At 37.6% G+C, this 144,179-nt stretch overlaps 1 protein-coding gene and 1 long non-coding RNA gene across 6 annotated transcripts; both read left to right on the top strand.

Annotated features, from left to right (window-relative positions):
* Window positions 1-52,802: 52,802 nt before the first annotated feature.
* On the top strand, window positions 52,803-82,869 carry LOC105481596 (microsomal glutathione S-transferase 1). 5 transcript variants are annotated; one of them, XM_071072158.1, is made up of 5 exons: window positions 52,820-52,925; window positions 59,615-59,762; window positions 62,998-63,092; window positions 72,886-73,023; window positions 81,919-82,869. In XM_071072158.1, coding segments are annotated over exons 2-5 (360 nt in total). In that variant the 5' UTR covers window positions 52,820-52,925; window positions 59,615-59,636; the 3' UTR covers window positions 81,920-82,869. The 5 variants fall into 5 exon arrangements, with proteins under 5 accessions (XP_011739584.1, XP_070928259.1, XP_070928260.1 ...); XM_011741299.3 differs by lacking the exon at window positions 72,886-73,023 and adding an exon at window positions 69,711-69,714 and having other exon boundaries at window positions 52,826-52,925; XM_011741282.2 differs by lacking the exons at window positions 72,886-73,023; window positions 81,919-82,869 and adding an exon at window positions 69,460-70,077 and having other exon boundaries at window positions 52,803-52,925; window positions 59,605-59,762.
* A 152-nt stretch (window positions 82,870-83,021) lies between these two features.
* LOC139356851 (uncharacterized) lies at window positions 83,022-113,832 on the top strand. The gene is made up of 6 exons (XR_011609318.1): window positions 83,022-83,154; window positions 104,820-104,918; window positions 109,781-109,871; window positions 111,332-111,425; window positions 111,632-111,691; window positions 113,516-113,832. It is a non-coding gene; the product is annotated as an uncharacterized lncRNA (long non-coding RNA).
* Window positions 113,833-144,179: the final 30,347 nt, after the last annotated feature.

Here is a 144,179-nt window from a genome sequence, read left to right as displayed (position 1 = left end):
GAGAAGGCTCATACTGCCCACCACAATCTGCCTCTGCCTGTTCCTCATCCTTCAATTTTCTTTCTACTTCATCCGCACTCAGTGACCCGTAGTTCTTAATATAACTCTGGTGTTCGTTTCTTTCTTTTAACTCCTGCTCTCTATGATTTCATAAATATTACCCTCTCTAGTCAGGCAAATTTTATTTTCATATTTCAAGATCTATTTCAGGGGTCTTGTTCTCCAGGAGGATGTCCTCACGTCTCAGTGGGTGGCAGGTAAGATGTTGTTCCTCCGTGTTGCCCTAACACTCTGTGCTTCATAATATTACAGTATAATTATCAATATACATCTCCTTTTCCTGCTTTCTCTTTCTGTTTTTCATACATGGACTGAGTCTTACTCCTCTTTGTACTGGCAGCATCTGGCAGAGTACTTGGTGATAGACACTTTGGTTGATTTCATATCTTAGCTATTGTGAATAGTGCTGCAATAAACATGGGAATGAAGATATCTCTCATACTGATTTCATTTCCTTTGGATGTACACCTAGAAGTGGGCTTGTTGGATCACATGGTAGTTGTAGCTAAGCGTTCAACAATGGATGAATGGATTTTTAAAAAGTGGTATATATACACAATGAAATGCTATTCAGACATAAAAATGAATGAAATCCTATCATTTGTGAAAACACAGATGAACTTGGAGGCCATTTTGTTAAGTGAAATAAGCCAGACACAGAAAGACAAATATACACAATGTCACTCATAAGTGGAATCTAAAATAGTTGATCTCATAGAAGTAGAGTAGGACAGTGGTTCCCTGTAATCACTGGGAAGGGTAAAGGAGAGGGGAGATTGGAAGAAGTTGATCAACAAGTACAAAGTTAGGGTTAGATAGAAGGAATCAGTTCTGGTATTCTATTGCACAGTGGGGTGACTATAGTTAACAGTAATGTACTGTATATATAAAAAATAGCTAGAAAAGAGAATTTTGAATGTTCTTACTACAAAGAAATGACAAATGCTGAGGTGATAGATATGCTGATTATCCTGATTTGATGATTATGCAATGTATACATAAATTGAAACATCGCATTGTACCCCATAGATATGTAGGATTATTAGGCATCAATTAAAAACAAAATAAAACTTAAAAAGTACTTTGTGGTAAAAAACAACTGTTGGTTGAGTTATTGAATAAATGAGTGTGTACATGACTTCACTGTAAACAACATTGTATCAATGGACACATTCACGTCATTCATTGATCAGCAAAGAACTTCCTTTTATGCTATTTTGAAAGGTATCTTTTTTGTGTCTCTTATGGAGAATCCTCTTTTACTTCAATACCTGACAAATGAGTCACACCTCAACTGTAATGAAATTTTTCTTTTACTGCCAATTCTCTGTTCCTGATGGAAGGATCCATGTTAAAACTTTTTATTTTACTCCCTTTGGACTATTGTAACAATATTTTGGCTGGCGTCCCAGCACACATAATGAGCAGACTTCAGTTGCTATGAAATGTTGCTGCTCAAATCCAATCCAACACTCGATCAAATAAGCACATAACTCTGGTTTTTGTGTCATCAAAATTAGAAATGGAAAATTATTATTAGTTTCACATAGACCCTGTGCCTCTGGGAGTGAAGGCAAAATTGTTCCCCTCTGGTGTTTTGTCCACTGAGTTTAAGAGAATCAAGCAACAGGTCCTCTACTATTTCCCTTGGGAAAGTCTTTCACTGTCGAGTGGAAGTGATTTTTTAAAAAGAAACAAAAATAAAAAAGCTTTTCAACTTATATTAGGTTTTCTTTACTAGTTTCTTTGTAACCTCTGCTCAGTTGAACTCCAAAGCATCTCTACATGATGGAGTGTTTTTGTTTGTTTGTTTTTGGCCAAAAGGTTTATTTTTCTTTTTGATGCTTGTTGAAGATGTTGCCTTTATAATGACCCATGTAATCCCAGTCACTTGGAAATGAGTTGAGTACTCCCTCCTTCACACAAATTGGTTTAACATTTTTCATTGCAAGTTATTTGTGTAATTCCCTGCACATGCTAATATATATACTTCAATCTGACTACATAGACATCAGGTCCAAACAAATGATTTCAGGGACCCAGGGCTGAATTACTGTATTGATCTATTAAACAGACCTAAAATGCTGATTTGGATTTGGAAGTCACTTGCAATCAACAGCGTTTTAGTGAAAGGCATTTCCTGCGAATGACTTAGTTGTAGGAGGCAAAGCCATGTTGCTTAATGACCTACAGGGACTGGTATTCCAAGAAGTTTCCACAAAGGCCTTCACTACTAGCAGCCTTTGGTATGAGGCTTGATGTCAGTTTTATTTTTATTTTTTATATGAGACGGAGTTTTACTCTTGTTGCCCAGGCTGGAGTGCAATGATGCGATCTCAGCTCACTGCAATCTCTGCCTCCCGGGTTCAAGCGCTTCTCCTGCCTCAGCCTCCTGAGTAGCTGGGATTACAGGTACCCACTGCCATGTCTGGCTAATTTTGTATTTTTAGTAGAGATGGGGTTTCACCATGTTGGTCATGCTGGTCTCGAACTCCTGACCTCAGGTGAGTTACCCGTCTTGGCCTCCCAAAGTGCTAGGATTACAGGCGTGAGCCACCATGCCCCACCTGATGTCACTTTTCTCCATTAAAAATAATCCTCAGAGTTAGATTTGGGGAATAGGAAAAAATTTTTTCCGTTCTACCTCTTCACAGTTGCATAAGACATTCACTAGGGAGGGTTTTAACACAGAGGAAAGAAAGCTTGCTGGGATTTGAAGCCAGATGGGCTACAATTCAAGTACTGATTCTCCCACTTCCTAGTTGTGAAACATTAAAAATGTTATTTGGCTTTTCTAAATCTCTGACTTCTCATTTATAAATTGAAAATAGTAATATAATACTCATATGAGTATGAAGGGGATTCAATGTTGCAATGTATGTAGTATGTCTTGGCACTGGGTTGACAATAAAATTTAAATATTTTTCTCCCTTTCCCTTTTGCTAACAAAACTATTCTGCTATGCGAATTGATGAAGGTATGTTGGCAAATGTGGATGAACATCTGGGATGAATTTAACATGCATTTTATGGAGAAAGGAAACCAAGGTACACTTTATATTTAATTATTAATAAATTACCGCAAATGATATTAAATAGGAAGTTCCATATAAATTCAACATACTGCTAATATTATCTACTTAGTGATCAGCTATCAGTCACATCCACTTAATAGCCCCCTCTTGACCTAGAAAGCTCTGTAAACATTTTTTTCCCAATGTATCTGTCTATATAGCTGAATATTATTCAGGGCATCTCAATCTTGCCTGTTTTTGTCAATAGTGTGTAAATGTATTATACTAAAAAGTTATTTCAGACATTCTGGAGGCCTTTCTTCCCCTTTGGTTTACAATTAATTAAGAACGTTAAGTTTTCAAAGCAAGCAAAGTGTGTGTGTATGCTGGGGAGAGAGGGATAGTGATAGAAGCATTATGCCATTTGACTGGATCCAGTGTCTCACATTTCTATATCCTCTGGGCTGATTTTTTAGGTCCCTGAAGCATTATTCTTTGTTTCGTATTATTATGTATCCCGCTTTGTTTCCCAAATAATAAAAGCAGTGGAGTCTTTGGATTTAGGATGTGGGTGTGGTATGTGGGATGGGCAGCAGTGTCCCAGCCTAACGCTTTCTGATGGGTTTCTGGCAAATTCCAAGTCAAACCTGCAGGAAGTCCGTTTGACCAAGGTCGTGTAGGAAACCCAGGAGAGGATAAAGTGCTTTGTGGATTGCAGTCTTATGCAGATGATCTGAAAAAAAAAGAAAAAAGAAACAAAAATGGGGGTGGTGACAAGGACTTCTAGATTGTTTACAAGCTAAGTTATGATTCAATGAGAAGAATTCAACCTTTTTTTGTTCTCTAATTTGTTTTTCAAAAAGAGGGAAAAAAAAAGATTTTTGTTGCCTTAGCATTTAAGTTGCACATTATATTTTAAGACATTTCTTCCTTTTTTTCTTTTTTTGGAACAACTCTCTGTGAGACAGATCAGTCTGTGAAAGGGGTTGAAGAAAAACAGTTCCTAAAGGCAGGTGTTTACATTAACTTGTTTCTCTTTAGAACTAGACTCTTGTCCCATTAAAATCAGTGCCAGAAAAGATAAATACCCCATGTTCTCACTTGTATGTGGAAGCCAGAAAAGTTGATCTCATACAGGTAGAGAGTAGAAAAGTGGCTTCTACTCTCATAGAAGTAGAGAGTGGGAGGCTGGGAAGCCTCCTACTTTTATGAGAGAGTAGAAAACTGGGAAGGTTAAGGGCTCAGGGAATAGCCAGAGGTTCGTTAATGGATACAAAAGTACAAGTAGATAGGAGGAATAAGGGCTAGTGTTCTACAGTACTATAGGGAGACTTACAGTTAACAACAATGGATTATATATTTTCAAGTAATTAGGAGAGTGGTTTTTGAATGTTCCCAACACAAAGAAATGATAAATGTTTGAGGTGATGGATACGCTAATTAATCTGATTTGATCATTACACATTGTATACATATGTTGAAATATCACTCTGTACCCGATAAATATGTACAATTATGTGCAAATTAAAAATAATAAGTGCTAGGCCAGTGTTAATTTGGCTATTTTTACATAAATCTGCATTAATATCTGAGACAATTAGTGCTACCTCTGTCAACTATATTGAAGTCCAAGATTCAATGTGTTGAACATGGCTGAAAAGCACAAATATTTAAATCCATCAGTGCTTATTCATGCTTAGAGGAGACACACAAAGGAAGTATTCGGACACACACACAGGATGATGCCATAGATAACTTCTTCACATTTATCACTAGAAACATGCCCACTCTCTTCCAACTTCTCCCTCTCTCACCACCCAACCCCCGTAAAGAACAAAAAGACAAGACACAAAACCAAAATCCTGCCACAAATAACAACACACACGCAGACCGGTGGGACAGAAAGCCTTTGTCAAGAACTTAAGCCTCCGTGTATAGTTTTTTAAAAATTTTTTTGCTGAGGTTTTAGAGATGCTTCGCTCTAAAAAAAACAAGGCATAGAATTAAAAGTAGAGGTTGGGGCTGAGGTGTGGAGAGAGCTGAATTGCTCTTCACGGGCAAATGGTGGTGAGAGTTGGTTTTGAGAAAAGGGAGGAAAGGAGGAACAAAGGAGGTCTGAGTAGGGAAGGCAGACCTGAGCCTGAATTGCTTCAGTAGCTGGCTATCTACTTTGATTCATTGGAGCAGATGATATTACATAAGGAGAGACTGTCAAACAAAAGAAAAAAAAAAGGACAAGACTTTGCAGAAAACAAACATTTAAGAGGAAGAAGACCTGCCAATGAAGGAAATTAAAAACAAGTTTTCCTTTGTCCAAGTCTGCTGTTTTCTTAATTTTCATAATCCAGACCTTTCCTCGGGGCATAATCATCTCCATCCTGGAGTTTCGCTATTACCTTTTCTCTGAGCTCTGGACCTTGGAGAAAAGTGGGAAGTAACCTAATTTTCACAAACAGAACTGATAAGCAGCTGTGTTCCATTCACCTAATGAATACTATGCAGCAGGCAAATTGAGTGAGCTACATGTATTAACAAGGAAAAGAATCTCAAAACCATAAGATTGAATAGAAAGAATTTGTAAAATGATAACATCTAGTATGATAACATGCATTTCAAGGTTAAAACTAAAAAAAAATCGATAATTGTCATAGAAAAATACAAACGAATGGGCATGGTAAATAGCAAATTGAGGATAGAGGTTATCTTCAAGGAAAGAGTGAAGGGAACAAAACTGAATAGATGTGTCTAGAGGAGGCTACATCTCTATCTGTGATCTTATTTTACTCTATTTTCTACAGGAATAGAAACTTTAACCTGAGTTTAACAGGGCGTATGGCTGCCTAGCTAGAGATTAGGTTTTCCAGTCTCTCTTGCAGTTGCTTATGATCATATGACTAAATCCTTGCCAACTTAATGTGATTAGAAGTGATGTGTGTGACTTCCCACTCACGATCTTAGAGGAAATTGCTTGTCTTTACCTCCTCTCATTCCCCTTTCCCACGTGCTGAAATACTGACGAACTGTTGGTAATCCAGTCTCAGTCCTCAATCCTGAAGACACAGGCAGCACCCTGAGACAGGGGGCATGGTCCTTGGGCCAAAGGTCTCATTTCATATGATCTTTGAGCTACTATAATTTTTAAAAATAATTTTGAAGAGTTGTGAAAAAAGAAGAAGAATATACCACAGATACCATAAGTGGCCAGCAAAGCCTAACATATTTACTAATTTAAAATATTACAGATATTTGCCAACTCCTGTTATGGAGGATGTTGAAACAAGAGAGAACGGACCTCAGTCCCTGAGACCTCCAAAAGCTGAGTGGCATATCTACTCTAGGTCCCCTGACTCCTATTTTTGTACTGGTACATGTGTGAAATACACATTTCTATCTTATTTGAAGTACTACAGTTTGTTTTTGGGGGGGGGATCTCTTTGTTATATCAGCTTAGATGGCATATCAGTATTAACTAATATAATTGAAGAGTATTATTCTCAGTACTCCTTGGTATGCTTAAATAGAATTTAAGAGTCCTTCATGGATCCAATCTGCTATAGTACATCGTGTGTACATTCATTCATTCATCAAATATTTATTGAGCACCTACTATGTGTCATCTACTAGGCCAGATGTTAGAGATATACTAGTGAGCAAAATTTACATGGTAATGACCTTGAAGGAGCATGTTTTTGCTTCTAAAATCTCTGGATTTGATCTTGCCAATGAGTAGCCTCTATGTTTCTACTCTACACCTCATTTCAGTTGAAGGAATACTGCAGAGAGGTAGCTATTCAAATGACCCTCTACTAGAAGAGTCTGAACAAAGATTTTGAAGAGGACCTCTGGGAACTTTCAAGGGTTTTGAAGTTTTACTACTCTGATTCTTTAAAAAGGTGTTTGATTATTGTAAACTGTATCATGCATACAAAAGTGTGTACAACCCATCTGTATAGTTTAAAGAATAATAAAATGAATACCCATGAGACCATCACATAGGATTAGAAATAAAATGCTGTGAGTGCATTAGAAGGCCTCTGCCGCTCCACCTTTATTGAATTCTGCTCGTTCCTCACCTTCCCAAGCAATATATACTTCCTCAGTAATATATCCCATGACATGCATATGTTGATGCATGTAATCGTTTCACTCATTAACTTCCACTCCTATGTCTTATTTTATTATGTAAATACTCCACAGTTTGTGTGTTGACCTGTTGATGGATTTTAGATCATTTCCTGTTTAGGCTATCAAGAACAACTTTGCACAAGACATCTTCCCTCATAGTTAGAGTTTTCCTATGGTATACATTTAGAAATGAAATTGCTGAAACATGGGATATGCCTATGTTGAATTTTCCTTAGTCATGCCAAGACAGACTTTTTTTCAAGTGGCTGTAACAATTTATATTATCACCAGAAGTGTGATAGAGACGTTCACTTTGTTTTTCATTGAGTTTTAGTAAAATTTGTAATCATTTTAATTTTTTAAAACGTTGTTTAAGTTTCAGGGCACATGTGCAGGATGTGCAGGTTTGTTTCATAGGTAAATATGTGTTATGCTGGTTTGCTGCACCTATCAACCCATCACCTAGGTATGAAGCCCAGAATCCATTAGCTATTTTTCCTGATGCTCTCTCTCCCTGCACCACCCACCGTCCTGACAGGCCCCGGTGTGTATTGTTCCTCTCGGTGTTTATGTGTTCTCATTGTTCAGCTCCCACTTATAAGTGAGAACATGTGGTGTTTGGTTTTCTGTTTCTGCATTAGTTTGCTGAGAATAATGGCTTCCAGTTCCACCCATGTCCCTGTAAAGGACATGATCTCATTCCTTTTTATGGCTGCATAGTATTTCATGGTGTATATGTACCACATTTGCTTTATCCAGTCTATCGTTGATGGGCATTTGGGTTGATTCCATGTCTTTGCTATTGTGAATAGTTCTGCAATGAACATATGTATGCATGTACCTTTATACTAAAATGATTTATACTCCTTTGGGTATATACTCAGTAATGGGATTGCTGGGTCAAATGCTATTTCTGGTTCTAGGTCTTTGAGGAATCACCACACTGTCTTCCACAATGGTTGAACTAATTGACATTACCACCAACAGTGTAAAAGCGTTCCTGTTTCTCCACAGCCTTGCTAGCAATCATCATTTTAATTTTTATGGAAGTTAATTGTTTTACTCTGTAGCTTCAATTTGTGTTTTTCTGATCTGTGATAAGTATCCTTTCATATACACAGGACCATTTTTTGCCTTTGCTATAAAATGTCCATTCACACTTTTATTTTTCTATTTGGTTGTCTTATTTTATTTATTCTACATATGAATCCTATGTCAAAAAATATGTATAGCAAATTTTTTTTTCATTCTGAGGCTTGTCTTTTTAACTCCTCATGTCTTGTGATGAACACAAAGTTTTAGTTTTAATGTACTGATACACCTTTTACTTTACCATGTGCAGGTTTTACTATTGTTTAGGAAATTTTTCTGCATTCTGCAGTTGTAAAGATATCCTATATTTTATTCTATAATTTCTAGAGGTTTACCTTTTATATTTGCCTTAAATATACAACTAGTCGCCAGGTGCGGTGACTCACGCCTATAATCCCAACACTTTGCAAGATGAGGTGGGAGAATCACTTGAGCCCAGGAGTTCAAGACCAGCCTGGGCAACATAGTGAGAGTTCTATCTCTGCAAAAAATTTAAAAATTAACCAGGTGCACCTGTAGTCCCAGCTACTTGAGAGGCTGAGGTAGGAGGATCACTTGAGCCTGGGAAGTCAAGGCTGCAATAGCTACAATCACATCACTGTACTCCAGCCTGGGCGACAGAGGAAGACACTGTCTAAAAATATATATATATATACACACACACGTATATATATTATATATAATAGTAATATATAGTGTATATATATATAAAGAATAATATATATTTATAAAACTGGTAACTGATTTTAGGGTATGATATAGGTTAAGAATCAAATTTATTTATTCCCTTATAGATAACCATTTGTCCCAGGCCCACTCACTGAATAAATGTTATTCTCCCCAGTGACTTTTAATTTCTGTTTCAAATTATTTGTGTGGGATTATTTTAGGATTCTGCATTCTTTTCCATTATTCGGCTTATCCACTCTCAAGCAAATGCCACACTGTCCTAACTATTATAGATTTAATAAAAATGTTGAGTGTCAGGTCGGACAAATCTCCCACTCTTTGTTCTTCTGATTGACAATTACCTTGGATTTTTTTTTTCTTTGTAACTCTATCTTAACTTCAGAATCAGACGATTGTGCTGTTCTACTGCCTTCGTAGATTTGTAGATTTCATTGCCTTTATAGATTAATTGGAGGGAGAATTTTAGCTCCAGTTCTTTGTTTTAAAATTTACTTAAACACAATTCTTTTATATAATTTGACTTTAAGTCTGACTTTTATTATTTTCTGTTTTTATATGATTTAAGTCTGACTTTAATGTTTTTCTATGTTGATATGATTTGTAATTTTGGTTCAAATGTAAACAAAGAAAAGTTAAGAGGTAACCTGGAAGGAATTGTTTAAAAGAGAAGAAAAGGAGTTTTTGCTGTTGCTTAAATGATATCTATATGTTATTGCTTAAAAGACAAATATATACATTGAGAAAAAAATAACTTTAGATGGAAACAAGGAAAGTGTGAATCATGAAAGAGTGAGGGTCAAAGCTTATGCCTGACCTCCTTGAAGAGTGAGGTGCGGAAGAGGAGACCAGGCTGGCTCCCGGCTGGCTCAGACTGGCTTAGGAACCTCTCAGCTGTATTCTGGAACAATCCCTGAGGGAGAGAGCTGAGGATCTTGAGATAAATAGTGAGGGTGGGGTAGAATGAATTCATTATGTAAATAATAGTTGCAAACCAGATGTTCATAGCTTGGGTATACCTTACTTGCCTGAGGCAGTTGTACAATGCATTTTGAAGTAGTTTTCATATCCTCAGGGGCCTTGCTATCAAATTCCAAAATTACTCCCTCTCCACAGACAGCTTGCTTCACAACTGCTGAAAAAAGAAACCATTAGGATGGTCTCACATTGAGGAAATTTTGGTAAAGTGTGTTACATGCAAACAGGAAGAGTGCAGGAATTAAGCAATCCAGATAATTACTGTCATGAATGTTGGATGGTGTGAAAAAGAGAAAAGATACTGCTTTTCAGTGTTTATACCGAAGTACACAAAATGAAAAAGGAATGCCACAGAGCTAATTTTTTCTTTAACCCACACAGGCTTTTAGCTGCTCAGATCCCATAAAAATCAAAAGGACAAATGTGACTTAAACTTGCTTTACTGAAGCACATTTTCACAACCTGGTATTTAAATTGAGCTTTGGGGCACTCAAATAATCCCACAGGCATGTAAAATCTGATACTATATCTGCATCTCAGTATACTGCTCTGGGATTTAGAATCCCAATTGGCAACCTGGGAAAACCATATCACTTACACTTGCTCAAATAGTCTCTAATTAGTTCTTCTGACCTTCTTGTATACTAATAAATGGCCCATTACAGAACATTAAAACTGAATCCTTTCTATTAAAAAAATGATTTCCTTGCAAGTGAACATGATCTAGGTTTAATGTACAATGTTAGTTAACATTAGGTTGTTCTAATGTACAGTGAATGCTTTCCTGTAGGAAGTGATTGTAACACTAATTAGGCTTTCTGGTTTAGTCAATTAGCTGAGAGGGGGTGCGTCTTCCTACCATGATCTAGATATTGCTTATATTCTTAGTTTGTTTTTGGTCTATTACTTTGTGATCGAAAGAGCTGCAAATGCTAATGTGAAATTGTATAATGAGCCTTGGAAAATTATGAGCCTGAAGAGACATTTGGCTCACCTCATCAGGTCAATTTTCAAGTTTTATTTGGTTGGCGGCATGAACAGGCTGATTCAATAGAACTTCTTTTGGATTCTGGTCGCACCCTCATTCCATCCAAAGCTGTGTGGCTCCCTTAGTACACTGTCACACATAGTAGGGGTCCAAGAGTTATGTGTTAGATTAATATTATTAAATACTCTGGGTGACCAGTGATGAAAAGTTCTGAAACATTTTCCTAAGAAGTCAATAAATGCATATTTATTGAGCACCCATATGTGGCCAGGATTGTGCATGAGCAGCTCTAAGGAAAATGCAAAAGAAGCATTAAATCTGTTGGTAGGAGACAATACAGGGAAAATATTAAATATTTATTTGAAATTCCTATATTTACTCCCATTGACCCCAGGGGGAAGTATCCTTTGCTTCTCAGCTATTCATAGTTTTGGAAAGGAATATTGGATAAACTGACAGTGGCCAACTTACTTAAGAACAGGGAAAGCTGTTCCTAAATTTCTAATGGAAGAGTAGGATGTTGGGAATGAAGTTTTTGGTGTCATTAAAAAAAAAGAAAAGAAAAAATTAGCACAGGAACAAATGATCTCTCAGCAAGGTGAGCTTTACTTTCTGCAGAAAGGGTGCTACTCAATAGCTGACCAGCCACGAGAGCACACCAAACAAAGGAGACAGAGTTATTTATAATCTGACGTGTCTACCCTACTGCTGTGTCCAATTTCCATTGGCTGGAATAGGACCTCACATTTTACACATTACCCGATTGGCTATTAGTTTAAAACTGTTTTAATTGGGTAAGGGGAACAGAACAAAGAAAGAAAAGGAAGTTGCCCAGGGATAGTTAAGGAAGCATCTCCAAATAAGGAATGACATGCACTATATATATTAGTGTATATATAAATATGTATATATTAGCAATCTTACAGTAAGAAATTGTGACTTTTTATAATCTTTGTGGAAGAACTTTCTCATTTCTCACAAGGAGGCTAGAAGTGGTCAGAGAATGGAGTGAGAAAAGTCAAAATGGCAATGAACTTTGCATGAGAAGGCAGAGCATGGAGCAGAAAAGAGAGCGAGAAGTTGCTCTAAGGAGTAGATCTTAGAGTACTCCTACAGAGTCAAAGAGAAATATTTAGCGAATTTTAAATAAATTCCTACTTGGTAATATGTGAGGTAAACAACTTCCTTGTCTTTTCAGGAAACCCTCAGTAAAAATACCTCTTTATGAAGTTTTTGGAGTCTGATTTGTTGAGAGGTTTGGAAATAGGACTTAAACTGGTCTTAAGAACTGGTTACATTCAAATTATAGTAATATTGAAAGAAACATAACAGGATATACTCAAGTACTCATTTATCTAGCATGAACTATAAATATAGGAGTTGGTTTTGTCACCAAAGCTGGACACATGATTTGTAAAATGTGATTTACCTGTACTTATTTAGTTGATTGGTAATTAAAATTTCTGAAATGTTTATCTACTCAATCAATAAATGTATCTTTTGAACACTTATATGTGTCCAGAATGAATTGCGCATGACAAGCCCTAAGGAAAATTAAAAAGATGTGCTAAATGTGGCTCTTTGAAACAACATAATAGAGATTATTTTAGGTAATTATAAACTGTCTTAGATTGGGGCTATCCCAGAAAACCTAGGCCATAGGCCTACTAACTACATGTTATCAGGAGGTTAAGCAAGAGATCAGAGAAGATTTTAATAAAGCAACCACTTTTTTTTTTTTTTTCCTGAGTTGCTATGGTGGGAATTTTACTGAATTAATATTTATTGAGCACCTAGTAGGTGCCAGGTGCCCTGCTAGGCCCCAGCACATAGATAAGGCATTAAGCATGGCCTTCAGAAAAGCATGGTCAAAGGAGGAAAGAGAGAGAGCAAGACATACAAACAAATATTATGGTAAATAAAATAAAGGTCATGATAGCTGTTACTGCAAATTTAGCCTGGCTGACCCCATGACCCTGTTGAGCTAGGCTTTGCCCATCCAGGTGCAGAGGTAGGAATCCTGATGATTAGGCAGGGATAGCAAGTGAGGTCAAAGGAATTGGTGAAGGATGTTAGATGAATAGAAATGTACAAGGGACAGGAAGTAAATGCAGGAAAGAGATCTTCATTCAGTGGCATGAAGTCTAGTAGAGGTTTGGGGACTTAGTTGGTATCCAGTATTTCAAGAGTTTCCCAACTGCACTTCTTATTTTCAGGCCAAGCTCAAAATTAGCAAGTGAATCTTCTTTAAAATATGACACATACATGCTGTTCTCTCAAAGGTCTCACAGTTGTTAAGAGCATAAGTCCAGACTTTTTCTGACATTCAAGATCATCTACAATTTAGCCCCAACATACAATTTTGACCTACAAGAATAGCATTTTTATATATTTCAACCACATAAATTTGTCTCTCTTTACTCCTCCACAAATATGCTCAACTTTAGTCACGCTTGACTTCTTTATTGTCTCTGTGTCATTTTTAAAAAATTCCTAATTGCTAAAAACCCTTTTCTAATACTGTTCCTTCATGAAGTTCCTCCAGGTCCCCCTTGACTCCCACTCACAATATGCGATTTCTTTCTCAGCTGAATATACATTGTAATTGATTTCTCTTCTATGGTATATTCTGTCTTACATTATTATTATTTATGTACATCTATGTTTTTAACCTCTGATTATAAGAGATTCTTACTATAATCTACTTTTGATCTTTCCTCTCGTCTTACTCATAGCAACTAATACAATGTAAGGCTATAAATTACAGTTAAAATAAACAAAATTGAGTGTTTGATGGAGTTGAGAGACTTGAAGATCCAAAGCAGAAATTAAGAAGAGATATTGAGTTGTGATCCACTGGAGGGCTGATTGAAGAATCTCTCTTTCTCCTTTCCTCTTTTCCCCATGCTTTCTGTTCAGAGAGAGAGAGAGACAGAGAGAGAGAGAGAGAGAGAGAGAGAGAGTGTGTGTGTGTGTGTGTGTGTGTGTGTGTGTGTGTGTGTGTGGTGGGGGTTCTTCTTAATATGTAAATGGAGACTAGGAAATCTAAAAATACTAGTAGCTGCGAGTAGGCAAAACCACTATAACCTCCTTATTTATTGTGTAACGAGATGGACAGCTTCATTTAAACACTGAATAATAAAAAATCTTTTGGGGGGATTTCAATATACAATTTTTCAACAGTTTCAATTAATGGATATAAAGTATTTTCAATGCCAGTGTTTTTTGAGAGTGAATTTGATCCTAAAGACTTTTGTCCCCTACTTGCATGAGAATTTTTTTTTTTTTTTTTACAAAAATCTATTTTTAAGAAAACAAAATTATTTTGGAGTAGAGTAAAGCATCTGTGAATACAGGTAGAAAACTTGAATTCAGTACTTGAATAATGAAAGATAAGAAAAAGAAAAAAGTAGAAAGGAAGATGAGCATAAAATAAAACAACGCACTCATTGTTCAAATCAATGGTGAGAGTCTGCATTTGCTAATATATTTCCAGCTATAGCTAGTTTACTACTCAAGGTGCTTTCCTTATGCCTGTAGAAGGTAGGTATTTTTTTATATGTGGAAATTGAGGTTCAGAAAGATCATGTAATCTACTCATATTTTCTTTCTTGCTATAGCTTTTGCTGTCTCCCCTGAAGCACTCATTACTCTATATTCTTCCTATAGTCTATACTTCTGCTCTCTTGCTGTATTCTATACTTTTGGCTAACCTTTCATCCCTAGATCCTGCTCTGAAACAGCAACTTGTCCAAATGAAGATATTCTTATCTAACATTTACACAAATTTCATTTGTTCTGATCCCTTCTCCCTCTGCTATTCTGACAGAGGTGTCCAAGGGAGAGAATACAGTCATGGGTTCTTAGCTTCTGTTTCTGGTTGGACCAGTAAAGCCCCTTCCTCATCCTTCTTTTCTACTTATCGCTAGAGGCAGAAACTAAAAACTATGGCTTCAGGCTGCTAAAAGCCTAAAACAAAACCAAACAGAACAGTAACAGCAACCAAATAAGGTGGGTTGGACAAGCTTCACACAACATTGCTATTGATCTTCATTTAATCTAGGTTTTTTTTTTTTTTTTTCAGTATTATTATTCCTGTTTATCTGATTAGAGGAAAGAGGCTCAGAAAATTTATAAGATTTTCCCCAAGTTACATTCTGTTATGGGTTGAATTGTGTTCCCCCCTCCCACTTCCCCACTCCCTACCCCCACCTTTTTAAATTGATATATTAAAGTCCTAACCTGCAATACCCCAGAATGGGATCTTATGGGGAAATACATTGTGGAAGTAATTAGTTAAGATGAGGTCATACTAGAGGAAAATAGTCCCCTAATGCAATATGACTGGTATCCTTATAAAAAGGGGAAATTTGGAGACAAACACACCACAGGAAAAACGCCATGTGAAGATGAAGGCAGCGATCAGGGTGATGCTTCTACATACCAAGGGACACTAAAGCTTCAGAAAACCACCAGAAGCTAGGGAAGAGGCATGGGAGAGATCCCTCCTTACAGCCTCGGAAGGAACCAACCCTGATGATACCTTGATCTCGGACTTCTAGCCTCCGAGAGACAATTAATTTCTGCTATTTAACCCACCCCATTTATGGCACTCTGTTATGGCACCCTTGGCAAACTAATACAGATTCCAATCTAGAACACTCAAGTCCTGTGCTCTTTCCACTACATCACAGCTTCATCTTCTGAATGGATATTTCTTGGACTTGGGTCTTAAGGCCTAAGTCCTTAATGCAAAGTTAGTGGGAACCACAGAAGTGAAAATGATTTTTTTTCTACCATGGTGTCCTAGAAAGTTTTATTGAAAAGACATCATTTGCTAGGGGCCTTGATCAATAAGTTGGAGTCTACCAGATATAGGCAGATTGGTTAAGGTGAGGGATTCTAGGTAGAAGAAATACCATATCTTGCATCCAAAGATAAGAAAGGAGGGACATAGTCGATTAAATAATGATTTGGGAGCAGTAGATAGATTACAAAAAAGTCCTGAGTAGGCAGTAAAGAATGTAGAGGTTTTGATATTTTAGAAAAATTTGTAGAGGATTGATATTTTTAGAAAAAAACAGTTCTTACCACAAGGATAGACTTGAAGAGAAGCCATAGGAAGCTGTTGTAATTGATATGATTCTAGACCCAACTTATGCATCAGCCCAGGTCAACTTAGTTCCACTGATACCCCAACCTAGACCTCACTTATTTGCCTGTCTTACTGGGCAGAGAGGCCCTAACAACATCCTTCACCAGGACCATGAATCCTCTATCACAGCCAGAGTCATCTCATCTTTTGATAGTACCAAACTTCAGAGCACATGATATGGTTTGACTCTGTGTTGCTACCCAAATATCATCTTGTAGCTCCCATAATCCCAACGTGTTGTGGGAGGTCCCAGGTGGGGGATAATTGAATCACAGAGGTGGGTCTTTCATGTGCTGTTCTTGTGATAGTGGATGGCTCTCACGAGATCTGATGGTTTTAAAAATGGGAGTTCCTCTGAGGAAGCTCTCTTTGCCTGCTGTCATCCATGTAAGATGTAACTTGCTCCTCCTTGCCTTCCACCATGATTGTGAGACTTCCCCAGCCATGTGGAACTGTAAGTCCAATTAGACCCCTTTCTTCTGTAAATTTCTCAGTCTTGGGTGTGTCCTTATTAGCAGCATGAAAATGGACTAAAACAGTAAATCGATACCAGTAGAGTGGGGTGCTGCTGAAAAGATACCCAAAAATGTGGAAGCAACTTTGGAACTGGGTAACAAGCAGAGGCTGAAACAGTTTGGAGAGCTTGGAAGAAGAGAGGAAAGTGTGGGAAAGTTTGGAACTTCCTAGAGATTTGTTGAATGGCTTTGACCAAAATGCTAATAGCAATATGGACAATAAAGTCCAGGCTGAGATGGTTTCAGATGGAAATGATGAACTTTTTGGGAACTGGAGCAAAGGTGACTCTTGTTATATTTTAACAAAGAGACTGGTGGCATTTTTCACCCACCCTAGAGATTTGTGGAACTTTGAACTTAAGAGAGATGATTTAGGGTATCTGGCAGAATAAATTTCTAAGCAGCCAAACATTCAAGAGGTGACTTGGGTGCTGCTAAAGGCATTCAGTTTTAAAAGGGAAACAGAATATAAAAGTTTAGAAAATTTGCAGCCTGAAAATGCAATAGAAAGGAAAATCCCATTTTCTGAGAGAAATTCAAGCCAGCTGTAGAAATTTGTATAACTAATGAGGAGCCAAATGTTAATCACCAAGACAATGGGCATGTCAGAGACCTTTGCAGCAGCCTCTCCCATCACAGGCCCAGAGGTTTTGGAGGAAAAAATGGTTTAGTGACCCGTGTCCAGGGTCCTTCTGCTGTGTGCAGTCTAGGGTCTTGGTGTCCTGCATCCCAGCCACTCCAGCCGTGACAAAAAGAGGCCATGTTATAGCTTGGGCTGTTGCTTCAGAGGGTAGAAGTCCCAAACCTTGGCAGCTTAAGCCTGTGGGTGCACACAAGTCAAGAATTGAGGTTTGGGAACCTCCACCTAGATTTCAGAGGATGTATGGAAATGCCTGGATGCCCAAGAAGAAGTTTGCTCAAGGGGTAGGGCTCTCATGGAGAACCTCTGCTAGGGCAGTGCAGAAGGGAAATCCACAGTGGGGTCAGAACCCCCACACAGAGTCCCTACTGGGGCACTGCCTGGTGGAGCTGTGAGAAGAGGGTCACTGAACTCCATACCCTAGAATGGTAGATCCACTGAAAGCTTGCACCAAGTGCCTGGAAAAGCCACACACATTCAACACCAGTGGGCAACCAGGAGTGGCACTATACCTTGCAGAGCCACAGGGGTGGAGCTGCCCAGGGCCATAGGAGCCCACCTCTTGCATCAGTGTGACCTGGATGTGAGACATGGAGTCAAAGGAGACCATTTGGGAGTTTTAATATTTGACTGCTCTGCTGGATTTCAGACTTACGTGGGGCCTGTAACCCCTTTGTTTTGGCCAGTTTTTCCCTTATGGAACAGCTGTATTTACCCAATACCTGTACCCCATTGTATCTAGGAAGTAACTAGCTTGCTTTTGATTTTACGGGCTCATAGGTGGAAGTGACTTGCTTTGTCTCAGATGAGACTTTCAACTGTGGACTTTTGAGTTAATGCTGAAATGAGTTGAAACTTTGGGGGACTATTGGAATGGCATGATTTGTTTTGAAATGTGAGGACATGAGATTTGAGAGGGGCAGGGGTGGAATGGTATGGTTTGGCTCTGTGTCCCCACCCAAATCTCATCTTGTAGCTCCCATAATTCCCACGTGTTGTGGGAGGGCCCAGGTGGGAAACAATTGAATCATGCGAGTGGGTCTTTCCTGTACTGTTCTCGTGATAGTGAATGTGTCTCATGAGATCTGATGGTTTTAAAAATAGGAATTTCTCTGCACATGCTCTCTCTTTGCCTGCTGCCATCCATGTAAGATGCGACTTGCTCTTCCTTGCCTTCTGCCATGATTTTGAGGCCTCTCCAGCCATGTGGAACTGTAAGTACAATAAATTTTCTTTTGTAAATTGCCCAGTCTTGGGTATGTCTTTATCAGCAGCAGTAAAATGGACTAATACAGCACGTATAATAGTAAGAACCAAGTGTGCATGGAGACTGGCTTTCCCAGCAGCTTCTCAGAGGGTCCAGGTAACATAACTAGAAGTAGAGAGGAGTTAACACCAATGGGATTATAGCTAGCTGAAGATGGGAGACAGAGAGGAATACAACAGATGAAGAGCTTTCTCTTTTTGACAAGTTCTGAGCAGAGACTATTTAGTCCTGACAATGAGCTGTGAGTTTTTGTTTGTTTGTTTTGTTAGACATTGTAACCAGCTCACTGTATCTTTGCTTTGTTTCATATCCTACTTCACTTTTATTTTCCTTCAGTCCTACTTTCCTAGGACTATCCTGCCTTACCGCCATAAAACAAAATGAAACACCAACATGTATGTTTTGCCTCAGTCTCTGGGATAGGCTAAGATAACTTTATAAGGAGTGATTCTAGCAATCAGACTCTCAAATAGTAGTTTGAAGTTGAATTGGCCACTGGTTTCAAGGCATTAGGATCCCTAGCATGCAATAATATCACAGTTGTTAAAGTTTACTTTTGCATGTTGATGGATATGTCTATGGCGTTGATGGTGGTGATGGTTTCATGGATGTATGCTTGTCTCCAAACTCACTGAATTAGTACACAATAAATATGCATATCAATACTTCAATAAAATGGCTTTAAAAAGCTTACTTTTATAGTTAATTGGGAAAAGGCTTAGGGCCCCTACTTGCCAAGTTAAAGCATATTGTTAAAGCCACAGGCAGGTTTAAAGGAGATTTTTATCTCATATAGCCATATGGCAGACTGTGCTAGAAATCAGGCCTAGGATCTCATTACAAAGTAGAGCTGCAAAGAAGACTAAATGCAGAGCCATTCCACGTGTCCTGTGTCAACACTGAATGCCTGATAGGGAGAAAGTAGGACCCTTGACATTTGAGTAGACAAGTCTAAGAATAGAAAGGCCTGAAATTCCTCCAAATGCTCCTGGGTAGCAGAAGACGCTCTTTCTCCCTTTGTTAGAGGAGAACAGCCTCCATTTACCTGATGTCTCAGTCTGTTCAGGCTGTGATAACAAAATACGATAGACTGGATGGCTTATAGACACTAGAAATTTATTTTTCACAGTTCTGAGGAGGCTGGGAAATCCAAGATCAAGGTGACAGCATAGTTGGGGGTCTGGTGAGGGCCCTCTTTCTGGTTCAAAAATGGTGGCATCTAGCTGTGTCCTCACATGATGGAAGAGAGAAGACAGTCTGTGGGGCCTTTATTATAAGGGCACTAATCCCACTTACCAAGGTTCTAACCTCATGACCTAGTAACCTCCCAGAAGCCCTGCTTCTGAAATCACATTGGTGATTAGATTTCAACATATGAATATGGAGAGGAGACAAATATTCAGAGCATAGCACCTGAATACCACTCAATAGCCTCAGCTCAGAAGATGCCGTGCGAGATGATGCCTGCTTTTCTCAAGATGTGCCATCAACACCACTCAACGCCTGTAGCCCAATATCAGGATAGAGTCTCAACACAGACTCAGTGGGGAATCGAAATCCCTATTTGAGACAGACAAAGCCTACAATAGAAAGAAATTATAGAATTTGTTATATGCCAATAGGAATTGGGAGAATATATATATGAGAGTGGATTTTATGTGTTGGCATGGGAATGTACAATGAAAACCGCATTTGAAAAAACCCATTGACATGGTGGGCATTCAAAAGTGACTCAGGATTCAATGTTGTGGCGGGTACACTTGCGGACTGGTTTCGGTATTTTGTTGGAATGATTTATTGCAGCTTGGTCATGATGACCTATGATGAATAAAGTAGAGAGGCTAGAACTTCCCCAAGAAGACTCAGGGAGGTGGGAATGTTAGACTAGTGTTGTTAGGTAAGCCTCACTACTTGACTATGGTCCCTGGGAGGGTTTCAGAGAAGTAACAGGGAGGACTCTCCCTTCATGAAGGCAATAAGGAATGCCCTGAGAACAAGACACCAAAATCTTTGAGATGCTTATTGGTTGTTGTGTGCTGTCTGCAGGCTGTGGTTGACAGTCAGATATGCCACGGAACCAAGATCGATATTATCTGTAGGGAGGTTGGGATTTCATTATGCCAGGGGTCAGATGATAGTACTTAAACATCAGAGACAAAATGAATTTTATTACAGAATTGGAAGTAAAGGTAGCACATTGTGACAATCGAGGTTCCTTTACCTGCAGGATTCTGTGGCAGTGGTCAATAGGTCATGGTATGCCTAAGAGTGAGATAGAGGAACAGGTAATGTATTGCTCATTTTGTGTATAAAAAATAAAAATAAAGACAGTGGCAAGAACTTAGTTGCTACCATGGAAAATTGACGTCCCTCATTCAGTTTACAAATCCAAGTCAATTTGTAGATCTATATCTCATTGATTGAAGGAGCGGTCAAATCCCTTTAAGAAACACACCATAGCACCATCACATGTACATCTAGTAAATTCTCCTCTGAACTGGGCAGTAAAAAAGGAGTACAAAAATTTTTCAAAAATATTAGATTTGTGATCTTATGTGATATGCCATCATGGACACTCAGGTAGAATGGGGGCTTATGGAAGGCGGTTGATAAATGGATTTTCAGTCCAAGACTGTCTCATAACTGGTCCTGTAGGTCCACGGATCCAATCTGTGGTCATTTCCCATTCCCATAAGGTATAATTGGGATAGATGGACTTAGCTGCCAACAGAATTCTATCAGTGGTTCTCTGATTTGTGGAGTAAGGACTATCATGACAGGAAGGATCATATGGGAGTTCCTGTACCTGCCCCCATCCCTTGGACCACACAGTGCATCCAGAAGCAATATTGCATTCCAGAGGGGATTGTAGAGATTAGCATTTTTGTTAAATACTTGAAGCACTGAGGCATAGCAGTTCCTTTCCTATCTCTGCTCAATTTACCTGTCTGGCCTTTGCAACAACCTGATAAACCATGACAAATTATTTAAAAAAAGAATCACTATAAACTTGGAAACCCCAACATAGTATCTGGGTTATAACTTTTTACTGCAGTAGATCAACATAGCCTGTGGTGCTTGCTATGCAATTATTGATTTGGTGAATGTTTCCTGTTAGATCCCCATCGGTATGTACCCCTCACTCTTTTGCACAGGGTTATACAGCTCAAGTGCTTTTTGTACTAATACAGGGACCCATATAATTTTGACATTCTTTAGATTGTCACATTGTTCATCTATGTTGATGACATCATGCTAACTGGAACTCGTGAGTAAGAGGAGGCAAATAACCTAGATGCTTTCATAAAACATGTATGACAAAGGGGAGAAAAGAAAAACCCCAGAAAGATTCAGGGCCTTATACCTCAGTGAAATGCTCAGGAGCCCAGTGGTCTGGAGCATGTTGGGAAATCTCTTGATAAAGGACTTGTACCTCTTATCACTAAGAAGGCTGCATCTTGCATCTCTTATCATTAAAAGACCCAGTACTAGTAGACCCATTTGCATTTGGAAGGCAGTATATGTTACTTATTTAGCAGGGTGATTTGGAAAACTGCCAGTTTATAATTGAGCACAGTACAAAAATGGCCTCTGTCATAGGTGCAGGCTGCAGCACAAGCCACCCTACCATTTGGACCAAATGACCCAGCAGTTCCAATAGTGCTAGAAGTAACAATCACTGTAAAGAAGGATGGTCCAGGAGGAGAGTCTTGGTGCAGGCCTCTAGGGCTCTGGAGCTCCCAGTGCGTTGTAGAACCTTGAGAGAGACTGAGTGGCTGATCACGGTATAAAAAATGAGGATGAGACCAGAGTTACCCATCATGAATTGAGTGTCTGTGTACCTCAGACATCATAATGTCAAGTGGACACAGCAGCAAACCGTTGTAGCACGGAAGATGTACCTTCAGAACTGGACCTGAGCCCATGAAATACATTGGGCTTAGACTTCCAAGGCACTTACACCCGATGTACCAATGCCTCTCCTGTAATCTATATCTATGACTTTATGGGGCTTCCTTATGAGCAATTAATAAGGAGGAAAGAATAACTTTGTCCTGTTTCACAGATGGGTTGGCAAGTTATATAGGCGCTAATCTAGAAATGAATTGCTTTTCCATTACAGCATCACTTAGAAGTGGTCCTCGAAGAATGTGTTAACAGAAACTTCTCATATTGGGCAGAAACATCAGCAGTTCACCTGGTTGTCCACCTTGTCTAGAGACAAGGTGAATTGAGTTACAGGCATTCAGACACTCCTGGCTAGTGGTTGGTTCCTGGACTTCTCCAGCAGATCAGAGGTTGCAGAGGAATAATCCTAAAAGAATAAGGACAACACATTGGGAGGTAGGTCTTTGAGGAGGGGCATAAGGTGAGTAAACCTTTGTTTCTCGTGCTCACTAGAAAGCATCACCTCAGCACGGACTGTAAATACCAAGGTGAACAAGTGGCCTTGTCCTGTAGTTATACAGCACTGCTCTTAGTACCCAGTACTTCTCTAGTGGGCCTGTAACCTGAGTGGCTATGAGGCAGAGATGGAGTCTAAAAATGAATTCAACAACACGGCCATCCTCTTAATGAAGGCTAATCTAGCTACTGGCAGTGTGGAATGCACAATTTGCTATCAGAAGTGAGTAATAACTTAGCCCTGAATTGGCACCATTTTTTGGAGGGAATGGCCAGCCCACATAGTGCCAGGTCAATTACATTGATCCTCTTCTCTCTTGGAGGGGGCAGTTCATCCTTACCAGAAGCAATAATAGGTCAAATAATGTGAATTTGTAAATACTGGACAATTTTTGGCCTGTATTAGTGACTAAGACCAAAAACATTATTCCAGACATGGATATGGCAGACAGAACAATGCTCCTCTCTTCCCCAAACATATCTACATCCAATCCCCAAAACCTGTGAACAAGTTAGGTCCTGTGGCAAAGGAGAATTAAGGTTGCAGATGGAATTAAGCTTACTAATCAGCTGACCTTAAGATGAGAACAGTTGACCAGGTGTGGTAGCTCAACCCGTAATCCCGGCACTTTGGGAGGCTGAGATGGGTGGATCACCTGAGGTCAGGAGTTCAAGACCAGTCTGGCCAACATGGTGAAACCCCATCTCTACTAAAAATACAAAAACTAGCTGGGCATGGTGGCGTGTGCCTGTAATCCCAGCTACTCGACTGGGATTCACTGGATTCACTCCTGAGGCAGAAGAATGACTGGAACCTGGGAGGCGGAGCTTGCAGTGAGCCAAGATAGCACCACTGCACTCCAGCCTGGGTGACAGAGCAAGACTCCACCTCAAAAAAAAAAAAAAAAAAAAAAAAAAAAGAGAAGAGTATCCTGGATTTTTCAGGTTGCTTAATAGCTAATTATTAGGGTCCTTAAACTTGGAAGACAGAATCAGAAGAGAGATACCAATGTGAGGACTCAGCTCAACCTTGATAGATAAGGGGATCATGAGTCAAAGAATGTGGGAAGCTTCTAGAAGCCAGAAACAGCAAGGAAACAGATTCTTCTTGTAGAGAAATGCAGAAAGGAATGTATCCTATTGACTTGATCCTAGACCAGTGAGATCCATATTGGACTTCTGATCTATAGAACTGTGAGATAATTAATTTGTGTTGTTTTAAGCCCGTAAATTGTGATAATTTGTCACAGCTTTAATAGAAAACAAATATAGTGAGTTTGTTTTTCCTGCCTGCAGTGCAATCCCGGCCTTATATTCCAAGCCTTTACAGAAAGCCTTATCCATTGACATGGTTTCCCACACAACATTGTTTTGGGCCCAGAGATCCATTTTTTGGCAAAGGAGGTGCACCACTGGGCTCATTCACAAGAAATTGATGTGTGTTCCTCATAACTTGTATATAGACAGCTTGATAAGATGAGGAATAGGCTCAGTTAAGGCACCAGCTCAGGGGCAACTTTTAAGAGGTTAGTGCAATATATGTGCTGCACCTACAGCCTGAACATGGAACTGTGTCCCTGATAGCAAGAATATTTAAGATGAAGAAAAAAGAGATACGTAGGATTTGTTCATTCTCACTGCACTTCCATTCTCCCACATGTCTCTTATCCTAGAAAAGTTAGGCTTTGTTAGGTTGGAACTGAAATCTCTACATACTGCTTGGCTACTTTAGGATTTCCCTGCCAGTAGATCATCAGGCAAAAAGGAGTTACACTATAGATTAGGCTAATTGATCCCGACTACTATCAGGAACTAGGGTTTCTACTACACAATGGGGGAAGGATGTGGGGACTCACTGGCTCTTCCCTTGGTGCTTCTGTGCCCTCTGATATTTGTTAACAGGCAGTGGTAGCAATAACAGCCTGACAATGACAAGGTGACTAAGACTTCAGATCCTTCCAGAATGAAGGTCTGGGTCACCTTATGAAACAAGAAATCCAGATCAGCTGGAATTCTGGCTAAGGACAAAGAAAATCTAGAATGGGTAAGGGAAGGGAGAGGTGATGAATGTCAGTAGGGTTTTCGGATCAGCTAAAGCAGCTACAAGTGTAGCTTGGGTTGCGAACCCTCTGTACGTTGTTTTAGAAGATGGCAACTGGCTCAATCTTGGAAGATTACAATTTTTTACCTCCCCTCCATGGAAGAAGTAAGGGCACCTTGCTCACATATAAGATTCATATGTTATTAGAGAGTGTAAGCAGAATGGAGTGGCACTCAGTGAATTTTATCAGACTCAATTTACGTGTCATTTCATATCAGCCTGACTCCCTTGCATACCCACTCCAACTTCAGTCGTTTGCCTTGCTTTCTATCTGAATTGGTCCTAAAGAGCAACTGCTCACACCATGCTGGGCTGCAGCCTCAGTCATCCCATCTCCTAATACTTCCAATTGTTTGTCTCCTCCCCGGGAATTTAGGGCTGAGCTTTAGGGCAACCTTCATCTCATTCACTACAATTCTATGGCAAAGCTATAGTAGCTCAGTGCTTAGGTCCTACTTGCATGCATGCCTGGAGACTCTTAATTTCTTTGGTGGCTGTCCAGGGTGGGAGAAAGAAACTATAATAGAAGTGTAGGAAAAATAAAGCCCCAAGAGGTGGACTTTGACCACTGAGAGATACAAGACAGGATCAGATCATCTGCTTACTCTTCCTCTCTCCTAGATTTTTTTCTAGCAGTGCTTTCCTTCCACCTTGTGGAACTGAGGCATTGTCTAGACTTCCTCAAGAAGCTGTGGCCAGTTCGGTAACAGATCATCTTATTTTTGCTTTTCCTCCTTTCTTGCCTCACTTTTCTTTTTCCTTCACTCTTCCTCTCAATAACATTTTAGCCCTGATGCTTTGCCTTAAACTCTGATTTTTAGAAAACCAGGGCTAAGATATTTTGCTTGAGTCATGCTGAAGACTTGAACTATAGGAGTCAATGAAGATGGTAAAGAGGGGTAGGTACATTTGTGAGACAATTAAGGGAGATGAATTGTCCATACTTGCTATTGCGTGGGATTGGAATTGGAGAACTGAATGAGGGTAAGAGAGGCAATTATGAAAACTATAAAGCTTATAGTGTTGAAAACTGCTGAAATGATATGTTAACTGGGATTTCAAATATTAGATGTTTGGAGAGAAGGTAATGAGCTGAATTTTGAATATATTCTTCTTGAGGTAGCTGTGGGACATCCGGGTGTTGAAATCTAGGTGGAACTTGAGAATGTGTGCTTGCAGCTAAGGTGGCGGCGTTAGTAAATGAAGGGTTGAGGTCAGCTTGCTACAGTGTAAATTTTTTATACACATAGATTTTTTACGACCACATTTCTAGCAGACATGTAGGTGTGTTTCAGCAGTGAATGTAACACCTTTTGGAGAATAAATCATCCAATAGCATTTATTTGAATGTCCCTTGCCCTAAAACATTTTAACGCTCCTGTCATTTATTTCTTCCAAATCATCGATCATTTATCCTTTCCTGGCTAAGGCCACATTTATCCACAGGGCTGGGTATGATGTGCTATCAGAGGCACAAATAAGGCTGCTGTGTTTCAAGAAGTATCTCTTCTACTGCCTTGCTTAAGCTTGATTTTCACAATTAGTGATTCTACTGTTGAAAGATGTAATTTATCAAAACTGGGTAGATCATTAGTGGGTTTGGAGAGATTGAGAGTAAGCTTCTCTCTGAGTGAAGATTTTGATTACAAGGCAACGTGGATGTATATGTGCTTGTATCTGTGTGTGTGTGTTTGGGGGAAGCAGGGTGTGATCGGTGATGTAAAAGGGAGTAATAGTGTTCTATTTAGTTAAGAGCTCAGGCTGTTGGGTTGGTGACCTGGGTTCAAACCAGCTGTGTGCTACCTGGCTCTAATGCCTTGGAAATGTGACTTCACTGAGATTCAATTTCATTGCATCCATAAAATTGGGTATAATTATAATAAATGTCTATAGGGCTGTTTTGTGAATTAAATGAGAAAATGGATGAAGGGTACTTAGTTTACAGCAAGCTCTCACAAATTATTCATAATTTTAAAGGTGTGGATTGTAATGCTAAAAATAAACATTACCGTCTTTATAGTATTGTCCATAAAATACCTTTTTGATAAGGTATAATAATTTGCAAATAAGTTCAGATTCAGGATCCAATTTTTTTCTCTTAATTCATTTACTTTATAATATAAATATACAAATCGATTTCAAGCACCTCCTTCCCCACTGCCTTGGACGACTCTTCTACCTACCTCACTTCCTGGTTCACTGGGAAAATAGCTTCTCAGCTCACCCATTTACTCGAAAGGTGCACTGTCCACTTTACCTCAAGAATGCATCTTAAATTGTCTGCCTGTCTCCTCTACATGGCCTTCACAATGGCAGTGACCTCCAGCTGGGACTCCTATTTTCACTTTTCTCCCCTGCAGTCTGTTCACCTCTTGGCCCAGAGACCATATTTAGACCCCTTCAATGGATTCTGGTTTTTTTTGTTTTGTTTTGTTTTGTTTTTTAGGAATTCCTTTTTGCTTTTATTATTATTTTTAGTTGACACAGAACAATTGTACATATTTATGGGGTACAGTGTAGTATTTTGATACATGTATACAATGTGTAATGATCAAATTAGGGTAAATAGCATATCCATCCAAACATTTATTATTTCTTTGTGTTGAGAACATTCAAAATCCAATTTTCTAGCTATTTGAAATTATAAAGTAAATTGTTCATTATAGTCATCCTACAGTGCTATAAAACACTGTAGGGTGACTCTAACAGAACTTAATCCTATTTAACTGCAATTTTGCATCTGTTAATAAATTTCTGCTTATCCCCTCTCTGCACTATCCTTCCCAGTCTCTAGTAATCTATTCTACTCTTTACTATTCTACTCTTTACTTTTATGAGATCATCTGTTATAATCTACATGAATGAAAATGTGTGGTATGTGTCTTTCTTTTTTGCTTTTATTATTATTTTTAGTCGGTTTATTTCACTTAATGTCTTCCAAGCTCGTCCTTGTTGCTTCAAGTGACAGGATTTTTTTCTTTACGGCTGAATAGTATTCCATTATGTCTATATATTCCACATATTCTTTATCTATTCATCCATTGATGGACACTTAGATTGTTCCCATATCTTGGCTATTGCAAATAGTGCTGCAATCAACATAGGAGTAGAGATATGTCTTTGACATACTAATGTCCCTTCTTTTTTCTTGATACATACCGAGTAGTGGGATTGCTGGATCATACGTTAGTTCTGTTTTTAGTTTTTTGAAAAACATTCATACTACTTCCCATAATAGATGAACTAATTTACATCCCCACCAACAATGTGTAAGAGTTCCCTTTTCTCCACATCCTCACCAGCATTTATTTTTTTGTCTTTTTGATTATAGTCATTCTAATGGGGATGAAATAACATCTCATTGTGGTTTTGATTTGCATTTTCCTGATGATTCATAATGTGGCACATTTTTTCATAGGCTTCTTGGCCATTTGCATCACTTTTTATGAGAAATGTCTGTTCAGCTTATTTGCTCACTTTAAAATAAGATTATTATTATTATTTATTATTTTTGCTGTGGAGTTGTTTGTTTCTTGTATAGTCTGGATATTAACTCCTGTTGCATGAATAGTTGGCAGATGTTTGCTCCCATTCTGTGTGTTGTCTCTTCACTTTGTTAATTATTTCCTTTGTTGTGCAGAAACTTGTTAGTTTGATATAATCTTATTTGTCTATTTTTGTTTTCTGTGTTTTTGAGGTCTTCTTCATAAAAGCTTTCCCCTGACCAATGGCCTGAAGTGTTTCCCTTATGTTTTCTTCTAGTAGTTTCATAGTTTGGGGTCTTAGATTTAAGTCTTCAATTCCTTTTTATTTGATTTTTTTGTATGTGATGAGAGGTAGGAGCCCTGTTTCCTTCTCCTGAATATGGATATCCAATTTTAATGAATTCCTGTTTGGGTTAGAGTAAAATCCAAACTCCAAACCATGGTCTCCATTTACTCACATAAGTAGATTCCTTGCCTGGTCTCCCATCTCATTTTATACCATTCACAGGGCTTCATTCTGTTCCTTAAAACATCAAACTCTTTTTGTTTCCTTCTTGGTCTTCTTTCTTGGGCTTTTTCACTAATCTCATCAGGATGAAAAGTTCATGATTTGTCTGGATCATTCACGAATGATCTTCCTACTGCAATTTATTCACACAATACCCCTTTCATTTTCTTCACAGATCTGGTATCACATTTTTAACTACCTTTTTATTATTGTATTTGTAAATGCTTCTCTCTTCTAGCAGAACTTCACGAGGCCAGACGCTTTATATGTATCTTGTTTATCTTTATATCTTCAATGTTAAAAGAGCCTAGCACAGAGTAGACAATAAATAATTGTTGAGTGAATGAAAGAATGAACGTTAGGAAGAATTATTGCCCATCCACATCTCCATGGTTAGCAGAGTCAGAGAATAAGGTGACAAGAAGACCCCTCATATGATGATAATTTACAAGGTGTCTGTGTGCCTATGGGTAATTGAAAAGAAGTACTCAAGCCTGTAATCCCAGCACTTTGGGAGGCCGAGATGGGTGGATCACAAAGTCAGGAGATCGAGACCATCCTGGCGAACACAGTGAAACCCCGTCTCTACTAAAACTACAAAAAACTAGCCGGGCAAGGTGGCGGGCGCCTGTAGTCCCAGCTACTCGGGAGGCTGAGGCAGGAGAATGGCGTAAACCCGGGAGGCGGAGCTTGCAGTGAGCTGAGATCCGGCCACTGCACTCCAGCCTGGGCGACAGAGCGAGACTCCGTCTCAAAAAAAAAAAAAAAAAGAAGTAAATATGAAGGTTTTAAAAGTTGAGAAAGAAGTGTATAATAATAGCAAATACATTGAGCTTTGTTTGTTTACCAGGGATAGTTCTAAGAAATTTAGCTATATTAACTAATCAAATTATCTCTACAATCCTAAAAAGTAGAAACTGTTATTAACATTCTTTTATGGACGAGGAAATAGTCACAAAGGAGTTGAGTTAGTTTTGCTCAAGATCACACGGCTAGCAAATGTCAAGGCAGGTGAATCCAAGCAGTTTGGTTTCAGAGCCCATGCATGTGACCACCCTACTCTAGAGTTTCTTACAGGTTCATCAAGTCATCTTTGATACCACATGATGAAAGCAAGGGCCCTAGCTTATAAATGTTTGTATCCACTTAGCCCTTAATCCATTGCCTTACCTGTGACTGTTGTGTATCAGATTGAAGGAGATGTTGAAGGGTCTGAGAATGTCAGCAGGATAGGTGAGAAGAGAAAGGTCCTAAGTTAAACATTAAAATTAACAACTTACTTGGAGAATATTCTGCAGATTGGTAGGAAAACAATGATAAAGATTAAATCAAAATGTGAAACCTGGCGATAAATACAAATAATAGAGTTTTGTGGAATCCAGAAAAACAAAAAGCAGGGTAAGAATGAATGTGTTTCAGGAGTATGGCATTCAAAAGAAAGAATGTAACTTGACAAGGGTATATAAATATGTGATTACATTGGCAACCATAACCCCTTAGTGAAGAGGAATGACTCACCAGCCTTCATAGCTTAACCTTCTTCCCCACCTACGTAATGTTGTTTTACCCCAGCTGTTATGAAAAAAAAAAAATGTTAAAGTTGTTTTACCCCACTTGGTATAAAAATGTTAAAGTTATGAAAAATGTTAAAGTTTCCATTTAGGAATTGTCCTCTCAACCCCCTCAATTATATATTAAATATCTCATGCATTGTAAATAATAAATAGAACTATTCTAAACGTCAAAAAAAAATCATCTTTTCAGACCATGTGATTTCGATTTCTCTGATTCCATATTTACCAAACAACTTTCAAATTTAAATTCAATTTCCCAGTGTTTCCTGACCTGGACAAGAAAGCACAAAGGAACAAAAAATAAAAAACAACTTGTCTGTTTTAAAGCAAAAATTTTCATGGAAAATTATTAAATTTGCTCTCTATTACCAATTTGAGTAATGCTGCTTGAGTATTTAACCTATGCAAGCAATCCTTCTAGGCTGTGGGAGCGGTACAAAAACATCATCCCTGTTCTCAGTTTGCTTACAAAGTTGTAAGGTGAGGCTGTGTTTGTTTCAGCATAAATGTGGGCCTTATTATCATCTGGAGGAGCTGACCATTAAATTCCTTGACCTGTAGCAGTGGAGGAACAAATCCTGGGCCCATATAGCTTTGAAGTAATGTGTCTCCACCAGAAATACCTGCATTTCCAGAAGTGGCAAACACTTTTTTCTTTCAGAATTCTTACTTGGCACCTGTTCAAACTTAATTCATGTTCCTCCTCTATCTCGTGAACTGGTATTGACCTGTTCAACCAGGAATGAACATGTTCGCAACTACAAACTAAAATAATGCCTGGCCTTCCATGATACTGACACCAAACACTGGTGCCATAACCCCCTTTTTAGGTGTGGTCTTGGGAAAACTTAAGAGAGAAAGATTGCGTGATCTTGGCAATAACTTGGAAGATTTTTATTATTTGCTTACACCAAAAACCCAGAATAAATAATTTAAACCTATTTTAGAGTGTTCGTTTTTCCATCAAGAATTATGTAGTTTGATAACTCTCTCTTCCTTTCTTACACACACACACATGCACACATATGCACACATGTGCACTGTCAGTGCATGAGGATGGGAGAAAGGAAGATGGAGGTAACATTATAAGACTTGAATGAATCTGGTTGCCACTGCAACCATCACCCTTTGTCCTACTTGTCTGTTCCTAACACCTTATGGTCTTTAGCATGACCCCGTAAGCTTTGGTGCGTGGAGCCCTCCTCAGGCTAGTGTTAACAGGTTGACATAAAAATACTCAAAAATTACATAAATTTTAAATGTCCACTAAGGTAAAGATAATAGGCATTCTAAGATAAAGGGAGTAAAGTTTCTCACAGAAAGGCTGTTTAATTGTTAACAAATACAGCCTCGATGACTAAAACACTGCTGTGTACTCTTGCAACTATGGCCTCAGCTACTGTGCTTACTAGACAAGGCTTCAAAACACTCATCCAGTTTGGATTGAAATCAGAGTAAACTGAATATGAGATTTTTTCTTTCCACCCGCTTTTCTCCTCCATGCCATTACTTTTTCATAGTTAATGTCTATGTGGAACTAACTCACTGCACTGTTTTTCCATTTGTACTCCCCAAAGCCTCCTCCAGAGTCATAAAACCATGAATAAGAGGAATTAGCAAACAGAAAGCCTATGATTTTAGAGTATCTGGGGTAAATGGGAATATAATTAGGCTTGTGCTGGTTTACAATTAGGAAAGGGATTATATCTGCCTTTGCTCACTATCTATGAAGGTAACCTGGAGAAATATGACTAATTTGGAGGAGAATTATCACGTTAGCCCATAGCTCTAGGTCAGCCTCTCTCTCTCCCAACTGTGGTAACCCTACAGGCCCCTTCTTAAAGAGAAAACACTGGCTACCAACCCTGCTGCTTTATAAATGCTGTCTCCAACCTGGAGGGATTGTGCTCACAGCACAGTGCAATTTTCATTTAGAATTGGGCTTCCAATTGTGTAGACACACCTCATTAGATAAGCCCTGCCTCTAGAGTCAGGGACTTTCGTACAGGTGTTAAGTACTAGAGGAGGGAAAAATCCAACTAACAAATAAATGAAGAAAAGCTTTGATTTTTACTCAAATAAATCAGGGAGGGCAACATTCTTTATTCCAGGTCCCCTGTGCCACGCAGTTCTAAGGTTTGCTATTGCTATTGCTATTGTTTTATTTCATTTCATATTTCTTCACCCCAGGGTAGGAAGTCACATTGTTTGCAGATAATGAGGGTGTGGTTAGATATGGGTTTGGCTTTGTAGAATTATAGAAAAATTTAAAAAGCCTAATATATTGTTTTCCTCCCTAAGGCTCCCACTCCTATGCTTTCCTGTCATTGTCAGGTGTGCCATTTGGAAGTATTCAGTTACATTTATTTAAATGTTTTTTTTATCAGCCTCTGCTGAGGATATGTTTGGCACTTTATTTTACTTATTGGTTTATCCAGTGAGTTGTTTCTCAGTTGTCTAAGGAAATATGTGTGCTGATAACTGCAGCAGGTGTTAAATTGTTTGGCAGGGGTTGTCACTTGGAAGAGAACCAACCCAGCTTGGGCCACGTCCTGTGGTAGTAAATTTCAGCTCCATTGTAGGTTTCTCCTGCTTATTGCTGATTTACATGTTAGGAAGAACATCTTAGGAGGTTCTATTGGGTTAGATGACCCTGTTGCCCTCAGAAATATTTAATGAATCAGTACCTATTAGAAGACAAGACTAGAGACAATTGCTCATCTATTTTGTTCTTTTTTCTCTGTTTTTTTTTTTTTTCTCTTAGCCTTTTCATCATGTGAAAGAGAATTGCATCATAAACCTGCTGTGTGCAATTAATATGTGATACTGTACTTGCCTTTTTCTGGATACCTTTTTATGTTTCATGATTAACTTTGGCTAACAGCAGAAATGGGAGAGAAGTGTCCAGAGAGGGATGCTACTAAAAAGGCTTTATGTGACAAACCATATTGTCAGACATTAACAGAAAATACACCACTGCAGAATGATGGCAACACGCAGAGACAAAGCACCAATGGCCATCACAGGTAACATTATACATGTAATCTCCTTTAAGTTCTTTTTTTACAGGTTATTGTTCTGCAAAGTACATTCTGTATTGTTATTTGGGTAAATTAATGGTTTTTAGAGTTAGAAAATTTTCCTCAGTAAACTCAGTGCCCCCTTTCTACATTTCATGAAATTACTTTTATTTTAGCTTTAGCTTTCATTCTATGTCCTTTTCATTTGAACTATTGGTAAACCGAAATCTTGCTTCATTCTTCTCATCACTGATTGTCACTAACGATGTTTCCAGACCTGTCAAAGATTGCCTGTACTTTTAAATTACACCACCCCATCTAAAATAACCACCAAGTAGCCTGCTGCCTGAAACACACATCCCATTTTATTCAAAAAACATTTCCTCCAAGTTGGGAACTGTGATACAGTCTTTACTTGCTCACTTAAAACGTGAAGATAATACAATGTTTCCAGTCATTCTCAAATTATACTCTGAAGGAAAATGCCCCTGTGCAGTGTTTCAAAGGTTGTATAACCATAAAATTCACCTTTTTGAAAACATCAATTCTAGCCTTGAACTAGACTGGTTGGGATCAGAATCTCCAGGGGGAGTGGCCCGGGAAGCTGTAATTTCATCAAAACACTTACTCTTGCTATCAGGCAAGTTTGGGGAACTCCTCTTTGCATCTATGAACTATCTGGTATAGGGGAAACAGAATAGTCTACAAAGATAGGAAGATATAGGTTTGAGGCTGTGCTTTACCATTTACTAATTTATGACCTTGAGTGAGTATACTTCTCTGAGCTTCAATTTACTGATATGTAGATTAGGCATAATATGGATTATGAGGAGCTGATATTGAAAACAACTGACAGCGAGCATGGCATGGCAGCAACCAATCAGAATCAACACTGGCCAGAGAACTGTGCCAGGAATCAACCTTTTGATTGTTGGATTATGGGGCTTGGGAGCAGCTGATGGTAAGAAAGCCTGGAAGACTTGGAAGTCAGTTGGGAGGTCTTTGGGAGACTGGGGCAGTGGCTATTTACTAACCCGTGAGAAAGCATTGCAGTATTTTCACAGCTGGGAATGCTATATTCATATGCCCATCAGCTGGCTATCAGCCCTGCATAAATGAAAAGGTGGTTGTACATGTTAACATAAAACTTAAAAACACAGTTCCTAGCCAGCTGGGCGCAGTGGCTCATGGCTGTAATCCCAGCATTTTGGGAGGCTGAGGTGGGCGGATCACGAGGTCAGGAGATGGAGACCAGCCTGGCTAACACGGTGAAACCCTGCCTCTACTAAAAACAAAAAATTAGCTGGGCATGGTGGCAGGCGCCTGTAGTCCCAACTCCTTGGGAGGCTGAGGCAGGAGAATGGCGAGAACCTGGGAGGCGGAGCTTGCAGTGAGCTGAGATTGCGCCTCTGCACTCCAGCCTGGGTAACAGAGCAAGACTGCGTCTCAAAAAACAAACAAACAAAAAGAGTTCCTAATACCTACCGGGTATTTAACAGGTATAAGTTACTATTATCTTTTATGGTTTTATTGCTTATATGGCACTTGTTATACCTGGAGTATAGGGCTGAAGAGACAAAGAGCAGGACCATAAATTCATTGATACCGCCAGGGCTTCTAAAATAGGATTAAAACCAGAGTATTAATCTAGCCATAGGAGGATAAGGATGTGAATATAGAAAGGGAATCTGAAATTGGGAGATGAGTCAAAGGGGAAAGAACAGACATGATATAAACCAAGGTTCGAGTGAAACTCATATGTTACCTTAAGCAGAGGTGGAACAGGTAGTTATTACAGGCCATACACAGTGGACAACTGGCAGAGATCAAAGAAGCAGGTATTCTGCTCTTCAGTAGTACATGTCAAGAACCCAGATGTAGGGATTGGGATCAAACTAGATGTCTTAGTCAGTCTAAGCTGCTATAACAAATATCATAGACTAGATGACTTAAACCATAAACATGTATTCCTTGCAGTTCTGGAGGCTGGGAAGTCCAAGTTCATGCCAGCTGATTCAGTTTGTGGTTAAGGCCTTCTTCCTGGTTTTCAAATGGATGCCTTCTTGCTATATCCTCTCTTAGTGGACTGAGAAATCATCTTTCTGGTGTTTTTCTTATAAGGCCACTAATCCCATCATGAGGGTTCCACCCTCATGACCTAATTACCTCCATTCCACATATGATTACATTAAAAATTAGCCTTCAACAAATGAATTTTGGTGGCATGCAAACATACAGTGTCTGCCATTAGGTGAGGGCCCAGCTAATAAAGGTGGTCAGGGATAGGAACACAGTCTTGGGGAAACTTGGTTGCACTAGTCACAGTGTTATGATAGAAAATAAATTGATTTAGTATGGAGATTAAACTTCTTAAATACAAGCCCTGAAATTATCTGTGTCTAAGGACTGGGCTGATTACAGTGTATAGGTGAAGGCTAAGCAGATATTTTTCCAACTGCTACTCTGATCTATATGGGAAGAGCCAAACAATGCTAGGGGATACTGGGAAAGGATTGGGTAAGAAAGGAAGGCAATGACCTGCAGAGGGACTGGGCTGGGAAACAGAAGTCAGCAGGCATGGAAATTGCCTGTTGGGGATGTCATTCTTTGTCAACTCACACTCACCAGTAATTCCCGCCTCTAGTCCATTTTTCTCTCATTCAATGACATCTGCTCTCCAAGTCATGTAACTGATGGAAGCATATCTGCATTACCCCAGGAAAGGATTATATACATTTATTAAATGGAAACAGAGCTAATTGTAGAAAACTTAACTTAAAAAAAAACACAAAATACTACTCAAGGTAATGAGTGACAGAAGTGTAGCCTGCAAATCTGTCACTGAACCACTGCTGGAAGGAAGAGGAATCCAGCTGCTGGCACCTCTGTGGTGCCAAATCTGAGAAAACTTCATGTTTTGTAACCCACAGCAGTATTGATTATTTTCTGTTGCCTTCTGTGGGAACCAGAAATAATTGTAGCAAGAAGGCTGGCCATGGGCAAGAAGAAAAAGGGGTTTCCAAGTAGCTCAGGAAACACAAGGGAGGGGAGCATCTATTGACTGGAACCTCAGGGTCCTGGGTTACCTTTTGAAACCTGCCTCTTCCTCCACAGAGCTCTCGCCAGTGTTGATGTGGAGTAATGGGGAACATTTCTTCATTCCATTATCAGTAAACTCTAAAGGGAAGTCTTACCAAACCAAACTGCCTGCTGGTTGCTCTTATTTCTAAATTTTAAGCTGGTGACTAGAGTTACTCACAAAGTGGGTACTTGGTACTCAATGACTTAAATAAATGCATATTATTTATATCTTTAAATTAGTTTCTTTAGGCACTTCCTGTTCTAAGAACTGTCACAGTTAAGCTGAAGAGGGCGAGTTCGAGCTGGAAAGAGAGTTGCTGTTTCTTGAGTTTAAATTAAATCCTTGACATTATAAAGCATTACAGATACATTACCATTGTCGATTTTGTCCTGTTCATATGTTTTTGCTATTGCATTATTCAGAATTAAGTTAAAAATTCTTTTTTATTGTGTTTGAATGTTTCTAGGATGTGGACAGATCAATATTTCTAGCCTGTGCACACACTCTACCTAAGGGCTGTGAGTCATATTTGCTTTGAAAGAAATAGCACTTAAGGACTGTCAGTCAAGTCAGTTGTAAGAAACATAGAACCCTTTAAGAATTACTCTGCCTCCCCCTCACATCTAAATATAGCTAACCGGTTGGAGTGTCTAAGACAGACAGTGAAGCTGTATTTTTAAAATGGTGCAATTGCAATTAATCAATGTGAATAAAAAGCTATCAAGGTCTTTTTACCTATACATATCAAATATATAACTTTTATTAAATTAAAAATTGTATAACATGATGAGTAATGAATATGCATAAGGAAATGACCCAGGTTCTTCAAGTCATTTGTAGGTCAATATTACAGTATTTTATGGATCCCTATAATCTGGTTGAGAAAGCACTGGATGGGGTGTGTGAAGATGGGATTTCTAGTATCCACTTGGTCATTGCTTAAGTGTATAAATCTGGAAAAACTATCGCCTTCATCTCTTTCTTCCAAGGTCTGAGTTTCCTTTCAGACTACACGTTAAGAGCTACGTATTAAGAATTAACACTGTATCTTCAGGCTCATTTCCTTGTCTCTGTGAGAAGTTGGAGTTAATATCAATATAGCTTGATATAGAAACAATCCGCCTTTAACTGTACAGCTGGTTTACCCAATTAAGATCTGTTTAATGCTCTTGAAAGTAAATAAAAGCAAAATTCTTCCTCTTGTGTCTAATATACTAATGGCACAACAACAATGTAATCAGTGACTACTTACCTTAGGCTCCTCCCTGTGCTGGGTGGGTGTGTGTATATTGGATCTGCTCCCTGTATGTACTCCTATTTACCTATCAGGTAATTTATATTTGGATTCTTCTGGCACATTACTGCCAGGAGTGCCAATAAAGGAGCCATACTGTGCCCTAATATCCTTGATTATATTTGTATCAGTGTCTACAGAGGTTATATCGGCAGACGAACAATGGACTGTACCATTAAATTAGCACAATTTTGCAGCATCGCCTGGCAGAAGCTCACATTTAATCCAAGAGGTTATTCAACCCTATCCAATATGATTACTCTATAAATATTTGCCCAAGCTCAGCACCAGCCGTTATATCACTAATCACACACAGGTTTGTTATAGCGAAGACCCCCAGTGTCAGCAATTTGAAAAACAAAGCTAATTAGTTTTGATTTAGGGATGAGAAGACTTATTAAATTGAAAGCGAACAGTTTACATAGTATAGTGGCTATTTAGAGCACATATGAATGTGAAGGAGATGTCTTGTTGTTTGCATAGGATTTTGAGTAGGAACAGAAAGACTAAGCTAGTAATTCAGAGATATGTGATGGCCAGTGGCTGCAACCAGTGATGGCTGGGGGACTTGCGGGGTCGGGGGTTAAGGGGAGACAACAGAAACATCCCTTAAAAGTACCACTCCAAACAAACATACATCTAAGTAAATGGTATATTGGCAACCAGCTTTAGGATAAGTTCCTGATTCCCCTTCCCAAACTGAGCACTGCCCCTAAACCTCTCCGACAGAGAATTCTGGGACCAACACCAGTATTGGTCCAAAGGTGGCAAAGAAGCCCCTCACCCCTACATCTCTCAGCCACCAGCCTACTGTGACGCTTGAGTTTGTTGGTTTTATTCTTATGTCTGCAGCCTTTAAAAATCTATTTTAAATTGCGGAGATCTTAGTAACATATAACCTTATCACCACGAAATAGTGCAGTACTATTTATTTAGTTTTTGAATGTCTAAAACTAAACTACTATCTAGTTTTTGAAAAGCAGTCTCATTCGATGAAGAAGACATTTACCCTGAGGAAAGAAAGAGAACTAACATTAATTGAACCTTTGATTGTGCCAAGCACTGCATTACCCTCTTTAAATATTCTCTCCTTTAATGTAATACTCATCATAATTTTATTCGGTAGGGATTATTTCTTCCTTAGAGATGAGGAAACTGGGACCTAGTGGAGTTAAATAACCTACCTGAGGTCGTCTCACACTGACTTCGGTTGACAACCAGCTTCTTCCACTAACACTTGAGATCTTGGATAAATTGCTTCCCTTCTCTGTGTCACTTGCCTTTTCTGTGATGTAAGAGTAGATGAAATCACTCATCTTCCAACTTTTGTGATTGTACCATTTTGTTAGTGTAAAAAAAAAAACTGAGCATGCGCCCTTTAATATATTGACTATTTTAAATAATAAATATGTAGTATTTTGAATGCATTCATTTAAGAATTATCTCATTTCTTTCAAATTTTACACTAAAAATATACACAGACATATAAATTTTAATAGATTTTCCCCTTGATATCAATGGATCAAGATTCATGTACACCCGACTTTGGAGACTACTAGAATAGATGGCTTCCATGGTTTCTACAAGTTCTGTATGTATGATTGTAGGGTTTCTGGTCAGCTTTGTAAATCACAGAAAGAATGCACTGATAAAAATGTTATTGACATAGGTATTGACAAGCCAGAGAAGACTGGAAAAACTGGACCAAGAAATTAGTTCTGTTGGAAGGCAATTTGAAGGAACTGGAAACTCAACAAATGAGAAAGAAGAAGTCAGAATCACAGAAAGTGATATAATCAAATAATAGTAATGATAAATGCAAGAGAATACTTTCCATGTGCCAGTGTGTCCGGAATTGGCTCCTTCCGGTGGGTTCTTGGTCTCGCTGACTTCAAGAATGAAGCCGCGGACTCTGGTGGTGAGTGTTACAGTTCTTGTAGATGGTGTGTCTGGGGCTTGTTCCTTCAGACGTTCAGATGTGTCCAGCATTTCTTCCTTCCAGTGGGTTCGTGGTCTCGCTTGACTTCAGGAGTGAAGCCACAGACCTTGGCAGTGAGTGTTACAGCTCATAAAGTTAGTGCCGACCCAAAGAGTGAGGGGCAGCAAGATTTATTGTGAAGAGCAAAAGAACAAAGCTTCCACAGCGTGGAAGGGAACCCTAGCCGGTTGCCTCTGCTGGTTCCGGTGGCGAGCCTTTAGTCTCTTACTAGGCCCCAACCATGTCCTGCTGATTGGTCCATTTTACAAAGTGCGGATTGGTCCATTTTACAGAGTGCTGATTGGTCCGTTTTTACAGAGTGCTGATTGGTGCGTTTACAAACCTTTAGCTAGACACAGAGCGCTGATTGGTGTGTTTACAATCCTTTAGCTAGATGGAAACATCTAGCTGGATACATCTGAACATCTGAAGGAATGTCTGAAGTTCTCCAACTCCGCACTTGACCCAGGAAGTCCACCGGGCTTTACCTGTCACCAGGCCCTGTTTTAAGCACTATTTATTTATTTATTTATTTAATCATCACACAAACCCCATGAGGTAGGTACAATGATTATCTCTAGTTTACAGAAGGGAAAAATGTGGTATAGAGAGGTCAAATAACTTATTGAAGGTCATATGTGTGTGTGTGTTGGGGGGGGTGTATAGCAGATATATATATATATCTCATTTAATTTAATACTCATAATAATTTTATTTGGTAGGGATTATTATTTCTTCCTTAGAGATGAGGAAACGGACCTAGTGGAGTTAAATAACCTGCCTGAGGTCACCTCACACTGACTTCCGTTGACAGCCAGCTTCTTCCACTAACAATTGAGATTCTATGGATAAGTATACATATATACACACACACACCCATATATGGCAGAACTGAAATTCAACCCCAGTCAACCACCTGGTTCTAGAAATAAACAATAAAAGGAAGCAGAGGAACAAAGAATCATGGAAAATTGCTATTTCTTAGTGGACATTTGTTTATACGCTTAGAATACAAGCATCCTTACCCCATTCTTAAAACGCTTCCCAAGTTTCCCAACTGATAGGTGACTGAGACTCACTTCCATCCCTGCCCTTCCAGGTAGGCTCATCTAGTATACGATATTCAGTGCATTTTATCTAATTTTAGAGATAGATAACAGATCCAATTAAAACAAATTACGATCAAGAAGGTGTAATTCTGTGACTTAGTATGCTGTTAGAGTCAGATCTATCTTCCAAACATGAGCAGAGAGTTTGCCTGGAATGCAGTCAACACCAATGAAGCAGGGCAGAGAAATGGGGAGAGATCCTAATTTCATTTTATGACACTTGATTCAAGCTCTTACAGAAATTAGACATACCTGTGGGCTACCTAATTATACGAGTCAATAAATCCATTTTAGTTGAATTTGTATTGGGTATTGTCATACCTGCAAGATAAAAAGTTTTAACAAATATACAGAGAGAAGTCAGGCAGGGAAAGATCCCAACGTCTTTGAGATCAGCTTCAGGATTCAGGTAGTTACCATGGTCTTTCATATTCAGACCATGGCAGCTGACTAATAGATGGATCCATGATAGCACTGCAGACATTTTCTTGTTTTTCTATGTGCAGAGAAAAGTCTGGTTGACCTTTGCTGGTAGATGAATTATTACCTACTTCACGGTTTTGCCTAAGAGCCACCTAATGACTAACAAGTAAACTGAAGGATGTGGTCATAATCAACTAAATCAAAACCAGAAATCTTGAAGGATTTATGATCAAAGTTATAGTAATAGACTCTACAAAATCATTAATTGCAAACTCTAATAAAAAATAGTCTTGAAATAATCCCCTATATAAATGTTTCACCTTTTTTCTCAGTCCAAGTCTGTCTCCGTATTTCTGATGATTCTTTTGCTCATATTGTCCCTGATATGGCTCCTTCCCCTGACTTTCTATCCAGTGATATGGGAAGAGATGTTCTTCAAAGGCATTTTTTTTGTTGTTTATTTTCACCAATGTTGATCTTTCCTTTTTCTAAGCCACTGAAGTTGATATTACCTGTTCTACTTATGAGCATGTAGTTATTTGTCGTATTAGTATGTTGTACACTTGTGTGTGTGTGTGTGGAGGAGAAAGCAAGAGAGGTTTCATGCCACCTGATTCTTAGAGGACAAGCTCTATTCCCTGTACATTGAGCAAGACAGAGAAAACAGAAGAATAGGGGGAGAGTCTAGATTTGTTGCTCAGCCTGAGGGTGGCATGTGGAGGCTGGAGTGCTTTTCACTGCAAAATCAGGCCAAATGTGGAATAGTCAGGAAAGATAGAAGGATCTTCAGGTTCAAATAAATCTTCACTGTCTGTCAAAGGAAAAGCAATATAGGTGATGAGAAGATGACTGAATAACAGGCCAGACATTGAGGACAAGCCCTGAGGAGGTCCGGAGCATAGCCATTGAGTGACAGGAATTCTTGGTAGGAAAGCCTTTCCTGGGATCTGGAATGAAGCAGGACCCTAGACTTTGAAGACTGGGTGTAAGCAGAGTGTAGGAGCTCTAGGATTCAAATGGGACATATGTCACACTCTGAAATTAGGTCCAAGAAATGTAATGCTCTAAAATAATCACAAAGAAGAATTAGGAGAGTGATACAATAGGCAGGTCCTTAGACTGAGAACATGTAAGTTCTAGTTACTAGCTGAGTAATGTAGGACAGGTTACAATAGCCTCTCTATGCTTCAATTTCCTCTGCAGTTAAAAGAGGGAGCTGGACTAGATGAACCCCAAGATTTCATGGAGATGCTTCAGGGATTTCCTAACCAATAAATTACTTATTTTCTCCAATCATTAAATATTTTAGACCATCTGAAAGACTCACATATTGCTGTAAATTGTTTTAAATATTAAGATTATCTTTAAGATTTTATTTGAACACAGAATCCTATGGGAAAATATAGTTTGAAAACCCATCTAATCTAGCAGAATATGTTTCTGTGATATGAATATGAAAATTGAGATGATCTATTCTAGCAAATAATCCTAGGTGGTAAGAGATTTGTAAGTTTTGTTGATACTGCTTGAGAGGATCTTGGGAGTAAAGGGCCTAAATAAAGGACATAATACAATATTTGTATTTCTGATCACATATATTTATGATTGCATTGCATATATAAATAATACATATCATAATGAACATTTTCAAAAATAGAGATAAGGAAGAACATGGATACATAAATATACACATATTCCTGTATGTATGTATATATGTGTGTGTGTGTGTTTAGTTTTTTAACAAACTTAGGGCCATGGTTTATATTCAAGAGTGAGTTAGGATGGTCTGGTAGGAGTGTTGAGATTACAAAAGTAATCAAATTACAAGATAATGTAAACATGCCGTATAATAGGTAAATATAATTTGCTACAAAAGTTCAGCAGAGAATGACATCACCTCTAACTGGGTGAGAGCTTCAGAATTAAGAAGCAGTAGGAACTGGGTTGGGCTGTCTGGATTTTAGAGAGACTGATGTAAGAAAGAAGACACTCTCGGTCAGGACAGAGGACAGGTATGGCAATGGGAGTAGGCAGAACATGTGTAAATTAACCACCTCCAGACATTTATCCTCTCAACCTATTCTCCTTTGTCTGCCTCATCATGAATTTCATATACAGTCAAGATAGCAGTAATTTTTCTACTGACCCCATAATACTTATTTTGTCCTTCCTAAGCCCTTGTTCACGGGGATTGTGAAAGAGCGAGTGTTCATAGTGTTCACAGGAAAAGGTTCCATCACTGTTAACATGACGCACCCTATTTACAGATCTCATTTGAAGCAAGAAGCAATTCTTTTTTTTTTTTTTTTTTAAATCAGGATAGAAGCTTTAAACTCTATCCCTATATTTCCAATCCTCTTTAAATAAGAGAACAGAAGAAAAGGATTTTGCTCTTACAAAAAGATAATAGACAAGGAGGGCATAATTTTTCACAGCCAGTCAGCATTTAAAGATGATATTGGAAAGAAAAACCTTTCTATATAAGTCACAAATAGAATTCCATAAACAGACTGCCCTATGAGCAAATCTCCAATTAAAGACTGAGATTTCCCAATACTGGTTCTGTAGTAAGATGTAGCAGTGGTTTTGCTGGCATGAAAACAGTAGAACACACAGAAGAAAAATCCATTTGACTCGAATTATTTTCAGTTATTGAGTTATTGAATCAAATGATTGCCAGTTTCTTCCCAAGGAGGACTGGAACTGTGATCGAAACCTGCTATATGTTTATTATACATTAATTGTTTAACCAAGATGTGGCTGTGCTTGAGAGAACCCTGTGTTCTCAATCCATCTGTTGAAGCCCAACTCCGCACTCTCATGATTTGCCTAGACCAATAGATTAGACATGCCCAGGTCAATAAAAAGAAAATCGATTCCTAAGACTTTTCAGAGAGTGGAATACTTTACTAAACACAGTATGGGGAAAGGAGAGGAGGATTGTATTAGACATTATGTCTAACATCTTAATGAAAATCTCCATTAGAAAAGAGAGACTGGGAGGGGTGAGTGGGGAGGACAAAGAGAAGTGAGTTAAAGCTACAAACATATATATAAATTCAGTGTTTGATAGCAGAATAGGGTGACCATAGTTAAAAAAATACATTGTGCTTGGGATATGAACACCTTAAATACCCTGCTTTGATCACTATGCATTATATACATTTAACAAAATTGTACATGTACCCCATACATCTGTGCAAAAACATCTTCCTTCCTTTAGTCATATCTATTTTGAAGTCACATCTGTTCTGCCTCTGAAGTTCATCTTACTCCCCAGCTACTTCATCTCTGTCTCAACCCTTTCCCCAACTGCTCCTAAAGTCTCACTGGCTCTGCCTCACCAGGTTTCTATTCCAGCAACCATCTCCTCTTTTTATCTCCCTTCTATCTTACCTAGACCTGGCTAAACTCTCTCATTTTCAGTAGCCACTTTCTTTTGAGGGTGCCAGGGATTACAAATTACTAATTTTCGTAGGTAGACATTTTAAATTGTCCATATGTATTCTAAGGAATAATGTTTATTTTCAAGATGTCTGCTTAGTGATTCTCAACAAATATTCCACACTGTCTTGAAAGAGGGAAGCTTGAGTGACATAACCCCTTCCGGTACTGTTAACGCTGAGTGCAGGTGAATCTTACCTAGATCTTACAGTCAAGATCTTGACACCTCAGACATTGACCAAACCAGGTAGAAGACCCATTCCATTTCCCAAACACTTCAATTTTATTGCAACTTGACACATTCTAGAGATAAGATTGGAATGGTAGACTAGGCAGAAATCGTTAAATTCTTAAATTCCAGACAAGGGGAGCCACTAAGGGTTTCCAGCTGTGCTTCAGAAAATCCAAACAGACAGTCCTGGGGAGGCTCTATGGAAGTAGAGGGTGATGAAGGAGAGGCTAAAACTAGAGAATCCAGTTACTAAACTGTAGCAATATTTCTATGGTCACTTAGACGGTGTCCTCTGGTAAAAACCTGAGATAATTATCCTAGTTCTACCGTAGCCTGGAAAAAACATTACTTTCACTCTGGACAATTTGCTATTTCTTATTTGGATTTCCACCTAAGAAGGAAGTACCTTAAAAAGCAGATTGAATAGCTGATGAGCAGAAAGACAAAACTTCTCTTTTTTACTGATTAAATTGGAATTCTGATTTATAATTCAGCAATAATAAATATATGAGTGTGAATTCATTCTGAAGACTTGCATAGGCCCATAAAAAGGAAATATTTAAAATTTTTTCACACTTAAAGACAGAGACATCTGTGAAGGCTCAGCATTTCAGCCCACTCACCTTCTAGTCAGTCATACTTCCCGCCCTCCCTTTATTTCTTAATTGCCATATAACATTTTAAGGTCATGTAGTCTGTTCTTCAGTTTCCTATCTATGAAAGGAAGATAATACTCATCCTAAAGTGTTATTTTGAGAATCGAATTATCAGTAGAAGAGAGGACACTAGAAAAAAAGTTGAAGTGTTATAAAAATGTAAAGGGATAAAAGGTCAACTCTGTAAACAGAAATTGTTTGTCCTTGTGTTTCTGAGTGGGTCATACATGGCTGTGCTGAAAAGACAAAAGACATTTAACTTATATAAAATGTATGTTCCTGCCTATTAATAATGTGTGAGAGTGTTCCATCCTTGGATTCTGTAAAATGTTGGGAAACACTGGTATTAGATATATAATGTTTCTAGGATTAAAATTGTAATGGAATATAAATTGGTAACTCCATAGAAGTTTTCTCAAGTGGTTGGAAAAATGTCCAGTTGAGGTGAGTCAAATCAGAATTTCTCAGTTTGGGGTAGGTTGTCCTCTGCTTATCATAAAAACAGTTCTCTTTACCACTTAATAATCTCAGTGCGCCTTTCCAGCGCTTATGCCATACTTCAGCCTTGCTTGAAAATGTGTGCTGTTGCTACCACTGATGTATCTGTTCTAGAAAGTAACAGGCTTTCATTTCCAGGACTGTCAAATCAGAAGTTTTCCCAAGAACATAAAGATTCACACTATTATTGCACATCATAGAACTCATGCCTGTAGCTTGAAAATAGAAGTCTTTGGTGTAGGCATTTGCTTGTTTGACAGTTCTATTCTAAATTTTGAAACTAGTGGTACTGTAAAGTGCCTGTCTGACAGTGGTGTACCAGACCTTAGTCATGCAAAATAATTATTGTTCACGGTTCCTTAGCTGAAGTCAATAGCTCCGTGCAAAACACAACATAATGCAGAGATCTAAAGTTACTAAATCGAAACGGAGAAAAAGAAGAATTTGAAACAGATTTGGAAGAAAAAAATAGACTCTACAAGATTTACCAAGTGATGTCTTGCAGCACATGGAAGGCTCTAGTCTTTCTAAAAGAAACTACATGATAGAAATGTTAACTTTTATTAATCCATTCTGGTAATTGTGGTCAGGAAGCTTACGTGAGTTCAAAAGAATGAGAGCAATTATGGAGATGTTAGCAAATAGTGTATAGTGTTTATTTTCTTAACTTGAAATCATATCTCCAGGTTTGTTTCTGCAAATTTGGTGTTTAAAGCCAGCAATACATCACCTATACTAAAGGAATTGATTAAATCAACTTAAAGAGCTACAGTTTTGGAACTAGAGTGGCAGGATGCCCTCCCTGGACCTTTGGTAAGCTCCATGAATCAGTGTAATAGTATATCCTGGAAAAGTCAATATTAACCCAACAAATAAATAATTTAGCCTCCATGTTGCCTGAAACATTTGCCAGGGAATTCTGGGAAGATTGCTGCTTGACTGCTTGAGCGAAAAGGATAACCTCGTTCTTAATCCTAGGTACACAATTGCATTTAAGACTATCCCCCTTCTGGGAAAAACAAGGAAACAATAAAATCGATTGTTTCCCTGAACGAGACAAAAACACAGAAATAAATTAGAATTTCACAGACTACTTTATGACATATTTACCTACATTTACCTTCAACATTTCAATCTAATATTAAGGTGGAAGTACTTGTGATCATTATGTAATTATCTTATTATTCTTTTATTGTCAACTTCAATGAATTTTATAAAATTTTTCAATTTTTTAAAAATGTTACTTTTTAAATGATACTCAGTCCTTACATTGAGATTTGGTTTGTTCTTTCTTTTCTAGTTCCTTGAGGTGAATCATTAAGTTATTTAAAGTCTTTCTACTTTTTTGATGTACATGTTTATTGCTATAAACCTTTTTTCTTCATCCTGCTTTTGCTGTATCCTATAGATTTTGTTATGTTGTATTTCCGTTTTCTTTGTTTTAAGAAATTGTTGTTTCCTTCTTCATTACTTCATTGACCCTTTGGTCATCCAGGAATATGGTGCTTAAGTTTCATGTGTTTGTGTGTTTTCTGAGGTTCCTCTTGTTATTGATTTCTAGTTTTATTCCATTGTGATCAGAAAAGATACTTGGAATGGTTTCTACTTATTTGAATCAGTTGAGAATTGTTTTGTGGTCTAAGCAATGGTCTATTCTAGAGAACACATGTGCTGATGAAAAGACTGTGTATTCTGCAGCAGTTGGGTGAAATGTTCTGTAAATGTCAGAACTATTTAGTCTAGAGTAGAGTTTAACTTTGAGGTTTCTTTGTCGATTTTCTGTCTAGATAATCTGTCCATTAATGACAGTCAGGTGTTGAAATCCCTACCATTATTGTATTGCAGTCTTATCTCTCCATTCATATCTAATAATGTTTGTTTTATATACATAGGAATGCCAGTACTTGGTGCATAGATATTTATAATTGTTTTCTCTTGCTGAATTGTCCCCTTTATCATTATACAGTGATCTCTTTGTTTCTGTTTGTTTTTAATTTGTAGTCTATTTTATCTGATATAAGTATAGTTACCCTCACTCTTTTTTGGTTTCCAGTTTCATGGACTATCTTTTTCTACTCTTTTCACTTTCAACCTGTGTGTATCTTTCTAGGTGAAGTGGGAAGCTTGTGCATCTTAAAAAACGAATTTGTTATTGAGATATAATTTGCATATAGTGAATTGCACAAATTGTAAATGTATAGGTCAATGAGTTTTGACCAATGTATACTCCCATGTAACCAATACCCTGAACATTTCCATAACTCCAGAAAGTTCTTTTATGCTCCGCTATGGTCTGAATGTTTGTGTCCCTCCAAAATTGATGTTGAAACTTAATCCCCATTGTGATGGTCTTAGGAAATGGGACTTTTTGGGGACTGATTAAGTCATGAAGGTGGAGCTGTCATGAATGGGATTAATACCTTTATAAAAGAGATTGAAGGGAGCTGCCTTGCCCCTTCCATCATGTGAGGAAGCAGCAGGAAGGAGCAATCTCACAAGCAAAGAGCAGCCCTGGCACACACCAAATCTTCTGGTGCCTTGATCTTGGACTTCCCAGCCTGTTGAACTGGGAGAAATAAATTTTCTGTTGTTTATAAATTACCCAGTCTAAGGTATTTTGTTATAGCAGCCTGAGCAAACTAAGCCATGCTTCTTTCCAGCCAATCACTGCCCCTATTCCATTAGAAACAACCACTATTATCATTTTGATTATTATACCTTAGTTTTGTGGTTTTTTAAATTTAATGTAAATGAAATCATACTCTTTTGTGTCTGCTTTCTTTTGCTTGATGTAATGTTGAAATTTAGTTAGATATTTTTGTGTGTAGCAGTAGTTTATTACTTTTTTATGTGATGTAGTTAACGTTTCCTTGTATGAATATACCGCAACTTGTCTTTACACTCTTCTGATGATGAACATTACGGTTTTTCCAGTTTTTGGTGTAAGTATGAATAAAGCTATTAAAATCATTCTTGAACAATCTTTTTGGTGGCCATATGCTTTCATTTCTCTTGGGTGAATATTGTATTTAGAAGCAGAGTTGTTGGATTATAAAACAGTTCTATGTTTATTTTATAAGAAACTATGAGACAGTTTTACTATTTGATTCCATTTTATACTCTCACTGGCAATGTATGAGAGTTTCATTTGCTCCACAGCTTTGCCAATATTCGATTTTGTTTGTCTTTAATTCTTGCCTTTGCAAGTTTGGGAAAGAAGCAAATCATTGTGGTTTTGATTTGCCTATCTGTGAAGACTAATGACATTAAATATCTTTTCATGTGCTTCTTAGTCATTCGTATATCTTCTTTTGTGAGTGTTCAAATATTTTGAATATTTTCTGTTTTTAATTTTCTACTTTTGTCTCAATTATTGTCATAGGTGTTCTTTTACATACCAGTTTTTTGTCAGATACATGGTATTGGGAATATTTTCTCTCAGTCTCTGGCTTGCCTATTTATTATCTTAATGATGTCTTTTGATGATGTTCAACTTACTGATTTTTTTGTTTTATAGATAATTTTTTGTATCTTGTCTAAAACATCTTTACCTACTCCAAGTTTGTGAAGATAATCGAGGTTTTCTTCCAGAGGCTTTATAGTATTAGCCTTGAGGTCTATGATTCAGCTTGAATTAATTTTTGTGTATGGTGTCAGTTAAGGGTTAAAGTTCATTTTTTTCCCATGTGGCTATTCAGTGGTTCCAGTCCTTTTTGTTGAAAGCTTTCCTTTCTTCATTGAATTGTCTTGGCACCTTGTTGAAAATCAATTGGCCAATTAAATATAGTTCTATTTCTGGATTCTGTTCTATTCTTTTGACCCACTTGTCTATCCTTATACCCTTACTATACTCTCTTGATTAGCTTCAATAATTTTTATCATTTTTCAGTTCTGTTCCTTTCATCGTGGCTACTTTTGCCACTTGCCAATATTAGGTTAAGAGTTTATTTCAGAAGTTAGCACAGCTTTCAAGCTGCTGTGTATCTCAGAGTGTCTATCTAAAAATTAGGAAAAATAAGAACTCCCTTATAGGGTCACTGGGAGAAATAAACAGTCTGGTATACATGTTTAAAGTGTATTATAATTCTAAAATAACCCTTAAGGTTTAGAATGTTGCTTATTTTTATTTCACTTTTTGCTCTCTTGACCTTAAAACATATTCTTATGTACGTTTACTGAAATCCCCCAGTAGGGTCTGCACTGTAAGTTTCAGATTGTGGCAGGGCACCTGTTCTGTGGATTTAGGGAAAAACAAAGGCCCAATATAGTTGAGAGGAGTGATAGGCACCTGTTTTCTTCCTATTTACAGTAAGCCTTAACAGAGGGTGATGGCAATTCTTTCTGACATTTTTCCTTTGTCTGTTTTAAAAACAGACAAAGACTCCTTTTTCAGATGAATGACCTTTGCTCTCCTCACCCCAAATCAATGACCTTTTAAACTGTTGTAATATTTACTAGGGAATTACTTGTTCTGAGGCTTGGATTGAGTTTCTCTAAAAGATGGTATTCTAGAATTTAAATGATGGTGAGAGGAAGGGTTGAAAAGCTGAATCCATTCTTTTACCCAGACTAAACTAAGCTAAGTAATAACTCCTTCTCTTCCTCAATCATCTAAGAGCCTATAACAAAGATGAATAAAAAGTGTCAATTCTTTTACAGCTTTTACCTGTTATCGCCCTAGTTCACACTCCAATTGTCATTCTTATTTCTAAATGGAAACTTTTCTTCCACAAGCTTAATGGCAACTTTTTACCTTTTTGGCCTTTGTGTTTACTAGATTATAAAATCCTGGAGGACAACTCTTTGATGTTATTTATCTTAGTTTTAGATTTTAGCCTCATACAAAGTACATTGCATTCATTTAATAAATGTTTATTCAATTAAATCAAGTGCTGATATTCTACCCAGTACAGTGTCTCATATATATATATATCTATAATATATATATAATATTGCTTGATACACACACATATATGTGTGTGTGTGTGTATATATATATATATATAAAACAGGCAATAATTGTTCATAATTTAGTGATCGTAGGAACAGAGTATTCATTGATTAATTAATAGTTTGGACACATTCTATATTTAGAGCATTAGATGAGTCAAGTGCTACTTTCTTTTTTAAAAAAATGTTAGAACCATTCAACTAGCATTCTGTAGACCAAATTATCTAAATAATAGCTCTCCTCTTCCTTTTTCTGCAATGTTATCCATAAGATTTGGCCTGTATCACCTTATACTAAATGAAGAGAGTCTTAAATACTTATAATACCAAACTCCTTTGGAGAGAATTCAGAATAGATTTATTTCATCTCAAATTCTAACCTATCCCAGTTAGTGTTACAGACAGATTCTAGTATACTTTACAAAGATAGGTGAATAAGTAGAGTTTTGAAAAGATACAGACATAAAAATGAAGAACAGATGCCTTATGATGCTAGATTTTCCAAAACTCCCACTGTTATGCTTCTATAGAAATCATTCTCAGACCTGCCTTAGATTAATTTCTGTTCCTAAAGTGGTAGTTATTTCTTTCTTTAATAGAACATGAACTTGTCCATCAAATCCTAGAAAGTTAGTCCTAGAGATACCCCTTAAAGCCTAAAGGAGTAAATTAAGAGCAAAAAAAGGAAGTATACATTGCAACAGGTGGTGTCTGAGATTTAGCACTAGAAGAGAAATAATATAGATTGAAAACAGAAATCCTGAAGCATTTCTCGTATAAACTCATGGAAGATAGATCCGTAAATATTGTGCGGACTATGGGGACTAGGAAGGTTGGAAGTATCCCTAATCTAGATATTGATAGTAGACTAAATATCTACGGCTTCCCAAAACATTCCTCTAAACCTCCCTGTAAAAAAACACACTAAGCTGATTGTGTAATGAACTGGTTCAGTACAATTGCCTCCAATTTCATTCTGGACCCTGAACGGGAGGGGACATCGTGACAAAGCAAGTTGTCTGGTGTCATGAATTTGGAACACAGCAAGTGATCTTTACTGAAGGTTATATTCTGTCATTGTCAGCCTTTTAAGGAGGCCTTGCCACCAGTGCAGGGGAGGTGAAGTCTAAGGGAAGGTAATTTTCTCAATGCCTGCCAATTAGTTTTACCGTGGAGATTTTAACTTTTTTGAAAAAAACTTTTTTTAAGTTTTTTAAAAAAACTTTCAAAACTCCGCGTGATCTTTTTCATCGTTTTCAGATAACTGAAAGTTAACCGCCTTCCCCTTCCTTCCCCTCTCCCAATCCTGAAATGTTCGAGGATTCAGAGTTGCTAGACAATGGCTAATGTCCCCCTTCCCACTGATTAGGGGAATTTGCATTTCAGGAACCAGAGCTTCCAAGGGCGCCAAATAGAAGGGCTCAAAGGGAATCAGCAGACGCTGGTTACTCTGGGCGGGGAAATCAGGTGATTTAGAGGAGGGATTTGGCGAGGTTGGGGTCGGGCTTTAAACGCGGGAGGACTAATTAATAGGAGATTAGCTGGAGAGGGGCGGCGCCTGCGTCCGCCCCGCGCGGCGACAGTCCCTGCAGTGCGCGCGACCCGGCGGCGGGACAGGCTTGCAGCTTCCTCCTCCTCGGCCTCACCGTGCGTACTGGGAGGGGAGAAGGGGACGGCGTGCAGAGGGTGGCGGGCAGGGAGGGCCAGGGTGGGTGGCAGATGGAAGACTTGGGGGGATCTCTGCCAGCCCGAAAGTCCTTGGCTCCACTTAGCCGCTAAACCTTAGCTTTTCAATCGATCGATCGCTTTTGAAAGGGAATTGTGTTTCTGTCCCCGTGTAAGTTTTCCCATTTCTCAAACTCCAAGACTGAAACGAGAGAATAAGTCTTTTCATGCTTGAGTGATGATTTCCAAACTTTCCCTTTTCAAGCCAAAGTAGCCTCCTCTTTGAAAGGGTCCCTGGAACTCTGGGGAAGGGGGAAAAGGCACGTGCAAGTTGTAGTAATGGAGGAAATGCCTGTAGTTTAAGCGACTGCTGTTCTCCCCAAGAGTGCAAAAGCCTGCGGTGTCTCAGTTTTCATGGGCATAATGACCTTTATGCCTATTGTAAGACAGGATTTACTCTTCTGAGCTCACTTTGATGGGAGAAACATCAGCAAGTTTTAAAGTAATACTAAATAATAATACTAATAATAATGTTAGCTATCGAAACAGGAGGATGTGGGTTAGATGATAATATTTTTGTGTGATATTATAGCCAGTGACAGGAGAGCTAAGGGTGAACCCGTTGGGAGGGTTCTCACCTGTGCCCCACTTCCCCAGTCTGGAGGAGGAAGCCATGTGGAAGGAGAAAAGGAGAAGGGAGCTCTTTTTTCGGGAATTAAGGTCTCATACATTGCTCTAGCTGGCCTGGGACAGAGGAGAGAGGAGTACATGTAAGTCTTCTAGTCTCTCTGCTTCTCTTGAAATGTGGCAGTCTGAGCTCCGCGTTTATATTCCCCTATTTCCTCTCCCCGATTTCTTTCCCAGTGAGTGCTGAGTGGGTGCCCAGCAAGCATTGCTGTATGACACCACGGTCTCTCAGCCAGCAATCATTAAAGCCCAGTTTTCTTGGGGTCCCAGCCTGCTGCGAATCCCAGCCTACACCTACCTTTTGCATATGCCCTCCTTGGCCTTAGGATAGTACTGGACTTTGTTGTCTTCTTCTGTTTCCAAAATGAGAGAGCTGTGTGTGCTGATTATCTTTGGTAATTAAAAAAAAAAAAAAAAAAAAAAGGCAAATCAGGCCAAATTTGGATATTACTCCCTGTGGCAGACAAGTAAAATTTTTCTACGGGTTTGTTTTAGAGTGGTGTGTATTAATCCCTGAGATTGGAAAAGGAGGTCAGCACAGTTTCCTGAGAAAGGCCTTACACCCCACCACTCCCCCGAAAGGCACCAGCATTTCACCCCCAGCCCCTGGGCTCTGAACCCCACTTTGCATGAGACCGCATAGCGGGCTGAGTCTGCAGCCACCACAATGCCTTCAGGAAATGCTAGAATTAATTTAGAGTTCCAGATTAAAGTAGCCAGCAACATGGCCACCGAATTATCTTTTTTCTTTCTTTCATGTGTAGTGTTTGTTAGTTTTAGAAGGTACAAAATTGCAGAGTCATGGCCCTGGGGATGTGTGCCCAGATTATTCGTGTGTTTCACAATATTGATGTAGAAAGGCTGGCCACCTCATCCTAAGAAGAGAACTTTGCTCATTTTGGCCAAAAGCCTATAAAGGGAAAGGGAGGTCCTCAACTGAGAAGTGAAGATTCTTCTCTGATAGATAGTACCGGGGTTTTGGGGGAGGGGTACAAAACAGGAATGAGATTTGACAAGGAAAGGCCTCCAGAAGACCAGAGCTGTTGAGAATTCTTAGCCTTGATGGTGCGTAGCCCAGAGTTAAACACTTGAGAAAACTAAGTTGCAGTCTTGGTCTCTCCACTGTGAATTTGGGTCATATTACTCACTACCTTTCTGGGCCTCGATTTCCTTATATACTAAAGGTAGAAAAAGATGTTATTGGCTCTACCTTGGGGTTTTTCAGGTCAAGTGAGATAAAATATAGAAAAGCTTTTTGAAAATTCTAAAATCCTCAGTGCCTAGAACAGCGCCAAAGTCGAGCATTTTTATTTACCAAACACTCAGCATTTAACGGGTCCCAACGCTTTGTTTTTTCGTGAGGCAGAGTCTAAAAAAAAAACAAAAAACAAAAAAGGTTTAAACATTCCAAATGCCAGATATGTCCCATAAACTATACATTTTATATATATATATATTCCCATGCATCTGTATCTCTATTTAATTTACTATTATTATTATTATTACTTTTTTTTTTTTTTTTTTTTTTGAGACAGAGTCTTGCTTTGTTCCCCAGGCTGGAGTGCAGTGGCACAATCTTGGCTCACTGCAAGCTCCACCTCCCAGGTTCACGCCATTCTCCTGCCTCAGCCTCCCAAGTAGCTGGGACTACAGGCGCCCGCCACCAAGCCCTGCTAATTTTTTGTATTTTTAGTAGAGACGGGGTCTCACCGTATTAGCCAGGATGGTCTCGATCTCCTGACCTCGTGATCTGCCCCCCTTGGCCTCCTAAAGTGCTGGGATTACAGGCATGAGCCACCGCGCCCGGCCCCCACTTTTTAAACTTTACTCAGTTAAGACTCACAAGAATCTGGTGAAATAGGAGTTCTTATTCACCTCCTTTTCCAGGTAAGGTGAAGAGGTCCCAGAGAAGTTAAGTCACAGTTATTAAGTGGCAGGGTCGAGATCCACCCGAATGCCAATCTAGTTCCAGAGTTTTGAATACTTGACACTCTACTCCATGTCCTCTTATGAGGAAGTCACCTCCACATTAGGGGACAGAGCTCTGATCTCTGGTAAGAGAGGTGGAGATATCTATTACCATGCTGGCCAATGAATGGAGAATACAATGAGCAAACAAACCACTGTGCAAACATGATTCATCATTGTAAATATTTTCTATAATTCATAACCAAATTAGTGTTTTTCCCTGCTTACTTTTCTTAGATTATTTCTCCTTCATTCCTTGAATCCTCAAACCACTTGACATTTCATCCTGTTATTTATTATTATACTGGACCACTCTTCTCTCTTCTGACAACCTTTCCTGGTAAAAGGCTTTCAGTAATTTTGTTTTGACTGCAGAGCCAACCATGATAACGGCTCCAGTTTTGTGCAGCAAACTCATGGCAATTTATTGATAAATCAGCTTTGGGGGGAAAAAAAGTTTACACCAGCATTGCCTTAATCCATGCCATAAACAACTACTATTTCTTAACGTTCTTACCTTTACTGCTCATTACCTGGCTCTCGGGTACTGTGAAGTGGAAGATGTTACCCTGGAGAGATGGTTCATTGACTCAACAGGTGTGTGTCAGAAGCTTGGTGCTGGCCTGTCTCCCAAAACCACAGACTTTAGGAGTTAAGCCACATTCTTCATGATTGAGAAACTCTGTGTGAAGTGCGCTGTGTGTTGTCCATTTTTAAAGAAAAGGCCTCCCATTGCCCTTTTTCCCAGCCACTGACTTCTTTATGTACTTTCCTACCAACAGTCCTGGGAGGCTGCCATTTTTTTCTCTACTCTTTCAATACCAATTTCACTGAGGGGGAGAAAAAAAGTTCTCTGGACTTTTGTGGCATCAATAAATAAATTCATTCTGGGAACATGTGTAGAGGCCTACAGAGAATGTTTTAGTTTTAAAATTATTGTTAAGTAGCAAGTTTCTATTTGATACACTTACCTTAATTTTAAAAAACTTCACGTGCTTGCTGTATTTCTTCAGATCTCTGTACAGAGGCCTGGGACTTAGGGATCCTTAATTAAGCTAATTACTTTACCTACACTCTGAAAGACAGTGCAGTTTATTCATGACTTTCACCCCTTCAATACTAGAACAAAAGCGGACACATTAAATGTTACTGAAAATATTATCTTGCACTGAGAGCTCATCTAACATACTGTGCTTTCAAGACTAGAGACTTGTGGAGGTTGATTAATTTGCTATCTAGGGGATTTTTTAAAAACCTTGCACATGTAGTTTCTGTTTGCCTAAATCCAAGCCGTACATTTTTAGTCTAAGAAAACAAAAATAGGGGGGCCGGGCATGGTGGCTCATGCCTGTAATCCCAGCACTTTGGGAGGCGGAGGCGGGCAGATCACCTGAGGTCAGGAGTTCAAGACCAGCCTGACAAATATAGTGAAACCCATCTCTACTAAAAATACAAAAGTTAGCCAGGTGTGGTGGTGAGCACCTGTAATCCCAGCTACTTGGGAGGCTGAGGCAGGAGAATGGCTTGAACCAAGGAGGCAGAGGTTGCAGTGAGCCAAGATTGCACCACTGCACTCCAGCCTGGGCGACAGAGTGAGACTCCATCTCAAGAAAGGAAAAGAAAACAAAAATAGGGGTTACTTAGGTAGCTTTGATTTCTTTATCTGCAAAATGGGAATGATAATACCTACCTCACCACATAACTGGAAAAAGAAAGAAGATGACAGATATAAGGGGTGCCTACTTGTGCCAGCCACAGAGTAGGCATTCACTTAACGTCAGTTGAATTAGAATTAAGCAGAATTAAAGAGTCGAGAGCAGAATTAATCAAGTCTCTTGAAAGAGAGAGTATAGTGTAGTAAGTGTATGGGGTGTTCATGTCCCAGCTTGGCAGCTTAACAACTCGAATTTCCTTTTTCTTCTTTTGAAATGGGTACAGTTATGACAATTGTAATAGATTAACAAGGGTGATGAAAGTGTACATAACGTACATAGTATAGTTGAACACATAGCAAACTCTAATAAAGCTAAATATATGTATATGGTTTTTAATCACATTCACCAGCAACACAAACATGGCTATATGACCAATAATGATACATATAAATGTATATAGATTACTGGTAAGATGGATAGAAAGACTGCATCTGATAGATGTCAGGCTAATAAGGACACATGCGGGGTTGAACTTTAAAGGTGGGAATGGACATCATCTAGAAGAGATAGTACTATATGCTAACCTGGATAAATAGCATCTAAGCTTGGGTCTGAGAAAAGATGTGTGTTTCTGTGGAAGAGAGAGAAGTAGATAGCAGGGCTGATGAAAGAACAAAAGGAGGTTACAAAGAATAACGTCAGAGGACTGGAAATTTACATTTTAAACTTTACCCTAAATTCCTACCTGTTTTGACTTCAGTATTACCAATGTGTCTTGGCTTTCCTCTTCAGCACATTCCCAATTATACTTCCAACTCCAGACACAGCTACATTCCTCTACTCAACAGCTTTTAGTTGAATGTAACTTTGGAATGCGAAATGACTCGAGGATCACGAAAAGCTAATTCTCCTTCCCTATTACACTGATGAAAGTACCATAAATGGCAATTCCTTACCTTGCATTTGCAAGCCTGGTTTTTTGATGTTTCCATTATCCTGCTTCTCCTTCACTTGTCTTGGAATTGATGATGACAGTGATCATGATGATGATCATGATGAGAGTATCATAAACTTTATTGAAGGTTTTTCTTGGGCCAGTCCATATTTTATCTCAATTACATTAAACAGCAACCCATTAAGTTAGAAACTATTACTATTTTGATTTATTTATATATTTATTTATTTATTTTTGAGACAGAGTCTTGCTCTGTCGCCCAGACTGGAGTGCCGTGGTGTGATCTGGGCTCACTGCAAGCTCCACCTCCTGGGTTCATGCCATTCTCCTGCCTCAGCCTCCCGAGTAGCTGGGTCTACAGGCATCCGCCACCATGCCCGGCTAATTTTTTGTATTATTAGTGGAGATGGGGTTTCACCGTGTTAGGATGGTCTTGATCTCCTGACCTCATGATCCACCCATCTCAGCCTCCCAAAGTGTTGGGATTACAGGCATGAGCCACAGCCCCAGGCCTACTATTTTGATTTTTGAGAATGAAGATATTTAGTCTCAGAGACTGAATCCCTCAAGCAAGGTTAATAGCTAAATGGTGGGACTGGAATTCAAATCCTGAAGTCTACAGTTTTGAATACTACTAAAATGACAACAAGTTGTAAGATGGATCTCCAAAGCAGGATATATAAGAACTGAGGCTTTCCTAAGTTCAGTGCTGCTACTAGATACATAGTTTGACGTTTCCAAAGAGACCAGTCTATGACCTCTGGTCTTTTGCTTTCAACCTACTTACAGTTAATCTCAATGCAAGTATGTGATGTTAGTCTATGTTTAGGGCATTTTCGCTATTTATTTTTGCCTATAGTGCACCCTTTTTTTCAAGTAGTACTTGTTTGATGTCTTCAAACTTAATAATATAGAACTGAATAAAATATAACATTGTTTACTTTTTTTTTTTTTGAGATAGAAGCTCTCTCTGTCGCCCAGACTGGAGTGCAGTGGCCCTATCTTGGCTTAGTGCAACCTCCGCCTCCTGAATTTAAGCAATTCTCTTGCCTCAGTCTCCCAAGTAGCTGGGATTACAGGCACACGCCACTGCGTCTGGCTAATTTTTGTATTTTTAGTAGAGATGGAGTTTCACCATGTTGGCCAGGCTGGTCTCAAACTCCCGACCTCAAGTGATCCACCTGCCTCGGCCTCCCAAAGTGCTGGGATTACAGATATAAGCCACTGCATTCAGCCCCTATTTACTTTGATATTTTAGAAACTAAATGATCATTTCTTCTGCAAATAGTCCAAGATATTTTTAAGAACAGTATAGTTAATGCTGCAATATAAGAACATCAAATGATCTTCCAGTTATTTTGGGTATTTATGTCTGCTTTTTCCCATTTTATTTAAGTCTTTTTCAGAGTCCAGACCAAAATTGAAAAAATGGTTGACCTCACCCAGATAATGGACGATGAAGTATTCATGGCTTTTGCCTCCTATGCAACAATTATTCTTTCAAAAATGATGCTTATGAGTGCTACAACTGCATTCTATAGAATGACAAGAAAGGTAAGAAATTTGGAGGTAATATTTTCTTACTTTTAGGAGTTGGAATTCTGGAGAGCAGTTTTCTTAATTTCCTTTTTTAATTTTTGGTAAAGCCCAATATCACACTGTTTTATGCTGTAAGTGAAGTATGCAATCGTTTGGCACAGATGGATCTGATGTATTTATGGAACAGTCACTTTCTCCTAGAAACTAGTAAATGGTTTTTTCATAATGACTTTTACCTTTTGTCATTATGCTAAGGCAGATGAGATATTCTGGAATATCAAAGTTTTCACATTTTGGAATTAATTTTGCCAATGTGGGTTTAGAAAACAATCATTTTCCAGACACTTAACTGGTATTTTCAGTGCTAGCACAGGTCAAGGGTATGATTTTGGTTAAAAAAAAAAAAAAAAGAAAGAAAAAGAAGAAAAAGGCTGAGAATTAAAGTTCTTACTTTCAAAGTGAGCCTCATATGATATGAACCTTTTGAATTTTGTGTACCTCTGACTTTTTAAGGTTTTCTACCCAGCATTATAAGAATGACTTTTTTTTTTTTTTTTTTTTTTTTTTTTTTTTTTTTTAGTGCAGATGTGGGGAAGGTGGTAGACAGATTCTGAAGCATATATTCTGTATTCAAGCAGGGTTTATGCCTGCTTGAAGTGCGTAGAGCAAGGCTTCCTTTGCAAAGTTAAAATATTTTCACTGGTGTAGTCCCTGTGCCCATTCAGCAACTTCTTCCTGGAGACCATCTGTTTCTCTCTTAGGACCTGTCCTGAGTTTTGTCCTCTAGAGCCTTGATTTTATTCAGAGGTCACAGTCTTCCCTAAGGTGTTTCCTTGTTACTATCTTTTTTTTTTGAGACAGAGTCTCACTCTGTTGCCCAGGCTAGAGTGCAGTGGCAGGATCTCGGCTTACTGAAACCTCTGCCTCCCGGGTTCAAGTGATTCTCATGCCTCAGCCTCCCGAGTAGCTGAGATTATAGGCATGCATCACCAGGCCAGTTAATTTTTGTATTTTTAGTAGAGATGAGGTTTCGCCATGTCGGCCAGGCGGGTCTGAAACTCCTGATCTCTCAGGTGATCCGCCCACCTCGGCCTCCCAAAGTGCTGGTATTACAAGCGTGGGCCTGGCCTACTACTTTGCGGTATAATGGAAGGATGTTTGCATTTTAATGGAGGGCACATGCCCACATGGTTAAGTCTGTCACTAGCTGATGTGTTGCAGCATCAGGCAACAAAGTGGCTGTCTGCTTCCAGGTCCACACTGACTCCTAGGAACAGAATGTCATCAAGGAAATGTACCCTGTCTCATAAGAAAAGACGAAGGGAATTCACATTTGTAGAGTTCTGGGAGCCATGATGCTTTTTATGTGTACTTGGTCATAGAGTCATTTTACACAATTGTTAGCATTGTCAGGTGAAACTAGGATTCGTCTTTCCATTATATAGAAGGGGAACTTAGAGGTTAAGTAGCTGTCTGAGTCCCTTTGGGCTGCTCTTATGAAATGCCATAGACTGGGTGGCTTAAGCAACAAACATTTGTCTCACAGTTCTGGAGTCTGGTGATTCCAAAATCAAGATGCCAGCAGATCTGGTGTTCAGTGAGGGCCCAGTTCCTGACTTGCAGATGGCCATCTTCTCATTGTATCCTCACATTGGCAGAACAGAGCAGAGAGAGAGAGAGAGAGAGAGAGAAGGAAGCAAACTCTCTCCTTCCTCTTCTTGTAAAGACTTTAATCCCATTCATGAGGACTCCACTCTCTTGACCTAATTACCTCCCAAAGGCCTCATATCCCAGATACTATCACATTGAACAGTAGGCTTTAACATACAAATCTGGGGGGGCCACAATTCAGTCCTTAGCAATAGCTTACCCAAGGTTACATACAAATAAAGAGTGAAACTGAGATTCAAACTGAAATTGCATGAAATCCAATCTCATGCTCTTTCCATTTTAATACATTTATTTCTATATTCAACATGTATTTATTGTACATCTAGTGTGTGCCAGGCAGTTATTTAGGGGAGCACTATGATGAACAAGACAGACAGGCCTGACCTTAAGAACCTTATCTGGAATACTTGTTCCAGATAAAGATGTTGAGGAAAACTGATGAGCAGTATCCCAGCCCTGTGTATCAGTTCTCAACATCTTTATCTCTAATATAATGTTCACATCCTATTAAGAAAAAATAGAAAACATATGAGATTAATTTTGCAGTTTGTGTTTTTCTCTGCCATAAATTATTAAATAGTGGCTCATGCTTAAATATTTTTTAAATGCAGATTTCAAGTTTCAAGGGATGGGGAAGCTATTTCAAAGAGCATAATAATTGCAGGAAGAAATACATGAATGTGTACTTCTTATTCCCAGGAATGCAATTCAGCTTCTCAAATTTCATTATACAGTATTCTTCAACCCAAAGTTTTATCTGCTTTAGAAAAAGAAAAGAGGTACACATGTTCTGACAAAGTACAAGACACCTTTCCCATCCCTTACTCCTTTATGCTTCTTGCTGGTTCTCTAAAACCGTTGGCAGGTAAACATATTACTTTCAGATGAGCCAATCACTTGGAAATGTTAATACACTTGAGGGAAGGTATGTCAACATCACTGTGAAAAAGATACCAGTGAACCATAGTAATGGTCAATGATGACTTAGAATTATGCCTTTCCCCATATTTGCTTCCTTTTCTCTGTTTTTTTTCACTGTTTTTTGTTCGAGTTCTTATTTATGCTTCTCTTTTTACAACTTTGCATTGTTAATAAAAATTCAGTTTTAACTATAGATGCCTTCTTCTCCTCTTGTGTTTGATTTATTGCTCCAAATGGGCCAACCTGGATGTCTATATTTCTTCCACTAAAATGCAAATAACTTACTAGGTAGAATATCCCCATGTTATTTGCTGGTTTGTTTTCTTTTTTTTGAGACAGGGTCTTGCTCTGTCACCCAGACTAGATTGTAGTGGTGCAATCACAGTTCACTGCAGCCTCAACCTCTCAGGTTCAAGTGATCCTCCCACTACAACCTCCTGAGTAGCTAGGACTGCAGGCATGTGGCCCACTACCATGCCCAGCTATTTAAAACAAATTTTTGTAGATACAGGGGCTCCCTATGTTGCCCAGGCTGGTCTTGAATTCTTGGGCTCAAGCAATCCTGCCTCAGCCTCACAAAGTGCTGGAATTACAGGTGTGAGCTATTACTCCTGGCCAGTATTTGAAATAAGTTTCTTTTTATTGGTATTTGGAATAGGTTTTTGCCAATCCAGAAGACTGTGTAACATTTGGCAAAGGAGAAAATGCCAAGAAGTATCTTCGAACAGATGACAGAGTAGAACGTGTACGCAGGTAAACCAGTGTCTCTTGAAATTACTTACTTTATGAAACAATTTTGGCAAGGAGCTCAGTGAAGATGCCTCAGGGTCTTGGAGACTGAACAAAAAAAGTGAGGCCTCTTACCTACTCCACATGACAATTACAGAAAACTGGACATCTGAAAGTCTCCAAGTATCATTGCAATTGTATGTATTGCCAATTTTGCAATACTGTACTTTTATCTGTACTTTCTTGGAGTTAATGACATTGCTTTATATAGGGATGTATCAAAAGTAATGGCAGGGAGGAGGTAAAATGGGAACAGTAGATTCTTACAGTTTTATCATCTCCATAGGAGAGACTGTCAACTCATGTAAAAGGTTGAAGAATTAGGTATTTTTGTGTAAGATTCAAAATAAGAATGTTGACAGTCTGGAGGAGTAGGAACCTCTTTCTGTCCCTCTCCCCACTGCCATCTCTTTTTAGATATTATGTTTTAATGTACTGGGAATTCAATGAACAATGAAAAGCAATAAGCCAAGATACTATTGGGGTATGATTGTTCCTATCACCCAGGTAGTGAGCATAGTACCCATTAGTTTTTCAACCTTTGTCTCCCCTTCTCTGCCCCCTCTAATAGTCCCCAATATCTATTGTTGCTGTCTTTGTGTTTATGTACCCAATGTTTAGCTCCCACTTATAAGTGAGAACTTGTGGTATTTGTTTTTCTTTTCCTGTGTTAATTTATTTAGGGTAATTGCCTACAGCTGCATCCATGTTGCTGCAAAGGACATGATTTCATTCTCTCTCTTTTTGTTTTGAGATGGAGTCTCATTCTGTCACCTAGGCTGGAGTGCAATGGCATGATCTCGGCTCACTGCAACCTTCTTCTCCGGGGTTTAAACCATTCTCCTGCCTCAGCCTCCCTGAGTAGCTGGGACTACAGGCATGTACCACCATGCCTAGCTAACTTTTTGTAGTTTTAGTAGAGGCTGGGTTTCACCATGCTGGCCAGGCTGATCTTGAACTCCTGACCTCAGGTGATCCACCCACCTTGGCCTCCCAAAGTGCTGGGATTACAGGTGTGAGCCACCGTGCCTGACCCAATTTCATTCTTTTTTTTTTTTTTTTTACAGCTTCGTAGTATTCCATGGTGTATGCTACCACATTGTCTTTATCCAATTCATATTGATGGACACCTAGGTTGCATTATCCCTTTTGTGATTCTCTGTGAAAATCTGAAGCCCCTCCCGAGTTTTCTGCAGATTCCCCTACGGCATATCATCTCCAGGTTAACTCTGGATCTGGATTCCCACTTCTATGCATGTTTCCATATTCTGCAGTTGGTTATGCTGGATGTTAATCCAGCCCTTCAGTCAGTTCCTTTCACAAATTAACTAAAAAAAAATGTGGCTAAAAATAGACTTGAGTAAGTGGAAGTGCAGAGGCATTTACACTGTGGCAACACAAACATTTCAAGTTGTTTTGTTATTTCTCTGTCTGACAATGACCTTCAGCATCCTCTCTTCGGGAATAGGCCCCGTAGCTGTACCTCCTTCACTCAAGCAACGCCCAGTGTTACACCGTGTTTGAGGCTCTCCTCTAGCCACACAGACTCTTCAACCTTTCAGCACTAAAATTAAAAGTACCTTCTTGCTCATGCAAAACCATTCTACCCCCAAGCTATTCATCAAGCAAGAAGGTTTCTCTTCTAAGAAAAAGTCTGTGCAGATACTTAGCACAAAATTTCACCTTCTGTCTCACTTAGTTATATACTTGTTAATTCAGCAGCCCTGCTGTGTAAATCAGTGAGTCTTGAAAATGGGTTGTGTCAAGAATACAGATATAAAATAGTTTCAGGACAAGGAATCACTGTGGACATTTCAAACAATAGCAGAACAATATCAAAGGAAAAATTATGTGTTAGATGAAAAAAATAAAATTAAAAAAAGTGGGCCGGGCGCGGTGGCTCAAGCCTGTAATCCCAGCACTTTGGGAGGCCGAGACGGGCAGATCACGAGGTCAGGAGATCGAGACCATCCTGGCTAACGTGGTGAAACCCCGTCTCTACTAAAAAATACAAAAAAAAAACTAGCCGGGCGAGGTGGCGGGCGCCTGTAGTCCCAGCTACTCGGGAGGCTGAGGCAGGAGAATGGCGTAAACCCGGCAGGCGGAGCTTGCAGTGAGCTGAGATCCGGCCACTGCACTCCAGCCTGGGAGACAGAGCGAAACTCCGCCTCAAAAAAAAAAAAAAAAAAAAAAAAAAAAGTGAGTGAAGCTTGAGGTTTTCAAAACCAGCGAGGAGACATGAAACCGTTTAAAGCCTTGTCTGGTCCTTTATGCACTTCCCCTTTTAGAGCAGGCAGCCGCCTGCATGATGCTAGTCATGGACCTGTATTTATAAAATTGCCCAGAACTAGAAAGTGATCAGAAGCAATTAGACCCTCAGTAGCACTAGTAAGATTGAAATGAAAATCCAAATAAGTCTCCTGTGTGAAAGCGTAACAAAAGATATTTTACTTGGGGATTTTAGATTCCTACCTACTATTCTTTCCGACCTTCCACCCTTACTCCCTGCCCATGGGATTGTACTTTTAGAGGAGAACGACGTTATCTAAATTGATCTGCTAGTCAGGTTGCAAATAAATGTAAGGAAGAACAATTGACCCTAGTTCTGAGAAGGTTCCGCGTCCTGGAGGAGGTGCAGCGACTGTGTGCACAGCGCCCCCTCGTGATGAGACACTGGCTTTTCAGCATAGTAAGAGAAGAGCGTCTCCAACAGAGTGGAGTTTCCAGTTGCAAAATGCTTTTTGACATAGTACCTGTTTCATCGAAAAAGTGCCTAATAACACACTTTTGGAGATATTTTTCAGAGAGAGTGTTTCCAGAATCTTCCTTTTCGATTTTTAAGCTAGACCTTTTTTTTTTTCACCTCTCTCGTTACTTCAGTAATTGTAAAGCTGTTACGATTAGCGTATTTGGCAGGGACAGAATGGGGCTATAAATGCAGTGAAAAGTATGCTTTACCGTGTGCAACAATAGAGAAAATTAATACATACACATATGGAACAATTCATTAACAACTTAAAGTAATATGTGTTGAAATACCAAGATATGTGACTTAAAGTTCTAGACAGGCAGAAACCGTGATGGTTAGAAAGCACTCGACCTATTTATTTATTTAATACTCTCTTACGTTGTCTAGGAAGCATTCAATACCATATACATTCGACACAAAAAGATAAAAAGAAAGTTGAAAGGCAGACAGACCAGCTGGTGAAATACAGGGAGTCATCTGAAAGACAAAACAAACGCTTGAGGTTGGTATTTAGGGACGGGAGAGACATTTAGAATATATTCCCTTTAAAGGTAGAGAATACCCCTTCACTGAGAGTGTTCCATGGAATCTAAGTGACACTTGCTGCGGACTCTGTCAGGAGACTGGAACGTAGGCTAGGGGTTGAACTGGATGATGTCCCTTGTGGCCCCACTGTATGAACACATATAAGGAGAGATTATTGTGTATGTATCACTGTCATTTCTTCTCCTGAGATGCTATCAAAGAGCTTTAAGACTGAGTTCCTGACCCTCAGGGGTTTATAATGTTCCCCGCCCCCCACCCCCAGTAAGACCCACATGCATGTAGAAATGGGAGAATGATATGAAGCCATGTTCCATTAGTTCCAAGGAATAGTTCATAAAGGAAGATCTTGAAGAGTATTAGGATTTGAAAGAAGAGGAGAGAAGAAGTCTCGTCAATTTGGGAAAATTCCTTTGTGAGAATGTGAACACATGGCTGTGTGCTGAGGGTGAAGAGCTTTGGCTGAGATGAGGGCGTCAGGAAAAGCCTGCTGTGCAGCTCTTTTTGTAGTTGTTCACAGCCTGACAATCTCCAGATGCATGTAGCAACGTCTGTCCGGGTCAGGCGGATGCTGGGATCCAAGTAATTCTGATCTGAGAGTAGGAGGCGCGGCTGTGGCCTCAAGAGCACAGAGATGCTGGGAAGGTCCCTCACAGAGCAAATGTGTGCCAGGGAATGTCTGTCCAAAGGAAAAAGAAAAATGGGAAAATATAATCATGGGGGAGAAGGGTAATAGACCCAGGTAGAAAGTGGTCTCTTAGGAAGACCGATGTTCACCTGGTGATAGATTTTGGCAGCTGTCGGTAAATGGCGCTAACATGAAGGAAGCTGCCGCTCCAGGAAGAAGTTGTCATTGGAGCAGAGGGGAGGGTTGGGACGGAAGGGTGATAGTGCACTGCGGCACATGCTCACAGGGAGAGCTGGGGAACCGTACGCCTGGAACAGTCTCAAAAGAAGTACAAAATACACCATAAATTGGCATAAGTATGAGGGACTGTGGAAAACAGCTCTTACTAGCATAATGAGGAGTGTTATCTTTGAGAACATTTTGACGAAAGAGAAAGAGAGCTCAAAAGGGAGAATAAGATAAAGAGAAAGAGGCTAGAAAAACACGCAGGAGCTAGAAAAGTAAAGGAACGCCTGCCCCTGACCTTCCTTCCCTCTACCCTCATGGTCCTCGTACTGTCCTTGACTTTCTTCTCTGCTTTAACATTCCATTCCATGTGTCAATTGCTTAACACAGGCGTAGAAGTGGACATTGTTTTCCAGAGAGTCTCCTTTTTATAGTTTCTTCCTCAGCCTTACAATTTCTGTCCTTTTGGCATGTTGTGAAGGACACTAACGTGCCTAAGATTGGAGGTGAGTATGTCTCTGTGATGCTGCAGGAGAAATCAGAGGACAAAAACAAATACCCTTGGTGTCATTGACAAAGTGGGCCCTTTAATAGAAAATGGCATTCCTGTCTTTTCTTTCCCATCGCATTCTCAGTAGTACTTGCATTGCTCCATGAAAGACAGGGCACAGGAACACTCACACCTTCCTCTCTTTGCTTTTATTCTGTATTGAAGCCTTTTCAAATGATTACTTGTCTGGGCTGCTGCCGTCTTCTTCATGTCTGTATGTAGTCATCGTCTTTGTGAGGCAAGCTTAGAGATAATGTAGGGAAAACAGAAAGGAAAGGAGAGGAGGAGAGTGATGATCATTGAGCAGGCAATATGTAATAATTATATGTTTATGCTATAGAAGAGAGTAACGTAAAGCAGAAATAGTTTTCATTCTGAAATACATATCAGTAGCTGACAAACTCTATCAAACTCTCCATTTCTATCCTAGATTCTAAAGCAATTTCTAATTCTGTAGACTTAAGGGACATGATATTTTAAAATTAAGTATTTTCAAAAATGTTGCTGGGCATGGTGGCTTGCACCTGTAAACCCAGTGTTTTGGGAGGCTGAGGCTGGAGGACTGCATGAGACCAGGTGTTCAAGACCAGACTGGGCAACATAGCAAGATCCCATCTCTAAAAAGAAAATTTAAAAATTAAGCCAGGCATGGTGGTGAGGCCTGTAGTCCCAGCTCCTCATGAGGCTGAGACTCAGGAGTTTGAGGCTGCAGTGAGCTGTGATTGTGCCACCGCACTTCAGCTTAAGCAACAGAGCAAGACCTCATTTCTAAAAACAACAACAGCAACAACACCAATAATAATAAAAATGTCAAGTCAATAGTAGAAGTGTTTTGTATTCGGTCTTAGCCAGAGAAACCCAAGATGCCATGACTTGGAGCAAAACTGTGGCTAAAACATGCTTTTTGTTTTTCTTCCAGTTCTGTTATAAAGAAAACATTTAGGAAATTTTCTCTCTCTTTCTCTCTTTCACCTGTCCCACTTTTTGTGTGTCCTTTGTAGTTTTGCACCATCATTCTTAACAAATTTATTTGGCATTTGGAAGATAAGTTAGCCAAAATTTTACTGTATTTGAAAGGCTAGTTATATATTCTGTTATTTAGACATAAGAGCATGAGATTCTTGATATTAAATTGGTAAATTAATTATTAGCAACCTAGTGGTTTGGGTTGGCAAGGATTCTCTCAATGATCATTTGGGAGAGTAGCAGAAGCAAAGGAGGAATCTTAAGAAACATCAACACCAAAAAGGTTTTCTTCCTTTGGGAAAAAGAATTTTTATAAAAAGATTCTTGAATTGCTAATTGTTATGAACCTCATAAGAAAAAAGTATCTTGTATTTACAAAAATGAAATGAGTTCTATTAGATAGATGTTGTTTTGATATTCTAGGAACTACAAAATGCCTTCTGTGATATTTAAAGATACACTAAAAGTAAAAAGAAACAAAAATAATGAGAGATTCTAAATAAAAGTCAAGTGGGTAAGGAAACAAGATAATTTGAGAGAGAAAAATAAATCTTACTTTGAAATTTAAGGATCCATGAGCACTCAGATTTAGTTTTTAGAAGAGAGAGAAGAAAGGATACATATCTACTGTTTTGTAATTAGCGTCTTCAACAGTTATCTTTTTCCACAGAGCCCACCTGAATGACCTTGAAAATATTGTTCCATTTCTTGGAATTGGCCTCCTGTATTCCTTGAGTGGTCCCGACCTCTCTACAGCCATCCTGCACTTCAGACTCTTTGTCGGAGCACGGATCTACCACACCATTTCATATTTGACACCCCTTCCCCAGCCAAATAGAGGTTTGAGTTTTTTTATTGGATATGGAGTTACTCTTTCCATGGCTTACAGGTTGCTGAAAAATAAATTGTACCTGTAAAGAGAATCGTCCAACTCATTATCCAGTTGGTTTTTTAAGAATTCTCCACTTCCAATTTATAATGAATACTTTCTTAGGTTTTAGGTAGGAGAGGAACAGAGGAATTACGAACTGGGATAAACCCGTTTTGAATATTAGCATTGCCAATATCCTCTATTCTTGTTTTTACATTTGGATTAGAAATTTAGCATAATAATTCTTACGTCTTTTGTCTGATTTTTTAAAGTACTTTCTTATACATTTGGATCATGTTATGATTTGTAACATTCATGCAGCACTTCACTTCTGAATCTGTAAAATAATTGTGTGTATGAGAAACCTATATTTCAACACTGCTGAAACGGACGTGAAATAAAGAATTTAAAGAATGATTTTGTTTCGTTTGATTTTTCCCAGTATTTTGTTTTCAAAAGTTTCAAACCTAGGGTAAAGTTGAAAAATAGTACAAAGAACCTCTCTGTACCCTTCGCTTAGACTCACCAGTTGTTAACATTTTGCATATTTGCTTTTCTTCTCTCTCTGTTTTCTTTTTCTCTGAAACATCTGAGAGTAAGTGGCAGATATCATGGCACGTCACTCTTTAATACTTCAGCACGTTTTTCTTACGAACAAGGCATTCTCCAAATAACCACAATACCCTTCTTACACCCAAGACATTTAGTATTAATATAATAGTGTTTCATATACATAGTCTTTATTCCAATTTTTCCAGTTTCCTCAGCAATATTCTTTATAACTGCTTTAGTTTGGATCCAGGAATCCAAGACCAAACATTGCCTTCTGTTATCATTTCTGTTTGGCTTTCACTTAAATCAGAGAATTCTTTCACTCACTTTTGCTTTTGTCTAACCTTGACATTTTTTGAAGAGTTACAGACAAGTTGTTTTACAGAATGACCCTTAATCTGGATTTGTTTTATCTAGGATTTTCTCATTCTTAGATTCAGATTAACCATTTTTGGTGGTGTGTCCTTCACATTATAAAACATCAACAGGCATCTGATATCAGTTTGCCCTGTCATTGGTGATAATTAAATTTGATCAATTTAGTAAGGTAGTGTCAACCAAATCTGTCCATTTTAAAGGGACCCTTTTATTTCTATAATCATATGTGGGGTCATAACTTGAGACTGTATGCATATCCTGTCCCCCTACAAAATTTCACTTAATAGATTTAGCACCCAGATATGTTGTTTGGTTTCTACATATAAATATGTAGCACGTAAATCACACAAATTTAGATTTTTTTTTTGGTCTTACATGGAATGTGTACTTAAGTCTCTATAATAAAGGGTGAGCTTTTAAAATATCAGTATTTTTCTTATATATGCCATCCATCTAATTTATATTAGTTTTTGATTTTCGTATCTTTTGATGCATTTTAATTTTAAATATCTATTTCTTAAACAGTACTTTGAATGGCATTTGTGAATCGTTCATTTAGATGTGCCATTTGAGAAAAGTCACTGCGTTGTATTTTAGGTTTCATAGTTTGAGCAACTCTGAAGTCCATAAACAAAACCTATTAGACAATTGACTATGTAGAATTCCATACAAGTTTCTTTTTACTTCTTTTCCTAATGTTAAAAAAGCAGCTTTGCATACTGTGGATCTTGGCCTTAGGAACTCTTTGTGGTGTAATTAATAGAAAAGACCATGAGCTCAGGAGGGAAAAGTTTGAAACCCATGAGTTGGCTCTGCCTGCATGAACACGCACATACACACACACACACACACACACACACACACACACACACCCCTGCTCTCTGGATTTGGGCAACTGGCTTACACTGTCTGTTCTGCAGTTTCTCAAACTTTACAAGATTTTTTGAAGGTCATATGCTTTTCTGTATGTGAAGCCTTTGAAAAAAGTATATTTTAAGCCATTAAGTGTTTCCCATGTGTAAATTATTTCAGTAATCTCTCAATCACAAAGATTCAGATAACTGAGTTCCTCCTAGTTTTGGATCAGATCTTTGTTGAACCATTATCACGTCTTCCATTGTTTTCTCAAATTTTCTTCTCACTTGGTAATGCTTCTCTGAGCAGAAGCAGAACGGATGGTGGTTATTGTAGCAGTTATCCATTTAGCTATTAATATTTGATATTCATTAGTAGACAATTATTAGGGGAAAAGGACATTTACATTTTATATTCTCAGAGGTATAGGAACTATGTATATGAACAGAACACACTTAAGGAAAAATGAAAAAGTCTAGGGATTACCCAGTTCAGTTTCTAAACTTAAGTATAAGTTGTAAAAACAATTTAGAATACTTTTCAACTATACTTTTACTCACAAGAGAAGCTTTAGATACAGGGGGATTTATTAGTGAAACTGCTTTTGTGAAGGAGGATGGATGAAGGGGAAAGCTGTTTACTAGTCTAGAATCCTGCATCGAGGATTCCCCACCTGACTGTAAGACAGAATTGGCTCTAGAGTGAAGTCTGTGTGCTAAGTGACTTTAACTTCTGATGGGACGCGGGTGGAATCGTACAGCTTGCCTTAACGCTATTCCTGTGAGGAATAGGATGGGTTTGTTTTCATGTTTCTGCTACTTAATTTGAAAACAAAGATTGTGGTTACCTTTGTATCTGCATGCAGATCCGTGTACACACACACGCCCACACCCATCACCAGTACTAACCATTATGAATGCTTAGTAATCGGATAACATTGTTACTTTTCGAAACACCACCATCTCCCTACATTCAGGCCTGGTTCTGTACTCACCTATCCTAAGCCAACTCTATCACAAGCAGTTCAAGATCCACTGAAACTGGAAGATATTTATCTGTATTTCTTACAGAGTCATCATCTAGGGCAATGATGGGGGTTTTGGAGGCAGGGTTCAGTGACTCTCAAATGAAACTGGAGTGAGGTAGATTTTACCAGAATTACTGTAGCAAGGGCAAACCTTATGTTTATATAGATATTGAATCTGTATTATATTGGACAAAACTTTATATTTTTATGTAATACTACATGACAGAATCTTAATAGGCGGGAACATCTGTAAGATGCACTGTCTTGGGCATGTTGATGGAGGGGGTAGGTCATGAGATTTTTATGTACATCGAAAGCCTCTGTGGTTTAAACAAGGCTGAGAGATCCTTGTTGAATTAATGTCAGGTAGATGAGTCCTTCTATTTTGAAGACTGAGAAACTGACTCTTTGAGGGCACAGGAGTTCTTAGGCCCAGAGAGGCAGATTCAGAAGAACCTAAATATAAATGAGACTGGAGTAGAAATGAGAATGGCAGGAAATGCATGGAAACAGACCGTCCCATGGCCTGGTTGTCTGAATCCCAGAGAGTAGTCGCTTCTCTTGCTGTGGTCAAGATGCCCTGGAAGCTAAGTCATAAGAGAGGCTTCTGTTGGTTCTCTCTATGGGATCACTGCTAAAGATCCCAGAGTCACTCCACGTCCCAGTGTTCTGCACATTGCCGTATGTTGGCTTGTGTGGCGAAGCAGCATGTTTGTGAGTGTGGGTTTAAACCAAACAGAGTTAGAGGAATCAAATATTAAATGACGTACAACTAAGATAATCTGACACATCCATTATTCACTTCAAGATGGAGATAATATGTCTTCAGGGAAACGAAAAACCTCACACAGTCTGTTGGCCACAGCATCCCACATTCAATTCATCTTTACACTTGGAATGACTCTGCAATTGGGACTGGCAAGGCCAAGTCTGATGACACAGGACCCTCACTACTGTGGGTGCTTGGATAGGTATACTCAATGCTTATCTTTGTATTTTTTGTTTCCTGTTTCTTGGGCTATCCAATCACTCTTCTGACTGATACATTCTCCCTTTCACTATATTAAAACCCAAAGAGGCTACTTCTTGTATCTTACCAATCAGGAAGTGACTTGGCATGTCTATGCTGAGTTTAGCTAGGAGGTTAACGATCAAAAGGTAATTGTACAATCTCAGATCCCTAGTTATTAGGGAGACCTCTCAAAACCCGTAAGCACTTCTGACTACTACCTTCCCGATCTAACATGCAATGATTCTAAGGCCCGAAGTTTTGCTAGGCAGCGAGGAGAAGGGCATGGAGTTTCTCACAACCAAGTGTTAAATTTTAATGCAATAAGGCCCAGTCCTAGGGAATCCTGATGGGTTCTGTCAACCATTCACCTGAGAGCTCTACTTTATAAATAAAGAAAGCAAAAAGAAAGTTTTCTGAGTTGCATAGTTGCATCACACTGATTCTTCATAGAGGCAGATGGTGAGAAGTGAGGCAATTTGCCTTGGGAGTCTTTACAATCCATTTAGAAACAGCAGCACAAAAATCCTATGATCATCTCCCCGCTGCAGGCTGAAATGTCAGCCCTGTGGGAAGCTGATAGGTGTTCCTGCCATCAGCCAAAGCGGCACCTCTACATTCATACCTTTCAGGGTACTTTATTCACTGTATATTCTGTGTAAACTGTTGGATTTGACAAGGAGGAGTTGTCGAAGGCAGACTACTGGGAAGGGGCCGTGTTGGGTTGAATTTGGCACCAATCTCTCATACTTGACAGCTCATGTATAAGATTGTGGATGAGCTATAGGACCTATGAGCCTCCTCAGTCAGCAAGCGCAGGCCCTAAGTCACATTTAATTCAGAAAGCCCTGACAGCCCTGCATAAAATGTGAGCCGTAAAATGGAGAGATAGGAGCTGTGTGCAAGAGTAGACCATTTAAGTTATTTCCTTTTACTGAAGTTTTGGAAAACATGAACCAGGACAATATAGACTCTGATATACCATGAAGATATCTGTATTAGTAAGTTCAAGAAAATAATCCAAATAATCCAAACTTGAAGCCAGACATAATTTTTAATGACCCAATACTAAGAAGGACATCAGTGGAGAGTTAGAGGCTGCCTGAAGTTTTTAGTCTTTCAGCCTAGGTCATTCATATCTATCCCTATGTCTTTATATAAGCAAAACCACCCAAATTAAAGAGAATCGTGAAGGGCTGAAGCAGTGTGGTATAGTGAATAGATACTGGATTTGAAAAACATCCATATTTGAGTCTTGAGTCTTGAGGCTTTCTGGCTGCCTAAGATAATGACTGAGGCTTTATGCCCCATCCTTAATTCTAAAGTGGCAAAATTAATACTTTACCTACTGTATTAACAGCCACAATAATTCTGCATGATAAATCATCCTATGACTCAGTGACTTTGCTAATGATTCTGCAAGGTTGAGCTGATCTGGACTGGGTTTGCTCATGTGTCTGCTGTAAGTTACGGGTTAGCCAGGTGGTCCGGCTGGATGTGTGTCTGGGTTCTCTAAGGAATCTGGAACTTGGCTGAAACTTGGCTGATTCAGAAAGACCTCAACTAGGGTTACTTGGGCAACTCAATTCCATCCCTTGTGTCTTATCCTCTAGTACAGTGCTCAGCAAATTATGGACTGTGGACCAAATCCAGCCCACGGGCTGTTTTTATAAATAATGTTTTATTGGAACACAGCAGTACTTACTTATTTTTATATTTCCTGCAACTGCTTTTATGTCACAATGGCAGCGTGGCATAGTTGAATTGTTGCAGTGGAGACCACATGGCTCACAAAACCAAAAATATTTACTCTCTGGTGTTTTACAGAAAGTTTTCTGATTCTTGCTCTAGTAGGTTAGCCCGACTGTGCTGTCATGGCATAGGAGCAAGAGAGGAAATGGAACTGTGTAAGTCTCTTTTCAAGAGTCCGCAATCATTACATCCACCTACATGCCCTTGGCCAGAGAAAGTCACAGGGTTGGCCTCAGAATTATAGTGCTGGGAAATGGACCCAACGCCCTCAGGGAGATGAACTGCAAAGTCACATGGCACAGGGGCATGGATGCACAGAGGGATGAAGATTTAGGCCATTTATACAATCTATTGCACTTGTCCACTTTGTGATACCAGTATGAGTTTCAATTCAGACACATGTAAAAGCATTTTATAAACTTTATGACATTATGCAATTAAAATAGCATTTATTCTAATGTGTCATAATTTCATCAGATTAGTGGTAATCTGTGATATGCTCAGTATGAGAGCAATAGTTACAAACTAAGTAAAAAACACAATACAGGGTGTGTGAACTTGGCCTTCTCCCTCTCATTTGCAATGTGCTGCCTTAGGAAGACAGATGGGACAAGGAACAAATATTTGGACAGCCTTATTGCCTCTATAACCAAGTTGGTTCCCAAACTGTGCCCAGTCTGTTCTCTTGAAATTATAATATGCACCCTGCTCCCAACCAAGTGTTTCATCAAATTTAGTCAGTTTCTGATTATTGGCATATTAAATGTAGACCAGAGAATATTGCTGGCCCAAACGTAAAATTTTTGTGTTAGTGTTTGCTGAAATAATTGTATATTATCTTCTATGGGTTGCATTAATCATGAAAATAAAGCTGTGCTAAGTTCTTGTTTGAGCTACCCAATTTATAACTTGATAGCGCAAGGAATATAATTTACTTTTCCTTTGTAACTCATCTTTCACGACAACATAGTTAGAGATTGGATCCTAGAATTGATTCTAATAATAGTTTTTGCCACTGACACACATGAGAAACCCAGGCAAGTCACCTACTTATGCTCTATTCATTTCTTCACATTTAAAATCAATACATTGAATTAGAACAATTTTTGAAATATTCCATGACTCTAAAAATTCTATTTACTCTGGAGGCAGGTGTTGGTCTACTCTTTCTCCATTGATAAAATATGAATATCAAGATGTGGAAATAATTATAGTAGAAAGCTTATAGCCTCCATTAATGAGGTCAAGCTCAATTTGAGTTAAATAGCATTTTGTGGGTTTAGTGTCTCAGAATAATAATCTTTAATTTTCTCTGAATCACTGATGTGATGTCACCAACACGAAATGATTGTTACTTTTCAGAAAAATTCAATAAATACATTGAATTACCTCCATTTAATAATTTTCTTCTATTAATTCTTCTTCAGACATTGAACATACTATCACTTGAATAGACCAGTAACTTGTACTAGTAGTTGATGGTGGGACAAATAGAATGCTCGGAAGTAAATGAAACAGGGTTTCTTGGTCTAATCATCATTCTGGGTTCCCAGAATCTTGACTCTATAAATTAGTTAGGTTCCACCTAGTCCAAATGTCTACACGTAAAATAAAAGAAAAATGTTTAATCATTTCTTCATAAAGAAATATGTATTGAGGGCCTCATATGTGCCCAGCACTATTGTAGATGCTTGATATACAACAAAGAGCAGAGAAAAAGTTTGCATTCCAAAGGATATTATTTAACTTAGGGCTTGTAAAGAAAGAAAGATGGTGAAATGACTGAACTAATACTATGTCAGAAGTCAGTCAGCTATGGTCTGTGGGCCAAATCTGACCTGCCACCTCTTTTTGTATGGCCCACAAGCTAACAGTGGTCAACAGTTTTTCTAATGAACATTTGCAATTGATTTGATGACTAGAAACACTAACCTTGAACTCCAATTAAGCAAAATGTTAATCCCCTGAATAAAAATTCCATTTTTCTCATTAGTGGATCTTTGTTACAAAAAAAGGGCACTTCATCATTATTGTTATCTTTTGAATTTCTTCAGTTAAAAAATATGGAAATTTGTTTTCTCTCCTGTTTTATAAGTGCCTACGTAATATATACTTGATTTTTGCCTCTTAGCTCGCAAAGTCTAAAATATTTACTCTGACATAAAAATGGACACATAGATCAATGGGACAGAGTAGAGAACCCAGAAATAAATCCATGAATTTACAGTCAACTCATTTTCAACAAAGGTACCAAGAACATGCATTAGGGAAAGAACAGTCTTGTCAATAAATGCTATTGGGAAAATTGGATCTCCACGTGCAGAAAAGGGAAACTAGACCTCTATCTCTTGCCATATACAAAAATCAAATCAAAATGGATTAAAAGCTTAAATATAAGACCTGAGACTATGAAATTATAAGAAGAAAACATTGAAGAAACACTCCAGGATTTTGGTCTGGCAAAGATTTCTTGACTAAAGCCTCAAAAACACAGGCAACCAAAGCAGAAATGGACAAATGGTATCACATCAGGTTAAAGACCTTCTGCACAGCAAAGGAAACAATCAGCAAAGTAAAGAGACAGCCTACAAAATGGGAGAAAATATTTACAAATATCCATATGATAGGAGATTAATAGCAAGAACATATAAGAAGCTCAAATAACTCAATAGCCAAAAGCCAAGTAATCTGCTTAAAAATGGGTAAAAGATCTGAATAGATGTTCTCAAAAGAATACCTACAAACGGCCAACTAGTATATGAAGAAACACTCAACATCATTAATCATCAGGAAAATACAAATCAAAAAAACAATGAGGTATCGTCTCACTCCATTTAAAATGGCTTTTACCCAAGACAGAGAGTAACAGATTCTAGTGAGAATGTGGCAAGAGGGGAGCCCTCTTACACTGTTGGTGGGAATGTAAATTAGTACAGCCACTGTGAAAAACAGTATGAAGATTTCTCAAAGAACTGAAAATAGAATTACCATATGATCCAGCAATCTCACTGCTGGGTGTATATTCAAAAGAACGGAAATCAGTATGTCAAAGAGATACCTGTACTCTCATGTGTATTACAGCACTATTACCAATAGCCAAGATCAGCCTAAGTGCCCATCAACAGGTAGATGGATAAAGAAAATGGGATGTGTGTGTGTACAATATAATATTCCATTATATATTGTATGTTACATATATTATGTATTTATATATTATATATTATCACATATATACTATGTGTTACATAATGGAATATTATATTATACAAAACAAAATATTATTTGGCTATAAAAAAATAAAATCCTGTCTTTCGAAACAACATGGATAGAACTGGAGGATATTATGTAAGTGAAATAATCCAAGCACCAAAAGACAAATGTCTCATGTTCTCACTCATATGTGGGAGCTTAAAAAAAAATAACCTCATGGAGATAGGGAGTAAAATGATGGTTACTAGAGAGATTGGGAAGGATAGTAGGGGTGTGGGGAATAAAGAGGGGTTGAGTAGTGAGTTTGAAACTACAGTTAGATGGAAGGAATAGATCTAGTGTTTGGTAGCACAGTAAGATGACTATAGTTAATTTATTGTATATTTCAAAATAACTACAAGAATGCAACTGGAGTGTTTCTAACACAAAGAAATGATAAATACTTGAGGTGATGAATACCCCAATTAACTTGATCTGATTATAGCATGGTTGCATCAAAATATTATATGTATCCTATATGATAACTCTTATGTATCAGTATCCATAAGAATAAAAATAAATGCAAATTATTAAAAAGAAAAATAAAATAAAATATTTACTCTGGCCCTTTACAAAGTTTGTCAACTCCTGATCTATACAATTGAATAAAAAGCATATAAATGGATACTGAAATTTCTCTCATTAGTTTTCATTGACTAACTGGTGCCAGAATTTAATCAAAATGACTAAGAACACCACTTTATTTCAGCATTGGTCCTCTTATATTTGGCCCAAATTATCCATTTTTGTTTCTAATTATTACATTCTATATGGTATGGTATAGGTGGGATATTCAGTAATGTTTCAAGAATTTTCTCAGTTGTTAGAGGATTGAAATATTGTTAATTGTCTTCTATGAAAACATAGCTTCTTACCAGCATGTTTTGAGCTTGTATGTGCTTTCCCTGGTAGCTGATTTTTTTTTTTTTTCCATGAGATCAGTTCTCTTGACATTACTGCGATGGAAAATGAGGTTTTTTGTTTGTTTGTTTGTTTGTTTGTTTTTTAAGACGGAGTCTCGCTCTGTCGCCCAGGCTGGAGTACAGTGGCCGGATCTCGGCTCACTGCAAGCTCCGCCTCCCGGGTTCACACCATTCTCCTGCCTCAGCCTCCCGAGTAGCTGGGACTACAGGCGCCCGCCACCTCGCCCGGCTAATTTGTTGTATTTTTAGTAGAGACGGGCTTTCACCGTGTTAGTCAGGATGGTCTTGATCTCCTGACCTGGTGATCCGCCCGTCTCGGCCTCCCAAAGTGCTGGGATTACAGGCGTGAGTCACTGCGCCCAGCAGAAATTGAGGTTTTAAAGTCCCTTTGGTTGGAAAAGTCTCTTTTTGTTTGGAGTAGATATACAGAAATCATGATACATCCAGTGTAACACCATTAAATCACTCACTTCTCAGAAACGGTAGCTAAAACCATTAATGTTTAATCACTTCATAGCCAATGCCAAGCAGTTTACATTAACAAGGAGCAGAATATGCTATGGCCAAATGAAACTAAATGGAAAACTCAGAAACAGCTGATGATGTCTAATTTAACATCTTTGTTTTTTTCCTGGGACATTTATGCTCACGGTGGTGATTTTATATTGCACACATATAATATAGTCATGGTTATTGCTTTTAAAATTGCTCCTAGTTTCTTTGATGGATTTAAATTTATTACTGTTTTATGGAGAGATAGCATATTGTTCCACCAGGAGCATCACGGTGTCTCATTGCTCTGCCACACAAACAAAATTTAAACCCACTCAAATCCAAAAATCACCCCAAATCCCTTTACCAAAACCAAAAACAAAAGCCATTATGTTTAGGATCCTGAATTAACATTTTAAACTGTATTTTAAAATATGAAGAAGAAAAATTTCATAGATTACTATTTTTAGGAACCTACCCCAAAGATCCACTAGGTAAATGTATGAAAGTACTTGCAAACCAGGCTATTTATTGAAGCACCACTTTCAATAGCAAGCGATTGCAAATAATTCAAATGTTCGTTAACAAAGAATGGTTAAATAAACTATGACAATTAATACAATAGATTACTATGCAGAATTATATATAATTTAGAATTATATATAATTCTAAAAAGAATTAGAAAAATCTCTGTATGTTACTATGGTTACTGTGGAATCAACTTTAGGATACATATATTCTTGTATGTGTGTGAGTGTGTATTTGTGCTTATGTTTTATTTAGTTTATTATTGGTTTGTTTTAGAGAAAAGTCTCACTCTGTTGCCCATGCTGAAGTGCAGTAGGACAATCATAGCTCACTGTAACCTCAAACTCCTGGGCTCAAGCGATCCTCCCTCTGCAGCCTCGTGAGTAGCTAGGACTACAGGCATGCACCACCATGCCTGGATCATTTTCAAATATTTTGTAGAGTTAGGGTCTTGCTATGTTACCCAGGCTGGTCTTGAAATCCTGGCTTCAAGTGATCCTCCTGCCTTGGCCTCCCGAAGTGCTAGAATTGAAGGACTGAGCCACTGCACCCTGACTGTGTTTATATTTTAAAATCAACGAAAAGGCAAACCATAAAGTTTAGAAAAAATAGTTAACTATAGAGGGAAGGAGGCAATAGAATAAAAGGAAAAGAGATAGATACGATTTTTTAAAGTATCTTGTTTTAAAGACGTGACTTTGAAAACATATTTCACATAATGATTAAATTAATTAAACACAAAGAGCAGTGCCTAAACATTGAAAGTAAAAAGAAACAAAGAAACCTCAATGCGTAACCCATTGAGGACATAACCTTCCGCAGAGGAACTATCCCAAGTGGCCTTAAAACATAACAATTTGACTGTACATAAACGGCAGGACAACAGAACATAAAAACAATCTTTTCAGTAATAATATTATTATTGGTAGTAGTGTTGATATTATTCTGAGACTGTAATCTGTGTAGCGTGGCATGAAACAAATGAGTAAATATATCAATATCACTGAAAATTAGGATTTGGCGCATGGCAGAAAGAAGATACACATACCAAATCAAATAAGTAGGAACTCTGTACTCCTGAATTTGAATTAGAAGTATTAGTGTTAACTGATGATGTGTTTTATGTAAAACAAAACAAAGATAATTATTTGTATCTACGTCTACTGAAAGGAATTAGCAAGCAGAGGTAGGCAATGTGAGATGAACCTGGAATATAACTTACCATATTAGAAAATAATGATGCTATTCAATACAACTAGTGTTGTGTCAAAAGGACTCAAGACTCAATGAATATGCTCCCATGCCAATAAATTTCAAGATGCGAAAGATGTTTAAATCTATGAGCTCATAAGATATATACACACACAACACCTACACACCTATATGTACACACACAGACTTTATACATATATAAAAATGTATTTTATGTGTGCACATGTATGTGTATAGTATTTGAATGATATTAGGACTCTTATATTTTTTTAAGTGTTTAGAATCAAACCCTGAGCATTTATCTTGCCTCTTCTATATAAACTTTAACTCAGCATAACCAATAGCTGATGAAGAAGAAATGTTTCTTTGTGGAAGTAAACCAGTGAATAATTGAAGAAATAATTTATCTTTTCAACATCTAATGAGTTAATGGATTCAAGCAAAGATTATCCATTGCTGATAACAACACAAAAAGAAGACAATCGGAAATTAGTTATTACTGAGAGAAGTACCCAATACCATCTATGAAGCTGTCTGGACAAAAACTCTGACAAAAATCTCCATGAATCTTTAATTTGGAATACAAACTTAAAGAAAATGCAAAGGATTAAAAAAGACCATGATGAAGTCAGAGAAATTCAGACAGAGAAAAATGCTCCAGGACCAGAAACCCATTTCCTCTGCAAAAGCTTGCAGGCAGAGATTGACCAAGAGAGCAGAGACATAGAGAGAACCCAGAGATTAAAAGAAACTTGAGCGATTTGTCAGCATTCAGTTGCAATGTATGGATGCGATGTGAATTCTAATTCAAAAACCAAAGTAGAAAATGGTAAACAATTGGGGAAATGTGAACAATGATAGAATATTTAATATTAATGAAATACGTTAAATATTTTCAGATATGATAATGGCATTGAGGATGTAAAAAAGAGTCTGTTTTTAAAGAAATACCCCTGAAATACAGGTGATATAATATCTGTATATCAGATGATATTATATACATCAGATCATCAGAATAAAGTAAGGTTAGCATGAACTGTTCATTGTTGACACTGCACAATAGGTACATGGAGAATTATTGTACTGTTCTCATTCCTTTTATTTATGTTTGAAATGTTCAAAATTAAAAGTTAAAGCATAGAGTGTAAAGTTGAGCAAATTCCTCCAAGACCTAAATATAGCTTATGAAAACTTACATGAATTAGATGCTGCCTGTTGAGCTAATACTTTTGAAATATTTTGTACTCCACAGAGGAAGGTTTTATGCCTAAGCCGGAGTTTTGTTTTTCTGAGCTGTTTTCAGTTGGTGCATGTGATTACATTTTTATACATGGTAAAAATTTATACATATTTGTCAACGTCTGAGTTTCTTTCTTTTTTTTTTTCCTTTTTGAGATGGAGTTTCACTCTTGTTGTCCAGGCTAGAGTGCAATGGCACGACCTCAGCTCACTGCAACCTCTGCCTCCCGGATCCAAGCAATTCTTCTGCCTCAGTCTCTTGATTAGCTGGATTACAGGTTGCGCCATGACGCCTGGCTAATTTTGTATTTTTAGTAGAGATGGGGTTTCCTAATGTTGGTCAGGCTGGTCTCGAACTCCTGACCTGAGGTGATCTGTCCGCCTTGGACTCCCAAAGTCCTGGGATTACAGGCGTGAGTCACCGGGGCCTGGCCCCGAGTTTCTTTCCTAAAGCTTGTGTTAAGATGTTGCCATGTGGGGCCAATATCGTAATATAACAAACTATTCTCTGTGTGTCTGCACATGTATAATAGAGATACTATTTTAAAATATGATTACAAATGATATCATCTCTCTCTTAATCCGTACAGGATTTTGTGGCATTTTTTCTGTTGTTGTTGTTTTTTTCATTAACACTATGCCCTGAGACTTTATTGCCAAAGGGAAGAGGAGAGGAGGCATTTTCTATTCAAGAAGTCCACAAATAGGAATCAACACAGGTGCAACAGGGAATTCTTCATTGAAAAGGGACAAAAAGTAGAAATTCCTCTGGTACAAAAGGAGTGGGTTCAGAGAGAATGGATCTTGGGTTGGGATGCTGCTGGGGTCCCCTGAGGGAACTTACCCATCTCTGGCCTTTGTGAGAAGATAGGGACCCTATTGAAGGATATGCCCCATGGAATTGATTTAATGTGTCCTCCTGCCCCCCCAAATGTATCCAACTTCTAACCCTTGGAACCTATAAATGTGACCTTCTGTGGAAAAAGGCGTTTGGGCAGATATAATTAAGGTTATCTAGATGAGATTATTCTGGATTAGATTGGGCTCTAAATCCAATGGCAAATATTTATAAGAGAAGAGAAGGGGAAACAGACACAGAGACACAGAGAGAGGTCCATGGGAGGACAGACGCAGAGAGTGGGGTTACACAGCCCAAGCCAAGGAATGCCAAGGGCTGCAAGCAACCAGAAGGTAGGAGAAAGGCATGGAACAGGTGCCCTGAAGGAGAATCCAGACAGAACCAACCCTGCTGACAACTTGATTGCAGGTTTCTGACCTCCAGAACTGGGAGATAATAAATGTATGTTTTAAGCCACTAAGTTTGTGGTAATTTGGTATGATTGCTCTAGAAAACCAATATATCTACTTATTATATCAAACTCTGGGAGGAGTCCCACTCACGGGGCACCTAAGTGAAACAGGAGATGCTCAAAGCATAGTAATATCGGTATCAGGTAGTTTGTAGGGGTGAGGTCCAGAGAGAAAACACGTAAGTATCTCTTGACCTACTTTTGTCCACAGCTTCCTGGAGTTCTGCCATGCTCCTTGTGGGATGCAGAAGGCAGCTGATGGCTGACAAGCAGTAGGCCTATCACAGGGATCCCTATAGTGAGGGATAATTCTAGCTGGGGTTACAGCAGAGACTATAGGTGGAGGTATAGAGTAGCGGTAGAGGCCAAAGAAGGAACAGGAGTTGGGTGGGAAAGGGGAAATAATATCAGGTACTAGATATGCTGGGAAAACAGCCCATGGATTTCACCTACCGTGGACTTGCTAGAATGTATTTAGATAGGATAGACCATAAGAAACTATTTACAGCTCAGAGAAGCAGAAGCCAGGAAAGACATATAAGTTGGAACTAAAGATCCCCTTCCCAGTATAAACTACTTAGTGTGCCCAAATTTTAGTTTGGAGAGGAGGAGAATCTTGCAAAGAGAAACCGTTATAAGAAATAGTTTGAACTGCAATACGAGTTCCACTGTAATGGACCATCGTAATCAATCAAAGATTTAGTGAGTGTGAACGGGGCAAGTCTAAAATTTTTTGTGTGTCATTAGATGGAGGGAGGTTGGAAGTGAAGGAAGAACTCTGAGGTTACATCAATCACATGGTTTCTTTAAAACTACATTTGTAGCCGGGCGCGGTGGCTCAAGCCTGTAATCCCAGCACTTTGGGAGGCTGAGACGGGCGGATCACAAGGTCAGGAGATCGAGACCATCCTGGCTAACACGGTGAAATCCCGTCTGTACTAAAAAATACAAAAAAACTAGCCGGGCGAGGTGGCGGGCACCTGTGGTCCCAGCTACTTGGGAGGCTGAGGCAGGAGAATGGCGTAAACCCGGGAGGCAGAGCTTGCAGTGAGCTGAGATCCGGCCACTGCACTCCAGCCTGGGCGACAGAGCCAGACTCAGTCTCAATAAATAAATAAATAAATAAATAAATAAAATAAAACTACATTTGTGTGCATGAACTGTAGTATATAATATTTGATCTTATTACACATGGAAATGACAAAAATCAGTGGTTATACACTTTCAATATTTTTCTCAAGTAAAATCCACTATAATTCTTACCGGCTAAATTTAGACTTACTTTACGAATAATTTATTTGCACATCTGCCTGGGAAAGAGTCTGTTTCAAACAATGAAAATCTGATGCAACTGTATCTCTTTTAGTTTCAGTCCTAGCATCAAAGTCCAGGAGAAGCCCATCTCTTTTCCAAGGGTGTTTTTTTTTGTTTTTTTGTTTTGTTTTGTTTTTTTTCCCTCTATCTGGGTGGCTAACTTTGATTTGTCTTTGGCATGATACTGTGGAGCTCACAAGTAACTCTCATTAAGAGTTCTGCAAATGCTAATTGATAGATCTGCAAGTTTGGAGGGTTGCTTTTAATACATACAGTTTCTTCTAGAGCTTTGCATCTTTTCTACCTCTCAAGAGTCAAGTCTATTTGACAGCCAACTAGAAAGAGAATATTGAAGTAATTGCCCATAGAATGAGAGTCTCCTATCTACCCTCTTCTCAGCACATTTGCCTGAATAATCTGCCTACTGCCTTCACTCTTTGCTTCCTTTGGTCATACAGTGGCTTGTTAGGTGTGAGCTCTTTTTGGCCAGGGCGACCCAGCTGTATTTCAGTTCCCTGTATGCCTGTTTGCCTTCAGAGGCAGTGACTAATTTGCTAGGTTGCGAGGTAAAGGTCAATAAACCAGTCCCAAGTACCCAAGCAGTTTGTGGTTTGGAAATTCTTGACTCTTTTGAAGAAGATCGGTGATTTCCCATTGCCACTAGATGTCCCTGTGTGGCTTTTCTTTTGGACATCAGTGCTGTACACGCGGCAAGTTATTTCTACGCTGCTGGATAGAAGGAAAGCGCTCCGCAGGCTCTGAAGAAGCAGTTTATAGCGGCATGTCATCCAAGCTGGAACTTGGCGCAACTTAACCCTGGCACGTGGATTTATAGTACAATGGTATGGTAATGCCAAAAATTACTCTGAGACTGCGCAGAAATCAGGATTATCTCTGTGGAGGTCCCGGGGCCTTTCCAACTTGCGTCATTAAACTTTTGCTGCCTCCCAGCCTACTCTCAATACTGAGACCAAAGCTTCTAAAACAATCTCTCATGAAGAATTATGAACTAGCTTTTAAACAAATATGTTTTTACTTCTGATCTTTTTGCAGGCCAATGCCTGATCTTACTGCATATGACCAGTATGCCACTCACTGTGTGAGTTTGATAACACCCAAACTGCGGAAAGTAGGCCCCCTTTGTCTCAGTTTTGCTTTCTGCAATTTCAGTTACCTATGGTCACTTGCAGTTCGAACATATTAAATGGAAATTTCCAGAAATAAGCAACTCATAAGTTTTCAATTGTGTGCCACTCTAAGCGGTGTGATGAAATCTCACCTCCAACTCCATCCGCCCTGGGATGTGAATTGTCTTTTTATCAAGCGTCTCTGCACAATATATCCTGTCCGCCCCGTCAGTCACCTAGGAGCCAGCTTGGTGATCAGATCGATTGGAGTGGCATTGCAGTTTGTGTTCATGTATTTTACTTAATAATGGCCCCAAAGCCCAAGAGTAGTAATGCTGGCATATTATAATTGTTCTGTTTTATTATTAGTTGCCAGTTATTGCTGTTAAATCTTTTACTGTGCCAAATTTATAAATTAAACTTTACAAACTTTATAAACTTTCTTTTATTGTGCCTAATTTATAAATTACACTTTATCATAGTGCATGACATACATGTATAAATGGGAAAAAAACAGTACAGTCATGCATTGCATAATGACATTTTGGTCAATGATGGAGCATATCTATGGCTGTGGACTCATAAGATAATAATAGAGCTGGAAAATTTCTATCACCTAGTGACATCATAGCTGTCCTAGCATCATAGTGCAAAGCATTACTCCCCTCTTTATGGCGATGCTGGTGTAAACCAACCCACTGGATTGCAAGTCATAGAAAAGCGAACAAATAATGTCCTAGGCCTTCACATTCACTGCCCACTCACTGACTCACCCACAACGACTTCCAATCCTGCAAGCTGCATTCATGATAAATGCCCTATACAGGTATATCGTTTTTAATGTTTTCTACTGTATTTCATGGTACCTTTTCTATGTTTAGATACACAAATACTAACCATTGTATTATAATTTGTCTGCAGTATTCAGGACAGTAACATGCTACATAGAGTTGTAGCCTAAGGGCAATAGCCTATACCATATAGCCTAGGTATGTGGTAGGCTGTACCATCTAGGTTTGTGCAAGTATACACCATGATGTTTTCACAAAGATAAAATCACCTGCCAATCCATCCCTCAGAATGTATCTCTGTTGTTAAGCAATACATGACTGTGTATAGACATATTAAGTTGGTGCGAAAGTAATTGCGGTTTTTGCCATAAAAGTGATGACAAAAATCGCAATTACTTTTGCACCAACCATGTTACTACACTGAATACTGTAGGCAATTATAACACAATGGTAAGTATTTGTGTATCTAAACATAGAAAAGGTACAGTGAAATACAGTAGAAAACATTAAAAATGGTATACCTGTATAGGCCATTTATCACGAATGGAGCTTGCAGGATTAGAAGTTGCCGTGGGTGTCAGTGAGTGAGTGGGGAGTAAGTGTGGAGGCCTAGGACATGACTTGTTCGCTTTCCTATGTCTTGCAACCCAGTGGGTTGGTCTACACCAGCATCGTCACAGAGCTGAAGGTGGCTCACACTAGCTGGCAGGGGCCAGTTGTTACCAGTAGGATTTGATACTATTGACAGTTTCAGGCATCAATCGGGCTCTTGAAATATACACTTGCAGATAACTGGCGTCTATTGTATTCCCTGTTTAATAAAACCAGTTAATTAACTATATGCTTGGTTGTCACAGCAATGTCAGCTGGCTATAAGTGTTCTTTTAATGCTTACTCTCAATTTCTGTATTTATTTTGTTACACACTGGAAACAGTGGACTGGCACTGGTTTGAGGATTCATTACCCTTCGAGAGACACTGGCCTAGGCATTATCACAGGCTGAGTTCTACATCCTTAAATTAAAACTAATGGACCATGAGGAACTCGAGAGGCATAAGGCGGTTTTAGGAGACTTGAATGGAGACTCTTGCAATGTGGCAGGAGCTGTACTATGTCCTTCCAGAACTCCTGCTCTAGGCCAGGCCTGGACCTTCCACTGAGCAGCTACACTGAATCTCAGATGAAGGCTACTTTAAAACAGAAAACAATGGATGATCCCAGGAAGCAACAGCAGTGGAGAAGGAATGCTTCTTGAAGTTCAGCTTCTGAACCTTCTTGGGGAAATTAAGTTAATCTTGTAAAGTGCCACTTTGCATATCTGAAGACAAATAAAGGTGGCATAGGGCTGGTAAATACCTTGCACTTGGATTCGTTTTAATAGTTAGTCATAGTGACACCTAGGTGATAGATAATGTGATGGCTTACCCAGCAACCAGCTCCAATTACAGAAATAACAGAAGGAAATTTTAGCTTCACAAACCGAAAAGAAATAGTTTGTTTACTTGATGCATCAACAGTTTGTGTCTCAACAGTCACTTATTGAGCCAGGTATTTGTAATGCAAGAGTACAACTTGCCTAAAAATTAATGTTGAGAATAGTGGTTAAGTGTCCTGTTTGCTTATAGAAAACCATTTAAACCAGACTATAGTTGAATGAAAATAAGTAAGCTCTCTTTTTCTCTTTTTTATGATTCCATGGGTCAGATCAAATTGACTGCACAGAACATTGCTTACTCTTGAAATTCCAAACTCTGGAAATTTCAAGTTCAAATACTGTTGGGTTTTTCCTGTCCTTCTTAGGAGAGTCAGTAGAAAAAATGGGGTTTCCCTGGATTTCCTTGGTCTGGTAGGTGCAGGAATATGACATGAGTACTTCACAGGAGGGACTACAGAGAAGCAAGGATTCCAGATGGAGGAGGAGTTTGGAATGTGAAAGAAGGGTCATTCGCTGATGATGATTCACTGGGGTTTGAAGTATGAACACGTGTTTAGTGAGCAATATTGGAATTTTTGTAGTAAGAGCTTACAGAGGTGACTGGGAGTGAGGCATGAGATCCCTTGGTAAAGGCAAAATAGAGTGATGAGAGCCAGAAGCACTGGATCAGGTGCTCCCAATGGGAAGTTGTAATGAAGAGTGAGGCAGGATTCCATGAGCAGAAAAGGAGAAAGAGAGCAATGCTCTTGTGAGAAGGGAGTTGAAGTGCAACACAGACTGCAGCTCCATCAGTCAGAGGGTTGAAATTTCACACATGGAGGCTCATTTTGATATGTTCACGTTTATGTGGCAAGGGCTCCAAAAGGGAGGTCCTAAATACATCTTTTCAGAATAACTCCAGCAAAGACTGACATTTACATGTTATTTCTCCGGTTGGGAAATGTAATAGAGGCAGGGGCATATATAGGTTTTATGGGGCCTAAACCTTAAAATTTGAGGGTACCTCAGGGGAAAAAAAGGGAACAATTTAAAATATTAAATTGGGTACAGAAAATTTTTAAAAATTATCCATTTTAAAAAGCTAACACATGCTACAAATTATAGAAAAAAACCAGTATTTTTTTTAACTTTAAACATACGCAGGTTTGCTATATAGGCAAACTCGTGTCTTGGGGGTTTGTTGTCCAGATTATTTTGTCACCCAGGCACTAAGCCTAGTATCCAATAGTTATTCTTTTCTGCTGCTCTCCCTCCTGCCACCCTCCACCCTCAAGTAGGCCCCAGTGTCTGTTGTTCCTTTCTTTGAGTCCACGTGTTCTCCTCATTTAGCTCCCACTTATAAGTGAGGGTATGCGGTATTTAGTTTTCTGTTCCTGTGCTAGTTTGATAAGAATAATAGCCTCCAGCTCCATCCATGTGCCAATAAAAGACATAATCTTGTTCTTATTCCTTTTTATGGCTACATAATGTACATCATTCCATGGTGTATATGTACACATTTTCCTTATCCAATCTGTCATGGATGAGCATTAAGGTTGATCCCTTGTCATTGCTATTGTAGAGTGCTACAATGAACATTCACATGTAGGTCTTTATAGTAGAATTATTTATATTGTTCTGGGTATAGACCCAGTAATAGGATTGCTGGGTCAAATGGTATTTCTGTTTTTAGTTCTTTGAGGAAGTGCCACACTTCTTTCCACAATGGTTGAACTTATTTACATTCCCACCAAGAGTGCATAAGTGTTCCCTTTTCTCCACAACCTCTCCAGCATCTTTTATTTTTTGACTTTTTATTAATAGTCATTATGACTGGTATGAGGTGATATTTCGTTGTGGTTTTGATTTGCATTTCTCTAATGATCAGTGATATTGAGCTTTTTCCATATGCTTGCTGGCCAGATGTATGTCTTCTTTTGAAAAACGTCTGTTCATGTCCTTTGCTCACTTTTTTTTTTTTTAAATTTTACTTTAAGTTCTGGGATACATGTACAGAACATGCAGGTTTGTTACATAGGTATACATGTGCTATGGTGGTTTGCTGCACCTATTAACCCATCATCTAGGTTTTAAGCCCAACATGCATTATATATTTGTCCTAATGCTCTCCCTCCCCTTTCCCTTTCCCCCAACGCCTGACAGGCCCCAGTGTGTGATGTTCCCCTCCCTGTGTCCATGTGTTCTCATCATTGTTCACCTCCCACTTATGAGTGAGAACATGTGGTGTTTGGTTTTCTGTTCCTGTGTTAGTTTGCTGAGAATGATGGTTTCCAGCTTCACCCATGTTCCTGCAAAGGACATGAACTCATTCTTTTTTATGGCTGCATAGTATTCCACAGTGGATCAAATGGGAGTATATGTGCCACATTTTCTTTATCCAGTGTATCATTGATGCCTTTACCCACTTCTTAATGGGCTTGTTTGTTTTTCTCTTGTAAATTTGTTTAAGTTTCTTATAGATGCTTGATATTAGACCTTTGTCAGATGCATAGTTTGCAAATATTTTCTCCCATTCTGCACATTGTCTGTTTACTCTGTTGATAGTTTCTTTTGCCATGCAGAAGCTCTTAAGTTTAATTAGATCCAATTTGTCAATTTTTGCTTTTGTTGCAATTGCTTTTGGCATCTTCATCATGAAATTTTTGCTCATTCTTATGTCCAGAATGGTATTGCCTAGGTTGTCTTCCAAAGTTCTCATAGTTTAGGGTTTTACATTTAAGTCTTTAATCCATCTTGAGTTGATTTTTGTATATGGCATAAGGAAGGGGTCCAGTTTCACTCTTTTGTATATGGATAGCCCGTTATCTTAGCCTCATTTACTGAATAGGGAATTATTTCCCATTGCTAGTTTTTGTCAGCTTTGTCAAAGATCAAATGGTTGTAAGTGTGCAGCCTTTTCTCTGGGCTCTCTATTCTGTTCCATTTGTCTATGTGTCTCTTTTTGTACCAGTACCATGGTGTTTTGATTACTGTAGCCCTGAAATATCATTTGAAGTCGGGTGATGTGATGCTTTGAAGAACAATATTTTTACTTGTCAATTTTATCCCTATACTTTTTTTTTGCATATTTGCATTGCATCTTCTTTGATTACCTCTTCACATGACAATGATTGTGTAATTTGATTTCCTATAGTGAGAACAAGATAATTCTTTCCTCTAGCCTCTAGCATGGTTAATTAAAAAATTTCATTGATACTTTCAGGAAGTTTTGTTTTTATTACTTTCTCAGTAATATCATGCAAACTTTTAGGACTGTTGACAAATTTAGAAAGATTTCTATCAAATTTCTTTATCTATAAGCTTTCTGGAAGAATGTTCCCCAGACTAACTTGTAGTTCCATACATTTCAGCTTCATTTTTCTCCCGGTATAGTTTGAATGCCTGACGCAATCATATATGTTGAAGTCATAATCTCAACTCCATTCCTTCACTTTTGTTCCAGAAATAATAAAAACAGATATTGTTTATAGTCTTATAGTCATTTTGGGATATGGCTTTATGGTCTTACAGTCATTTTGGGATATGACCAACTTATTTTCCTCTCTCTATATCTCTATATGCCTCTATATCTATCTAGATATATACAAAGATATATCTGTCTGGATATATACAAAGATATGTCTATCTAGAGAGATATACACAAAGATATATCTGTATACATATGGATAGATAGATAGATTGAAATATACATTTTTGTGTATATATATATATAACTGTCTATATCTATTATATAATTACTTATATCGGTATCTATCTAGAGTGACCTAGAGAGATAGTAGGTAGATAGCTATAGATATTTATCTATATCCCACCAAAACCCCTTAGAAACGTACTCCCAGCTCAACTTCCCCTTAACCATATATAGAAAATGCTCTTGGCCATTCTAATGTCACCCATCATGAGTTGAAGTTTTATAAGGGAGAGGTTAAAATGAAAACAGACAGTGGTCTTAACTGGCTCCTCTTTTTAGTTTTGTAAATTGTATAGAGACATATGACCACATAAACACATTGCCAGAGCCCCTGCCAGGTCTTTGGAAGATGCCTGTGCAAATAAGGGGGCCCTGATATTTTTGCTTCCTTAGCTTCACAGTCAATCTGTGAATGGTGACAATGGTAGGAGAGTTTTCCCCAAAAATGTCAAGAGTAGAGAAACCTACCCTGTCATATGAAAGAGCAGCAGCTTTAGCTTCCTGCAGCTTCCTTCCTCATTTCCAAAAGAGTAAAGTAAAAGAGGAGGTTATGAGAGGAATAACCATACTTTCAGAGTCTTTCAGGGCAGGCAAAACCTGCAATGAGAGGCTGCTCACACAAGAGCAGTGAGTCTGGGATCACTGCCACTGTGGTGACAGTAGTAGCAGCAAAGGTGCAAGGAGAAAGAAATTGAGAATTGTGCTGCTATAAACATTCACGTGCAAGTATCTTTTTTCATATAATTACTTCTTTTCCTCTGGGTAGATACCTGGTAGTGAAATTGTTGGATCAAACGGGAGTTCTACTTTTAGTTCTTTAAGGAATCTCCACACCGTTTTCCATAGTGATTGTACTAGTTTATGTTCCCACCAACAGGGTAGAAGTGTTCCCTTTTCACTGCATCCACACCAACGTCTATTATTTTTTGATTATGACTATTCTTGCAGGAGTAAGGTGGTATTGCATTGTGGTTTTGATTTGCATTTCCCTGATCATCTCAATAGATGCAGAAAAATCATTTGAAAAATCCAGTGTCCCTCTATGATTAAAACCCTCAACAAAATTGGCACAGAATGGACATACCTCAGTGTAGTAAAAGCCATCTATGACAAATCCACAGCTAATATAATGCTGAATGGGGAAAAGTTGAAAGCATTCCCTCTGAGAACTGGAACAAGACAAAGATGCCCACTCTCTCCACTTCTATTCAACATAGTACTGGAAATCTTAGAACAATCAGACAAGGGAAAGAAATAAAGGGTATCCAAATTGGTAAAGAGGAAGTCAAACTGTAGCTGTTTGCTAATGATATGATTGTATACCTAGAAAATCCTAAAGACTCCTCCAAATAGCTCCTAGAACTAATACATAAATTCAGCAAAGTTTCAGGATACAAAATTAATATACATAAATCAGTAGCTCTTCTACACACCAACAGCAACCAAGCTGAAAATCAAATAAAGAACTCAATCCCTCTTACAATAGCTGCAAAAAAATAAAAAATACTTAGGAATATACCCAACCAAGGAAGTGAAAGACCTCTACAAGGAAAACTACAAAACAATTTTGAAAGACTTCATAGCTAACACAAACAAATGGAAACACATCCCATGTTCATGGATGGGTAGAATCAATATTGTGAAAATGACCATACTGCCAAAAGCAATCTACAAATTCAATGCAATTCCCATCAGAATACCACCATTATTCTTCACAGAACTAGGAAAAAACAATCCTAAAATTCATATGGAACCAAAAAAGAGCCTGCATAACCAAAGCAAGACTAAGCAAAAAAAAAAAAACGAATCTGGAGACATCACATTACCTGACTTCAAACTATACTATAAGGCCATAGTCACTAAAACAGCATGGTACTAGTATAAAAATAGACACATACACCAATGGAACAGAACAGAAAACCCACCAGTAAACACAAATACTTAAAGCCAACTGCTCTTTGACAAAAGAAACAAAAACATAAAGTGGAGAAAGGACATCCTGTTCAGCAAATGGTGCTGGGATAATTGGCAAGCCACATGTAGGAGAATGAAAGAGGATCCTCATCTCTTACCTTATAGAAAAATCAACTCAAGATGGATCAAGGACCTAAACCTAAGACCTGAAAGTATAAAAATTCTAGAAGATAATGTCAGGAAAACCCTTTTAGACATTGGCTTAGGCAAAGACTTTATGACCAAGAACCCAAAAGCAAATGCAACAATAGCAAAGATAAATAGGTGGGACTTAATTAAACTAAAGGGCTTCTGCACAGCTAAAGGAGCCGTCAGCAGAGTAAACAGACAATCCAGAGGATGGGCGAAAACCTTCGCAATCTATCCATCCGACAAAGAACTAATATTAAGGAACTCAAACAAATTAGCAAAAAAAACAAACAACAAAGAGTCCCATCAAAAAGTGGGCTAAGGACATGAATAGACAATTCTCAATAAAAGATATACGAATGGCCAACAAACATCTGAAAAAATGCTCAACATCACTAATGATCAGGGAAATGTCTTTATATATTTTTGGGCATTTTCCTTTACCCTGAACTTCTTAATCAAGAGTATCTTTTTTGTTGTTATTGTTATCACTGTATATATTTTACTGTCAACTAAAATATTTACTATATATTTAATAATAAATATTTAATATATATTTTACTGTCAACTAAACTAAATATGTATATATTTAGTTCCAAACATACACACTTATTAAGATTTTGATTAGGATTATAAGACATCTATAGGTCAATATCTTTACATGCTCGGTCTTCTAATTCATGATCACAATTATTTCTCCATTTACTTACGTGTGCACTGACATCTTTCGCGTATATTTTACTTTTCTTACAGAGTTTTTTTTTTTCCCCATTCTTGGTGAGATTGATAATCAGCTACTAACACTTCTTATGCTACCATAAATTATGTAGTACCATTTTCTAATTTTTCTGTTTGTTGCTGAGTTACATAACTGGAGTTGCGTTTTATATATAATTTGGCATCTAGAAAAGTTGCTTACGTTCCTTATTATTACAACAGATTCTTTTGCTTTTTCCATTTACTTTCACCTTCTCAGCTTTTTCTTGACTAGTCTAACCAGACATTTGTATTTTTCTTGTTCAGTCTTTTAAAAATCCAACTTCCACCTGTATTCATCTCCTTCATTATATATATGTTATTTATATTATTAATTTCCACTGTTTGCTACATTATGTCCTTTCTTCTTCCTTTATAGAAAGAAGTATTGTGGGATTTATTTTCTACTTTTTAATATATATTTAAAAATAAAAATAAAAATAAAATATAGTTAATATATTCTCTCTATATTTATTATTATCAAATAAATTATCTAGTAGTTAGACTTAATCATTTTTATCCTTTCAACTTAATCATGTTTATCCTTTCAACTTAATCATTTTTATCCTCTCAACTTTGATTTGATATAATCATTTTTATCCTCTCAACTTTGATTTGATATAATCATTTTTATCCTTGACTTAATCATTTTTATCCTTTCAACTTTCTAATATTAATATCTAAGACTATAAGTTTCCAAGAAGTACAGCTTTAGCTGCACCCTACAAGTGTTAATATGTAGGATTTTTATTATCCTGCATATTAAAAATTTTGTTAAATGGTTTAAATTTTAATTCAACTTTTTTTGACCCATAGATGATATAGACATGTGTTGTTAAACGCTAAATGTGTGAAGCTATTCCCCTTTTTAGTCTGCTTTATTGTTTTTTTTTTAAGTTTCTGGCTTAAGAGCACTGAGGTTAGAAGATATGGCATGTATGATTTCAATCCTTTGATGTGTATTTAAATTTTCTTTACTGACCATTGTATAGTCTATTTTGCAAATGTTCTGCAAATGTTCTAAATGTATTTGAAAAGAAGGTGTGTTTTGCAGTTATTGGATAGAATGTTCTACATGTATTAGATTGGTGCAAAAGTAATTGCTGTTTTCATCATTGTTTCTAATGTCAAAACTGCAATTACTTTTGCACCAGCCTAATATCAAAATTTTCATTATGCTTGTATTAGTCTGTTTTCATACTGCTATAAAGAAGTACTTGAGATTGGGTAATTTATAAAGGAAAGAGGTTTAATTGACTCAGAGTTCGGCATGACTAAGGAGGCCTCAGGAAACTTACAGTCATGGCAGAAGGTGAAGGGGAAGCAAGGCACCTTCTTCACAGGCAGCAGGAAGGAGACATGCTGAGCGAAGGAGGAAGAGCCTCTTATAAAACCATCAGATCTTGTGAGAACTCACTCACTATCATGAGAACAGCATGGGGAAAACCACCCCCATGATTCAATTACCCCTACTGATCTCTCCCTTGACAGATAGGGATTATGGGGATTATAATTCAAGATGAGATTTGGGTGGAACTAAGCCTAATTATATCAATGCTGTAAATATTTTGTCTGATTTTTAATATCAATTATGAGAAAAACGTGTTGAAGTCTAGTGCTCTGATTGTAGAATTGTTCTTTTCTCCTTATAATTCAATTAATTTTATGTCATGCATTTTGAAGTCGTGTTTTAGGAAGAGACAAAATAATATCTACAAGTATATCTATTTGAATTGTACCTTTTGTCCTAACAACTTGATCCTCTTTCTCCCAAGCAATTATTTCAGTTTTATAGTCTATCTTGTGTAATATTAATAAAGTGACATTAGCTTCCTTTTAGTTGGTTTACTTGATATATTTTTTCCATTCTTTTACTTTCACTTTGTCTAAATCATTATGTGTTAGATCTATTTCTAATAAATTGCATATAATTAGATTCCTTTTAAAAATTCAATATGGCAATCTTTGTCTTTTACAGTGCATTTAGTTCATTTTTATTTAATGCAACTGCTGATATATTTGAATTTATACCTATAATTCAAGTTTTCTTTTTGTATTATTAATTATTCTTTTTTCTCTATTAGTATAGAAACTATACACTATATGATATTTTAAGATAGTTATTCTGTAAATTTCTACAGGCACACTTAACCAATCAAAGTCCAAATTTATCCAATATTTTTAACCTTCTCTGGGACATTTCAAGGACCATAGGAGATTTTGCTTCATTTTTTCATCTCCCTATTTTTGTGTTATTGTCTTTGTCTATTTTAATACTTTTTAAAACTCTAGAGATATTATTTTATTCAATCAGTGGTCTTCATTGCCACTTTATTTTGCTATTTATTTCTTCATTTTTCTCAGACCTTCCAGACGGAATTGCTTTCCTCTGGTTCTGAGATACATTTTTTACAGTTGCCTTGAGTGTGGATCTACTGGTGGCAAACTCTCTCAGTTTTTGTCTTCTAAGAACTGTCTGGTAAATAATGAAATTAAGGCAGAAATCAAGAAGTTCTTTGAAACTAATGAGAACAAAGATACAACATACCATAATCTCTGGGACACAGTTAAGGCAGTGTTAAGAGGGAAGTTTATATTAATAGAACATACACATCAAAAAGTTAGAAAGATCTCAACTTAACAACCTAACATCATAATTAAAAGAATTAGAGAACCAATGGTAAACCAACCTCAAAGCTAACAAAAGAGAATAAACAATCAAAATCAGAGCTGAACCAAAAGAGACTGTGACACACACACACACAAATTAAAAAGATTAGCAAATCTAGGAGCTGGTTTCCTGGAGAAATTAATAAGATACACCTCTATGCACCCCTACACACACAAACTAGAAAATCTAGAAGAAATCGATAAATTCCTGGACACATCCACCCTCTCATGACTGAACCAGGAAGAAATTAAATCTCTTAACAGATCAATAATGAGCTCCAAAATTGAATCAGTAATAAACAGCCCACCAACCAAAAAAAACCCAAGGCTAGAGGGATTCATAGCTAAATTCTACCAGATCTACAGAGAAGAGCTGGTATCATTCCTACTGAAACTATTCCAAAAAATTGAGGAGGAGGAGGGACTCCTCTCCAAATCATTCTATGAATCCAGCATCATCTTGATACCAAAACTTGCCAGAAACAGAAGAAGAAAAAAAAAAAACCTCATGCTAATATCCTTGATGAACATTGAGCAAAAATCCTTGACAAAATACTAGCAAACCAAATCCAACAGCATATCCAAAAGCCAATCCACCACGATTAAATAGGCTGTATCTCTGAGATGCAAGGTTGGTTTAACATACACAAATCAATAAATGTGATTCATCACATAAACAGAAGTAAAGACAAAAACCATAAGATCATCTAAATAGATGTAGAAAAGACTTTTGATAAAATTCAACATCCCTTCATGTTAAAAACTCTTAATAAACTAGGTATTGAAGAAACATACCTCAAAATAATAAGAGCCATCTATGACAAACTCACAGCCAACATCATACTGAATGAGCAAAAACTGAAAACATTCCCCTTGAAAACTGGTACACGACAAGGATGCCCTCTCTCACCACTCCTATTTTACGTAGTATTGGAAGTCCTGGCCAGAACATTCAAGCAAGAGAAAGAAATAAAGTACATCCTAATAGAAAGCCATCCAAATAACTGGCTATCCCTGTTTGCAGCTGACATAATTCTACATGTAGAAAACCCCACAGTCTCAGCCCAAAAACTCATTAAACTCATAAACAATCTCAGCAAAATTTCAGGATACAAAATCAATGTACAAAAATCACTAGCATTCCTATAAACCAGTAACAGCCAAGTTGAGAGCCAAATCAGGAACAAAATCTCATTCTCAATTGCCACAGAATAATACAATATCTAGGAATACAGCTAACCAGGGAGGTGAACGATGTCTACAGTGAGAATTACAAAACACTGCTCAAGGAAATCAGAGATAACACAAACAAATGGAAAAACATTCCATTCTCATGGATAGGAAGAATCAATATCATTACAATGAACATAATGCCAAAAGCAATTTATAGATTCAATGCCATTCCTATCAAACTATCAATAATTTTTTTTTCACAGAACTAGAAAAAACTGTTTTAAAGTTCATATGGAACCAAAAAAAGAGCGTGAATTGCCAAGGCAATCCTAAGCAAAAAGCTGGAGGCATTGTACTACTGGACTTCAAACTATGCTACAGGGCTACAGAAACCAAAACAGCATGGACTGGTACAAAAACAGACACACAAATCAGTGGAATAAAATAGAGAACCCAGAAATAAAGCTTCACACTTACGACATCTGATCTTTGACAAAGCTGACAAACATTGGGAAAAGGACTTCCTATTCAGTTAATGGTGCTGGGATAACTGGCTAGCTATATGCAGAAGATTGAAACTGGACCCCTTTCTTACATCATATATAAAAATCGACTCAAGATGGATTAAAGACTTAAAAGTAAAACTCAAAACTAAGCTATAAATACCCCGGAAAACAACCTAGGCAAAAGCATCTGGACATGGGAACTGGCAAAGATTTGATGAAGAAAATGCCAAAAGCAATTGCAACAATAGCAAAAAATTGACAAATTGTATCTAATTAAACTTAAGAGCTTCTGCACAATGAAAGAAACTGTCAACAGAGTCCAGAGAATAGGAGAAAATATTTGCAAACTGCATCTGATAAAGGTCTAATATCCAGCATCTCTAAGGAACTTAAACAAATTTACAAGAAAAAACCAACCTCATTACAAAGTGGGCGAATGACACGAACAGACACTTTTCAAAAGAAGGCACACATGGGGCCAACAAGCATATGAAGAAAAGCTCAATATCACTGATTACTAGAGAAATGCAAATCAAAACCACAATGAGATACCATCTCACACCAGTCAGGATGGCTATTAATAAAAAGCCAAAAAATAACAGATGCTAGCAAGGTTGTGGAGAAAAAGGAACACTTAATACACTGTTGGTTGGAGTGTAAATAAGTTCAACCATTGTGGAAAGCAGTGAGGCACTTCCTCAAAGAACTAAAAGCAGAACTACCATTTGACCCAGCAATTCTGTTATTGGGTATATACCCAGAAGAATATAAATTGTTGCATCATAAAGGCACTTGCGTGCATATGTTCACTGCAATGCTATTCACAATAGCAAAGACATAGAACCTACCTAAGTGCCCATCATTTGTGGACTAGATAAAAAAATGTGGTACACATACACCATGGAATACTAAGCAGCCATAAAAAATAACAAGATTAGCCGATTGCCGTGGCTCATGCCTGTAATCCCAGCACTTTGGGAGGCTGACATGGGTGGATCACGAGGTCAAGAGATCGAGACCATCCTGGCCAATGCAGTGAAACCCTGTCTCCACTGAAAATACAAAAATTAGCTGGGTGTGGTGGTGCATGCCTATAGTCTCAGCTATTTGGGAGGCTGAGACAGGAGAATTGCTTGAACCCGGGAGGTGGAGGTTGCAATGAGTCGAGATCATACCACTGCACTCCAGCCTGGCAACACAGCAAGATTCCATCTCAAAAAAAAAAAAAAAAAAAGGACAGGAACATGGATGGAGCTGGAGGCCATTATGCTTAGCAAAGTAATACAGGAACAGAAAACCAAATACATGTCCTCACTTATAGGTGGGAGCTAAATGATGAGGACACATGGACATATGGACATAAAGAAGAGAACAACAAATACTGGGGCCTACTTGAGGTTGGAGGGTGGGAGGAGGGAGAGAAGCCAAAAATATAAATGAATAAATAATAATAACTTTCGAGTATTAGACCTAGTACCTGGGTGACAAAATAATCTGCATAACAAATTCCTGTGACAGGAGTTTACTTATGTAACAAATCTGCACATGTACTCAATCCTAAAATAAATTTTTTTAAACTGTCTTTATTGCATTCTCCCTGAAAGGTATTTTAATGAATATAGGATTCATTAAATTCATTATTATAAGGATTATAATGTGATAGTGGTTTTCTCTCAGCACATTCCAACTAATATTCTATTATCTTCTCACTTCCATTAATGCCGTTGGGATGAAAGCTATCAGACCAACTATACCTCCTTTAAAATTAATCTTTGCTTCTGGCTGTTATTTTTACCAACTTCTCTTTTAATTTTATATTTTGCAGTTTCACTGGAAATTTTTATCCTATTTTACATTTGTTGAGATTTTCGTATTTGTGTTTTCATCACTTCTGGAAAACTTTTAGCTAGTATCAAATATTGGGAAAACTTTTAGCTAGTATCAGATATTGGGATTTAAAAATTCTCTGTTTTTACTACTTCTAGATCTCTGATTTAATATTTGTTAAATCACCTCCTTCTCTTTTCTATATTTCCTCATCTCTATTCCAAATTTTCTAACTTTTCAAAAATCTGTGCTACATTCTGGACTATTTCTTTTCAACTATCTCCAATTCACAAATTCTCTTTTCAGTTGAGTCTAACCTACTGTACAATCCATGTATCTAGTTTTCAATTTTGCTTGTTGTGCTTCTCATTTTTAGAAGTTACTTTTTCTTTCTGCAAATCTACTTTGTCATTACTCAAAGTTTCTATTTCCTGAACAAAATTTTAATTTTGTCTCTTATTTTTTAAACCATTATATGTTAAATCTGTTGGGGATCAGTATCGCATAGCCTGTGTTTGTAATTTAAACATCTGAGGTCTTTGTGGAGACAATTTTTCTTTCTGAATTTTGTTTATGATACCTAGTTTCCTTGAACAGTTCACAAATAAATATGTGAACTACTTATTTTCCTGGAAATTTATCTGTGGAAGTTATTTGAGGTCTAGAGTTAAGGTAATGTGTGACGTGTGTGTGCGTGTATGTGTGTGTGTGCGCGTGTGTATTTGTGTGTGTGTATGTATATATGTATGTATATGCATACACACACATACACACACCTATATATATTCTGAAAGGAATCTCTGGATCATAAAACAAGAGCATTTATTATCCACAAAGTATCTTTGTACCTGCAACCCAATTCTCAATAGCGTGATGTAATAAGGGCTAGACATTCACCTGTGCATGCAGTGGGATTGTACCATAGGAGAGGATTGCTGAAATTATGAGACTTGGAGCTTATATAGGGTGGGAGAGAGAAACCTTTACTCTGAAGTATAAACGAATCTTCTCTGGGGAAGAGAGGGAAGATTTTAGTTTTTACCTTCATAGAATATAGAAATGTAAGCACAGGGCTTCTAGGGAGACAAATTTCTAAGCCTTCGCAGAACAATATCGTGTTGCTTCCATGGCAGCTCTGGTGTTAAATTAGTCTTTAACTATTTTGCCAGTGCTGTTTGCCCAGAAAGCCTACACCACACAGAAATGTAAAACTATTCAAGGAAAATTGTTTTCCAACAGGTGGTCCTCCCCAGAGCTTAGCACCCTTTGCTTGCACCAAGTACCTCAGGTTATAGGCAATCTAGCACCCATTTAACCTCATCTAAATTAAATTAATAGCTTGAGGTATATTGAGCCACTCAGATAACATATAATCACACATTTGAAAGAGAAAAAATACTTATTTTATGTTATCTCAGAGATAAATGCCCCCTCCCTCGTGAGTTATCAGTGCCAAAGTAAATTTTCTTGTATCCTGGGAAGTGAGTGGGGTAGCGTAGCGCAGATTTAACTCTGAGCTTTCTCTTCCCTGTTCATAATCTGCAAGGGTGTGAGTAATGAAGTTTAAGTTTGTCAGGTTCAGCAAATGTCACCAGGGTCAAAGTGGTTATAGTGCTATGCTTACTGTCATTTCTCTTTAACTAGGAGATTAGCCTATCTTGCCTGCTCTTTGACATTTTAAGATGATTTACCATATTTAAAATCTATCATTTTAATTATTCTAATGGAAGGGTTGAACATACCGTTTTACTAGCATGTCTGCTTATACACCTCCTAAGCATTTCTGAAATACACTTAACTCTTCCTGTTTCTTCTTCCATCTCTCCAGTTCAAGTTCCCACCAGTTCTTACCTGAAGTGCTGCAATAGTCCCTCTCTGTGTTTTCTAAATCTGCAAATATGATACACTTAGTTCTACAGACTCTAGTCAGATTTATAAAAGCATATATGTTTATGTATATTACATATGTGTATACATTTGATTATATATTTATATATGTTTATATACATACTATACATTCATGATATATATTTTACACATACATATTAATGTTTAAATATTACATATACATATATGAATATATATAACATACATATTAATATATGTACGTATAATACATATATTACATATAATGTAATATTAATATATAATATTAATACATATAATATCCAATACATACATTACATATAAATATCAATATGCGAATATATAATATATGCTACATATAAATATTAATATATTAATATCTACTATATTACATATAAATATTAATATATGCATATGTAATACATATATTAATATACATATTATATATTTTATATTATCTATTTATATTACATTATACATTTGATTATATGTTCATATATGATATGTATTACATATACATATACATATATTAATATTTATATGATGCATTATTAATATTTATATTAATATATGTGTTACACATACATATACATATATTAATATGTATATTTTATTATATTATATATATGGCCTTGTATTTGTATTCAAACTAGAAAAATGTCAAGAAGTATGGGAAGCACAGTATAAGATATCTAATCTGACCATTATATAATTCCAGAAAATGTACATATCAAGTATGAAATGCAAATGTGGTCTTTGTAATACAATATACTATATTATATGTATATATTACATATACATGTTAATAAATGTATATGTAATACATATGTCATATATAAACATATAATCAAATATATAATGTAATATAAATATATAATATATAATATATAAATATATAATCAAATATTTGAATATACTCAAATGCATACGTTTGATTATATATATTTGATTATATCATCCCCCCCATATCCCAAACCCTTCACCAGCTTCTCGTTATTCACAAGAATAACGACTACATGTAACTATTTGGTTTGACTCCATTTTCTCCCAAGATGCTCCAGAACCACTGTTTCTTTGGCTTCTGTACCCTGCCAGGCTGACCTATGTTCAACGTCTTGTGTACCTCATATTCCATGCTTTTTTCTGATATGGAAGCTTTGAATGTGCCTTTCCCTCTGCAATGCTTTGCTTCCTGCTGCACTCCCACTTAGCTCTTCCTCTGTTCAACTGTTACTTCCTTAGGGACTTTCTCAGACCTCTTTTTCTTATCAAGTTCTTTTGTCATAGACCCTCAACGTATTACTTGCTTTCTTTTCTGGGCATTTTTCACAGCTGTAATTATGTGTCTATTTTCTTTGCCTATCTTCCCATAGGCTCTAAGCTGCATGAGGGCAGAACCACATCCGTTGGGCTCACCATTACAGCTAGTCCGTAACATCAGGGCAACTCTGGTACTTGGGTCATTGAAGGCAGTAAATATAAAAAAAAACTAAGTAAGTAAAATAATGCATTTTACATGCAATGTTGATTATATCTTGTACATTATCACGGTGAAATCCTCTATAGAGAGTTACCATATGATACACTTGTGAGACAGCCAAAGGAAGAGTAAATGGATGCAGAAAAAATTGTCTACGATATTTTTGTGTTAAATTTAACAGATTTTTGGCCTATTAGGTCAAAGATCTCACATTCTTCAAAAATGTTAGTTTTCTTTAATAACACATGATGATTTTGGATGACAGCATAGGTAATTCATTCTAAGAAGAGGTAATGTGACACGATAAAGGGCTGTACAAATGGTGGGGCTTCAGATCCTATAAATCCTGATATGAACAGTGTCATAATGAAGTTGTTTTCTAATACTCTTGACAGAGGCTAAAACTAGGAAAGAAAATGGCTTCTCTCATGATGTGTTCTCTATGATAATGTATTTTCTATGATGATGTATATTAGAATTTTCTTCTTTTTAGATGTAAAAGTAGTGTAGAATAATCACTAATAACATAGACTTGAGAATCATGTCTGCCTTCCCATTCAGGCTCAAACACTTATCAGTTCTATGGTCGTTACAGAGTTAGATAAGTTCTATACACCCGAGGTGACTTGGGTGTCAAATGAAATTAATAATAATACCAACCTCATAATGTTGTTGTAAGGATAACAAGGGTTAGCCCATGTGAAGTGTATAAACTAGTGCCTGATAAATAGTAAACTATTAAAAAATTTTAGTCATTACTGCCTGTGATAGATCTGGATTTTTAAATTAAGAAGGCTTACACTTGCAGTATGGAAATTGGGGCTATATTATTTCTGGCTAGTTTCCTTTTATAGATCAAACTTATACTCATGCTTGAAGTCAGAAGACTTGGATTTGAATCTAAACCACTAAATATGACCATGAGTACAACCTGAATCATACTTACATCTGTAATGTAGGGGATGATAATACCTACCCGAGAGGGTTGTTTTAAACTTTCCAAACATGGTAGATAGTGTAAGTGCTCCAATCAGATCTCCTAGTTTCCCTTTGTAGTGAGATATTATTTTGAAATATTAATTTTTGTCCTAATCTTTGCCCAGTTGGAAATTGGTCAGAGGCATTCATTGCTTGAGGAGAATTAGGATTGTGCATAACAAGCATTTATAGAAAGAATCAACTAATATTTCAACTATGACATCCAAAATAGGCTTTTGGAGCCTGATATGGTTTGGCCGTGTCATCCCCAAATCTCTTCTTGAACTGTAGCTCCCATAATTCCCACATGTCGTGGGAGGGACCCAGTGGGAGATAATTGAATCATGGGGAGGAGTTTTTTCCATGCTGTTCTCATGATAGTGAATAAATCTCATGAGATCCAATGATTTTATAAAGGGCAGTTCTCCTGCACATGCTCTCTTTCCTGCTGCCATGTGAGATGTGTCTTTGATCTTCCTTCACCTTCCACCATGATTGTGAGGACTCCCCAGTCATGGGGAACTGTGAGTCCATTAAATGTCTTTTTCTTTATAGATTACCCAGTCTCAAATATGTCTTTCTTAGCAGGGTGAGAACAGACTAATACAGAGCCCTCCTCAAAAACAGTAATTTTGTACATAATATTTTTATTTGGAAAAGTCATCCTTTAATGGGGAGAAGAAAAGGCTCTTGATTCAAGAAGGACTCAGAATGAAGCAGAACATAGATAATATGTCATAATAATATGCCAGAAAGAGAGTAGGGAACTCCTCAGTCCACCTGCCCTGGATGGTGATAGTGAAGGTGGTTAATTTAGGGGTGAGTTGTGTGACTACTCAATGAACATCACTTTAAAAGAAAGGAAGAAGAGAGGCCAGCAAATTAGCATCAAGAGAACCACTATCACTGGCTCTCTTGAGCCCTATTTGGCTGTGCAGGAGCTAAACTGATATCTACGGATGCCGTATTGCCATTTGGGCAACAACCACATATCACTTGTTTTGAGAAGCCGTGCTAGCTGCTGCTCAGGTAGCTGTCAAGGGAGAGTCTTGCAGCCACAGCTGTCTGCATGTCCATGAATTCTGCAGCAAAAAAGACATGCGTTCGTCACGCAAGATTTTGCTAACTCTCATTCAAGCAGTCCCATTGTGAACGAAACACTCAATTTTTAATGGTACAGGCATTTTATGACCCCTGAGAACAGCAGGTAAGTGGTGGTATGGAGTTGAAAGAGAATTCTCCCAGTATCTGTATCTGGATTGGAAAGGATGATGGTGAAATACCCATCGCACCTGATTCCCTTTTATCCCCTCCCCAGGTCCAGTGAGTAAACTCTCATTTATCCATATAGATAGATCTCAATTTTCTCATTTACCCTTATTTTTTTCCATACATTCTCAAGGAAGTGTTGGTTATCCCTTCTTTTTGGGATAAACCACTAGAGTTTGTATTCTAGCGTTTGTCATAGTATGCTGCCAGTATTTGTTTACATTTGTTTCCACTTCTAGACTATGCAATTAATAGTGTTATTTAATCTTGGCATCTCCAGCATATAATTTATGACACATTGAAGACTCTTAGCCATTGCCAAATCAATGAATGAAAGTATACATATATGAATATGAATATGTGAATGTGTATTCTTTTTTCTTCTTACAAACATAATATTAAGGCTTTCTTTCTGCAAAATTTTAAAAATTCAGAATAAATATGTTTTGTAGAAACTGTAGGATCAACAACTAAGTATTATGATATTTGCCTGCTAAGAGTTGGGACCATCTGGTTTTATACAAAAAAAATAATAATAACAAGGCATTTCCTTTGTTACCAAGAGACGTAATATTGGTGCTCAAAAAGGCACTAAAGTCCCCTAAGCTTTCATGCTCTTTTTATCCCTGTGGAATACCAATTTTTCCAGCTACTAGCTCTTTTAGTTTTATGTATACCGATTTATGATTTTCTAGCCTAAAAATGTGGACTCACAGGTTGAGGACTCACAATTAACTGGTAAACCATTTATTAAGTTCAAACTACTGACCAGACTTGAAAGATTTATGTTTTCCTCTGTATTACCTGATTTCTTTTCTTTTCTTTTCTTTTTTTTTTTAGGCCTCAAGGTGATTATTTTACAAATATTTTTAGCCAGGCACAGTGACTCATGCCAGTAATCCAAGCACTTTGGTAGGGCGAGGCAGGCAGATCACTTGAGGTCAGGAGTTTGAGACCAGTCTGGCTAACATGGTGAAACCCCGTTTTTACAAAATACAAAAAATTAGCTGGGTGTGGTGACCCGTGACTGTAACCCCATCTACTCAGATGGCTGAGGCGGGAGAATCACTTGAACCCGGGACGCGGAGGTTGCAGTGAGTCAAGATCACACCATTGCACTCCAGCTTGGCCAACAAGAGCAAAACTCTGCCTCAAAAATTTTTTTTTCTGATAATTACTGTATGTTTTAGCGTGTATGGTAGGTTAAAACACTTATGTAAGGGGCTGGAACATTAAAAGCCACATTTGCATTTCATAGTTGATATGTACATTTCCTGGAATTATATAATGGTCGGATTAGATATACTACTTTTCCCATATTTCTTGACATTTTTCTAGTTTGAATAAAATACAAGAAGTTTGCTCAGTAACATTTGCAGTTTACATTGTTTATTTCACAATGCCTTAATTTCCATAGGGAAAAGGGGTACATTGTGAATTACACAGATCTGAGAACCTCCTCTTATTTACTCATCTTATTTCCTTGGCCATTAATAAAATACAGTTGACTCTTGAACAACAGGAGTTTAAAACGTGTGGGTCCACTTATGCATGAATTTTATTTTGCCTCTGCCACCCCTGAGAGAGTCAGACCAACTCCTCTACTTCCTCCTCTTCCAGCCTACCCAACATAGAAACAACAAGGATCAAGACCTTTGCAGTGATCCACTTCCACTTAATAGATAGGAAATATATTTTCTCTTCTTTATGAATTTCTTAATAACATTTCTTTTCTGTAGCTTAATTCATTGTAAGAGTACAGTACATAATGTGTATAACACAAAAAATATGTGTTAATTGACTGTTTATGTTATTGGTAAAGATTCTGATCGACAGTAGGCTATTAGTGGTTAAGTTTTTGGGGAATCAAAAGTTATATGTCAATTTCCAACTGTGTGTATGTGGAGGGGTGCTTCCCACCGCCCATGTTGTTCAAAGATCTACTGTATAGCTAGCTACACAAACGAGGCGAAATCCTCATTCTCAATGGCAGGAATGACTTACTTATTTATCTTCAAACATCAGTAGTAGAAAAATTATAGATAAAATTCTATAAAATTTACTTTATAAATATTTGCAGCCATAATCAAGAAATAACCTTTCATTTCATTTCATATGCAGAGATTTTGCAAAAAGAATAATATACATTTAGTAGTCCTTTTCATGCGCATTTGTATATAATCAAATAGTTGCCTTTACTGGATAACATATGGTCACCTGGGCCTACCATTTTCATTTGATTCTTTAAATATTCAATGTGAGAATAAGATATAAAATGAGACCATGAGGAAAAGAAAGAACTTTGTAGATGCAGATTTAATTGGTTATAAAGTCAATTTATACCTGTACTTTAAAAACTTATATGTTTCTGCTTAAAACTATTTATAAATGTTCTGTTATCTGCTTGTTATTTTAATGATGTGAATGGAGATAGTTTGCAAAGTTGGAAATGAGTAAGGGTCAGATTCAACCTTCAAAAAATACAAAAATGTATAACTAAATATTGTAGTGCTAATGTTAAGGATTGTAGTGCAAGCCATTTTAAGCTGTTATAACTAGATATCATAACCTGGAGTGGCTTAAACAATAGAAACTTATTTCTCACAGCTCTGGAGAGGAGGACTCCAGCATGGTCATTCTGATGAGGGCTGTTTTTCTGGATTTCTCACATGGCAGGGTGAGAGGGCAGCAGGAAGAAGTAAGTTCTCTCCTCTCTCTTCTTAAAGGAGCACTAACCCCATCATGAGGGCTCCATCTTTATCTAATTACCTCCCAAAGGCCCCATCACATTGGAGATTGGGGTTTTAATACACAAATTTTGGGGAAGCACAAACATGCAATGCATAACACAGGGAAAATAAGCAAAATGGCTGAGGGTGTAGATGTAAAAAAAAGTTGCTCTAGACTGGAGAGAAGCATTGAGAAAGAATTCTCAAAGATTGGAGCAATTTGGTTTGAATTTCTTAAAAGTTCGTTGTTGAAAACTGAATTAGGAATCTGCAGAATTTGCATTCCTCACGCCACCTGCAGTATATCCAGATCAAACCTGTGGACCAAAAGCATGCATCGGAAGTATCACAAGGTAGCCAGTTAAAAATGGGCTAAGTTATTTAGCCTACAATTCCTATATCGATTAATTATCTAGTTGACGGATAAATTATTCATTCAACAAACTTTTTTGTAGTCTTTACTTTGTTCTAGGTACTCTACTGTTGTGTTAGTTCGTTCTCATGCTGCTATGAAAAAAAAAATACCTGTAACTCATAAAGGAAAGGGATTTAATTGACTCACAGTTCCACATGGCTGGGAAGGCCTCAGGAAACTTACGATCATAGCAGAAGGGGAAGCAAACACATCCTTCTTCACATGGTGGCAGGAGAGAGAAGTGCAAGTGGGGAAAATGCCAGGTATAAAACCTTCAGATTTTGTGAGAACCCACTCACTATAATGAGAGCAGCATGGGGGAACTGTCTCCATGATCTAATCACCTCCCATGAAGTCCCTCCCCCAACACATGGAATACAATTTGGATTTGGATTGTAATTTGGATTACAATTCAAAATGAGATTTGGGTGGGGACAGAGAGCCAGACCATATCAAATTCTTAACTGTATAGTATAGAAATCAATGAAAACTTGTCCCCTCCTCCAGGAGCTGAGAGAGCTATTTGACCAATGCCCTGCCAATGGAGAATAGCAGATCAATGAAAGAATCCAAGTGTTATGACTCCTGATTTATTACTCTTTCTAGAAGCAATATTGCTTCTGAAGTTTGACAGTCTAACCAATAAGAAGGGAGAATGCTCAACAGTAAAGTAAGCAAATCAATGCCTCTAACTTATGGTAGGTTAATAAAGGGCCTAGATATTTGGAGCTGTGAAAAACAAACTTGCAGAATCTGAGGTAATGGGCCCTAAAGTTTCTACAATATGGGTGAAATTCTAAACCCAAGAAACATCCCCAAACACAACTACTAAAACATCAAAGGTATCGGCTTTAAAATACAAAAGCAGTAAAGCAAGTATTTAAAGTATCAAGGCAAGTATTTAAGTGTAATTGAGGTCCATTCTTAATTACTTAATTAAATTACTTCTGCATATTGGGACTAGGAAATCTTCAATTTCCAGCTTGAACAGCTCTTCCATGCTCCTTGCTGTAGGGAAGGACTTTTGAGACTTGGTGGCTGACTGCACATACATCTCTTCATCAGGAAAATAAAGGAGTCAAAGCAGGGCAAAGGGAACTCACAATTAGTGAGTATCATCCATGGGCCCCGAGTTTTATGTGTGTCATGTCATTTAATCATCAGAACAACCTTATAGAGTGGCAATTATTGTCTGCATTTTACTGAAAACTAAATTCAAATGGTAAAATACTATGCCCAAGGACAGACATTGTAAATGACAGAGCCAGAAATGGAGACAGGCTGATCTAATTCCAAGGTTCATGTTCTTTGCAGCATATCCTGCCACCTCCTGGGATTAGAGAAAAATTTGAATGAGCGAAAAAACATCTGAAGGTAAAGCAGGAAAGATGGAAGTCGGGAATGGCGAACATTTTGATTTTTGTTTAATTATCACATATATCAGCAGAAGATTTGGGTTTATAATGCTCATTCTTCTCTGATAAAAAAATCACTTTTTAACAAGCAGTGTCAGGAATCAAACTCAGTTCCCTCACTCACTTGTGTTGTACCCAGAAGCAAACTCTAATACTCTTAGTTTTCTGAGAGATTCTACATTCATTGAGAAATAAGAAGATAAAATCCTGTGCTCTGGAAGCAGATAGCCTGTGTTTAAATCCCACCTTTGCCACCAACTAGATATATGTAGACAAATTATTTAATCTTTGTGTGCCTTGGTGGTCTCAAGAGGGATACTAATAATAATGCCTAACTCTTACACTTGGGAATACATAAAATAATACATATAAAGAACTTAACACTGTCCAGTCCATAGTGAGTGCTCAAGAAACACTAGTAACATCTTTATGTTGTTAAACTGAATTTGATCCATTTCAAGGATTAGTATAAACATTCACTGATAAATTTGAAGAACTCATACCCACCCCTCAGAGCTTACATATTTAGTGTTTGTGAGTCCTAAATTGGAAGAAGATCATTATTGATGGCCAGGCTCATGTGGCCCAGTCAGAGATGGTGACTGTACTCCAGAAATTAGGCTTCACCATGGCTTTTCAGCACTACCTAAATTGGAGCCATTTCTATTCAAGATTCTACCACTCATTTGATCGGGGTCAGGTCATCACCAGTCTTAGAAACCCAAATCTGACAATCTTCTTTCCCAGTGTTAGGGATCTAACCATGCATTTTAAGTTTGAGCTGTTCCTTCTTCCAAATGCTCTGTTCTTGCCTTTTCTCAGATACCTCAGCCTACATCTTCTTAAAATACAAGCTCCTGTAGGCATTATCTTCAAGATTCACACTTTGTCTGGCATATTCTCTTGTCTGGCTCTAAGGAAAGTGTAGTTTCTTCACCAGGGGTGGGAGTGGTGAAAAGGCAGATACTGGAACTTAAGAAACCCTGGTCTGTCCTTCCTGGGGGAAGAGAGATAGGTGCCTTTATAATTTCCTACAGAGATTGCTTCAGAAGAAAGGAAAAAACCTCAACAATGAACATTCTCAATAAATTGCCTCGTAGGTACGAATAAAACCATGCTATCTGTAAGATACCATAGGAAATATGGAGAGTAATATGATATAGTTCTTCAAAGAGCTTATTCTCTAGTTAGTCAAAGGAGACCAAGTCAAGGCAAAACAATTGAGATACTTGGGATTCCTGGAATTTCTATCAAACATCTGAATATCTTTCCAGTGATTTTAAAACATGACAATTTTAACTAAGAATAGCTTGGAGGGTTATGTGTCTCAGCCTGAAGATATACTTTGATGGCCATAATCTTTGCCTTTCTGCTTCAGTGATATGGAGATGGCTTGGATGCCAGGGTGTCAGAGAATCCGCCTAGCTGATTAGGCTGCCATAGGCATAACAAAGGCCATACTTTAGCTCCAACAGTCTAATCAGAGTGAACAGATTACTTGAATCTGTGATGGAGACATATTGGCAGCCCATGAAGCCTGTCTAGAGGGATTTTGGTGAAAAACCAAAGTATATAAATGCTAAAAGCAGTTTGATTCCAGTGTGAAAATTGAGGGTGACTTAGAAGAAAACGTTTATGTTAACAATTCATTTGTATCTTAATTTCATTTTCTTTAAAGTTTAGCTTTACATAGATGAATTTTAAGAATCATACAGAATATTTTTTTCTCATCTGTTTAATGAGTGCCTTAAAAATATATATATTTCAAAATAATTACACTCAGGAGCATTTTGATAGCATAGATCACATCATCAAGATGTCCACTTCCATCTGAAGCAAAATGCACTAATTGAAGATTCAGATCTTTTGATTGAAGAAGCCAATTGCATATTGATTCTGCAACCTGGAACACGTTCATCATCTAAGAAAAATGTACGTTACTTGTCATGAAAGCCATTAAACTTATTCTTATAATGAACTTTTCTAGATATGTCTATTTTTTTTTACGTGTTTTCTGACATAGGTTAAAAATACTATCCTAAGTTGGGTTTCCTGGGAAACAAAATCTGAGTGAGGTTTCCATGCAGGAGGTTTATTGGCAAGTGCTCTCAGGATCAACACCTGTGATGGAGTGAAGGGAGGAGAAAGGGCAGAAGGCAGAGCTGAGTTGTGATGCAATCACGACAAAGGCTCATCGGATTCTAAGGAGAGCTCTGGAACTGGGATGATCCTTCAGAACTGGACCTTTCTTCCTATTCATCAAACAGTGATTGGGTATGGGGAGCTGTCTTTAGGAAGTGGGGGTGATCTTGGGTGAGAATGCTCTCTTCTACTGAGAACAACTGCCAGAGGACTTAACTGAGCACCTTTAACCATTAGCTGAGGCTTCTTAGCAGGCAAGGGAATGAGTGCCTCAGCATGCATTATAGTCCACCCATTGAGTTTCTTAAGTTCATTTATTTTCATGAAAAATTCTGGGAACAGCTCCTCCAGCATTCAGATTCATCTCTTTTACTGAGGGAGAGTTGCCTAAGAATGGTTAGTGGGATACAACACAGCACTGTCTCTGCAATTGGTCTCAAGACTGGAACTGGTACTCACTGTCTCTCTTCTCTCCTATCCTCTGCTACACATTTTCCCCATCTTTGGCTGCCATCTCTTTTGATCTAGATTATTTAACCAGATGAAATGATCCAGACTGAAGCCCTGAGGAATCTGAATCCTTGATTACTATACCCATGGCTGCTGCACATATCCATTTATCAATAAATTTGGGGAAGGGAGGTACCAAACATACTCCCTCATCGTTTAAGAGTAGCCGTATATCCCCCTATTGATCAGAGTCCATTACCTCTAAAAATATGGTGACTCCTTTCCTTCCCTGATCGTCTCTTGGCATGAGGAGCCTGATGTGACACAGTAACAACCTTAGCTTAAAGTTTAATAAAATTATTGTTTTGTTCGCCGGTTAAAACGTTTCCCTTTTGAAACTAGACCACTAAACCAATAGAGCCCAGAGTGCTAATAATGGAAATCACTAATTCCCCAAATGGGATCACTTCTATTTCTAGTTTACTTACTGAGGACATAATAAAATATGACTGTAGATTTAGGATATACAGTGCATTTTGAAGGATATTACTCTATTCATGTGTAGAATAATCTCCTAATTCTTACCTCACTTGTGCCTTTACAAGGCTGTTCCATCACTCTAGTAGTATGGGATATGTAGTATGGTGTAGTATGGGATAGGTCCATGGACATATACTCACTTTTATGTTTCCCTTTCAGTAAAGTGGGTCTCTCGATCTGGAACAATTTTAGATAAAATGTCATGATGGTGGGTCAAAGACTGTAATCCCTGGCAATAGTAAGACAAATCCATACTTGGAATATATGTCCATTTGGTCAAGATGAATAACTGCCCCTTCCAGAGTGCAAGGGTCCAGTGTAATTAGCATGACACAAAGTGAATGTTCTGGTCTCACTGAGGGATGTTTCCATATCTGGATTCCACATTAATCTCTTACCATTACTCTAGATCTTTGTGGCTGGCTGGTTGGACATTTTTGGCAGCAGCGTCACTGGTTAGATCAGCCTCAGGCAGTGAGCATTCATGCTGGGCCTATGCAAAGTCTTCATTCCACCATCGCAGATACTCCATTCTTGCACCCATTTGTTAGAACTGGGGTGGTCTTGGATAAGACTGGCTGATATCAACTGACTGGGTAACTATCTATCAGTGTTGATTAATTTCTTCTTCTGTGGGACATGTGCTCTCTTTCAGCCCTCTGATCAACCAGCCCATCTATTCTCTATTGTGTGTATATGAATCTATCTGTCTCTCTCTCTATGTATATATTTATCTTGGACCAACTATCTTTTTATACAGTGTGGATGATCAGATATACCACATAAATCTCTGGCCAGTGGGAGAAGTTCCCCTTACTACTTTCAGGGCCACTTCTCAGTGGAAATCCATTTTCAGCTGGTATCACACATAACAAAATGGCTTATTTTCAGCATGGACCATACAGACCAAGACTCTCCTTTTCTGTCTCCATTATCAGGTTAAAAGGAAACACACATGATGCCATAGGAGTGAGTTGAGGTGCAATTTTGGTAGCTGACAATGGGGCATGGGTCACGTGCTGGCAATGTACTTGTGCTTCTGCCTCTGGATTGCTTGTGTCTGATCCCAATGTACCATATCCTTTAGATTTATGCACTCATAGTCAATTGATATTCTAATTAAGTTACTTAGAAACAGCTTTAATCTCTTAGGTGTCACTTATAAGATTTCCTAGTGGATACAAAATCAGAGTTTATTCTCAGGGCAATTACTTAGACAATACTTTTCTTGGTACGCTATCTAATGCCTCACGAATTATGAGAAGGCCCCTTTCCTGTATATGAGCTCCAGGTACTGCTTCCTCTAATTATTTTGAGTGGTTCTCCCTTGATACTCAGGTTGTCTTGTCACATGGACATGCTGATTGGTACTCAGCTCAATATTCCAGGGAAGATTCTGCAGGTCTCTGGAGCTTCCTCTCTGTGTCACTCTCTGATCTCCAGTACTCTACCCTGTGAACTCTAGCTGCCTTCTTTTCCCCTGACTCTGTTTGTCTCCTCCACTAAGGAAGACTGCTGAGCTCTTTAAGCCACAGCCTGAAAACTCTCTAAACAGTAACCTGGATCAATCAGAGGGCTCATCTTACTTTTTTCATTATCTTAGAGATCACTGTCTTTAATTACCTAACGTCAAATACATTGAAAACCACTGTTTCATCTATTTAGTTGTTTCATGTGGGAGAATAAATCTGATCCTTATGTTGGCCCATGTCCTCAACTACTAATGTCAACTCAGACCTGGCATGCAACAATCCTGTAATTATCTAGGTGTTTCTATTTTCTCAGTGTATAAGATTCGGCATGAAGATAGGTCACAGCAAATATTTGATTTTAAAGTGAAACAAAAAACAATTCTCTGATATTTTGTTGTCCCTAAACTGTGTACAAAAAAACCCTTGTTGTACATGCTTATTGTTTATCCTTTAGAATTATTTTACCCATCATCTGCTTTTTTATAGCACTTTGTTTGTGTACTCATTGTGATGCTAATTACCTGTGGATTTGTTATTTTGTTACTCAACATACATACTTCTTCCTCATGCTTCCTTGAATTCTGTTATTGGTATTACAGCTTGTCCATTTTGCTCCTCTAACCAAGAGCACCAGATCTGAGGTAAGACAATCCTATGCTCCCTCAATTCACAGAAAATGGTCATTCCCCACTTGGCAGGTACATTCTCACCAGGCCCTTTCTGCTATGATTCCCACGTGATAGTCTCCTGTCTTGCCTTGGTGAGTGTCAGTGCTCCAGCCTGCTTCTCCAGCCTCCCATTAGTTCTGAGAGTCTCCAAATATATCTAACATATTTCCTTTATTTATAGCACATTCAGAGTACATTTATAGTCAATAAAACAACCTATCTAGCTTTGTTTTATGTTCATGTGTCTTTCTCTCTGCAACCAGACTGTGAGCCAGTGGAGAGCTAGAATCATGGTTTATTCACCCTTGTATCTTCTGCAGGATCAAGAACAATCATAGATGTTAAATAAATGCTGCATTAAATTTAATCGATCATCAAGTGTTTTTAGCACCTTCTTCGTGAAGGATGTAGTGTGTGTTTGCACAAACACATCACAGCCTTTAAGTTCAACAGAGATGTCATAGAATCAACTTCACCTTGACCAAAGCCTTCCTGAAAGAACTTTGGAAGAAACAGACAATATTTTCAATTCAAAAATATATTGGAATAAAGTCTCTCATGCACCACTTTACAAAAAATTCAACTTTCTCTGCAAAATCGAGTGGTCTAAAATCTCCTAAATCTGTAAGTTGCTGACTAAGTCTCCTCTCTCCTGGATACTTTTTCATGCTTGAACATTTGAGTTGAAATTTTTCTTTTCCTCTAATTATTTCTTCTTCTAAGGCCCATGATTGAAATCTGTGCTGTTACTTCTCCCTACTCACTTTCTGGAAGAATAGCTCCCACTGTAAGCATGAAGATGGTTTCCAAATTTTTATTCCAAGGCCTAATTTCTCAGCGACACTCCAGTTTCACATCTGCTTCTGATTGAGTGACACGGGCCTATCCATACACTGCCACCCATGAAAGCTAAATCTGGCACAAATTGAACTCCTCACCTTTTAAACTGTCACCTTGTCATTTCCCCACCATCATTAAAATGAGAGTCATCCTTCAGACTTGGGAAATGGGATATATTTTTGTCTCTTCTATTTTATAACCCAGTTCATACAGATCAAGTCTGTATGAATGTGAGTCACATGTTTCCAAAAGTCAGGCTTTTTCTTCAGCTTCTTCACCTATGTACATGCCAAACAAAGAAACAGAACAGACATGTTTGGAGCTATATAATAGAATCAATCTATCGGAAGGAAAAAAAAAAATGTATTTTACACAACCATCTTTCAGTGGTATTTCAGGGAACATAACACCTCTTGCCCTAATTCTGAATCAATTTGATTCAGGTAGATGTAACGCAGGGTTAGAATGCATAATCATCTACTTACAGCAATTATGGTCTTTGAGTTGAGTTTAGTTTTGATATATTTTGTACTTTATCTACTTAAGGACAGTAAGGTAGATAGATCCAGCCAAAAGTAATAAAATAGCCATAATATCCTATAAAAGTATAAATATTTTTGGAAACTAGTAGGTTTTTTATTATTTAATTATTAGGAGACAGAGTCTCTGTGTTGCCCAGGATGGAGTGCAATAGCATGATCTCAGCTCACTGCAGCCTCCACCTCCTGGGCTCAAGTGATTCTCATGCCTCAGCCTCCTCAAGTAGCTGGGATTACAGATGCAAGCCACCAATGCCTGACTAATTTTTGTATTTTTAGTAGAGACAGGGTTTCTCCGTGTTGGCCAAGCAGGTCTCAAACTTCAGAACCCGAAGTGATCCGCCTTCTGGGCCTCCCAAATCGTTGGGATTACAGGCGTGAGCCACCGCACCCTGGCAGAAACTCATCATTAATTCTTAAACTGTGGGATACCACACCAATAAAGACACTTCTACCTCCATGATGACAACAACTAGATCTAAAGCACAGTCTAGAGAAAAGGCAGCTGCTCAAGAACATGCAGCAGAATCTCAGAGCTCCTCTGTTCTTCACGTCCTTATTCCTACTGCCCCCTGGACATTACCTTTTACAGAAACTCAAAGACTCAAAGTCCTTATTTCCCCCAAGCCCATTCTCAATACCCCATTTTCTATTCACACAAGTGTGAAGGTGTAAGCACATTTTCAGACCTCTTCTCTCAACCCAGGAGTTAATTCATGCTCATGTTATTATTGAAATACCACTTTCATTTGTTTTTTTCCTTTCCATGTTTACTGTCACTGATATGTTTGGTCTCGTATCTCTTGCCTTGATTATTATAATACAATAGACTCCTTGTGGACTCCTTGATTCCATTCTATTGTCTTGACCAGTAACCCTCCACACTCCTAATAGATTTAGCTTTCTAAAGGGATATCAGATCACTTAATACCCTGCTCAACAAAATACCTCATTGTCACTATAATAAATTTTGAGGCTGACACTATGTGTTTGCTTTACAATCTTCATCTCTTACTCCTCGCTATAGGGTTCCATTCATCTTACCTTGGCTATAGTAGATCTTTCCTAAGCATACACTATACTTCCCTGCATCTATGGTTTTGTAACAACTGTTCGTTTTGAATGCTCATTCACTCCACTTTTCTGAGTCAGAAATTCTATGTATTCATCCTGGCAAAACTCAAAGGACAATTTATTTTGATTCTTCCAGTTGAAATTAGACTCTTCTTCCCGCTGAGTTCTTTTTGTTCTAGTTGTTTTTCTCCTTTAAACCAAATAAGTTTGATTATTATTTAAATTTTTATTACGTTCATTCATTCACTTCCTCAATCATCCAATAAATATTTACTGAATGTTAGTTTCATGTGTGACTTCTTGACAGTATTCAATTCCATTCCATTTCACTACATGCATTTGTAGAATGCTATACCTAGCAAAAGTATTAGGGTTCATCGTGTTGTAGTTAAAAGCTGAACAAAACGGAGTTATATTCATTCATTAATTGAATAAATATTTATGAAATTCCTATTGTGTGCTAAACATTGTGCCAATTACAAGGAATGCTGAGATGAAGTAGACAATTTATAGTCTGGCAATAAAGACTTTAAACAATTGTTTACAGTATTCTATTAAGGAGAAGTTAAAGTTAGAAAAAATGTTTTTAAGAAGACTAACATATTGTGGGGGCTCAAGGAAAATGTCCAAGTGAGAAGAGGTGCTTAGACTAAGATACAGGTGATGAGTAGGAATGATCTATGTAAACGGGATGAAGGGCAGAGGGAAAGAGATGAAACAACCTGTCTCTGGTCTGACAATGTTTAAATCAATATTATAGAAAGCCATAGGCATTTAAATAATAATCAAACTTATTTTTTTTGTTTGAGACAGAGTCTGGCTTTGTCGCCCAGGCTGGAGTAAGTACAATGGCACGATCTTGGCTCACTGCAGCCTCTGTCTCCTGGGTTCAAGCGATTCACATGCCTCAGCCACCTGAGTAGCTGGGATTACAGGGTGTGCTACCATGCCCAGCTAATTTTTGTATTTTTAGTAGAGACAGGGTTTCACCATGTTGGCCAGGATGGTCTCAAACTTCTGGCTTCAAGTGATCTGCCCATCCTGGCCTCCCAAAGTGCTGGGATTACAGGCATGAGTCACCGGGTCTGGCCTACATTTTTTCTTTTCCATTAAGGGATAGTACATAAAGGAATATGACTTGATACTGGCTATTCAGCTTTAATTATTTTCATCTAAGTGTTATACTGTTTTCTTTTAATTTTACATTTTAAAAAAGTTATTCTTTTTAATGTTTTTCTTCTTCAGGGAGTCATACTTATATTGGATCCTTTAAGCTATTTTCTGTGACTCACTTGTTCTTGAATATTTTTATTTATTTCTTCTTTTTGATTTTTAAACTTTTTGATTTAATCTTATATTTCTCTTGAGGCATTATACATTGTTTTTATTCTCTTTTGTGTTCTTTCTGTTTAGTCTTTACTTCTTAAATTACTCTTGCATTGATTTCCAACTTTTCCTGGAGTAACCTTTTTTAAGAAAATGATTTTCCCCAATCTCTTCAAACCAGAGTTTTTCTGATTGTCTTTAAGATGTCTTCTAATTTTGATTTATTTTCATAAATGTCCCTTTATAGCTTTTTTCAAACATTTTTAAATACTATTTTTTAGCTGACTTTAAAATATATATATATTTTTGCCTTTTTTGAGGGATCATATATTTTGGCTTGTTTTCATTGATGTTAATCTACTTTTAATCTTTTTTCTTATAACTTTACTTGCAAAGTAATCACAATATTTTCTACTAGCTATTTTAAAGTAAAGTGAATTTTCCTAATTTTTTTCTGGAAATGAGTAGAACAGAATAACATTTCTGGATACATATTTCTAAAGCTTCCCCTTCAGTTTTATTCATGACTTCTTATCAACCTGTATTGAACATTTCTATTGTTTTTTGGGGATGTTCTCGTGAATTTTTAATTGTTATTCTAGTGTTTATGGTGGATTTTGGAAGATTTCAACAATTTCACTGATATTGCATCTGTATGAAATTCAGTTTTCCTAGAGTTTTAAATATATATTTTATTTTTTGCTAAATATATTTCAAACTTTATATGTCCCACCAAGTACATTATGTCATTTAGTATTATTGGTTTTGTTGCATAAAAGTATTTTATTTAAAATGTTTTTCAGATTTTATGTATGTCAGATGGTTAAAAAGTCATACATTTTGTTCGTTGTTTTTATGAGACTTGCTTTTACTTAAGATTTCTATTTATACTTATTTCCTCCTAATAATTTCTTAACTTTTGTTCTATAACACATATTTATTTTCTAGTGATTTCTAATCTTTTCAATTTCTATGCCATCGTTTAAAGATGATAAAAAATTTAGCCATCTTTTTTTGTACCTTTGTTTTTTGTTCCTTCTCAACTGGGCTAATATTGTCTACAATTGTAGTTCCACATCATTACGTACATTTATGTTTTTTTGAAGTCTTCCCTGCCCTTTTTTCTCTTATCTTTGCTTTTTGAGATAACAATAAACATTGTTAAATTTTTTGAACATCATTACATTCCAGCACCTTCTGAATTTATTTATCTTATTTATGTTTTTCTTCAAGGATATTTTCAAAAGGATTTTCTTTATATCTTGCCCTTCTGAATCTTTCAGTTCTATATATATCTTTATTGCACATTTACATAAATCATAATTCGGTTGCTTCAAAGCAGTTTTCCTTCAATATTTCAAAACAGTCACTCATGTTGAGCAGTTTGAACCACTTATTACTTGTTGGTGATTCTTCCTTGTGGTTATACTTTTCTTACTCTTTTGATGGTCTTAACTGGCATTCTCCTTTCCTTTTTCATTTATTTTCAGTTATGTTTTATATTTTCTCTCCCTTCATCCTTTTCTGTTGACTTCTGAGCTATTTCTTCAATCATATCTTTCGATTCCTTCTAGTCATCCTTTTTTTTTTTTAAATTACAAGCATACCTCAAAGACAGGTCTGCTAATTAAAGAAAGGTTTAGTTCCTGACCAATAAGATGGAGCAAATATCTCAATTAAGTGAATCAGCCAACCTTTTGGTTTCCTGTTGCATATAAAAATTATGTTTATACTATACTGCAGTCCATTAAGTATGCAATATTCTTAGGTCTAAAAACTGTACATATCTTAATTTAAAAACGTTTCTTGCTGAAAAATGCTAGTGATTATTTGCAACTTTAGCAAGTCATAATCATTTTGCTGGTGGATGGTTTTACTTCAATGTTGATGGCTGCTGACTTATCAGGGTGGTGGTTGTTGAAAGTTGGAGTGGCTGTGGCAGTTTTAAAAATAAGGTAGCAATGATGTTTGCTGCATCAATGGATTATTCCTTTTATGAAAGATTTATCTGTGGCATGTGAGGTTATTCAATAGCATTTCACCCACAGTAGAACTTTAAAATTGGAGTCGATTCTTTCAAATCCTTTTGCTGCTTTATCAACAAAGTTCATGTAATATTCTAAATCCCTTGTTGTCATTTCAACAATATTCACAACATCTTCACCAGGAGTAGATTCCATCTCAAGAAACCACTTTCTTTGCTCATCTATAAGAAGCAACTTCTCACCTATTAAAGTGTTATTATGAGGTTATAGCAATTTAGTCACATCTTCAGGTTCTACTGCTAATTCTAATTCCATCAAATCTGTAGTTGCCTCCTCTACTGAGGTTTTGAATTCCTTAAAGTCATCCATGAGGTTTGGAAGCAACTTATTCCAAATTTTTGTTAATGTTGATATTTTGACCCCCTCCTATGAATCACTAATGTTCTTGCAGGCATTTAGAATGGTGAATCCTTTCTAGAAGGTTTTCAATTTATTTTTGCTAGATCCATCAGAGAAATCGCTAATTATTGCAGCCATAGCCTCACAAAATGTACTACTTTAATAATAAGACCGAAAATCAGAATTAATCTTTGATCCATGGGCTACAGAATGGATATTGTGTTAGCAGGCATGGAAATACGAATCTACTTATACATCTCCATGAGCACTCTTGGGTGATCAGGTGCATTGTCAACGAGTGGTAATATTTTTGAAAGAAATGTTTTTTTCTGAGCAGTAGGTCTTAACAGTGGACTTAAAATATTCAGTAAATAGTGCTATAAAAAGATGTGCTAGCATTCAGTCTTTGTTTCGTTTATAGAGCATAGACAGAGTATATTTAGCATAATTCTTAAGGCCCCTGGGATTTTCAGAATAGTAAATGAGCATTAGCTTCAACTGAGTTACCATCTGCATTAGCCTCTAACAAGACAGTGAGCCCGTCCTTTGAAGCTTTGAATTCAGGCATTGGCTTCTGCTCTCTAGCTGTGAAAGTCCTAGATGGCATCATCTTCCAATAGAAGGCTGTTTGAGCTACATTGTAAATGTTATCTAGTGTAGCCAACTTTATTAATGATCTTAGCCAGATCTTCTACATAACTTGCTGCAGCTTCTACATCAGCACTGGCTGCCTCACCTTTCACTTTTATGTTATTAACATGGCCTCTCTCCTTAAACCTCATGAACTAACTTCTGCTAGCTTCCAACTTTTCTTCTGCAGCTTTTTAAAATAAAATTTCACTCAGCCATCATAAAATTGAAGAGAGTTAGGGCCTTGCCCTGGATTAAGCTTTGGCTTCAGGGGACACTGTAGCTGGTTTGATCTTCTGTTCAGACCACTAAAACTTTCTCCATATCAGCAATTAGGCTGTTTGGCTTTCTTATAATTCATGTGTTGGCTGGAGTAGCACTTTTAATTTCCTTCAAGAACTTTTCCTTTGCATTCACAACTGTTTGGCATAAGAGGCCTAGGTTTGGTCTAGCTTGGCTTTCCATATGCCCTCTTCACTGAACTTAATCATTTCTAACTTTTGATTTAAAGTGCAAGTTATGCAACTCCTTTTTTTTACTTGAACTCTCAGAGGCCATTGTAAGTTCATTAATTCAATATTTCAATATTGTGTTTCATGGCCTAAGAAGAGGGAGGGATATGGGGAAACGGCTCGCAGGTGGAGCAATCGGAACCCACAGTGCACCATCTTACATGGGCGCAGTTCACTGTGGCCCAAAAGAATTACAATAGTAACATCAAAGATTACTAATGACAAATCACAGCAGATATAATAATAGTAAAAGTTTGAAATAGTGTGAGAATTATAAAAATGTAACACAGAGACAGGAAGTGAATGCATGCTGTTGGGAAAATTATGTTGATAGACTTGTTTGAAGCAGGGTTTCTGCAAACCTTCCAGTTGTAAAACAACAACAACAACAACAACAAACAACAACAAAAAATGCAGTATCTGTGAAGCTCAATAAAGTGAAGTGCAATAAAACAGGTATACCTGTATTTATTTCAACTATCATATTTTTCCCTAAAATTTATTCTGTATTATTCCTATAGCATTTATAAAATCTCTTCTTTAATCCATTTGAGAAATTCATTCTGATGATTTTAAATATTTGACTGGTCCTTTTCAATAGACCTTTTCTGGTCCATTTCATAGACCACTTGATGTGATCTATGCATTCCATTCGTTATCTGCTTTTAACAGTGATCCTTCACATTGAATGGCTAATTACTTTGCCTGTGAGTTCACATTATCTTAGACGTATCCGATCCCTGACCGATATTGTATACTGGGGTTACACATTCTTCCCGTAAATTTAAGGAGAGGTGAGGAAATGTACTTCATGGCAATGGACCCCAGGCAGTCCAGAGTACCTACATCATTATTCGATGTCATTCTGCCAGACAGCTTCTCACTTAGTGGATTCCACCACAATCTCTTTGAAAGAAGTACCACTGGGAGTACAGTAGCTCCTAGGTTTAAGAATCCACAATCAGTTAGGAATTGTAGTGGTGAGAATGAGTGAGTGCTTATGGCTAGTGGGTGAAATTTCATTTACATAAACTCTCATCTAGTTTTTATCTGCCTAGCCTAACTTGGGTGGTTGAATTTTTTTCCTCTTGATTTCTCCCTCATAGTAGCAATGAAACAAACAATGAATCTCTCAAGGACAGGTGGGAGAGAGCCAAAAGTAATGCTTAAAAATGATTCAACGTTCCATTCTTCCCCTCTAGCTTTTATTGTCACACCTAAAACTATGTCCTGACTCACATATCTCTCCTTTCTCTCTCTGACACACACACACACACACACACACACACACACACACACACACACACACACATAATATTGTCAGTGTTCTCCAGAGGAAAATGATCACTAGGGTGTGTAGATAGATAGACAAAGAGATTTATTACAAGGAGTTGACTCACACAATTGTGGAGGCTGACAAGATCAAAGAGCTGAAGGGTGAGTTGGCCAGTGGGAAATCCAGGACAGTCAATGGTGTATTTCTAGACCTAGTCAATACCCTGAGAACCTGGAAACTAATAGTGTGTGTGTTAGTCAGTGTTCTGTAGAGGGACAGAATTAATAGGATAGATGTGTATATAAAGGGGAGTTTATTAGGGAGTATTAACTCACACGATCACAAGGTGAGGTTCCACAATAGGCCGTCTGCAAGCTGAGGAGAAAGGAAGCCAGTCCAAGTCCCAAAACTGAAGAACTTGGAGTCTGATATTCCAGGACAGGAAGCATCCAGCATGGGAGAAAGATGTAGGCTGGGAGGCTTAGCCAGTCTAATCTTTCTACGTTCTTCTGCCTATATTCTGGTTGTGCTGGCAGCTGATTAGATTGGGCCCACCCAGATTGAGGGTGGGTCTCCCTTTCCCAGTCCACTGACACAGATATTAGTCTCCTTTGTCAACACCCTCACAGACACACCCAAGAATAACACTTTGCATCCTTCAATCCAATCAAGTTGACACTCAATATTAACCATCACGGTGTGGTTTCAGTTCAGAGACCAGTAAGCTCAAGACACAGGAAGAGCTCATGTTTCAGTCTGGGGCCGAAGACAGGAAAAAGCCTATGTCCAAATTCAAAGGCAATCAGGCAGTAGAATTTTTCTCCTACTCAGAGGAGTATAAGCCTTTTTGTTCCATTCAGGCCTTCAACTGGTTAGAGGAGGCCCGCCCACATTAGGGAGACCAATCTACTTTACTCAGTCAATACACTTAAATATTAATTTCATCCAAATACACCCTCATGGAAACATTCAGGTAATGTTTTACCAAACATCCTGTGACTCATCAAGTTGACACATAAAATTAACCATCACATACATCACACGTACACATCCCAATCCAAGGCAATCTCAGTGCCCCCCAAGGCATTCAGTTAGTTTTAATGCCAGTTTCTTATATGTATGTTTCTACCTCTCTTTTCTAATGTCTGCAGGGTTGATTTTGGGATAGGAAGCCAGTAGCCCGTATCAATTTTCTATCTTATCAGAAGATTCCTATTAGTAATTGTTATTTATATTGCCACCAATACCTTTCTCATGTATTGGAAAAAATTGCTTCTCTTCTACAAAATTAACTTCTACTGTGTCCATCTCTTTTCCCAGTCCCCATTACGTTTCCCATTGCATTGACTAAGGAGCTGTACTTTATGCATATCTATGTTAACATGTATTTATTTCTATTTCATCTGGATCAGTAAAAATATTCCTTATATAGGAACAAGATAAATGTTGGATGAGCAGATAAATGAATGAATAATGAATGGATGAAATGATCACTGAGAACAAATCCTTAATGCAGAAATTATGAAACACTATGCAAATGAGAAAGAAATGCATGTCATGAATGGTGCTAGAAAGTCATATAGTTAAGCTGTGAAGCATTATAAAATACTTTCTAGTTTTAAAACACAAGATTATACAACGGAAATTTCTGGTTCTTGTGATCACTTGTTATGTCTCATTATAGTTCCAAGTAATTCTCATTTATTTTATTTCAATTGTGTGTGTGTGTATTTCTGTTCAATTTTTAACATGCTTCAACTAGATTTGGCTAGTGTTTATATGCTGTATACCGAAAGACTCCTAGGAAATTATGCTATGACTTGGTAAGTCCCTAGATGATTCAAAGATTCATTGTCACCTTAATTGAACAGACTTTCTTTTTCTTTCTTCTCCCCCTCCTTTGCTCTCCTTCTACTGCTCCTCCCCCCGCACCTTTTTTCTTTCTTTTCTTTTTTCTTTTTTTATATTTCAGCAGGGAGAAGTGGGAGTGCTAAATTGTTTTTGGAGCATTCAGTTCCCTTTGGGGAATTAACCAGCGTGCTTGACTTGCAAGAACTCTTAAAGTAAAAAGATTTGACAGAATGCAAATTTAACCCTACTTTGATAGCTTCTGTTGTGTGGTTTTCTCATAAGCCAAGATCACATTTGATATTAGTTTAGTTAAAAAACAATTTTCTTATGAAATTGAAAGAACATAAACAATGAAAGGTGAAGGAGAAGCGACATTTTTAGTTCACTTAACCTGGTAGGTTTGTGTAACTCTTTCATTGCTAATTTTAAATTTATCTGAGATTCTTTTAAAAATTTATCTCATACAAATATTCATCTTTTAAAAAAGGAGTTTATTTTTTTAAAACGTTCATTTCATATTTATTGAACAACTGCTATATGCCAATGTACTAGGCATTCTTCTAGGACCTGGGATACATCTAACATAAAAACATTTCACAGCACATTCTTGTTATTTATTCTTAACTTTATTTTGATTTTATTTCTTTATCTCACTTAAATGTACAAATGAAGCATAAAAAGAGAAAAGAAAAAATACAAATGAATGTATATTGATATGGCCCAGGTACATTAATGAATTATTCACAATTTCCCCAGATTTCTACTTACAGCTTACAGCCAGCACTTTTGCAGTATTAGTACTAAGCATTTTCTTTTTCATTGATTCCAGGAAAATATGCCTAAAACAAATGTGCACTTCTAATTTTATCATCTAAACTTGATTTTCTTCAATTCATGGCTGAAAGATACATCATTTCAATCAAATTATTGCTATGAATTTTTATTTATTTACATTGAAAACACTTCTATCAAATAACTTTTTCTTTGTCATCATTCTGAGTATTCACAGAAGAAAATTTTCATCCATTCAACATTCAACAAATATTTATTGATCTTTTCTTACATGCTGAGTGCTAGAGATAGGGTAATAAAAAGACAAGATGTATAATCAAATCAGAGCTATAATTCTAAAAGTTGTGAAAAGACTTGTAACCCTAGACTTCTAAGAAGATTAATAAGTAACAAACAATGCAGGCTCAAGTGTAGAAAATTAAAAGTTACACATGATTGTGTTGTTTATTAGCTTATAATAAAATATAGAATCTAATGTTGTCTTGTACTTAGCGACATTATTCCTTCAGATGCTACCCTAGGGATATTTCAGAATAGCCTTGAATTTTCAATAGCCCCTGAGTCATAAGATCTATGTAGGAAAATTCAAAATATGGAGTCTGTATGATATCTTTTAAAGAAGTTATTTCCACCCTGCTGCAAATACACACACACATACATAACACCTTCTTAAAATGGACCTGATGGTTTCTTGGTTCCGCTAAAATTATTTGAGCTTCTAATCAGTGTAACTATAAACTCTGAGTTCCCAAAGTCTGGGAACTCAGCCTCTTTCAATAAGAAAAAGGCATTTCTAATAGAACAAGCAATTTGCTCTTCTTAATATTTGCACTGAAGAAATGATGACCAATAAGAAGAAATCTATCAAATGTTTACTCAGTGTTTACAATAGAAAAAGCACTCTTGTAGGTACTGTGCGTGATAAAACAGACAAGGCAGACCCTGTCCTCAAGCATTTTATTATCTAGTTAGGCAAGCTGTGACATATGATGTGCCTCATTCAGTGGAGGTTTTCCAGAAAACCTTGATCAAAGAGCTGAAACAGGGTGTTCTTACAGGATAGGTACTCTTCATACTCTTAAGTTCATTGAGGGAAGGAAATACATTGCATACGTCTTTCTATTTCCCTGTTGCAGAGAACAGTGCTTGGCACTCAATAGAAACTCAACAGATATTTTCTAACTAAACCTAATAAAACAGCAAAGGAAAAACATTAAAAGGAAGTATTTCAGGAAAATATGTGAATAAATAAAAGATAATGATAACAATTATTGTTAAAGCTCACATTTATTAGTTGCTGTTTTAAGTTTTTGAATGTATTGGCTTATTTAACTTTCACGGGGCCCTTATTGAAATAACTGCTATCATGATGCCAATGGTGTACAGAAGGAGAAACAAAGGCATAAAAAAGTTAACTACCTTGTCCGCAGTCATGCAGCTAGCTAGTAGCTGAGGCAGGGCTTAATCCCAGGAAATCTGGCTTCAGCATCTATGCTCTTAACCGGTCCGCAATAATGTTTCTCAAAGCACTGTGACTAATAAAAAAAGATACGACATGATCATTGCCTTCAAAGAGCTTAAACAGTAACTGGAGAAAATTGTGTAAGTTCTGGCCATTTAAGTAGCCAAGTAGTAATAAAAACGTTAAAATTAAAGCTGTTGCCACTAATCTTGAAATGAAGAGCAAGGGCATAAATGATCCAATTAGAGAAAGACAAGATGACTGAAGCCTGGATTACTCTGGGGAGACTTGCTGGAGGAAGAGGAACTCACATTAGTCCTGGGAATATTGGTAAGATGAGAACAGTCAGAAAGAAAGCATATTCCAAATAGAAGAAATGCTATGAACTAAAGGAGGGTGACTCTAATCAACAAAAGGTTATGCTCTGGAGAAAATTTATAGACCAGATTGTCAGGAATAATGCTTCTCTATTGAGAATATTGGTTAATTGTCAAAAAAGAAAGACTGAAGCATATGGTAGAGGGGCCTGACTGAGAAGCTGAAACTTTGGCCTTTCTTGATTTTTCAGATCTAGTGGCACTTGAATCTTTGGCACGACAAGGAGCCCCTGTACCCAGGGTTCAGTGGCTTCCAAGAATTATTCCCAGAATAAACCTCAACATTCTGCAGTCTTATCTTCATGGGTGCTGGCCCAAGTGGCTTTTCAAGTTCTTCATACTCTATTGACCTCGGACTTCTCAGCCCGAGGAAAACAGCTTCCTCTTCCTCCTGGCCATTCTCCAAGACATACCATTCTCTTTTCTCCTTGTCCAGGGACGCTTAGCATGGTCACTTCCAAAAGCTTATGCATTTTCAAAAGCAAATGGAAACATCTTTCTATGCTGTTGCAAACGTGCTCTGAGTTAAGATATCACAAAGGCTCTTTGGAAAACAGGAACAAGTGACTGCAGGAATGACAGAAAGTGAAACAGAATAAATGAAAATTAACCCCTCACAGATGTACTTATTCACAAATTTTATCATAAGGTGACTTGTTGGCAGTCACATAAAAAGTAGAAAAGAAACATAACAACTCTGAATCAAATATTTTAAAGTATCCTTGGGTATGTTTCCTGTAAGTCTCAGATTATCCACACAGGGTTCACGTAGTTTTAAGAACAGTTGGCATGCCTGGGTTTACCTGTGTGGGACAGTAAATTTTTTTTTAAAACAGCTTTTGCCTGCTCTTGGAAGACAATATTATGTTAAATATAGTGCAGTGCTCCACAGCTTGTAAAATCAACTATGTGGCACAAATCTGAAGACGTCTTCAAAAGATATATGGCAAGAAACGTATGTTGTCGGCTTTAGTCATTCTTGCCATTTCTCTTACAACATTTCACTATAGTGGCTGGACACGTGCAACCCACATTCTGTCTGGCCTTAATGTGATTTTTCTATGAAAGGAGAGGAGGACAAAAGGAAAAGCAAAATATGCTTGGCAATGAAAAATGCAACCCTTAGCCACTGGGATAAAATTACATTGACAGTGGGGGAGTTATTTTCTTCCTTCGAAGAACAATGTTTGATGTTCCAACTAGACTCTATGGTAATGAAGCTCATGATTTGGGAGCTGAATCAGATTCGAATTTAGGAAAGGGGTTTCAGACATTGCTTAGCAGGGTGATTTTGGGGGTTAACATATGAGTAGAGATTATATTATATCTCATCTGCCCTGTGTTTGTTGGACCGAGCTTCTATGACCTCTTCCTGATGGTTGCTCCTAGAAAGATATTTAAATTCTGTAGTAATTCTTCCTTATAAAATCTGTGACATTCTAATAGCTAGAAAATGTTTAAATCTTGTCTAGTTTCTGCTTCATTTCCTTCTTTACGTTGATTTCTTCATTTCTTCCTATTTATCTCTTTTGTGCATCACACATATTTCACTGTAAACTCGATTTTTGTGGGTGAAAGGCCACAACTAACTGTTTGCATGTCTTATCTTTGCCCTAGAGAGTAGTAACTCACAAATGAGCTGGCTGCACCTACTGTACATAAAACAGCAACATCACTTTGATCTCTGCCTTAATGTGCTAGGTTTAGATTACTTTGTGAGCAAAGGGGGTGAAAGGTGGCAGGATACTATTTTAACTAACTACTGGGGGCAGTATTTATTCATGGTGCAGATTTTTAATGGGAAAGATGGAACATGAAAGCCTGTCAAATGTACAGCTCAAAGAGTCTGACAACACAGAATATTTTATAGATGAAAGGTGAAGAATCTCCAACTTCTTAGTGTAATATAAATTGTATGGGAAAAGTAAGACATGTAAAGAAAGCCAGACAGAAAACTATCTATATTCTGTTATGATTGCATAGAACCCTGTCACAAAACCAGAGGACTATTTTAGAGTTGCATTTATTGGATATAAAGTACGACACAGGGAACATTAAAAATGTAGACTTTTAGAAAGATTCTTATTGCATTTATAATTAATGTAATATTGTTTTATTAAGAATAGGTATTTCAGGAAGTATCTATTCCAATGTGGTAAGAAAATGGAAACCCGGAAAAAATGTACCAGGAAAATATCTTCTATGTTTGGAGTAGTGGCTTTATCTTGAACTTCCAGACTCTAACTATGTTTAATTCGAAGGTTGCTTGAAAATTGTGCCCTTACCTTTGTTGAGGTCTTCAGCTGTTCTTTCTTGATTCACCATAGCCTTGCCCTAGAGCATTGATTTTCAATCTTTCTTTCTGTCCCCAAACACTGGCGGTGCCTGATATACTCCTGTCACTTATAGTGGCTCCTTATGATAATATTTCTCAAAGAGGAGGGGTAGAAGGTGAACCTGAGAACTTCTGGAGTAACTTATGTGTTTTAAAGAACTCTCCAAGCTAATTTTGATATACCCACAATTTTCCAACATGGATCTAGGAATCATTACTGTTAAATTATTTAGCCCTTTGTAATCTGGCCATAACCTGCTTCATTAATGAAATCAGCCATTAGAAACCGTACTCATATTTTCTGTATATTATTTCATCTATTTGGAATATCAAGTCCCACCCCACCTCCCCTTAACTCCCTCTCCAGCACTCTCCTATTTAATTTTAACATCAAAGCTCAAAATTGGTTCTTCAGCAAAGCCTTTTCCATTAGCTCCCAGAAAATGTAGTTGTTCTCATCCAGGATATTTCCACAGCAACGTTAAAATGACTCTGGAGGTGCATTTGTGGTGTGATGTTCTAACTTTTCTGGTTAAATAGCTGTCTTCTTAACCAATAGACTGGGGGTTAGGGTATTTATTCATCTTTGTGATTCCTAATTTTAATATAGTAGAAGTTCAGATACAATGGCGAACACATTGTAAGTGATGAATAAATGATTGCTTGTATGCATGTGTATTTTTCATGTCATATTAAGAAATGTGTTCACACACACACATGCACACACACACACAGTAAAGCATATAAACCTTGGTTATGGAGTTTAATAATTTTTATATTTGGATACTCCATGTGACAGCCACGCAATAATTCCAACTTCTTAGAGGTTTCCTCATGCTCCTTCCTAGCCAATACCTTCTTCCTGCCACTAGAGGTAACTTCTCTTCTGATTTTCATGGAATAAATTAGTTTTGCTGGTCCTGAACTCCATTTGGACTCTATAAATGGAGTCACATAGCATTTATTCTTTTTTATCTAACTCAACATAATGTTTTTGAGATGCATGTATCAGTAGTTCATTCTTTTGCATTCTGGTGTAGAATTCCATTGCACAAATATGCCATAATTTATTTAACCATTCTCTTCTTCATGAGCACAAAAGCTATTCAGTTTTCAATGATTAGGAATAAGTTACTACCAATATTTGTGTACTTATTATTGTTTGTGGACTTTTACATTATTTTTTCTTGAGTATATACCTAAGCATTGGACTGTTGAGTTATATAATTGGTTTTTATTTACTAAAAGTGGCTGGGCCAATTTGTATACTCAAAAGCTAAATGTGAGAGTTCTAGCTTCTCCATATCATCGCGAAAAATTGTTATTGTTTGCCACAATTTTTAGCCATTCTGGTGGTTATATAGTAGTATCTCATTATAGATTAAATTTGCTTTAATAAATAATAATGTTTAGCAAATTAGTCATTATTAGCTATTTGGATATCATCTTTTGCAAATCATCTCTTTAATTCTTTTGCATACTTTTACATTTTTCCTACTAATTTGTTGGAAATCTATATATTTGGATACAATTCCTTTGACACCTGTATAAACTACACATATATATTTTCTCAGGTTTGCCTTTCTTTCTCTTTTAAAATTTACTTTAGTTTTTAGAGCAGTTTTAGATTCACGGCAAAATTGAGTGGAAGATAAACAGATTTCTCATATACACCCTACTCCCACCCAGGCATAGCCTCCCCTGCTATCAACATCCTACACCTGAATGATACATTTGTTACAATCTATGAATCTCCAATGACAGGTCCTTATCACCCAAAGTCTATAGTTTACAGTGGGATTCACTCTTGGTGGTGTATAGTCTATGAGTTTTGACAAATGTGTAATGATATCTATTCACTATTATGGTATAGTAAATAATAGTTTTGCCATTTAAAAAATCCTCTGTGCTCTGCCTATTCATATCTGCCTCTCCCATTGCTAGCAACCATTGATTTTTACTGTCTCCATGGTTTTGTTGTTTCCAGGATGTCATATAGTTGAAATCACACAGTATGTAGGCTTTTCAGATCAGCTTCTTTCACTTAGTGGTATGCATTTAAGTGTCCTCCATGTCTTTTCATGGCTTTATAGCTCATTTCTTTTTAGTGCTGAACAATACTCCATTTTCTTGATCTATCATCACAGTTCATTTATCTGTTCACCTACTGAAGAACGTTTCAGTTTATTCCAAGTTCTGGCAATTGTGAATAATCCTGCTTTAAACATCCATATGCAAGTTTCTGTGTAAACATAAGTTTTCAACTCCTTTGGGAGAAGGATTGCAGGATCATATCATAAGGGTGTCTTTAGCATTGTTAGAAACTGCTAAACTGTCTTGCAAAGTGGCTGTACCATTTAGCATCTCCACCAGCAATGGTGGAGTTCCTATTGCTCCACATCCCCAGCAGCATTTGGTGCTGTCGGTATTCTGGATTTTGGGCACTCTATTAAGTGTGTGGTGGAATTTCGTTGTTTTTGAAGTTTGCATTTCTCAGATAACACATAATATGGAGCGCCTTTTCATATACTTATTTTCCATCTCTCTTTTTTCCTTGGTAAGGTGTCCATTCAGATCTTTTGCCCATTTTTTCATAGGGTTGTTCATTTTCTTATTGTTGAGCTTTAAGTTTTCATGGTATCTTTTGGAAAACAGTTTGTTACTAGATGTATCTTTTGCAAATATTTTCTCACAGAGCATGGCTTGTCTTTTAATTCTCTTAACTCTGTCTTTCATAGAGCAGAAGTTTTAAATTTTAATGAAGTTTAGATTACCAATTATTTCTTTCATGAATTGTGCCTTTCGTGTTGTATCTAAAATGCCATCACCATACCCAAGGTCATCTAGATTGTCTCCTATGTTATATTCTAGGAGGTTTACAGCTTTGTGGTTTGCATTTACATCTGTGACCCATTTTCAGTTTTTTTGTGTGTGAAGGATTTAAGGTCTTTGTCTTTATTTATTTATGTTTTGCATGTGGATGTCCATTTGTTCCAGAACTTTGTGTCGAAAAGACTATATTTTCTCTATGTATTGCCTTTGCTCTTTTATTAAAGATCAGCTGGGATCTGGGCTCTTTATTCTGTTCCACTGATCTACTTGTCTGTTCTTTTACCAATACCACAATATCTTGACTATTGTAGCTTTATAATAAGTCTTGAAGTAGGGTAGTGTCAGTCCTCTGACTTTGTTCTTCTCTTTCAATGCTGTGTTGGCTATTCTGGGTCTGCCTTATTGATTCTTCTTTTGGTCTGTTTGTTTTTATCAGTTATTGGGACAATTGAGTTAAAATACTATAGTGTTTTATACACATCAATTAAATCAATTTGATGTGTCATATTGTTCTAATCTTTTATATCCTTACTGATTTTTTACTTGCTTATACACCCAGTTACTGAGAAAAGTGTGTTAAAATGTCCAATTGTAACTGCATATGTGTCTGTCTATATTAGTTTTGTTAATTCTTGCTTTATACATTCTGAAACTATACTATTAGAGCCATACAAGTTTAAGGTTATATATCTTCTTGTTTATGACCCTTTTATCTCTATGACATGTCTCTTTCTTGTGCTACTTCTTACCTTCGATGAAATTATGTCCAATATTAATTTAGCAATTGTATCTTTCTTATGCTAAGTATTTACTTGGAATGTCTTTTTTCAATTATTTTCAGCTTACCTTATATTTATGTTTAAAGTATGTTTTTTGAAAACAGCATATAATTTGACCTTTTAAAATATATCTAAATCTTGTGTTTTAGTAGGACTGTTTAGTCAGTTTACATATAATGTAATTATGACATAGTTAGGTATAGGTCTAAAATCTCACTTTTTGTTTTTTATCATCCCATCTGCTCATTCTTCCTTAATTTTTTTTCCTGCTCTGTTGTGTTAGTTAAATATTTTTGTTTCTTTATTTTATCTCCTCTATTAGCTCTTTTTTTTATTGTAACTTTTAGTATCATTGTTTTGTGGTTACTCTTGAAATTCTTAACTTATTACAGTATACATTAAATTAGTATTTTTATAACATCGTAAACAATGCAAACTGTTTCTACTAGTTGTACTCCATTGAATATCTCTCATCGTTTTGTTTGTTGTTCATTTTACTATTATTTCATGCATTTAATTATAAGGGAAGAAAATAACTCCCAAAATGTTACAATTGTGACTCTAATTGGCCAACAGTCTCATATGTATCCATATATTTGTCCATTCCAGAGCACTTTATTTCTCTTGGTCTCTATTCTTTCATCTTGAATTATTTTAATCGTTATACCTGTGAATTAGACATTCTGCAAACCCACAGATAATCGTACTGACTGAAGCTCTGCAGGCAGAATTCAAATCCATAACAAGAAAAGCGTCACCGCCCTTTTAAGATAGGAGGATCCAAAAGTTGTAAACTTGCCACTAAATGGTTGTATTCTCCCTGAGAAACAGAGCTATAGTTTGTGTCTGTGTTGTCATTGGCTGATCGGTCAGATAGCAATAGCCAGATTAGCCTTAGTGAGTAGTATTCCATGACGTTGAGCTCATCCTCTCAATATCTGCCACTCTGATCAATCCTTGTTTGCTCATTGGACCAGCACTGAAGTGGATGATGATAAAGGTTGACGTGTCAATTGGCTGGTTTTTTTTTCCTACTTGGTTTTTTAGTGCATCTTCCATGGTTGGAGGTTTCTGTGGGTATTAAGTTATAAAGATCTTTATACTTTATACCAAATCTTATATATCCACATACATGCCTTTACTCCAGACCACTTTGTCTCTGATCTTTCAATCCACTTTCATCGTCCCTTGATCAGCTGGCCAAGCCTTTTGTCTCTGCCCATGAATTCATTACATATCCTCAACTCAGAATAATTTTTCTTTTGCCAAAGTGTGCATAGACATAAGCAGCTCAGAAAGCTTCACTTATTGGGAAGGTTTTTTGTCTCAACAATATCTTTCAAAGTAACCCCTATGCATGACATCATCATTTTCAGCTTATCCTCACACACCAAGTCAATCCATCCATAATCCAAACTTGGACTTTTTCTTCCCTCCTTCAGCTGGTTATATAGAATGTTTCACATGGCCATAGGCATAAGCTGAATTGGGAGTGCTGGTACAACAGTAGTGAGTGACACATGGTTCTGGACAACCTGCTCATGCAATTTACTTATGTCTTTTGTTCCTGCTTAGGGTACATAATTCCAATTTATCATGGATTGCTGCAGGGCCCACCTGACTTTATGACTTGATGAGTCTAACAGAAGTGAGCTCATGGGCAGTTTCAGACAGACTCATGGTTAAGCCATGGGTCCAAGTAGCGTATTAGAAGCTGTTTTTCTAAGGACATGTAGTGTTTTGTTTTGTGTAGATGGCATGGCTTTCCCAAGTGACTTGAATTGTGATTTTTCCCACTGAGACTTGTCATAAACTCCATACTGTATTTTTTTTAACACTGCTGAAACCTCCACAGTCATGAGGCTTGCTTGATTTTGAGTAGAAAACTGCAGGGATTTTTTGTACAGCATCCGGGGCTTGCTATCTAGCCCTTTTCTGCTCTAGGCCCTATCCGAGATCAGCTCACTAAGTCACATACTTTATTAGGACAGAGCAATGTTCTTAGGTGTGGAATGTGTTTTGTCTCTAAAATCCAAAAGGGTTACTAAGGATTGTAATTCCTTCATTGTGTCAGGGGATGTAAGATATAGCAATTAGCCTTTTGCTTTGGTGAGATTGTACTGGCATATCCCTTATGTTAGGCACTAGACACTGCTGAGCTGATAGGTCCTTGAAGAGATAATTTATCTTCTACCCTCCAGGTTTCATGTGCTTTACCAAATCCTCCAGCATGCTAACTGTCTCTCGTTCACCTTGCATTCTAAGAATGACAAGATGTTGTTAATGCAATTGATCAATGTGATCTTCTATGTAAAATCCAGACCTCTTTATATTTATGAGAAAAAGTAGGAGAGTTAACGTAGCTCTCGGGCAAAACTGTTGATGTTTATTGTCCATTCCATGTAAATGAAAACTATTTTGGTCCTCTTTCTTGATTAACATAGTGAAGAATTCATTTGCTATATCAATGCTCCCATGCCAGGTACCTGAGGTCATTTTATTCTGTTCTCACAAAGATGTTACAGTCACATGGCAGCTATAATTAGGGCTACTACTTGTTTGAATTGGTGGTAACCTGAAGTTATTCCCCCAGGATCTATCTAGTTTGGGCAAGGACTACTTATGGCAGGATACACCAAACGTGAAATCTTTAAGGATGACACTAATATCCTTTATATCCTCAGAAGTATAATATTAGCTTCAATTTACTAACTTGGCATAGGTATTAGTTTCAGATCTTTCTACTCGGTCTTCCTAGGATTATGACTTTTACCTCCACATGCCAAGGTAATAATGTGAAAGTTACCCTAATTGCCATGTATGTCAAAACCAATTACACATTTGGGATTTGGGGAACTCACCAATGTATGGTTTTGTGGACCTAGTGGAACCACTTAATCCAGTCTGACCAGAGCACCATTTACTTTATACGCCCTCTGTGTGACTCCACTCTAACTTTGACATTTTGGGTCTCCAAATATCAATATTGAATTAGTGCCCATGTCTAAATGACCAATAGCAATATCTGGATGTTCTGCTTTGCCCAGCAATAATTATCCAAACTAATAGCTAGAGGTCCAGTTGCAGAGTGACTAAGGAAATTATTTCAATATATGTTTGTCCAGGTGTTGCAGTCTTTTCTTCTTGGGACATAGTCATCTTTTCACTTAACAGGTTATAGGTCTGAAACCTCCAGGAAATGGAGAAATGACCATGACTTTTTAAAATCAAGGTAGCCATCTTCAGCCTCTTGAGGAGTCATTCTTGCATTCTTTTGACTATGTAACTTAAGGATATGTTTTGGCTGTTCATTTTTTTGTATTTAGAGGTGCTGCATTCTATTAACTATCTCCACAACTCCCAGAAAGTCATGTCTCCTTCCTTATCACTCCAACCTTACCAGTCCTGTATTAATTGAGACTCCCAGGCCCCTGCTGGTTAAATGCTGCTACTTAGCCTTTATTGATTCCAGTTGTTCTGTGGCAAACAAAATCTCTGTGACAGCCCCTCCTATCATCCATTGTGGCTTGGGGAACAGAGCCATCACTGGACTTCTTGTTGATTCTGGTGTCCCTGAGCCTTGTACACTCCTGATGGCCTTCTTAAATGGTACTTCCTCTAGGCCTTCCCATGGAACAATATAATCCTCTGTGGATCTTCTAGCCTCACATCATATAGTCTTTCCAGCATGCCTATTCCCCTAAGCCTCTCTATTCCTTTCTCCACAGTCTGCCATAGCAACTCAAGTAATGCAACTTTACTCAGCATGGACCATCACTTTCTCCAGACTTCTAAGAGATGCCATAGCAGAAAATTTATGCCTTTCCCTGCGGTCCTTGTCAAGCGTTAAATCCCATGTTCTGATATCCTAAGAGAATGGCTCTAAGTCAATAAACTCTCCTTTATCTAGTTTCATGTCCTGCCTCCTTGATCAACACTCTTAAAACCACTTGTTTATCCAAATATGCTGGCTCTTTCCCAAATATGCTGGCTAGTCATTGAAGCTCTTTTGGGAGTATAGTCTCTTTCCTCACCACTCAGGTCTGGTATAACCTTGAGTTGCTTTTGATATAATTTAACCCAAATTTGGGGCCTGACATTCAGGAGATGAGATGAGGGAAAATCCTGAAGGTGACCCTGTTGCCTTGTGGGAGAGAGGACTCTGCAGTGTTATGCCACATGCAAGAAGGGTAGCTGTGAAAAAGGAAGGATGCACTATCTCTGCAGGATCTAAGGATTTAGAAAACTTCAGAGAACCCAAATTTTTGGGTGAATAGGTGCATCTGACTGATCTCATATGTCGAGATACCAGGGATTCCTAGCAAGGGCCCCAAGCCTGGCGTAATAGATTTGACTTAGTTGAACATTCTATATACTTTCACAGTAGCTGCTTTCAGCCAGGCATCATGGAGGCTCTCCTGGCACTTGTGCAGCTCAGATATGCAAGGTCCTGGTGGAAGATTATGGTGCTCACCATGGGCCTCCCCTTTTTCATGGGCTGTAGGCCTCAGTTGCTATCTAAAGCCTACAAAGGGTTCCTTTATATTTTTTCCAGATTTTCTAATTTCTTATGGTGAAAACTTAATTTCAAAACTAGTAACTGTATCAAGGTCTCAATAAATGATTGCTGAATAAATAAATTTGTTGCATTTTAGATGCATCTGGACATCTGGTATGTCCTGATGAATACACTGAGTAGGCATTGGGAGTCACCTATATATAGTACTAGTTGAAAGACACTGTACAAGTTGTCAAGATATCCAATGAAGCTTATAAAAAGGCCAAAAAAAGAAAAATGTTAAACATTTTAAATTTTAAAATGAGAGAAGAGCAATATTGAAAGGACAATGAATGAGACAATTCAGAAAAGACAAAAAAAGAAGAAACGTAAATATTTTATTAAACATTCTCTATTGTGCTTCAGATTAACAAATACTTGCTGAATTTCTCCTATAATTTGTATAATTAACAAGGAAGAGATTGTATGGATTTGAGGGTGAGTCAAGAATTAGGGTTCAATGAGGAAGAATTTTTGAAAGAGTGGAAGTGTTGGGTTTCAGACTAACTGGTTAAAACATAAAACAGGATAGATCTGGAGGATAGGGTTAATTCAGCCATCAGCTAAGCAAGGGCAGGCTTAAGACTTTGCTGCTATGATGCACATGAGAATATCAATTCAAAAAATATCAGGGTAGAAGAAAAACAGTAATGGTTCCAGGATTTTTATAGTGATGGAGGTTTGGGGCAAAAATATGGTTGAAAGCAAATTCAGAAGACTTGTCTGGAGGTGGCATTTCTCCATAAACACACTTTTAAAATTTAAAGTCTGTGTTATAGATAAATAAAAATAATCAGATTGATGATTTCAAACACATGTTGGCTGACTCTATTCTTATTTACGTAATTATAGTAATTGTTGAAATTGGAATGGTTTTGGGAAGTAGAGGATTTTGAAGGACCTTTATTTCTCTCCAACTCCACCCCAAGCTATCCTTATCCTGCAAATGCAATACATGACTGTGTTAATGAAAGAGGAGGCTGGGAGATTCCACATGAAAGAGTGAAGTAGGAAACATTATCCCCGTTGGTTTGAAAGGCATATATTTACTTTAAGAGATATCATTTATAAGAAGAAAGGGGGCAAGTTAGATGTTTAAAAGTTGAGCTAACTATGACAATAATAGTCCATAAAAATACTGGTAATTTCAATCCCAATGAAACAAGAAGAATAATGATGCTATGCAGTCTTATGTTGAACTCTATGTAACTTTAGTTGTTGTATTAGGCCATTCTTTTGCATTGCCATAAAGAAATACCTGAGGCTAGGCAATCTATAAAGAAAGGAGGTTTAATTGGCTCACAGTTCTGCAGCCTGTACAGGAAGCATGTTGCCAGTATTTGCTTCTGGTGAGGATCTCAGGGGACTTACAATCATGGCAGAATGTAAATGGGAGGTCAGCGTATCACATGGCAAGAGCAGAGCAAGAGAGAGAGAGTAGAGAGGTGCCATACACTTTTAAACAACCCTATTTCAAGTGAACCCACTCATCACCAAGGGGATGGTGCTAAATCATTCATGAAGGATCTGCCCCATAACCCAAACACTTCCCACCAGGCCCCAGCTCCAACACTGGGCATTACATTTGAACATTTAAGACAGGACACACACTCAAACCATATCAGTTGTTAAGGTGAGTATACATTAATACATGTCCAGGTGGATATGCTTCATAGTTAGTGAAAGGTGTACAACTGGATGAAGAAAAATCCATGGCCATCTGCCTCTCTGTGACATAATAAATGCTCCATGTAATTGTTCATCAAAATAGAGTGGCAATAAGCAAGATCAACTATATTATGATGCCAATAGGGGACCCTGTGGCTTTGTGATAAAATTGTACTCATTTATTCAAATTTTGCCCCAAAAGAACCATGTGATTAGCTCCATTAATAAACAATTGAGTCCTTCCACTCATCCATCTAGCCCTCCATTCTTCCACTCTCCCGTTTAGCGCCATTCACCTTCATTCTTCATTAGTTAACAGTGAGAATACTCAAAAGGCAAAAAGCTCTGCAGTTTTCTCTCCACCTCATTGGAATTGTGGGAACTTTTATTGAGTGGTGAGGGTTAGGGTAATGAAACTTGGAAAACTGCCATCCTAGGATCCCTCTGTGCTACCAATATGCAAATAATTTAATAGTAATGCAGTCAAGAGTTCCCTGAGTAAAGACTCTCCATTTTCATCACTGTTGGTAAGTGCCAAGAGGGACAGATGAGAATAAGTTATAGCCACATTGTGACACGTAATAAATCTTCCAAAAGAGGTTTACACGTACTCAGCTCTTTGGCTTTTATCCTGTGTATGAGACTTCTGTTTGCTTTGCATCTAAGCAGCAGAAAGTAATCAGCTGCTAAGAACTTAATTATTGGTTGCACGGGTAACCCTTAGGGTGTCTGTGTCCAGTCACTTGGGTCTCCTTCTACATCTCTCATCACATAAAGCAAAATGCTTCCCTGAGTGCCTGCCTCTCTGGAAAGCATGGTGGTTCATTTCTCCTTCAAGAGGAAGACAAAGGGCTGCTGAAACAACAAAATACAATGAAATCGCTGTTCCTTGGGAAAATTAGCCACTAATAGTTCTTGATGACTGAAACAAAGGAAGAGTCCTAGGGCTAGAAATCACTCAAGAGCAGAGCCTTGATAACAGTCAGAAGCTGAGAGGTAGAAAGTGTAAGGAATTCTAGGGAGAGGAGAGAGAAAATACTGTAACAGGCTTGCAAAATCCAACTCAGAATCACACTAGTGTATTAATGAGACAAGTTAAACCAGTCACACTCCCACCTCTTAACCAAACTGTTAACACAATTTAACACACTTTCAAAGGGGCACCCCTAGGATGTGCTAATGAAGTCACTTTCTTCCCAGCATGAGTGAATGGGCTTTTCCCTCTTTGTTGAGCTCTGTTTGATCAGGAAGACAAAATATTCAAATAACTTGTGAATCTAGGAGGTGGTTAGGATGGTTTTCAAATATATGTATTCCGTGTGTGTGTGTGTGTGTGTGTGTGTGTCTGACACACGGAAACTGAGACATAAAGGACCACATCTATAGCTCAAAGTTGGTAGTTATCTGAATTTGAATTGGTTTTCTGCTTCAGCTTTTCCCTACTGTTATTTAAATGCTGTGAGATTAATAAATACTGTTTAGGAATTTTCTTTCTTAGGATTATAAGTAACCTGGAAAATAACAATAACTGAAAAGCTCTGTAATTTGTAAGCAGTCAACAGATGTATAAGTATCATTTCAGTTTTCAAAATTACATTGTAAATTGTTTGAATTGGACTTTGAAACAATTTTTCTTTTAACAATAGGTGGTGGATACATTCTAGAAACTTGTATCTTAAAGCAATCAAACAATTTAATTATTTTCAGTATAACTTCAAGATTAAAGCAATCTCCGAATAGGTATTGTTTCACTTAGATAGCTCCAAAGACAAAAACTAGGTCCCATGAGGCTAAAACAGTGGTATGCATAGGGGGGTTTATTTTTACTGTCCTTTAAACTGTCCACATACAATATTATATACGTGCAAAGATATACAAAATACACTTTTTATGTATTACATATTTCAAAATAAAAAGGAATTCTCAGAAAGACTGTGTTC

The sequence above is a fragment of the Macaca nemestrina genome, chromosome 10 (assembly GCF_043159975.1).
Source record: "Macaca nemestrina isolate mMacNem1 chromosome 10, mMacNem.hap1, whole genome shotgun sequence".
In the NCBI taxonomy this organism is placed as follows: Eukaryota; Metazoa; Chordata; class Mammalia; order Primates; family Cercopithecidae; genus Macaca; species Macaca nemestrina.
Note: the sequence above shows the minus strand (reverse complement) of the source record. Positions and strands in the feature narration are given on the sequence as shown.

Bases quoted from the DNA above. Each gene is read 5' to 3' on its own strand.
- LOC105481596 (XM_011741282.2), top strand. From the start codon at position 59,637: ATGGTTGACCTCACCCAGATAATGGACGATGAAGTATTCATGGCTTTT. The intron at 59,763-62,997 runs GTAAGAAATTTG...TATTTGGAATAG, and splicing joins TCTATAGAATGACAAGAAAG to GTTTTTGCCAATCCAGAAGA. The intron at 63,093-69,459 runs GTAAACCAGTGT...CTTTTTCCACAG, and splicing joins AGAGTAGAACGTGTACGCAG to AGCCCACCTGAATGACCTTG.